This window comes from Salvelinus fontinalis, chromosome 23, assembly GCF_029448725.1.
Source record: "Salvelinus fontinalis isolate EN_2023a chromosome 23, ASM2944872v1, whole genome shotgun sequence".
Taxonomy (NCBI): domain Eukaryota; kingdom Metazoa; phylum Chordata; class Actinopteri; order Salmoniformes; family Salmonidae; genus Salvelinus; species Salvelinus fontinalis.
The window spans coordinates 28,122,127-28,244,022 of NC_074687.1; the positions used below are offsets into that span (position 1 = coordinate 28,122,127).

General features: G+C 42.9%; 1 protein-coding gene and 1 pseudogene across 2 annotated transcripts; one reads left to right on the top strand and one right to left on the bottom strand.

Annotated features, from left to right (window-relative positions):
* The first annotated feature begins 49,828 nt into the window (after positions 1-49,828).
* On the top strand, positions 49,829-75,767 carry vwc2l (von Willebrand factor C domain containing 2 like). 2 transcript variants are annotated; one of them, XM_055878340.1, is made up of 5 exons: positions 49,829-51,496; positions 52,612-53,018; positions 56,974-57,111; positions 63,323-63,452; positions 71,905-75,767. In XM_055878340.1, the coding sequence occupies exons 2-5, from the start codon at positions 52,629-52,631 to the stop codon at positions 72,054-72,056; spliced, it is 810 nt and encodes a 269-aa protein (XP_055734315.1). In that variant the 5' UTR covers positions 49,829-51,496; positions 52,612-52,628; the 3' UTR covers positions 72,057-75,767. The 2 variants fall into 2 exon arrangements, with proteins under 2 accessions (XP_055734315.1, XP_055734316.1); XM_055878341.1 differs by lacking the exon at positions 56,974-57,111 and having other exon boundaries at positions 49,843-51,496.
* A 1,923-nt stretch (positions 75,768-77,690) lies between these two features.
* On the bottom strand, positions 77,691-104,246 carry LOC129821468 (BRCA1-associated RING domain protein 1-like; annotated as a pseudogene).
* Between the last annotated feature and the right edge of the window lie 17,650 nt (positions 104,247-121,896).

Here is a 121,896-nt window from a genome sequence, read left to right on the forward strand (position 1 = left end):
CAAGACACCAAATGAAAGATACACATCTTGTGAATCCAGCCATCATTTCTGATTTTTAAAATGTTTTACAGGGAAGACACAATATGTAAATCGATTAGCTAACCACGTTAGCAAAAGACACCACTTTTTTACTCCACCATTTATTTACTCCATCAGTAGCTATCACAAATTCGACCAAATAAAGATATAAATAGCCACTAACCAAGAAACAACTTCATCAGATGACAGTCTGATAACATATTTATTGTTTAGCATATGTCTTGTTAGAAAAATGTGCATATTTCAGGTATAAATCATAGTTTACCATTGCAGCCACCATCACAACTCTCACCAAAGCGACTAGAATAACTACAGAGATCATCGTGTATTACCTAATTACTCATCATAAAACATTTCTTAAAAATACACTGCGTACAGCAGATGAAAGACAGATCTTGTGAATCCAGCCAATATTTCAGACTTTCTAAGTTGTTTTACAGCGAAAACACAATATAGCGTTATATTAGCTTACCACAATAGCAAACATCACAACAGCATTGATTCAAGGCAAAAATAGCGATAACGTATAAACCACCAAAATATATACATTTTTTCACTAACCTTCTCAGAATTCTTCAGATGACAGTCCTATAACATCATATTACACAATGCATATAGAGTTTGTTCGAAAATGTGCATATTTAGCGACACAAATCGTGCTTATACAATGTGATTAGTGGCCAAAACTTTAAGCAATCTGTACGGCGCCATCTTGGAGAGGCACCTATTCTAATCGAAAACTATTCATAAACTTGACTAAAAAATACAAGTTGGACAGCAAATGAAAGACAAATTAGTTCTTAATGCAATCGCTGTGTTACATTTTTAAAATTAACGTTACTTCAAGCATACAGCGTGCGCTAAAGCGAGACCGCACCGAAATTCATGGCGGAATTATTATTTGACATTTGTCAACATAAATACGAATTAACAACATAAAGATGGCTTACTATTTGCCGAGCTTCCATCAGAATCTTGGGCAAGGTGTCCTTTCTCCAGAACAATCGTCTTTTGGTTGAAAGATGTCCTCTTCTCATGTGGAAAAAGCAGCTAACGATAGCCACCCACTGGAGAGGAGTCCAACTAGTGAAAGCGCGTCACAAAGAAATCCAGGAAAATCGCAATAAACTGATATAAACTGCTATAAAATCGGTTTAAATTAACTACCTTATGATGTGTTTAACAACTATAACGAATAAAAACATGACCGGAGATACAGAACTGCTAAAACGAAAGCTTTGCAGGAGGCCATTGTGATGTCCCTGATGCGCCAGGCGCCCCGTTGAAAAGAACGGAACTTCCGTTCCACGGTCTTATATAGGGCCCCAGATTGCGCAATCCACTCCATTCAAATTCTCCCCGCTTACTGACATCTAGAGGAAGGCGTATGCAGTGCATGTAGCCCGATGACTTACATGGGGACTTATAAACTGACCTCAGAACAGGGACCTCGATTTCTGAAATCTCACTCCCTGACAGGAAATGTCCTGCAGAATGAGTTCTGTTTCACTCAGAGAAATAATTCAAACGGTTTTAGAAACTAGAGAGTGTTTTCTATCCAATAGTAATAATAATATGCATATTGTACGAGCAAGAATTGAGTACGAGGCATTATAATTTGGGAACAAATTTTTACAAAGTCGAAATGGCGCCCCCTTAGTGTCAAGAAGTTAAACAGGCCAACATTCACAAAACCACAGGGCCAAACGGATTACCAGAACATGTACTCAAAGCACGCATGGACCAACTGGCAAGTGTTTTCACTGACATTTTCAACCTCTCCCTGACTTAGTCTGTAGCACCTACAGCTATAGTCCCTGTGCCCAAGAAAGCAAAGGTAACCTGTCTAAATGATTACCACCCCGTAACACTCACGTTGGTAGCCATGAAGTGCTTTGAAAGGCTGGTCATGGCTCACCTTAACACCATCATGCCTGGATCCCTAGACACACTCCAATTCGCATACCGGCCAAACAGATCCACAGATGACATAATCTTAATTGCACTCCACACTGCCCTTTCCCACCTGGACAAAAGGAACACCCATGTGAGAATGCTGTTCATTGACTACAGCTCAGAGTTCAACACCATAGTGCCAACAAAGCTCATCACTAATCTAAGGACCATGGGACTAAATACCTCTCTCTGCAACTGGATCCTGGACTTCCTGACGGGCCGCCCCCAGGTGGTAAGGGTAGGCAACAACACATCTGCCATGTCAATGTGAGCAAGACAAAGGAGCTGATCGTGGACTATAGGAAAAGGAGGGCCGGACAGGCCCCCATTAACATCGACAGGGCTGAAGTAGAGCATGTCGAGAGTTTCAAGTTCCTTGGTGTCCACATCCCCAACAAATGATCATGGTCCAAACATACCAAGACAGTTGTGAACAGGCCACGACAACACCTTTTCCCCCTCAGGAGACAAATTACATTGACTAACCTGTACCCCCCGCACACTGACTCGGTACTGGTAACCCTGTATATAGCCTCGTTATTGTTATGTAATTTTCTTGTGTTACTTTGTGATTTGTTTTATACATTTTTTTGCTTTAGTTTGTTTAGTAAATATTCTCTTAACTCTATTTCTTGAAGTGCATTGCTGGTTAAGAGCTTGTAAGTAAGCATTTCTGTGACGTATATGCTGGGAGTCGGGATTCAAGTTCAGGGAGTGTATTAATAACGAAATGAACATAGAACAAAACAAGAAACACAGATAGCATATAGACATGAACACGAACAGAAACAATAATGCCTAGGGAAGAACCAAAGGGACTGACATATATAGGGAAGGTAATCAGGCAGGTGATGGAGTCCAGGTGAGTCTGATTGTAGGGGTAGGGGTAGTATACAGAAGATAGCCCTATTTGGTAAAAGACTAAGCCTCATTATGGCAAGAACAGCTCAAATAAGCAAAGAGAAATGACAGTCCATCATTACTTTGAGACATGACGGTCAGTCAATATGGAGCATTTCAAGAACTTTGGAAGTTTCTTTAAGTGCAGTCGCAAAAACCATCAAGTGCTATGATGAAAGTGAAGGTGCTGGTGCATGTAACGATGGTGACAGGTATGCGTAATAATGAGCAGCCTGGTGACCTCGAGCACTGGAGAAGGAGTATAAGTGACAGTACCCGCTCCAGTCACAAGACTCCGACCGGCGAGAAGATCCCGGAGACCAGGAGCGGGCCGGTCACTTCTGCTGAGGCGCGGGAACCTGTCGAGCCAGCTGAGGCATGGAAGCCTGTCGAGCTGGTTGAAGCATCCTCGGTAGACTCGGCAACGGACGCTTGACGGGCCAACCGGGTCTTGTGAACCTAACGTGCCGGCTGAGGCATGGAAGCCTGACGAGCCAGCCGTGGCCTTTCCGGTTGCTCCAGTAGCGACACCCGCACCCGACGTCACCTACACTAACAAAACAAACAACAAACAACAACCAAAAATAAACACTCCCTGATGCTTCCCTTTGGTGAGACGTTATTCTGTAACGTGTAGGCTTGGAGTCGGGAAGCAACTTCAGGGAGTGTATTAATAACTAAATGAACATAGAAAAAACAAGAAACACAGATAGCATATAGACATGAACACTGGAACAGAAACAATAATGCCTAGGGAAAGAACCAAAGGGAGTGACATTGTCTCGACTTCCGCCGAAGTCGGCCCTTCTCCTTGTTCGGGTGGTGTTCGGCGGTCGACGTCACCGGCTTTCTAGTCACCACCTATCCATGTTTTGTTTTGTCTGTATTACACACACCTGTGTAACCCTATCATGTTCCCTATTTAACCCTCTGGCATACATTTCTGTTCTGTCCGTGATTGTTTGTGTCGTTAGTGGTTGTTGTATGTGCTAGTGTGTTTGTAATTATTCCTATTTGGAATTTTGCTTGATTTTTGAGTAAACTCTGTTGTGTTGCTAAAAACCTGTGTCCTGCGCCTGACTGCGCTACATATCTGCACGCAATCGCTGACAGAATCACGGACCATTCAAATGGAGTCCGCAGGTGCAGCCAGCCCTTCTCTCCCAGTAGAGGAGCGCGTCCAGCAGCACGCGACCATGTTACACAGTCTAGGGACAGCCATGGATCGCGTGCTGCAAACAATGGACAGATGGGAGAGAGGAGGTCTTCCTGTCAATCCTACCCCATCACCTCCGCCCACACCTCAACCTACACTGATGTCCACCCTTCCATCATCAGGACCCAGTGGGATTCGGCTCTCGCTCCCAGTAGCATATGACGGAACAGCTGCCGGGTGCCAGGGGTTCCTACTACAGCTGGAGCTCTACCTGGAGGCTGTTCAGCCGTCCCCTTAGGGGACATGAGAGAGTGGGCGCCCTCATCTCCTGCCTGACTGGCAAAGCCCTGGAGTGGGCCAACGCCATCTGGGGAAGGGAAGGCCCGACTCTGGATGACTATGAGGACTTCTCTCGCCGCTTAGCCTGCAGCGACACCACTCTCAACCTGGACCAGCTGGTGGACTTGTCTATCCGGCTGGATAACCTGTTGGCCTCCCGCGGACGTCTGGATCGGGGTCCGCCCGTTCCATTTCCCAGCACCTTGGATCCAACACCGATGGAGTTGGGAGGGGCTGCTATGAGGGGGACCGGAGGGGGGACCATTCCCTGCACCAACTGTGGCCGCAGAGGGCACACTGCTGGTCGGTGCTGGGGTGGTTCTCCAGGAAGTCGAGGTAACAGGCGGAGCACTGGTGGGTCATCCCAGGTGCTTGGTTGACTGTTGGAACATGACCTGTACGTCAAGGCTGAGAAATGTCTGTTCTTCCAACAGTCTGTCTCCTTCCTAGGGTACCGCTTTTCAGCGTCAGGGGTAGAGATGGAGAATGACCGCATTTCAGCCGTGCGTAATTGGCCGACTCCAACCACGGTAAAGGAGGTGCAGCGGTTCTTAGGGTAAGGTGGGCCATGTTTTTCACCCGTTTTGTTTTCACCCTTTCCTACAAACCAGGTTCTCAGAACGTTAAGGCAGACGCACTGTCCCGGCTGTATGATACAGAGGAGTGGTCCACAGATCCCACTCCCATAATTCCAGCTTCTCGCCTGGTGGCACCGGTGGTATGGGAGGTGGACGCGGACATCGAGCGGGCATCACGTGCAGAGCCCACTCCCCGAGTGTCCAGCTGGACGTCTGTACGTTCCGTTTGATGTCCGCGATCGTTTGATCTGTTGGGCTCACACATCACCCTCCTCTGGTCATCCTGGCATCGGTCGGACAGTGCGCTGCCTTGCTGGGAAGTACTGGTGGCCCACTTTAGCTAAGGACGTGAGGGTTTATGTTTCCTCCTGTTTGGTATGCGCACAGTGCAAGGCACCTAGACATCTGCCCAGAGGGAAATTACAACCCCTTCCTGTTCCACAAAGACCGTGGTCACACCTATCGTGGATTTCGTGACGGATCTTCCCCCGTCGCGGGGTAACACCACGATCCTGGTTGTTGTGGATCGGTTTTCTAAGTCCTGCCGACTCCTTCCTTTGCCCGGTCTCCCTACGGCTCTACAAACTGCGGAGGCCCTGTTCACCCACGTATTCCAGCACTACAGGGTTCCTGAGGATATAGTTTCTGATCGGGGTCCCCAATTCACGTCTAGAGTATGGAGGGCGTTTATGGAACGCCTGGGGGTCTCGGTCAGCCTTACCTCAGGTTTCCACCCCGAGAGTAACGGGCAGGTGGAAAGAGTCAAACAGGATGTGGGTAGGTTTCTGCGGTCCTATTGCCAGGACCGGCCGGGGGAGTGTGCGGTTTACATCCCCTGGGCGGAGATGGCCCAAAATTCCCTCCGTCACTCCTCTACCAACCTATCACCGTTTCAGTGTGTGCTGGGTTATCAGCCAGTCCTGGCACCATGGCATCAGAGCCAGATTGAGGCTCCTGCGGTGGATGAATGGTTTCGGCACTCAGAGGAGACATGGAACGCTGCCCATATGCGGCTACAACGGGCCATCAGGAGGCAAAAGTGCCGACCGCCACCGCAGTGAGGCCCAGGTGTATGCACCGGGGGATCGGGTCTGGCTCTCGACCCGAAACCTGCCCCTTCACCTGCCCTGCCGGAAGCTGGGTCCACGGTTTGTGGGGCCATTCAAAGTCCTGAGGAGACTGAACGAGGTTTGTTATAGGTTACAACTCCCCCCTGATTATCACATTAACCCCTCGTTCCATGTGTCTCTCTTCAGGCCGGTGGTGGCTGGTCTGCTCCAGCAGTCTGAGATATGTAGCGCCTGACTCCGCTACATATCTGCACACAATCGCTGACAGACATATATAGGGAAGGTAATCAGGCAGGTGATGGAGTCCAGGTGAGTCTGATGAGGCGCTGGTGTGCGTAACGATGGTGACAAGTGTGCGTATTAATGAGAAGCCTGGTGACATCGAGCACCGTAAAGGGATTATACGTGACAATTTCATGGTAAGGTCTACACCTGTTGTATTCGGCGCACGTGACAAATAAAATTTGATTTGAAAAGTAGTCTAATAAATAGGGAATAGTGTGACATTTTTTGCCCCTTTCCCATCCCTGGAATGATTTATCAGAGTCCCTGGTGTTTGTTGATAAGACAGAATTGAGTTATATCAGAGCTGGGAAGAGGGAGAGAGGATTTGAATGACATTTATACTCTTGATGGGCATTCCTTAGGGAGCACAGATATAAACTGTTGTTGATTTCAAGGCAACATTTAAAACGCATTTGAGTCTGCAGTCAAATGCAGTTTACTCCATAATTTATGGATGCAGTCCTACTTTAGAGCGTTGGACTAGACTTGCAAGGAGCACTGATTATATCCCTTTACCATCTTATGAGAGTTAGGAGTCAAGCATATCTAAATCATTTAGTTAGAAAGCTGTCCAGCTCCTTTGAAGTAGGCAACATCCACACAATGCATCATGTAAACTACTGGATGTACTGCACAAATAAAAATACAAATAAAATACTAGAAACTTTTCCTGTGTTTAGTTTTTACACTTGTTTTTGAATACTCCAAATTACAATTATATTTGTCTATGTTTGTTTCACTGGTTTCAAACTTATTAAGGATCGGACCCTTTTTTTTAATTTTCGCCTAAAATGACATACCCAAATCTAACTGCTTGTAGCTCAGGACCTGAAGCAAGGATATGCATATTCTTAATACCATTTGAAAGGAAACACTTTGACGTTTGTGGAAATGTGAAAGTAATGTAGGAGAATATAACACATTAGATCTGATAAAAGATAATACAAAGAATTATCTGTTACATCATCTTCAAAATGCAAGAGAAAGGCCAGAATGTATTATTGCAGTTTAGGAGCAATTTCGATTTTGGCCACTAGATGGCAGCAGTGTATGTGCAAAATGTTAGACTGATCCAATGAACCATTGCATTTCTGTCCAACATGTAGTATCAAGTCTAGTGTAGTAAATGTAGTATCAAGTCAATAGCAATGGTATTATTTCACTGTAATACCTACTCTAAATTGGACATTGCAGGTAACTTAAATTCTTGTTAATCTTTCTGCCCATATCAGATACGTCTATGTCCTGACAATGTTTCTTGTTACTTACAACGTCATGCTAATCACATTAGCGCACGTTAGCTCAAACGTCCCACGGAGGGGGGGGGGGGGGCGACGACACCAATCCCATAGAGGTCCTGTTGCAGTTTGCTTCATTGTCAAGCATAGGTTGCCATGCATTTCCCTGTGACTTTATGATACTTCATTGCACAAGGTTAATGTACCTTTTCATATCCAGGAAAAAAGTGTGCAGAAGATTGTGACTCTTGAAGAAAAATACTTCAATAGCTTTTTGTGGCAGTGCACAATTAACTTTTTATCAATCTGTTTAATCAACCTTTTCAATCTAAGACAGAGCATTCTGCTCTCCTGTAAACAGATTATATTTTTTTTCAGATGCAACTGCGAAGAATAACGCATGAGGAAAAACTGGTTAATATTCTAATGGCAACTAATCCAAAAACATCTGCCTTTTCTTCTATCATAAACCAACAAGCAAACGAGTGCCGCCACACCTGTTGTGTATCTAGACTTGAGCTATGTGATTATGGCAAAAATAATTATGAAATCCGGCAATCTGGACATTTAAATATCAATATTTGCACAGTGTTTAACTCTCCGTTGGTCTCAGTAAACGGCCCATGATGCTAACAGTATGCTGCAGATGATATTACCCAGAGGCCTGTATCAGTCCCCACTCTGTTGTTCATAAATCCCAGCTTTAGTGTGATTTATAAAACATCCCCATGGTGTTAGCGGTGCTTATCTCTACGGGAATACAGATGGTAATTAAGCAGCAGTGTGCAGATGGCTGCAAATGGCCACAGCCATGGGGGAGACGGATCAGAATGACATTAAGCAAAACAGCTACACAAAATGTGCTTTTATGAGTGGGTGGGAGGATGTCTTAGGCTTGAGTCCCATTGCTGTCTCTAGTAACCCAAAGTCACATTCAACTGAGCATTGGATCTGGCAACTGATCTGGCCGTATAGATCTACCAAGTAAGCCAATCACAATCTACAATGGATCTGTAGAGACAGCCTCCCAACCTTCTCAGTGGTTTCTCTAGTTTACTGTATCTAGTAGTTGGCAATACACAAGTACGGCTTTTCACTTTGGTTCTTTTGCTTTTGTGTCAAATCAGATATAGACTAAGTTGTTTATGAGATAGATATCTTGAACACTTAACTAAATTATTAAGTCACACATTTAGAGGACTATTTAGAGACACAAAAGCTGGGTTAAGTGAAAACAAATCTAACATTTCACTCTGAGATTAAAATATTTGTGATGAAAAGGCATGATTAATCATGGTTTAGAAATTCTATGTGTCAGAAAAAATATATAACATAACTTTCCCCCAATTATGTTCTGGAACTTTCATCTTCTTCTTCAAAGCTGTTCCATGCCTTACAGCAAAGATTTCCCAAACCTTTTTTGCCTGTATTTTTCAACAACATAAAATAACTTTTCCTGAATGGACAACACTGGAGAAAATGAAAATGTTTGAGGCCATGTCAGAATAGTCTTTCATAATTCTGACACTTAGGGGATGACAATTAGTTTTCTTTTACTGGTCCAGAGTGAATTTAAAGAGTTTAGCATACATGGGAACAGTCTTAAATTATTTAAATGAAAGGAGATAAATTCAAGGAGAGATTCAAAATGATGTTTTTTTATGAATCCTTATCCATTTATTAGCCAAAGGGGATTGTTGAATTATTTCCAATTGCTGACAGTTAAGTAGTTGATTTTTACGGTTGAGAAAGCATCTCTTTTCATGTTGCACTTCCAAAGAAGAGGAGCCCTTGGCTTCGAAAGTCCAGTTCAGATAAAACAGCCTAGACGAGATGGTTTTATGCCGTTTTAGAACAGAGTTTTCTTGATCTAAACGTTCCAATTCCCTCTCGGTACAACACATCACTATGGGAAGTCACACTGTTGAAACTTCAACTATAGAACTACAATCATGCCTGACAAGGCCTATGAAAATCGTGCATCCCTGGAAGTCCCGCCTTCCACAAGGAATAACACTGAGGCTCTGATTCATTCCTTCAACTTTTCTGCTCTTTTGTTTTCGCAGTTTCCTACCTACAAACCAATTAGTTATTCATCGGGTTGCTTAGCCTGGCTGTAGCAATGAGTAAAATGGCTAACATGACCGAAACAACAAAGGCTAACAATCTAACAAATGTGTTGTCTTGAATGTTTTGGCTTGGTGCATGCTCAAGCTGCCCTTACTCGAACTAGTTTGTGTGTGCTTTGTCAATAGCTGCTTGGCGTTTCCAATAGTGACTCTTTTCTCCCAAAGGCCTATGTCTCGGCTGAGTCTGAATTGCAGGACGCGGGATGGATTTGGTCAGATCAAATGTCTCGTTTAACCTGGGTTTGGTGCATGCGGAAGCTGGCCTCACCCAACCCAGGTCCTGTGCGTATTGTCGCCGGTCGCGGGAGGCTACTCTCGAAGGGAGAGGTCGGCCAGGTTTGACGGAGACTCCCTGCCTGCTGTGCCTGACTCAGTAAAGCGTCGCTTGCCTCTCTTCCCAGATGTGGTCAACGAAGTGTCCGGCCTGCCTCGGTGATCTGGTCCTACGAGACTGTAGAGACCAGGCCAACTAAACACTGCAAAGTATGCTAACCAGGTTAGCTGACTCTCCAAGGTGGGCTAGCTACTGCTACTGGCAACCCCACCCATGTTTCCAACTCCTGGAGTTGTAGGAGTGGATGAAACAAGGCATGTGTGTGCACCTCCAATAAGGAAACAGCCCCCGGCCATCTATCTTGAGTAACCCCTGGAGCGAGGGGCTTGTGCCACGGGTCTAACTCACTGAGTTGCTTGTGTTCCCCTCCACCACAACATTACTGTGACATCAGTGCTCCGTGTCGGTTAAGACCAAATGGAGTACTTCAGCCGTTGCATGAGCCCTCTGTACCCAAAAAGGGTCTCAGGAAAGCACAACATATGTTGGAAGCTTATCCAAACTATTAATGCCCCCTTGGTTCCCCTCTGTTCACAGGTTTCTAGTGGTATTTCTTCCAAGGGTGAGTGATAAGACGAGCAATTCTCTCGCTGTACACAAGGGGGCTCATTATGGGATTCATTGCTACTGCTGTCTCTGTGGTTCATAAGGAACCACAAAATGAGCTGTCTGTTTCCAGAAAATGCATTTCATTCCTGGGAATAAGATTCAATTGCGTATCGCTAGTCTGTTTTTTGTCAGGGATTTCATAGCCAAGCCTGGCCTGTTGCATGCATGTGCACTAGTCCTTATTGGGTCTGATGATACAAGTTATGGTCTTTTAAAGGCAATCGAATTTTGGTAGCAGAGTTGTTCATCTAACTGCATTGTCCATTTTACAGTAGCTATTACAGTGAAATAATACCATGCTATTGTTTGAGGAGAGTGCACAATTTTGAACATGAAAATGTATTAATAAACAAATCAGGCACATTTTGGCAGTCTTGATGCAACATTTTGAACAGAAATGTAATGGATCAGTCTAAAACTTTGCAAATACACTTACAAAATGTAAATTGCGCCTAGGCTGGAATAATACATTTTGGCCTTTCTCTTGCATTTCAAAGATGATGGTAAAGAAAAATACAAAAGAACGGTTGGTTTCTTCTTTGTATTATCTTTTACGAGATCTATTGTGTTATATTCTCCTACATTCCTTTCACATTTCCACAAACTTCAAAGTGATTCCTTTCAAATGGTACCAAGAATATGCATATCCTTGCTTCAGGGCCTGCGCTAAAGGCAGTTAGATTTGGGTATGTCATTTTAGGCGAAAATTGAAAAAAAGGGGCGTATCCTTAAGAGGTTTAACAGAACAAGCAGTGCTGAATGCAACCTTGCTGTTTTCCGCATACAGTCTCAGAGGTATGAATTCCAGATGACACTGTTTCAGTGTATAAGCATTCCCCTCCAGTGGGGAGTGTTGTACAAGGGCAGTTCAGTAGCGGGGTGCGCAGTGCTCACTCCATATCTAATACATGGAACGCCGGATGGAGTTCTTGGCACTCAGACGACAAGGAGGGACTATTGAAGGGCAGGGCGCGCTCAATGGCCTTGTACTCTATTTTACTCTGACTCAGCCTGCACTGGGGAGGGTATGTCTGGAGAATTTGTCTTTGTGTCTTGTGGCCCCCCGATGGCTCAAGAAATTGGGACTCACATTTGCCATTCCCCTGTTGGGCTAAGATCTGTGGCCACTCCCTGGGCGCAGGGACTTGTTGTCTCGAGTGCAGGGAGTGTGGTAAATGGTGGTTGCAGATCAAGGAAGCAAGCAGTGTTGAACACATGCTGATGTCCCACACACAGTCCCCTAGGTTGTCTAAATACATTTCATTTCTGGGTGGAATTGTATTCAATGATGAATCACACCTGTCTGTTAGCACAGAGGGTTTCCGTATTACAAAGCTGTCTGTACCTTTACCAGCTACGTTACAAAGTGCATTTTCACCTGTAGCTATGTCTGTTGGGTATGATAATCTCTATGGTAGTGTTTTGTCCCCTGAGTCTTTTCAAAAGCATTCATTCCAGCGCTGGTGGCTAGTCAGTCACCTGGACGTGGCTTACCACCTAAACCAAGTACTATCCCCTTCATGTCCATGGGCCCTGACTACATGGTGAGACCATTTGCTTTGGAGCAGGATTCTCCCAGGGGCCAGATTTATCCCGCGGTATGGGTAAGATGGGGGTTGTGCACAGTGATGCAGAACACACTCCATATCTAATAACTGAAAATGCCTGAGGGTGTTTCTGGCACTCAAAAGACAAGGCTCCCTCCTATCGTGGCTCACTCCCTCTTGTTGTGGAGTACGAATCTTTTGGTTGGAGTACAGATCTTTTGGCTAGGGAGGGCCCTCTCCTTCAGGAGTAGTGTCTACATTGTTGTCTGTTCTTCTCAATGGGGGACTTGAGTGCTCCGTTGGGAACGGAGGCGCTGGCCTACAAGTGGCCACAACATTTTCTTTACGCATGTTCTCCAGTGGGGCTGATTCAGCCCACTCTGGAGGGAGCACATCTGGAGGGCTTGTCATTGACTCTTGTGGCTCCCTGATGGCTGAAGAAACCATGGTTTGACATTTCTGTTGCTCAGGGATTTACTGTCTCAGGCAAATGAGTTATTCCTTTTCAAAGTTTTATTGTAAACAATTCTGATGTTTCTACGGGAGCTTTAGAAAAGCAGTGCCTCCAGTACTGGATTGTGGAGGTTATTTCCCTGGCATGTGGCAGCAAAGGGGCAGGGGTTACCTAATGGTTACGCAGCCACTCCACCAGGGGTCTGGTGGTGTCTTGGGCAATATTTAAAGGGGAGTAGGGGAGTTGGGTGTCACCACACATGTTTGTGAGGTTTTATTGCTTGGATGTCACTGCTCCAAGTGTGGCCCACAGTGTGCTTACAGCTGGGACAGGAGAGGGTCATTAGGCAGTGTGCAGTTTGTACGATACCCAGACACCGCTTTTTGAGGGCTGGAGGTCTGGGTGCTCTGCCATGGGCCGTTTCAATTGGTACCTGTTGGGGTTGGCTTAGGGCTGTATTGCAGTTCCCATAGTGATGTGTTGTACCAAGCGTACCGACTGAATGGGAACTTAAAGTTATGACTATAACTACTGTTCCCTGACAGAGAGAAATGAGGGACAACACCTGTTTGGCCCCACTCCACCAGGTTCTGGGCTCGGTGAAGAGCGTTACTGAATTGAAGGAATGAATCCGAGCGTCAGCATTATCACCTGTGGAATGCAAGGCCTCCAGTGAGGCACGATTTTAACTGGCCTTGTCAGGCGTGATTGTAGTTCAGTTGATGTGGTAAGAATGCGACTCCCCATAGTGATGTGTTGTACCTGGTTTTCCTCCTTCAGGGAGCAGTAGTTATAGTCATCATGTTACGTCACTCTGATAGAAACCACTTTTCCCAGTGTATGCTTGAGCATTTTCAACAACTCAAATGGGTCTCCCAAATACTCAACCTTATTCAACATAAAAACAAATCATTATCTGACATACACGCATCCTCCACTCGTTTTTTTAGACAATTTCATTTTTGTTCCTTTCTTTGACAATACTGTTGTCCATTCATCTCCACCAATTTTGCTTGACGCGCTGCTCGATTAAAATACGGCATCCACTTCCGCCATCTCTCGCTGATTGGCTAGTTGTATTTGGAGAGGTAATTTAGCATCACATTGACATATATATTTACTCTTGCTTAATACAAACGTACAGCTCATAGTCTGCTTTTCTGATAACCGGAACAGCCTAACCCCTTCATTTTCGCTATGCTTCTTACAGTACTGGGAGTAACTGGTCATTTCTTTTGGCCTCACGCCTCCTTTGTATTATCGCCGCTGATTCCAGTTATGATGTGATGACTTGAGTCTGTGAGGAATCCTTTCACACATTGGAACTGTGTTATATCTCCCTCTTCATTATGGATGAAAATGACCTTCTTATTGCCAGTGAATAGGAGAGCCACAGTTATAACCCTACTCGGCACTACTACGCTATCATGGTTTGACATGGGGGAAACTTTTCACCCATCATCCTATTGCTTTTAATATTTTGACACATAATTATTGAGATTGAGTGAACCATGATGAATTATATTTTACATGTTGCAGTCGGTCGGGAATACAAAATTCAACAACAATGCACACCTCAACATCACAATATATTGAATTTAAACATATAAAGACAATCTTGATTATAATGTCATTATCAAACAGTACAGGTGTGCTGCATATGCAATTACATGAATTGGTGAGAATGGAATATCAGCCAAAAGGAACAAGTTGTGTTCTTTGACGAAGAGGTAAGTGAAGAATGCTAAATTAAAAACGGATGTTGAGATGTTGACCATACATAGTTGTCAGGGATTTCTAATGTGAGTAGAAATGGCTTAACATCACATCATTACTTTATGTAGAAATTGCCCACACCATGCAGCTTTTGCTCTTTGCTAAACTGTACAAGACTGCATCCCAAATGGCACCCTATTCCCTACATAGTGCACTACTATTGACATTAATTAGGCATTCATTCTGAGGGGTTACGTTAAGGGTTAAGGTTTGAGAAAGGCTTGAGGTTTGAAAACGTGACCCCTGGAGCCGGACTCTGTGGCTTAAACATGTGGTGCTGTATCTTAGCTGTTAGTTAATCTCTGCAAAAGTGAATTTAAAACTTAAGTTTAGGCATTAATTCTGAATGGTTAATGTTAGGGTTAAACTTAAGTTTAGACATTCATTCAGAGTGGTTAAGTTAATGGTTAAGGAAAGGCTTGAACACGATACCCTCGGAGCCGGAGTCTGCGGCTTTAACGCCCATCGACCATCCACATCAACGATGCGCCAACAAGACTTAAGCCTATAGAGTAACACACTTCGAGTCATAATATCCATTCCACCTAGCTGTCAAATGGGAAAATGTTTCCAATTGTTTTTACATCATTCATTTTTCCCATAAGGGATTTTAGAAACACTTAAAATAAGGTCTGTGTTTCGTGTAGGCTTGCCCTGGTGTGACGTTTTGATAACCGTGTAAATCCCTCTTAGACAAGATTACTTTTATCATATCCGTCTGTATTTATCCCCCAAAAATGAAATGCTAATTAGCTGCTAATGTGGCTATCATAAAGAACTACAAATGCCATGATGATCTGGACGAGACTGACGAATCGAGGCAAAGGTAAGAATCTCCGGATTAACTATCTAATGTTAGCTTAATGTAGTAATTAATAAATTGGCAACATTTCTTTAAAATTACAATTCTGGGGCCTCCCGGGTGGCGCAGTGGTCTAAGGCACCAGAGACTCTGGGTTCGAGCCCAGGCTCTGTCGCAGCCGGCCGCGACCGGGAGGTCCATGGGGCGACGCACAATTGGCCTAGCGTCGTCCGGGTTAGGAAGGGTTTGGCCGGTAGGGATATCCTTGTCTCATCGCACACTAGCGACTCCTGTGGCGGGCCGGGCGCAGTGCACGCTGACCAGTTCGCTAGGTGTACGGTGTTTCCTCCGACACATTGGTGCGGCTGGCGTCCAGGTTGGATGCGCGCTGTGTTAAGAAGCAGTGCGGCTTGGGTTGTGTTTCGGAGGACGCATGGCTCTCGACCTTTGTCTCTCCGGAGCCTGTACGGGAGTTGTAGCGATGAGACAAGACAGTAACTCCTAATAATTGGATACCATGAAATTGGGGAGAAAAAGGGAGTACATTTTTTTTTTTTTTAAGACAATTCTGTGAACTGGTTTGTGCAAGTTTTTAATTGACACAATACCTGTTAGCAAAGGTGTCAGCTAGAGATAACGTGCAGGAGTTTGAACAGTTTTGTAGTTTTGCATGTTGTCTACTTTGACATTAATTCGAATTTTTGAATCTGATAATAAATAGAGTTGAATATTTTGGTAAAAGTCACCTTGTCCGGGAGAAATTTACATGGCTGTCAAAATGACACGCCAGGGTAAGCCTACACAAAACACAGCCATAATTGTAAGTCTTTCTAAAATCCCCTATTGGAAAAATCACAACAATACACACATCTATAAATATATAATATATAAATATTAGATCGAGCAATGTTGGAGTGGCATCGACTAAAATAGAGTAGAATAGAAAACAGTATATACATATTATATGAGTAAAGCAGTATGCAAGCATTATTAAAGTGACTAGTGTTCCGTTATTAAAGTGGCCAATGCCTGCCCATATTGTGGAATGGTGTAAAAGCAATTGGAATCATTTCCCTGTTTGACCACTAGGTTTTGCACCTCCACTGTGGGGCTCTATTATAATTTTAAAAATAATAAAAATAAAACATGTAGAGTGTTGGATTCAATGTTTCAATAGTTAAAATAAAAGATCCCAGAAATGTTCTATTTGCACAAAAAGCTTATTTCTCTCTGTTTACATCCCTGTTAGTGAGCATTTCTCCTTTGCCAAGATTATCCATCCACCGGACAGGTGTGGCATATCAAGAAGCTGATTTAAACCTCTTAGGGATCCCTTAACGCTCCAATCCCGTTAGCGGGATAGATTAGACAACGGTGAAACTGCAGAGCACCAAATTCAAACTACAGAAATATACATATTCAACATTCATGAAAATATAAGTGTAACACATCAAAATAAAGCTGAACTTTTTGTTAATCCAGCCGCTGTGTCAGATTTCAAAAAGGCTTTACGGCGAAAGCACACTATGCGATTATCTGAGGACAGCGCCCCGCATACAAAAACATGAAAATAATTTTTCAACCAGGCAGGTGCAACACAAAAGTCAGAAATAACGATACAATAAATGCCTTACCTTTGAAGATCTTCATCTTTTTGCGATCCCAAATGTCTCAGTGACACAATGAATGGTCGTTTTGTTTGATAAATTCCTTCTTTATATCCCCAAAATGTCTATTTATTTGGCTCGTTTGATTCAGAAATACACCGGTTCCAACTCGCACAACATGACTACAAAGTATCTAATAAGTTACCTGTAAACTTGGTCCAAACATTTCAAACAACATTTCTAATCCCACCTCAGGTAACCTAAAATGTAAATAATCGATAAAATTTAAGACGGGATAAACAGTTTCCAATACCGAAGAAAAACAACACGGAGCGCAATCTTGTTCACGTGCACCAAAAGACTAGAGACGTTCTGAGTGACAATTAGAAAGAAAAGGACTACTTCTTCATTTTTATTTATTTATTTATTTTATTTTTCCGTTATTTTACCAGGTAAGTTGACTGAGAACACGTTCTCATTTGCAGCAACGACCTGGGGAATAGTTACAGGGTAGAGGAGGGGGATGAATGAGCCAATTGTAAACTGGGGATTATTAGGTGACCGTGATGGTTGAGGGCCAGATTGGGAATTTAGCCAGGACACCGGGGTTAACACCCCTACTCTTACGATAAGTGCCATGGGATCTTTAATGACCTCAGAGAGTCAGGACACCCGTTTAACGTCCCATCCGAAAGACGGCACCCTACACAGAGTAGTGTCCCCAATCACTGCCCTGGGGCATTGGGATCTTTGTTTAGACCAGAGGAAAGAGTGCCTCCTACTGGCCCTCCAACACCACTTCCAGCAGCACCTGGTCTACCATCCAGGGACTGACCAGGACCAACCCTGCTTAGCTTCAGAAGCAAGGCAGCAGTGGTATGCAGGGTTTTATTTCTCAAAATAAAAACATCAAACAATTTCTAAAGACTGTTGACATCTAGTGGAGGCCATAGGAACTTCAATCTGGGCCCTAATAAATCAGGTTTCCCATAGAAAAGCATTGGAAAACACAATGACCTCAACAACAAAAAATTCCCTGGATGGATTGTGCTCGGGGTTTCGCCTGCCAAATCAGTTCTGTTATACTGACAGACATTATTTTAACAGTTGTAGACACTTTAGAGTGTTTCCTATCCAATTCTGCCATGCATATGCATATCCTAGCTTCTGGGCCTGAGTAACAGGCTGTTTACTTTGGGCACGCTTTTCATCCGGACGTGAAAATACTGCCCCCTAACAGCATGATCATTACACGGGTGCACCTTATGCTGGGGATAATTTAAAAAAGGCCTCAAACGTCATTTTAGAGAATTTGACAGTATGTCCAATCAGCCTCACAACTGCAGACCACGTGTAACCATGCCAGCCCACTTCTTCAGCTGCGGAATCATTTGAGACCAGCCACCTGGACAGCAGTTGAAACTGTGGGCTTGCACAAGCGAAGAATTTCTGCACAAACTGTCATCGATGCTCATCTGTGCGCTTGTCATCCTCACCAGTGTCTTGACCTGACTGCAGTTCGGCAGCGTAACTGACTTCAGTGGGAAAAAGTGCATTTTCGATGGCCACTGGCACGCTGGAGATGTATGATCTTTACGGATTAATTCTGGTTTCAACTGTACCGGGCAGATGGCAGACAACGTGTATGGCAACGTGTAGCAGTTTACTGATGTCACTGAGTACCCTATGATGGAGGTGGGGTTATGGTATGGGCCATAAGCTATGGACAACAAAAACAATTCCATTTTACCGATGTCAATTTGAATGCACAGATACCGTGGCGAGATCCTGAGGCCTATTATCATGCCATTCATCTGCCGCCATCACCTCATGTTTCAGCATGATAATGCATGGCCCTATGTCGCAAGGATCCGTACACAATTCCTGGAAGCTGAAAATGTCCCAGTTCTTCCATGGCCTGCATACTAACCAGACATGTCACCCATTGATCATGTTTGGGATGCTCGACATGTATGTGCTCCAGTGTTCCAGTTCCCCCCAATATCCATCAATTTCGCACAGCCATTGAAGTGAGTGGGACAACATTCCACAGGCCACATTCAACAGCCTGATTAACTCTATGTGAAGGAGATGTGTTGTGCTGCATGAGGCAAATGGGGGTCACATTGGAATCTGACTGGTTTTCTGATCCACTCCCCTATCTTTTTTTTAAGGTATCTGTGACCAACAGATGCATTTCTGTATTCCCAGTCATGGTAAATCCATATATTTGGGCCTAATTTATTTATTTATTTTGATTGATTTCCTTATAAGAACTGTAACTCAGTAAAATCTTTGAAATTGTTGCATGTTGTGTTTTTGTTCAGTGTAGATGGCGCTTACGAAGGGCTTTGAATTTACAAACGGACAATCTGACAATGCTCTGAATTTATGAACGCCCTGAACGCACTCTGAGCGCATTCTGGCACTCCAGATTGAATTTACGAAAACACCTGTAGTACAAAAACCAGCATTTAGTCTTGAAATCTTTGGTTGTTTAGTACATGGCCTCACATGTGAATCCGTAAAGAGATGGGTGGGGCTAAGGCTTAAGCGGGTGTGAACAATGCTGAATGGGTGTAGACAAAGAAGAGCTCTCCAGTAGGTTTTCCAAACTATTCAAGGGCCATTTTCTCAAAAGTGAGGTCACAAGTTTATCAACTTTCAAAGCAGAATTACTTTACCATTGATCCTCAACTGCAGTGTATGATATACCATTTTCTAGCTCTGAGTCTACTTTTATCCAATGTAAAATCACAAATTCAAATTTTGCTACATAAGACCGAATCGAGTCAGTCGGTCACATTCAATCTCCTAACCTATTACAAGGTAGGACATAGAAACCCAATTATCTATTGATAAACAAACAATATTGTCCTTTGCATGCTATGACCTAATGCCAATAGTTCCAAATTATACAGTGAATAAAGGCCATTCTTGTTTGTCACCATAAAAGGCGAATGGGGGCGTTTTCCAGTGGAGAATTAATGCTTGTTCATGCGTGCACAGATTTACGACAGGTCAGATTTATAACAGGAAACATGCGTATGTACTGTGTGACATGTGCCAAGTTTATAAATCTCTATATTTTAGTACATGCGCAGACTTTTCAGAAATGGCGCTAGAAGAAATGTATACAATGATAATAAATGAGGCCCCTGCTGGGCTATAACTTTTCACTTTTCAACACTATGAATTATTGATATACCATCCCAGGCCATTCCATCAGTCTTCTGGCTCTATACAAATGATTACATCTGCCTTCCTGCCAGTAAGTTGAACTTTTGAGACTGACAAAAGTTGCCCTGTTAGACATAGTCAAGTTATTTGCTTTCAACCATGCAAGTACTGTTGACACCTCTGGCTAATTTCAACAATCACCGTATAGTAAATCATATTGTACATTCTGGTCAGGGCTGGCCCTACCCAAAAAGCAACACAAGCGAACCAAAACTTGCTAAGGGCCCCCAAAAAGACAGGGCTAACCCTGATTCTAAATGTATATGTAAAATGGAAAATACAAAATAGAAATGTATAACTTGCAGTTGTGAAAAACAAATGTTCCAGGATTATGGATATGTTTCTAAACACTTGAATTTGATGTTAAAAACTCTAAAGAAAGAGAAAGTTGTCAGTGGATGTCAGTTCTCTGAATCCCAATGGCTAGTTGATCAATGGCTAAATTAGCAGTAGGGAGAAAAAGCGCCAAAACTGTGCTAAAACTGAGGTTAAAACTTCTTCGTGGTCCCTTCGTGCGCCAATCCCGTTAACGGGATTGATTTGACAACACCCAGTGAAATAGCAGGGCGCCAAATTCAAAAACAGAAATACTCATAATAATAATTCAGAAATCATACAAGTGTTATACATCGGTTTAAAGATTAACTTCTTGTTAATCCAGCCACAGTGTCAGATTTCAAAAAGGCTTTACGGCGAAAGCAAACCATTCTATTATCTGAGGACAGCACTCCATCAAACAAACACATGAAAATCATATTTCAACCCGCCAGGCGCGACACAAAGTCAGAAATAACGATATAATTCATGCCTTACTTTTGAAGATCTTCTTCTGCTGGCACTCCAATATGTCCATTGAACATCACAAATGGTCCTTTTGTTCGATAAATTCCATCGTTATATCCCCAAAATGTCTATTTATTTGGCGCGTTTGATTCAGAAAATACACCGGTTCCCACTCGCGCAACATGACTACAAAGTATCTAACAAGTTACCTGTAAACTTGATCCAAACATTTCAAACAACTTTCCTAATCCAACTTTAGGTATTTTTAAATGTAAATAATCGATTAAATTTAAGACGGAATAAACTCTGTTCAATACCGGACGAAAACAAAGTGGAGCGAGCTTTCAGGTCGTGCTCCCCAACCACAACAGTACACTTGGCTATCCACCCAGATAAGAAATGGGCTACTTCTTCATTTCTCAAAGGAAAATCATCAACCAATTTCTAAGGACTGTTGACATCTAGTGGAAGCGATAGGAACTGCAAGCAAATGCCTTAGAAATCTAGATCCACATAGAAAACCCATTGAAAAGAGAGTGACCTCAAAAAAAAATGCTGGATGGTTTGTCCTCTGGGTTTTGCCTGCCAAATAAGTTATGTTATACTCACAGACATAATTATAACAGTTTTAGAAACTTTAGAGTGTTTTCTATCCAAATATTAATTATTTGCATATCCTAGCTTCTGGGCCTGAGTAGCAGGCAGTTTACTTTGGGCACACTTTTCATCCGGACGGGAAAATAGTGCCCCCTAGCCTTGAGAAGATTTATATAGGCCGAAGGCCCCTGGCCCCACAAAAAAAAATGAATTATTTTGGTAAACAGGCTGACTTCGCATGTCTAATACCAGTGCATGCCTTAGCTTATTGTCCTGGAGGCTAGCAGCCACTCCAGGGCATCAGCGAACTTCTGCATATTGTTATGATTGCACTCAGAAGTAAAGTCCATCTCCATCCAACACTAGGGCTACGTCCCAAATGGCACCCTATTACCTACATCCCCCATACTCAACTGGCGGGCCGCAGTCCGGATCCGGACAATACGGACCACGGACCTCTGGTATCATATAAACACACATAAGACATGATTTAATTTATTTTTTGTAAGAAATTAGCTTTAAAACTGTAAAATAATTCTCTGCCCCGTACGAAATGTGTACAATTGCGCGAAAAGAGCTTTAAAAATGCTACACAAACAAAATGCCAACAAGGGGTGTGAACATGCAAAGGCTATCAAACTGACGTTGATGAAGGTAGTCTTAGCTGAGAGATTTGGCACGCAAGGTTTAAGCTATGCATGAATTAATAAATAGTTATTTTTTACATTTGCTAGATATATGGCAACTACTGTAGCAGAGGCCCTCGCTACTCTCTTCTGGTGCCAACATGCCATTCCAAAGTGGCTACCATTAGCATAATATTGCGTAATTCACCCTTGCTTGGGAAAATTTCAATTACAGAGGAAAATGTATCAGCCTGGAGCATCCCAGCCCTTGACTTCCCAGTTGTGCAGGAAGTTGTGCCAAAAGCATTTCTGTGGATAAACAGGAGGAATTATTGAACTTTTTAGAGTGTGATAAAGCTTTGAAAACCCTCTACAGATCTTTCACTTTCCTTTGCTTGATCCCTCCCTCTCGTTCGCTCTCTCGCTCTCTCTTTCTAATGTCTGATGCCAGGGTAAAGTAAGGAAGTACATTATAATCAGTATAATTATGCCTTCTTCTTGATTTTCTAGAGCTAGTGTTTCAACATTCACAATGCAGCTCTAAAATTGGTACTATGACTGACGTGATTGCCTCGCTGTATCCATAGAATATTCCAGCTGATCTGAGTATTACCATGGTTCCTTGTTGCTTGCTACTTATTAATACATTGTATTTTAAGCCATTGGGCTTCCGTCCACAAGCCCTGCAGTGACAGCATCAGAGAACCTGCTTTTTGATCAAGCATAAAAGCTAATGACAAACTGAGCCACTGCGTAACTTTGTAGACATGTTTTGGGTTCAGTATTTATTCATGGTACTGTATTATTATGCAGTACAGCTTTCCCAGTGAGATTCCTATTTGTTGGTTTGGTTCAAGCTGTGAAGCTGAACAGGCGCTGTGCCGAATTGCAGAGAGCGACAGAGGCAGAATGGCATTTGAGTGGTATAAAAAGGATTGTTTTTCCTACATTGCTGATTCTCAAAGACACCGCCTAGAGTTCAACAGCCCCCATGGCTTCCAATTCTCATCACTTCATCATCCAGGGGATAGAGGGGGAGATGGAGGGATGAAAGGCCTCAGGAGAGAGATAGAGAGGTTTGGTTTGATTTGGTTTTCCTTTGTATAAACAGTCCCTGAAGGCGATCTCTCTATCCTCTCTCTCGCTCACTCTCTCTCTCTCTCTGTCAGAGTGCAGCGTGGGGAGGCCATGTGCACCACTAACACACTGTAATTGATTATCAGCCAAACCAGGAACAACCAGATGTTCGGCATCCAGTCCACATCATTAGCCTAATATCAAGCATTAGCATGAAGAATGATAACCTGCCACTTACAAACAGAATAACATTAATTACGACTGCTGGGTGATTCTGCTAAACAGATTTTTAATTTTGACAAAGTTTGGTGATTTTCATTTTGACGTAATATATTCTAAGAAAGATGAAACTATACTGGCAATTCCCATCTTAAATTCAGAGTAATGACCATGTACAGTTGTAGATTTAAATTCAGTTTGATAGCAGAGTATGGGTTTTTAAATGAACCTACAGGTTATCGTTTTAACCTTAAGTTATCCTAAAGGGTTCTACAGGAACCTCAAGGTTCCTTTCGAAACTCTAAATTATCCTGAAAGATCTTCAAGGACCATTTATTTTTGGAGTGTGTTGTATGCTAAATGAATGTCAAATACAGACTTTCATTAGTGGCTCTAAGAAATTGTAAAATTGTACCAGTGTCATTAAATGGGGCAGCACAAACGAGTGAAGGGGTAGGTAGGTGCTAATGTAATAATTAATAAAGTCATTAATCACATGGAAGTCCAGCCTTCCTGCCAGGACATCATGTAAACAATTTTGGTTCAATAGGATTTACCTGCAGCTGCAGTGACACAATTACATCTTTCTCACTTACACTTTCATAGGAACTCTTAAGAGTAACTAATATATATTTTTGGACATTATTTCATTCCATATTTTCATTTTATCCCATTCACCATTCTGACATTAATGACAGTGGGAAGAGAAGTGTGTCACGCCAAAATAATCATTAATTCATCTTATACAACCGGTCTGACTGCAGCATCCCCATCGTTACCACAGTAGCATCGTTACAACAGTGGCCATCTCTTCCTGCTGTCTGATATTTTGTCTGTGTCCCAAATAGCACCCTATTCCCTATATAGTGACCCATTTCTTTATACCAGAGCCCTAGTCACAAATAGTGCACTATATAGGACATAGGGTGCCTGCCATTTGGGCCTTTTTCTCAGTGACATGTTTTAATGAGGTCATCAGGTCCCCCACAGTTTGCTAAACACCATTTCCCTTCAATCCTCCTGCTCACCCATTAATTCCAGTACCAAATCAAATCCCCACTCAGAGCCACATAGATGAACCCCCAGCAAACCCATTAGGGAGCTAGGAGGAGGGATGGAGACGACGGACAGGAGGAGGGAGGGAGAGGGAGATGGGGGAAGGTGGAAAGGGAGGGGGTAGAGAGAGAGAAAGAGAGAGTTAATGGGGGTCGATGATTACCACGATCATCGACATCCTGATGTATTATGGGAGCCTATGGTTAGATTTGGAATTTTAAATTGTTGACTTCTGACAGACAGCAACACATTGAGGCTAAATCTGTCTCAAAAGGCACACTATTCCCTATATACTGTAGCCACACTATTCCTTATATATTCCCTATAAGGCTCTGACCAAAAGTTGTGCACTAAATAGGGAATAATGTGCCATTTTGGATGCAGGCTAAAGCTTAGGATGCATACCCATAAACGGAACTAGTTTTTCCCCTGAATGTTCCCTCAGGGCAGTATGCACAGTGGTGAGAGACAGAGATATTTTGAATAATACAAAACATGCTTTAATAAAACAGCTGATTTAGTGACAAATGTCTTGCAATCAAGCACCAGCATCATCTACTTTTCATGGATTTATTGGAGTTATTTGCATGGCCCTTGTCGTAGCTCTCATTAGAGTGAATGGGAGCACAGTAATTGCATTGATTTAACCCACAGCAAGCTGAAACCAAGAGTTTAGATATTTTTGCCAAAACAATCTATGCAGCTAATAGGAAGTCGAAGCCACCATTTCTATTCATTTTGCAAATGTAACAGAAGTTATTTTGGACCACGCTCATCTGATGAGTAACCATGCCTGAGAGCTGAACAATCGTGTTGCCTCCCCAAGTTAATGACTAGGCTAATGACTAATCTGACAGTCTAATGACGTGGGATCTAACCCCAGTCTGACACACAATCCATTTTTGTTCAATGATAAACCCACCATTGAAATCCACCATTATGCTATGCAACACTTCCTTGTTTATAACCATAATGACGGGAGCTTTATTTCCCTGGAACCCCTCCCTCATTATATCCAGTTAGCTTGTTGTGGAAACATCAGGAGCTTGCTGGAGCCTGCTATATTGAAGGCAGGCAAAGAAATGAGCTCTCTGTCCCTATTCTCAGGGGATGGCATGATTACATAGAATACATTACACCCATATCAGACACCCTTTGACCCTGGATGTGGTGATAATCAATCTGATTGGCCCCTGGCTGCCTGTGCAGAGCAGTAGCACACAGAACACTCCCCCCTCCCACGTGTTGCGACGCTGTTAAGCTGAGCCTTTGGAGATCTTCCTTCGTTCTTTCCTTCTCTTTCTCTTTGCTTCTTTCTCCCTGCTTTCTGCCTTATCAAGCAGCTAAAGACTTGAAGCAAATGTCTATGGCGAATCAATCCAAGTCTATCAGATAAGTCGATATCAGATGTTTGAGTCTATACAGTATTGTATTGGCACGAAACCAGGATGAGTTCTTTATTATGTACTAGAATACTCTATAGTCCAGGACAAAGTGTCTCAGAGCAGGAGTGCTGATCTAGGACCAGGTCCCTCCTGTCAGACATCTTATTCATTATCATCTGAAAGGCAAAACTAGATCAGTAGTCCTAGATCAACAGTCCTAGATCAGCAGTCCTGCTCTAGGACTTTTTGAATACAGGCTCAGGCCTTTTCTGCCACTTCACCTCTACTGCGGTATTAAAAACAGAGGCTTCATTAAAATCAATGAACGGTGACATGAACTCAACAGCCTTTCTCTGTCTCCTAGCAGCAGTGTGTGGGGTGCTGAATCAGTCTTTGGAGACAGAGCACCAGACCCGGGTTCAAATACTATTTGAAATCTTTTAGCGTTTGCTTTAACCTAACTGAAGTTTCAGATGGGCGTGGTTTGCACTCCTACGACTATTCTATTGGTTCCATTATGTCAGGCAAGCTCAATCAAGTATTAGAAATTATTTCAAGCAGTACCGGTATTTAAACCCAGGTCTGATGGAGCACTGCATCAGTCTTCAGAGACCGAGCAGAGCAAAATAAATACCAGCTTTGCAAAAAGGAGGGATTATAGGGAACAAACAGAACAGAACAGAGGACTACCACAGCTCTTTGGGATAGGAGGCAGAAGGAATGAGAGCTCTTAGCCTAACTCAGTGGAAAATGCCATCACCCACAGGGGAACCGTTACACATAGTCTAGTCGGACTAATAAGTATCAGCGAGAGAGAGACTCTGATCCACTAGAGCTGAACACACCCGCACGCACACACACACACATACAGACATGCACACGCACACATACACACTCTCTGATCCACTACAGCTGAGCTGATACCAGAACATGGATTTCTCCCCAGTCTCTCATTTCTACACTGATGCTGAGTCATCCCAAATCATGTTTAATCTCTGGCTGTGTCTGACTTGGCACTATATTCTCTATATGGGGCCTGCTCAAAAGTAGTGCACTATGTAGCAAATAAGGAGGGAAGCAGCCATGCCATGCTGCTTCCCCTCATGGTAGAGAGGAGCTCTTTAAATTCCGGAATCAGTCTCCCATGTAATATGTTAGTAGGGCCATAGGGAAATGGAGAGGGGGAGAGGGGATGAGAGGAGTCAATGTAGCAGGCTATGGGAGACAGGGGCAATGTTAAATTATACAACAGGTGAGTCTAATCCTGAATGCTGATTGGTTAAAACCACATTCCAGCCGGTGTCTATTCCACAAGTTACCACCGGCTAAATCTATGACATGAAAATGCCTATTTACTCTATTCCATCTGACTGCGCAATCCAATGTCTCATCAGCCCAGCCAGACAATTTATAAACTTGATGTCCACTATAAAAGCATCTAGACATTATCTCACATTTCTTTTAGACTAACATTTCATTTTCAACAGCAGAGATTTGTATAAACCTTGCTGTCTGTCTCTCCAACATTTGCAACATTGTCGGGCCTATTCCAGCTGTCCCATAGTAATGATTGTGTCGGGAGTCGGAACGAGACAGACAGGCAGGGAGCTTTTCTCAGCCAGTCGAAATCATGAATCAGCTGACATCATTTTTATGGATATATACAAAGAAATGTCAATAGAAAAAAGGTGAAACTAAATTAAGTGCAGCTAGTTTGCAGTATTTCCAGCTTCAGTTTGAAGTGATTGTGTTAACTGTGTTGTTGGCAAGCTCTTCTGTACAACAGTGTCTTGATGAGAGAGCACATTTTCTATACCAGGCGAAGTTGTGCCTCATTAGCTCATTGTTATGGATGCATCCAAATAAATGTAATAAGAAAACAGCTTAAACAAATGCAAATGCAGCTAATGTTGTTATTCTGGCTGCACTGTTTGACGTGACTGTAAGTTAGCTGTAGTTGGCTAGCTAGCAAGCAAAGGATAAGAAGGTTGCCAGCCAGTATGCCAGTGGAACATTTAGAACGAACGACAGGGTCGCGTCCATAGATACAGAACAAAAACACTGAACGACTGGGTAGCGCCTCTGGCAACCAAACCGATAGAACAAATGACCAGCCGGGTAGCAACCCTAGATTTGTGTCGGGACTATATCTTGTGGAAGGATGAAATAGTATGAATAAATTCATCAAAATAATGTTTTTTATGAAAATATGTAAATCATATTGTATAAAAGTGATAATGCCCCATCGACTTCGTCTCGGGCCTAACAACACCCGTGCCAATATATCCTCCAAACACTGGCTTCTTGGGCATTACCACTTAATTAATACACTCATTCACAAACATGACTACTGTTAAATAATATTTGAGACGTTTATTAAAATGTAACATATACCGGGACTCCCTCACTGTACCTGTACTGCATAATAGTGGGACTCCCTCACTGTACCTGTACTGCATAATAGTGGGACTCCCTCACTGTACCTGTACTGCATAATAGTGGGACTCCCTCACTGTACCTGTACTGCATAATAGTGGGACTCCCTCGCTGTACCTGTACTGCATAATAGGAGACAGAGGAGATGCTGAATCAATACACTCCTTCACAGCCACCCATGACTGTTTAAATGACTGTGTCATTTATTCAAATGGAATATCTTTCATATATGATCATTAATGTCCAGGTCTATGCTTGCGGTTATATTGAAATGAAAGACACTGATCACAAAGTACACTTGTTATTCACTGAATACAATATTAATAATATCCATAATAAATGTCCAGGTCTATACACTTTCTGTAATATTGAAATGAAAGACACTGATCGCAAAGTACACTTGTCATTCATTGAATACAATAATGATAATATCCATTTAATTACTATGCAGTATAAAGACATGATAAGATATTGTATGCTCAAGCATTGAACGGTTGAGCATACAATATCTAATTGTTGTTCCGCTATTCTTAACAGCAAGGGGATTCCAGCAGCTCTGCCAAGGATTAGATTTGTCACAGTGAAATTATGCTAGGATTAATTTAAGTACAGGGGAAGAATATGACACTGTCAAGAATGACAACCTAGTGGATGGCAAGAATATGACAGAGTCTACTATACTGGAAAGGAAGAATATAACAGAGTCTACTATACTGGAAAGGAAGAATATAACAGCAAGAAATCTATGTCCCAAATAACACCCTATTCCCTATGTAGTAAAATACTTTTGACCAGGGCCCCTAAGGAATAGGGTCCCATTTTGGACACAACCAGTGTCTACTGGGATGATTATGTCAGCAAGAAGAACAGTCTATTCTACTGGAACTCTAGTCTCATGTGAAACTCCCTCCTACAGTGCACATCTTTGCAAGAAAGACATACTTACAGCTCTGTGACTGTCATGAAAGAGAACAGCTTTGTTCAGTGACTGACATAATAGATACCTCAAGGCTATAGAGCCAGGCCTCACCTAGGTCTTCTGTTGCCACTCTTACTCTGGCATTCAGTTTATTAAGCCAGCGTGAACAACCGTGACTGAATATAATACTGAGAAAACCTGCCAGCAGTCTATAAATGTAACACTAATGGCTAAACCATTCTAACATTGTTACAGGCCCTGCCTGACTACAGTGTGTGAATGCAGTGCTGGGGAAAAGGAGGAGGAAGCATGCTGCTTCTTCCATTAGCTAATTGAATTGGAATCGTTCCTATTCTGTAGCCTGTGATTTTCTTCCCCTTTGCGTTTTACAGTACGCTAAGCAAGTGCAAATATAGGAGCTGCAAATAATTACACTTGTTTTGGAAGTAGCTAGAGAAAGAAAAGTTGAGAAATTTAAAAGTAAATAAATGTCCACCCAGCAAATGCTAACCTGTGAGATGGAGCTATTTACATGAACTCCTATTTCGCTTCTTTCTGCTCGGCTGTACACAACAGTATTATCCTTTGCATGTTTTCCACAAGCCATAGTGAAGGGCTAATAGACCAGTCTTGCTGTAGTGGTGGCAAGTTGTCAAAAACAACACCCTATATAGCCTACCTTAAAATCCAATATGGACCAGTGGGCAGTAGTGTCACTACATCTATAATCCACTATTCTGGCTTGATGCCCTAATGTCTTCCCAGTTCTCAGACAGCTGGAGTCCAGCCTTAAAGGTGGAATCTGGGATCTGGGAATCTACCACCCTGCATACCACTGCTGGCTTGCTTCTGAAGCTAAGCAGGGTTGGTCCTGGTCAGTCCCTGGATGGGAGACCAGATGCTGCTGGAAGTGGTGTTGGAGGGCCAGTAGGAGGCACTCTTTCCTCTGGTCTAAAAAATATATCCCAATGCCCCAGGGCAGTGATTGGGGACACTGCCCTGTGTAGGGTGCCGTCTTTCGGATGGGACGTTAAACGGGTGTCCTGACTCTCTGAGGTCATTAAAGATCCCATGGCATTTATCGTAAGAGTAGGGGTGTTAACCCCGGTGTCCTGGCTAAATTCCCAATCTGGCCCTCAAACCATCATGGTCACCTAATAATCCCCAGTTTACAATTGGCTCATTCATCCCCCTCCTCTCCCCTGTAACTATTCCCCAGGTCGTTGCTGCAAATGAGAACGTGTTCTCAGTCAACTTACCTGGTAAAATAAATAAAATAAATAAATAAATTTATTGGTCATTTAAAAGGGAAAGAAGCGGGACTACAATTGTACTGAAAAAAAAATCCCAGATTGTAGCCTTGAAAAGATGGAGAAGGTGAAGAGCAATACAAAACGTTAGTGTTTCTAGGTTTCATACAATCATACAACCAGGTCACAGAGAAGTGTATAGTGTTAGAGATGGGAGAGAAGGGAGATGTCGTGATCCAGAACTAAGAGCTAAGCATGACACAGCCTGTGACTGTGGCTGCATGCCTGGCGCCATGCCCCGTTGTCATGAGGAGCGGGATCTCATTCAGAACCCACACCAGCCTGTTGGGTCTTGTTAACATCTACAGAGGCTAACACAGAGGGCGACCATGACTCGAAGAGACAGGAGGAAGGAGGAAGGATTGTGAGGGTGTCTACTACGCCACATTCCCTGAGAAATACAAGACCAGAGGGAGAAGATCTCATCTTGTCACGCCAATTGGTAACTGCCACATTTAGGGCTGGGTTTCCCAGAAGACTACCCAGCAAACCAAAATTGGTTCTGTAAAAGTTCCCAGAACATTCGTTAGGTCGCGGCAAATGTTCTTATAAACACAAAAACTGTCCAGTCATGCAGATGATATAATTTCTGTATAAAACATTTGCCTGATGCTGCAATAATGTTCCTCAAACACATTTTGTCTCTTTCTTTAAAAGGTTCCGAGAATGTTTCATTAGGTTGTGGGAACAGTCTGGTGAGAACATTGTGGGGACAAAGATATGTTTGCAAAATAACTTCCTGTTGAATGCAGAACGAGGCAGCTCTCGGTTTGTTGTTTTGGAAAATTAGCCTGGACTCGAACCAGGATCTCTAGTGGCACAGCTAGCAATGTAATGCAGTGCCATAGACCACAAAGCCACTCCAGAGGCCCCTAGCTAGCTACCTTTTGTTCGGATCCTGCGATGCTGTTGCCATCAGTTCCTGGGACCGCTGCTATCTGTCCAGGGATCCTGCTGACCAATGAGCTGCTAGCTGGCTATCAAGCTAGCATGGTTTCCTTGAGGGCTTGAAGACACCCGTGACACGGTTAGCCCATGTGGCTGGGACCACCAATTGGCCCAGGCTTGTGGCTGTCTAGATCCCTGCTGTTTGTTTCTGTTTCTATCTTCCCTGCTACCTGCCCTGTCTGGAACTGTGAGGAGTAACAACATAGCCTACGTTGCTACCATGACAAAGACCAAAGCTGGTGGGCGTACCATTGAGGATAGTGGTGTCTCTATCACAGGTGAAGGATCTTTTAAACAAATAAAAGAGTTATACAAGCAGTTGTTACAACGACAAGGAAATTGATTCAAGTGTTGGGTCCAAATTCATGGTGGAGTTAACTAATAAAAGAATGGACGACCTTACCAAAGAGGTTCAGGAATCGAACAGTTTGCAGTTCTCCCAGGGTCACTGAGAGGATATCAGTTCTGTATGTAAATCCATGATAACAATGACAGAGAAATCCGATTATATCAAGGGACAATCAAAGTGGAGCAACATTATTACGGATGGAATTTCAGAAACTCCACGAGACCTGGACAGAGTCAAAGTGAGGGAAATGATCACAAAGATACTCAAAATGGACCACAGGAAGATTGAGGTGGAGCGTGCCCACAGGACTGGAAAACCCACCATCTGCCCAGGTGACAGGCCCAGGCCGATAGTGGTCAAGTTCCTGAGGTTCAAGGACAAGGTACAGTTGAAGTCGGAAGTTTACATACACCTTAGCCAAATACATTTAAACTCAGTTTCACAATTCCTCACATTTAATCCAAGTAAATATTCCCTGTCTTAGGTCAGTTAGGATCACCACTTTACATTAAGAAGGTGAAATGTCAGAATAATAGTAGAGAGAATGATTCATTTCAGCTTTAATTTCTTTCATCACATTCCCAGTGGGTCAGAAGTTTACATACACTCAATTAGTATTTGGTAGCATTGCCTGGTAGCATTGTTTAACTTGGGTCAAACGGTTTGGGTAGCCTTCCACAAGCTTCCCACAATAAGTTGGGTGAATTTTGGCCCATTCCTCGTGACAGAGCTGGTGTAACTGAGTCAGGTTTGTTGGCCTCCTTGCTCGCACATGCTTTTTTACTTCTGCCCCAAAATTATGGGATTGAGGTCAGGGCTTTGTGATGGCCACTCCAATACCTTGACTTTGTTGTCCTTAAGCCATTTTCCACAACTTTGGAAGTATGCTTGGGGTCATTGTCCACTTGGAAGACCCATTTGCGACCAAGCTTTAACTTCCTGACTGATGCCTTGAGATGTTGCTTTAATATATCCACATCATTTTCCTACTTCGTGATGCCATCTATTTTGTGAAGTACACCAGTCCCTCCTGCAGCAAAGCACCCCCACAACATGATGCTGCCACCTCCGTGCTTCACGTTTGGGATTGTGTTCTTCAGCTTGCAAGCTTCCCCCTTACTCGTTTTACTGTCGATATAGATACTTTTGTACCTGTTTCCTCCAGCATCTTCATAAGGTCCTTTGCTGTTGTTCTGGGATTGATTTTCACTTTTCACACCGAGGTATGTTCATCTGTAGGAGACAGAACGAGTCTCCTTCCTGAGTGGTATGACGGCTGCGTGGTCCCATGGGGTTTATACTTGCGTACTATTGTTTGTACAGATGAACGTGGTACATTCAGGCGTTTGGAAATTGCTCCCAAGGATGAACCACACTTGTGGAGGTCTACAATTTATTGTCTGAGGTCTTGGCTGATTTCTTTTGATTTTTCCATGATGTCAAGCAAAGAGGCACTGAGTTTGAAGGTAGGCCTTGAAATACATCCACAGGTACACCTCCAATTGACTCAAATGATGGCAATTAGCCTATCAGAAGCTTCTAAAGCCGTGACATCATTTCTGGAATTTTCCAAGCTGTTTAAAGGCACAGTCAACTTAGTGTATGTAAACTTCTGACCCACTGGAATTGTGATACAGTGAAATAATCTGTCTGTAAACTATTGTTGGAAAGGTTACTTGTGTCATGCACAAAGTAGATGTCCTAACTGACTTGCCAAAACTATAGTTTGTTAACAAGAAATTTGTGGAGTGGTTGAAAAATGAGTTTTAATGACTCCAACCTCAGTGTATGTAAACGTACGACTTCAACTGTAGCTGTTCTGGAAAGAGCCAAGAACTTGAGAGGAACGTACATCTTCCTCAACGAGGACTATCTTGAAGCTGTGCGCCAGAGGAGAAAAGAACTTATCCCAGCCATGAAAGCTGCCAAAGAGCATGGGGACTTTGCTTACATCCATTATGACAGGCTCATTGTCCACCCTCCCTCCCAGAAGCCTGGAAGGGATGAGAGAGCCAAGCCTACAGATTCGTAGCTTCAATCCCGCAGCACACACACACACTTACACACACCAACTGATTAATTGACTGCTGAGTGTTTGTTTTTTTCACTCGCTTTGTTTCCATATTATTATCTATCTCTGATAAGCTATCCAGGAAAGGGCTGTTAATAGCTCATATTATTATATACACTATGTATACAAAAATAAAATCAAGCACACAGCCATTCATTCTCCATAGACAAACATTGGCAGTAGAATGGCCTTACTGAAGAACTTATGACTTTCAACATGGCACCGTCATAGGATGCCACCTTTCCAACAAGTCAGTTCATCAAATTTCTGCTCTGCTAGTGCTGCCCCGGTCAACTTTAAGTGCTGTTATTGTGAAGTGGAAACTTCTCAGAGGAACAACGTCCCAGCAGCCAAGTGGTGGGCCACACAAACTCACAGAACAGGACCGCTGAATGCTGAAGCGCATAGCCCCTAGAAATCGTCTGTCCTCGGTTGCAACACTCACTACCGAGTTCCAAACTGCCTCTGGAAGCAACATCAGCACAAGAACTCTTCGTCGGGAGCTTCATGAAATGGGTTTCCATGGCCGAGCAGCCGCACACAAGCCTAAAATCACCATGCACAATGCCAAGTGTCGGCTGGAGTGGTATAAAGCTTACTGCCATTGGACTCTGGAGCAGTGGAAACACGTTCTCTGGAGTGATGAATCACGCTTCACCATCTGGCAGTCCAACGGACGAATCTGGGTCTGGCGGATGCCAGGAGAACGCTACCTGCCCCAATGCATAGTACCAACTGTAACGTTTGGTGGAGGAGGAATAATGGTTTTGGGCTGTTTTTCATGGTTTATGCTAGGCCCCTTAGATCCAGTGAAGGGAAATCTTAACGCTACAGCATACAATGACATTATAGACGATTCTGTGCTTCAAACTTTGCAGCAAAAGTTTGGGGAAGGCTCTTTCCTGTTTCAGCATGACAATGACCCCATGCACAAAGCAAGGTCCATACAGAAATGGTTTGACGAGATCGATGTGGAAGAACTTGACTGCACTGCACAGAGCCCTTGCCTCAACCCCATCGAAACCCTGGAATGCCGACTACTTGCCAGGCCTAATCGGCCAACATCAGTGCCTAACCTCACTAATGTTCTTATGGCGAACTGGAAGCAAGTCCCCGCAGCAATGTTCCAACATCTAGTGGAAAGCCTTCCCAGAAGAGTGGGATATAGCAGAAAAGGGAGGGCCAACTCCATATTAATGCCCATGATTTTGGAAGGGGATGTTCGACGAGCAGATGTCCAAATACTTTTGGTCATCTAGTGTATGCAGCCTCAGAAATAAGGTTTACGAAATCAATAACTTGCTTTCTTAGATAACTCCTTTGATGATACAGCAGTAGCAATACAAGGATATAACATCTACAGAAGAGACAGGAATGCTTATGGTGGAGGTGTTTCTATATATATATATATATTCAGAGCCATATCCCTGTAATGTCAAGTGTTATTGAAGTTTTGTGGTTTCAGGTTCACCTGCCTCATCTAAAGCCTATTATTATGGAGTGCTGCTATATGCCACCAATTGCTAACAGTCAGTATGTAAATAATGTGTGTGAAATGCTTGATAGTGTTTGTGATGTAAACACTTTCTTTCTTGGGGACCTGAATATTGATTTGGTTTTCCTCAAGCTGTCCATTCAAGAGGAAGCTTCTCACTGTAAGCAGTGCCTGTAATCTGGTTCAGGTTATTAATCAACCTACCAGGGTGTTTACAAACACTGCAGGAACTAGATCATGCACATGCGTTGATCACATTTTACTAATACTGTAGAACTTCATTCTAAAGCTGTATCCATACACATTGGATAAAGTGATCACAATTTAGTGGCTATATCCAGGAAGGCCAAGGTTCCTAAAGCTGGGCCTAAAATATTGTGTAAGAGATCATACAAAAGTTAGACATTTTTTCCCCTGTTTTCTCCCTAATTTCATGATATCCATTTGGTAGTTACAGTCTTGTCCCATTGCTGCAACTCCCATACGGGAGACGTGAAGGTCGAGAGCCATGTGTCCTCCAAAACTGATTCTTGACATACTGCTCGCTTAACCCGGAAGCCAGCCGCATCAATGTGTCGGAGGAAACACCGTACAACTGGTGACCGCATTCAGCATGCATGCCCCCGGCCCGCCACAAGGAGTCACTAGAGCGTGATGGGAAAAGGACATTCCGGCCAGCCAAACCCTCCCCTAACCCGGACGACACTTGGCCAATTGTGCACCGCCTCATGGGTCTCCCGGTCGCGACAGGCTGCGACACAGCATGGCATCAAACCCGGGTCTGCAATGCAGTGCCTTAGATGGCTGCACCATTCGGGAGGCCCCATACAAAAGATTTTGATGTGACTCTTATGTGGATGATGTAAAAAATATGTGTGGGTCTGATGTGATTAATAAGGGGCATCCAGACACTGCACTTGATGTATTTATGACATTGCTTCTTCCAATTATTGATAAACTTGCACCTGTTAAGAAACTGACTGTTAGAACTGTTAAGGCCCCATTGATTGATGAGGAATTGGAAAACTGTATGGTTGAAAGAGATGTGGTAAAAGGAGTTGCTAATAAGTCTGACTGGATGACTTACTGCAAATTGAGAAATTATGTGACTAAACTCAAAAAAAGAAGTAGAAACTGTATTATGAAGCCAAGATAAATGATATAAACAATTATATACATTTTGGAGGGAGTATTATAAATGGACTTATGGGCATAAAGACAAATTCAACTCCATCTTTCATCCAATCAGATAGCTTGTTCATCACAAAACCATTTGATGTTGCCAATTATTTTAATAATTACTTAATTGGCAAAGTGGTTAACCTTAGGCAGGAAATGCCAACAACAAACAGTGAGCCTTTGTATTCATGCATTTAAAAAAATACAATGAAAGAAAAGCATTATAAGTTTGAATTTTGTAAATTTAGTGTGGGAGAGGTGGAAGAATTATAGTTATTGACCAATAATGACAAACCTCCTGGCATTGACAACTTAGATGGAAAGCTACTGAGGATGGTAGTTGACTCTATATGTCATATATTTAATCTGAGCCTAGAGGAAAGTGTTTGTCCTCAGGCCTGGAAGGAGGCCAAAGACATTCCCCTACCCAAGAGTGGTGATTCTAACAGCCAACCTATCAGCTTGTTGCCAGTTCTTAGCAAACTGTTGGATTTTTTGTTGTTGACACAATAGAATGCTATTCTCTATAAACAAATTAACAACAGTCTTTCAGCATAATTATAGAGAAGGGCACTGAACATATACTGCACTAACACAAATTCCTTATGATCGGTTGAAAGAATTTGATAATAAGAAGGTTATGGGAGTTGTACTGTTAGATTTCAGTGCAGCCTTTGATATTATTGAGCATAGCCTGCTGTTGAGAAAACGCACACTACCATTCAAAAGTTTGGGGTCACTAAGAAATGTCCATGTTTTTTCATTAAATCTGATTGTCATAAGGTTCCATGACTATGTCCATACAAGGCATCTGAACACACAAAATACATTTTGATGAATTTTATTACGTGTTGGGTGTTTTATTTAACTTTTGTACACCTGTGGTGTTCCCGGTCAAAAATGACCGGTCATTAGAAATTAATGGTTGAGACTACAGTTAGTGTATAAAATTGAGTTCAGGCACATACCCATTCATCAGATGGACACACTTCCTCTCCCAGTCCCCCACATGCATGTGTTTGAGCACACACATACACACACCTCACTCCCCTTCTTGGCTTCCATGGCAACCCCCACAAGAACCTTTCCCCAATATAATCTTTCCCCCATGGTAACCACACCTGTTGGCATTCTCACAATCAATCACAACATTGTTTCAGTAATTTATAGAACTTTTCTTGCAGCTTTGGTATATATAGCTTTTTTGAGGCCTTGCTCACAATAAATTCTGTGGCAGCACAATGACCAAACGATATACTGTATGTGAGGCTCTTGATCATATCTTTGATCATGACACTGGTGAGGAGGAGAGAGTCCTTGTTAAACTTTGACACACAGTAGTCTGAGTATTTGTTATAGTCAAAATAAGATACATTATGCTTTTTTTAACTCAAAAACAAGTTGTATGAGCTCAGGTCAATGAGGCCTACAGGCCATAAATAGCAAATAGAAGTTCAAAACTTGTAATGTTCACAAGAACTTTAGCTGATAAAATGATCTAACACAGCATTAGGTGATAATATACAGTGGCTTGCGAAAGTATTCATCCCCCTTGGCATTTTTTCCTATTTTGTTGCCTTATAACCTGGAATTAAAATAGATTTTGGGGGATTTGTATCATTTGATTTACACAACATGCCTACCACTTTGAAGATGCAAAATATTTTTTTTACTGTGAAACAAACAAGAAATAAGACAAAAAACAAAACTTGAGCGTGCATAACTATTCACCCCCCCCAAAAAAAGTTTATACTTTGTAGAGCCACCTTTTGCAGCAATTACAGCTGCAAGTCTCTTGGGGTATGTCTCTATAAGCTTGGCACATCTCGCCACTGGAATTTTTGCCCATTCTTCAAGGCAAAACTGCTCCATCTCGCGCCAGACATAGCGTTTTCCTTGATGGCCAAAAAGCTCAATTTTAGTCTCATCTGACCAGAGTACCTTCTTCCATATGTTTGGAGAGTCTCCCACATGCCTTTTGGAAAACACCAAATGTGTTTGCTTATTTTTTTCTTTAAGCAATGGCTTTTCTATGGACACTCTTCCGTAAAGCCCAGCTCTGTGGAGTGTACGGCTAAAATTTGTCCTATGGACAGATACTCCAATCTCCGCTGTGGAGCTTTGCAGCTCCTTCAGGGTTATCTTTGGTATCTTTCTTGCCTCTCTGAATAATGCCCTCATTGCCTGGTCTGTGAGTTTTGGTAGGCGGCCCTCTCTTGGCAGGTTTATTGCATTGCCATATTCTTTCCATTTTTTTCATAATGGATTTAATGGTGCTCTGTGGGATGTTCAAAGTTTCTGATATTTATTTATAATCCAACCCTGATCTGTACTTCTCCACAACTTTGTCCCTGACCTGTTTAGAGAGCTCCTTGGTCTTCATGATGTTGCTTACTTGGTGGTCTCCCCTTGCTTAGTGGTGTTGCAGACTCTGGGGCTTTGTCACGGATCCCCCCGGTACTGCTGCTCATTCGGTTCACCAGTTACGGAGGTCAACGTCACCGGCCTTCTAGGCTGCACTGAACTGTGTCATTATGCACACCTGGTTCCAATTCCTCACTGATTGTAATTGTTTAAATGTGCTCTTTGCTTCCCCATTGGGCTGGCGATTATTGTTCCCATGTACGTTGGTCGTGTGAGTACTTATGCGTTGTCTCAGCCTGTGCTGCGTGTTTTGTGCTTTGTGTATTACGGGTAATGTCCCATGTCGTTCTTTTGTTTGGGTACATCCCAGTGTTTTGTATACATTTCTAAGTGACCCCAAACTTTTGAACGGTAGTGTATGTGCAGTGTCTTTTCAACCTCTCCCATATCGTGGATTCAGAGCTGTCTATCTAATGGAACTCAGAGGGTTTTGTTTAACCTCTTTGGGCTAGGGGGCAGTATTTTGACGTCAGGATGAAAAGCGTGCCCAAAGTAAACTGCCTGTTACTCAGGCCCAGAAGCTAGGATATGCATATAATTGATGTATTTGGATAGAAAACCCTCTAAAGTTTCTAAAACTGTTAGAATAATGTCTGTGAGTATAACAGAACTGATATGGCAGGTGAAACCCCGAGGACAACGTTTTCTGGACCGAGGGGTTGGTTAGCAGTTGGGCCTGGACACTGTTTTGCTCGATTCACCTCTGGATGCCAACGCTCTCAATGGAAAGCTACTCTTCCGTGTTTTGGAGAGAACTGTTCCTGTCATCCTGTGTCTCTATGTTAATCACTAGGAAAAGATCAGTTTCCACATAATTGACTGTTCCCACTCACCTCTGGTTCTGGGCCATCCATGGTTAAAACTACACAACACACAGATTGACTGGTCTACCGGAAGGGTCACTACTTGGAGTACATTTTGTCATTCTAATTGTCTACATTCTGCCCTTCCTCCTGTCTTGTCTGCACCCCAGTTCATTCCAGAACCCCCAGACCTGTCTTCTGTTCCTCCAGAATATCATGGGCTAGCTCCTGTATTCTGTAAGCGCCACACGCCATCTCTGCCGCCTCATCGGCCATACGACTGTGCTATCGAGCTTCAGCCTGGAGCTCCTCTCCCTAGTAGCAGGTTGTATAACCTCTCTCGTCACGAGCAAGAAGCCATAGAAGAATACATCCAGGACTCCCTGGCTGTCGGACATATCAGGCTTTCTTCTTCTCCGGTGGGAGCTGAATTTTTCTTTGTCAAGAAGGACAGGTCACTGAGGCCATGCATAGACTTCCGTGGGTTGAATAGTATCACTGTCAGGAACAAGTATCCCTTGCCACTTATCAGTTCTGCTTTTGCCCCCCTCCCATGGTGCCACAGTTTAGTAAACTGGACCTCCGGAATGCCTACCACCTTGTCCACATCAGTGATTAGGACGAGTGGAAAACGGATTTCAACACACCACTTGGACATTTCGAGTACCTCGTTATGCCTTTTGTTCTCACTAACGCCCCAGCTGTTTGTCAGAGCCTGGTTAATGATGTCCTGAGGGACGTCATTGGGTGTTTTGTTTTTGTCTATGTGGATGACATTCTTATTTTTTCGAAGGACCTTGAGGCTCACAAGCAACACGTCCACCAAGGTCTCCAAAGGCTATTGGAGAATAAGCTATTTGTCAAGGCTGAGAATTCGAGTTTCATGTTTCCTCTGTGTCCTCCTTGGGTCACATTATTGCTTGAGGACAGCTACGAATGGACCCTGCCAAGGTTAGGGCAATCACAGAGTGGCCTGTGCCTGCGAATGTGAAGCAGTTACTGCGTTTCCTGGGGTTTGACAATTTTTATAGACGATTAATCCGTGACTACAGTCGTTTGGCAGCTCCTCTCACCTCCACCTCCACTCCATTGCACTGGTCCCCTGAGGCAGAGGCAGCGTTCCGGAAACTCAAGCACCGCTTCACTTCGGCTCCAATCCTTACCAAGCCAGACCCACAACTCCAGTTCGTCCTCAAGGTGGACGCTTCCGGTGGACGCGTCCTGTCTCAACGTTCTCCCTCGGATCAGAAGCTCCATCCTTGTGCCTTCTTGTCCCGCAAGCTCTCACCTACAGAGAGTAATTGACACAGGCAACCGGGAACTCTTGGCTGTTAAGCTGGCTCTTGAGGAGTGGCGTCACTGGTTAGAGGGTTCAGTCCTTCCCTTCATTGTGAGGACGGATCACAAAAATCTAGCCTACATCCAGACCGCCAAATGTCTCAACTCTTGGCAGGCCAGGTGGGCATTGTTTTTTGGAAGATTCAACTTCACACTCACTTATCGCCCCGGATCTAAGAATACCAAGCCCGATGCCCTCTCTCGTCAGTTCACCGTAGACAACACAAGTTCTGAGCCTGAGACCATTATGTCATCCTCCTGCATCGTTGCTGCTGTCTCCTGGGAGATTGAGTCCCGTGTTCGTCAGGCTCAGCTGAACCAGCCTGATCCTAGAAACGGTCCTTGTAAGGTTTTGTTTGTGCCAGATTCAGTTCGTTCTGAAGTTCTTCAATGGGCCCATTCTACTCACCTCACCTGTCACCCTGGCATGAACCGGACAGTCGCCTTCGTACATCAGCGATTTTGGTGGCCCACCATGGAGAGATACGCTTGGGAATTCATCTCAGCCTGCTCAGTCTGTGCCCGGAATAAAACCTCCACCAAGTCTACATCTGGTCTGCTTCGTCCTCTTCCCATACCTAGTTGCCCTTGGCCACACATAGCTTTGGACTTCGTCACTGGGCTTCCCCCATCAAATGGTAACTCAGTCATCCTCACTATTTTTGACCGATTTTCCAAAGTGGCTCACTTGATTCCGCTCTCCAAGGTTCCTTCCTCCAGGGAGACTGCGGACCTGCTGGTATCCCATGTTTTGCGGCTGCATGGCATCCTTAGTGGCATTGTTTCTGACAGAGGACCCCAGTTTACATCCCAGGTTTGGAGAGCCTTCTGCACACCTCTGGGTATTAATGTCAGCCTTTCGTCTGGATATCACCCCCAGACCAACGGCCAGACTGAGCGGACCAACCAGGAGTTGGAAACTGCAATACGCTGTGTGACTTCGGCTAACCCTTCCTCCTGGAGTGCCCAGCTACCCTGGGTGGAATATGCCCACAACACCCTCATCAACTTCTCATCAGGTATGTCTCCCTTTGAGTGTGCTCTGGGTTACCAACCTTCCTTGTTTCCTTCCCAAGAGGTTGAAGTAGCGGTGCCCTCAGTCCAGGACCACATGCGCCATTGTCGTCGTACCTGGAGGAGGGCCCAGGCTGCCCTTCTTCGTGCCTCCGCCAGAACCCAATCCAAAGCTAACCGTCACCGTGCTGCAGCACCAGTCTACACTCCAGGCCAAAGGGTATGGCTTTCATCTAAAGACATGCCTCTGAAAGTGTTTTTTTTTTTTTAAACTAGCTCCCTGATTCATTGGACTCTTTGAGATTGATCATATCATAAACCCCTCTGCTGTTCATCTAAAACTCCCAGACTTTCTCAATTCATCCCACCTTCCATGTATCTTTAATCTGTCTGGCTCTGGCGTTCCGCTAGCGGAAGTCCTCCCACATTCCACTGAAAAGGCAGAGCGCAAAATTCAAAAGATCTTTTTTTTAAATATTTAACTTTCACACATTAACAAGTCCAATACAGCAAATGAAAGATACACATCTTGTGAATCCAGTCAACATGTCCGATTCTTTTAATGTTTTACAGCGAAAACACGACATATGTTAGCTCACCACCAAATACAAAAAAGGACAGACATTTTTCACAGCACAGGTAGCATGCACAAAGCCAACCTAACTATTCAAGAACCAACCAAACTAACCAAGAAACAACTTCATCAGAGGACAGTCTTATAACATGTTATACAATAAATCTATGTTTTGTTCGAAAAATTTGCATATTTGAGGTATAAATCAGTTTTACATTGCAGCTGTGTGAGGTATAACAGTCCTGTACGAGGGAGGGATCCAGAATGTGACGACGGGGCACCCAGCAACGGCATCTTGCCCTGGATATCACTCACCACCACTACCTTGGATTCTCCTCAGGACCTGTTTCCCTGTTCAACTCGCCAACTCCAACTCCAACCTCAATCTACACTTCTGTTTTTTCTGCAACCCATCTGAGCTACCGCGGTTCTGCACTCCATATTTCTCTGTGTACAATAAACAGTTTGGTTCATTCATCCCGGCTTCCTCTTCTGAGTCTGCTCTTGGATTCCCCCGTTTTGCTCCACGTAACATGCTTTGCTTCTTTGACACCACATTCCATAAAGAAAGTCCTGCCAGCTCTAGTTTTCTCTTATCTTGATTATTGTCCAGTCATAATTATGGTCAAGTGATGCAAAGAAGGACCAAGGTAGCCCTTTCCTGCATTCAAATTGTAGCGGTATTAATTAGAGAAAGGTAAAGAAGATTTTGTTCGGGCGCCAGGCAGGTATTAACCCTGCCGAAAGGAAAATAGTAGAACAGCGAGAGTACCACTACCAGACCCACACACATCAACAGAAGAGACTGCCTAGAGTGTAGCCTGTTGACCAGACAGCCAGCGGGGAGAAAAAATAATACACACCCTATAGATCCCACATCACATCAGTCCTTCCACAATTCTTGGTAACCCCCACCAAACATACCTCATATAACAATAATGGCAGAGCAAATAAACAGCAACTTCATACAATAATGAATGAACCCAGTCATCACACAGAGGATTTGCAATAGTTTGTATTTTCTTCCTGGGAAGGAGTGCAGAGGGTATGAATGTGTGGTGTTCATATACACACTAGTCCAGCTCCAATGAAACTTCAATGTACTTAGGAAATAGAGTCGGTTGCAGTGTAAAGCACTGGAACATAGCGTGAAGAGAAAGAGAGAAAGAGAACAAGAGAGGGCTTAGCTGTGGTCTTGAGGGTGCAGGTATCCGGTCTGACTGTCCGATGGTATGTTGGGTTGTAGATGAATGCTTCGCAACAAATGTTGCTACTAATCCATTTGATCCATAACCATCACGGTCCCAAATGAGAACAACCATGTCGTCGAGCGATCACACCGAGGATTGATCCAAAAAACTGCACAACCACATACAGTGAAGACAAACAAAAAAAAACTCTGCAGCATAGCACACACCAACCAAACTGTCGCGCCAACAAGAGCTCTCCCCAATAGAGCTTAACGAGCTCTTTTATCTCCTCCTTCCTACTGCTCATGCGCTCTTAAAGTGGTAGCGCACTTAAGTGCAGGATTTTGCCACAAAATTACCTAGCGGCCTCATGGGTGGAATGTTTTCAATATTTTTCTGAATTTCATAATTAATCCACTTTTATTTTTATGCCGGATATCCAGTGTTTCTATGTCACACAGTTTTGTTATACTTCAGTCTCCTGTGATGTACAGTACCAGTAAAAAGTTTGGACACACCTACTCATTCAAGGATTTTTCTTTATTTTTACTATTTTCTACATTGTAGAATAATAGTGAAGCCCTAAACTATGAAATGGAATCATATAGTCATATAACCAAAAAAGTGTTTTTCATATTTGAGATTCATCAAAGTAGCCACCGTTTGCCTTGATGAGAGCTGTGCACACTCTTGGCATTCTCTCAGCCAGCTTCATGAGGTAGTCACCTGGAATGCATTTCAATTAACAGGTGTGCCTAAAGTAATTTTGTGGAATTTCTTTCCTTCCTAATGCGTTTGAGCCAATAAGTTCTGTTATGACAAGGTAGGGGTAGTATACAGAAGATAGCCCTATTTGGTAAAAGACTAAGCCTACATTATGGCAAGAACAGCTCAAATAAGCAAAGAGAAATGACAGTCCATCGTTACTTTAAGACATGAAGGTCAGTCAATATGGAGCATTTCAAGAACTTTGGAAGTTTCTTTAAGTGCAGTCGCAAAAACCATCAAGTGCTATGATGGAAGTGGCTCTCATGAGGACTGCCACTGGAAAGGAAGATCCAGAGTTACCTCTGCTGCAGAGGATAAGTTCATTAGAGTTACCAGCCTCAGAAATTGCAGCCCAAATAAATGCTTCACGGAGTTCAAGTAACAGACACATCTCAACATCAACTGTTCAGAGGAGACTATGTGAATCAGGCCTTCATGGTCGAACTGCCAAGAAACACGAGCTCTGGACATTAGACCAGTGGAAATCTGTCCTTTGGTCTGATGAGTCCAAATTTGAGATTTTTGGTTCCAACCGCCGTGTCTATGTGAGACACGGAGTAGGTGAACGGATGATCTCTGCATGTGTGGTTCCCATCGTGAAGCATGGAGGAGGAGGTATGATGGTGTGGGGTTTGCTTTGCTGGTGAAATTGTCGGTGATTTATTTAGAATTCAAGGCGCACTTAACCAGCATGGCTACCACAGCATTCTGCAGCAATACGCCATCCCATCTGGTTTGTGCTTAGTGGGACTGTAATTTGTTTTTCGACAGGACAATGAACAAAAACACACCTCCAGGCTGTGTAAGGGCTATTTGACCAAGAAGGAGAGCGATGGAGTGCTGCATCAGATGACCTGGCCTCCACAATCACCCGACCTCAACCAAATTGAGATGGTTTAGGATGAGTTGGACGTCAGAGTGAAGGAAAAAGGAGTCAACAGCATATGTGGGAACTCCTTCCAGACTATTGGAAAAGCATTCCAGGTGACTACCTCTTGAAGTTGTTTGAGAGAACGCCAAGAGTGTGCAAAGCTGTCATCAAGGCAAAGGGTGGATGCTTTGAAGAATCTAAAATCAAAATATATTTTGATTTGTTTAACACTTTTTTGGTTACTACAAGATTCAATGTGGCGCAGCAGTCTAATGCACTGCATCTGAGTGCTAGAGGCATCACTCCAGACACCCTGGTTCGAATCCAGGCTGTATCACAACTGGCTGGTATTGGGAGTCCCATAGGGTGGTGCACAATTGGCCCAGCATCGTCCCGGTTTGGCTGGTGTAGGCCATCATGATAAAAAAAAATATGTTCTTAACTGACTTGCCTAGTTAAATAAATGTTTCACAATGTAGAAAATGTTAAACATAAAGAAATGTGTTTCAAATGTTGGAGCCCAGTATGACTGACTAGCTGTTGGCTAATGGGGATCCTAATAATAATTTTTAAATTAAGTGCAGTTGTGCAAAACAATGTCACCTAGTGTTACAATAACGTTCCCAGAACACATTTAATCTGTTCTTTAAAGGTTCCCAGAATGTATATTTAGGTTGTGGGAACATTGTGGGAATATGACAAGTAATAGTTCCCAAAACACTAAAACTGTCCAGTTGCGCTGACATTCAGATAATAGTTGCACAGGATATGCCCACAATTTTGCACAATGTTCCAAAATGTCCAAATAAGTTAGTTTTATGACATTCATAGCGTATTTGTTTTAGTTTTAACATGATATTCCATCGATGTATATCACAGTATACATTCAGTATACATTCGACCTTACCTTAAGTCTTCCGAACATTTAAAGAACATTTAGAAAATGTTATTTTTCAGTTTTACCTAATATTACCACAACATTCTCAGCAGGCACATTTGTAGCTCCTTAAAGCATAAGAAAGCAGATTGGAATAAATCCTCACTATGGTTCTCTCCAGATTTAATGGCAATTCGCATTTGATTACTTTAGTGTATCTCTAGTCATATCCCCCACAATGTTCCCACCACTTAAAGAAACATTCTGGGAACATTTAAGGAACAGACTAAATGTGTTCTGGGAACATTATTGTAACATCACCTCAATGTTTTTTTCCACCCTAAAACAAACATTCTACAATCATCTGCACAAAGGGACAGTTTTTTATGTTTTGGCAACATATCTTTTGTGATGTCCCCACAATGTTCCCACAACCTAATGAAACATTCTGGGAACTTTTAAAGAAAAGACTAAATATTTTTCCTGGAACATTCTTTTCACATCAGGTGAATATTTTTTGTACCCTAAAATAACCATTGTATAAATATCTAGCCCCAAATAGATTTTTTGTTGTTGTTTTGGGAACCTATCTTTTGTGATTTCCACACAATGTTCACACTAGACTGTTCCAACAACTTAAAGAAACATTCTGGGAACCTTTAAAGAACAGACAAAATGTTTTCTGTGAACGTTTTTGCAACATCAGGCAAATGTTTTCTACAAACATTGTATAATCATCAGCACACTGGACAGTTTTTGTGTTATGAGGACATTTGACGCAACCTAACGAACGTTCTGGGACCTTTCACAGAAACAATTTTGGTTTGCTGGAAAAATATTTCTGGCTCAGTTGGTAGAGCATGGCACTTGCAAAGGTAGGAGTGTGGGTTTGAATCCCAGGACCACTCATATGAAAAAATGTATGCACGCATGACAGTAAGTCACTTTCGATAAAAGCGTCTGCTAAATGGCATATATTACCTGGAAACCTAATGGGAACTTTTGGGGAATGTTCTGTGGTGGTTGTTACAGATGTTTTGGGGATGTTATTATCCTAATGTTAGATAAAACCCTAACTTGAACGTAATGGTAATCTTAGCTAATGTTCTGGAAACGTTCCCAGTTTGCTGGCTCAAAAGCAATTTCAGTAGAGATTATCCATTGAGCATGCTTTTTAGCCCAGGACAAGGCTTAGTAAACTGTGTCCGGGACCATAGGATTTGAGGATGTAGAATAATATTAAAAGATGAGGGATAATGTCAATATACATAACATAGAATGGGAAAATATATTGCCAGTTATCAATGGCTGATATCAATGTCTTTTAAACCCTGTTTTTACCTGCCGCTAAAATGCGTCCTTCGTCCTGATCTTGTCTGTTTACACTTATAAGATCTGCTCACAATCAGATCCCAATGTGTCTTTTAGTCGCCTACACCTGTCTAAAAATGTGGGCAAAATCAGGACAAAGGAGGCATGTTAGAACCAGGTATAAAAAGGGCTTCTGTGAGAGACAGGGTCAGCACTGGTTCACCATGACAAGGCACCATCTTGCCAAGGCATCAATGTACTGTACATCTACAGAAAAGGTGAACAAATGCACAATTTACACTGTACATTCAGAAGAAAAACGTTTTATTTTCATCAGTGCAAGTGCAACCTGATCCTTGCTTATTAACATTTCAGCTGACACTGTAATTTGTGCCATATAGATGTGTCACATCATGCACAAAGACGTTGAAAGCACACTTAACTAAGCGCCTACTACTTACCATGTTGTGATTGCAAGCCGTGTCTGCATCCCCATCTCACTTATCTGTCACCTAGAGAAATTACCCTTCTAGCATTTTAGCAGCAGCGACAGTGCCTCAACTTGGAGTGTGTGTGTGTGTGTGTGTGTGTGTGTGTGTGTGTGTGTGTGTGTGTGTGTGTGTGTGTGTGTGTGTACTTGTGTGTGCATGTGTGTGCATGTGTCTGAGGCTGATTGGCTAAAAGAACATGCTGTGCCGATGCTGTTCCTGAAATGAGAAGGGTGACCCATATTTCTATCCAGCCCTATAGTGAAATCCTTCAAAGTGTGTATGCGTTTGCATGCATGCCTGTGTGTGTGTGTGTGTGTGTGTGTGTGTGTGCGTTGTGCCTGTGTGCCTGCATACAGTATGTGTGTGTGCATGTTTGTGTTTGTGAAGGGTGAGGGGGTGGGTCAGGAGCCAATTAGAGAGTGTACATTGCTTTGGGGAGCTAACAGGGAGGGAGCTAACACGTTGCTATTAAAAAAGTGAGAAAACATGCCTGAATTACCGAAGAGCAGGGATATGACATCAACCCAGGGCTCTGTCACGACTGATCCAGATGAGCCCTGATAGGGGTTGGGAGAGCCTGTGTTGTCGTTTATACTCCATTTAAAGGAGCATAGAACTGACACTGACAGAGAGGACAGAAACAAGGCTAGACACACACAGAGACAGTAGACACACATGCAGGCAAGCACTCATACGCACATACACACACAGATGCACATACTCACGTACACACACAAACAGCATCCTAGAATATAACACATACTATATGCCTCTCTGCATGGCTGCTTTGTCCAGTGAGGTATTATGAGGTTTTTTTCACTCAGACTAATCCGCCCTTGACATTTTACAACATGTTAGCATGAGAGCCCCAGAGACAGCCTGAGAAGAGAACTCTAGTTACTGTACAGTATATCCCTTAATGACAAGGGCCATACCGCTGTACTGTACAAGCAAACTCCGAGAGAGGAGCTCTGTATTTTCTATTCTCTCTTTTTTCTCTCCCCTCCACTTGAAAACATGCAGCACCTCTTTAGGTGTTCAAAACCTTGAATCCCTGATATCTAATATTAATATCAGAATCTTGTATGGCGCAGACATGTCTATTATTTTTAGACCGACAAGTTTTTTCATGGTCGTGTCCTGTATGGCACAGTATTCCGTATGGGCCCTTGTCAAAAGTAGTAGTGCACTATATGGATAATAGGGTGCGATTTGGGATGCATATCATACTGTATTAAAAACATGTATTCTGGTTATAATGTATTGTCCATTCAATTGGGTTGCATGTGGTTGGTTCTACTGTACTATTGATCTGTCAATGAATGACTCTTTGTTTTTTTTAACTAGCATATTGATATTTCAAAAGCTATGGACTTTCTACTCATGCAGAAAATTGGGCTATTAAATAGACTCAAAGTTATTTCTGGCACACAAGTCTTAAGAGAAGCATTGTGGTAACTGGCTTTTAAATGGGTTTCCGCAGGGACCTGGATGAAGTGGGATCAGGTAACCTAGCTATATTGGTCAAATTGATCATGACATCAGCTAGGTTATATTGATGATATAACCTACGGTGTTCGAGAATACATCTTAACTTCATGGTTTCGTTTTAAAATGTGTTGAATACTCTACGACTCAATAGGGTCTAAAACGTTAAATGATTTCAGCGCTTTCAATGTCAGACTCAGACAGCATAAGGTGAATTGGCGTTACACCGCGACATATGCACGAGATGCATGCAAGACCGACAGCCTTAACTATCTCGTTCCCCATCGCATGTCTAATAATAGCCAAGCCCCGGTAGGCTACAGCATACTCTGCTCCGTTAGTCAAATGCAGCTCAGTGGGGTTCTTTGGATGGATCGCATCTGTTTATTTCAATTCCAGAATATCTATAATGTATTATCTTTGGTTCTGCCTCAATCATCTTTATTTTGACTTTGAATGCAGACAGGCAGTGGCCCCTACGGGCAATCATACGGAGAGCAGATATTATGTGGAATTGTGCAGATCTTAAATACTGTGAAATTACTGTGTAGTCTATTCTGAAAGAAACAGAATGTCACATTATACAACATCCGTTCTCTACAAGTTATCAAATTGTGAAGTCTATTTTTCGGTTATTTGCTGTAAGAATGTAAGAATGTGTGATCACCCAGCTAACATAGAGATCACAGGCTACAGTAGCAGAAATAACCTCTGCACATGGAGAAACTATGCTCTCTGGCTTTAATGAAATCCGCTCCATGTGATATTTGAGAGTGCAAACCCCATCCAGCTATTTTGTTTGATTCAGTGCATTTTGGGAGCATATCGGTAGAATAAAATGCCACTTCAAGTTCTCTGATGAGTTCTCCATTTGCCTTTTCCTTCCTGGTCTGGGGAGCAGCGCAAGATGGGAAAAATCTCGAATCTCTGCGTGCTCAGTGGGACCCTCGACTGAACAGCGACAGTGCTGAAGACACCGCTGTCTGCCGCTATTCCGCTCTGCCGCTGTCCGTGGTCCTGAAGTAGAGTGCGTCGTCTTGCTCACAAGGGTCATGAGAAGCGCCGCTGTTCCTGCATTCTCCTCTTCACAACATTGGCCGTATAGGCCGAGGACTTGATTCGGTGCTTTTTCGCCTCAACTTATTCAACTAACGAGCATCAAGCTATGATTGCTACTATGTTCTCAACTTCTTCCCGGTGAGTGCGCACGGAAAAGTGTGGAAGATAAAACGTATATTTAGGCTAACATTTAACTTTCCCTCGCGAAAAGGAGATGTTAGGTGTAAATGTCGTTTCTTTTAGATATTTGTTCTCCTCTTAAAGTTGTATCTTCCGGATCTCTGGTCTATTATCTTTCCCTTTGCCATGCACGCGCTGCTGGATGTATGCAACAAGACCGAATGGTGTTTTTGATCTGCAGCAATTGGAAGTTGATTGAAATGAACATCACTGCCGTGGACGTCTAGGATCAGCCTATTGACAACAATAGAGGGAATTATAATTTTTCGAGTCTTATTTTTCACACGTGAACTGCCTATTGTGATGTTGTTATCTTAATCTCTGGGAAATAAGGGATAATCATGTATCAGACCGATTTCTGTGTGCATATCACATCGCTCGCGCTGCTCCAAAGGCATCGGTACCGACAATGGTCTAGTATCTAACTGCTTTTACGCACAACAATAGCAACTGAAGGGGGATTATCTTTTTATCTGGAGCCTGGTGGTTTTATCGAATTGTTCATCTGGAAGTTGTTGTGTCCTGTGTTTAATCCGTTCTACCGGTTTGGATCTCTGTTGATCCCGACTCCTACCAGTGGAACCAGGCATTTCAACGCGGTGAGTCAGTCTGTAATGCCCAGTTTATCCACCTTCCCATTTATTGTAAAATCCATTGTAAAACCTCGTCTCCCTTTTCCATTGTCAACACATCTTATTTCTCTTGGAGCTTTCTCTTACTTAAAATACTGACATTCTGCAGTTTATATCATAAATGTAATGATAGGAAATAGGCCTACTTTAGATTGGTATTTGATCACAACAATATTGTCAAGAATTTTTTCTGTCAATTAAGATTCAGTGAGTCTCTCCCCTGGCAGGAAGGAATATAATGAACAGAGCTCAGTTTAGTCTCGAGGCAAATATATAATTCCGTTCTTCTAGCTACCATCGCGAGGGGCGAAGCGTTTGGACTAAAGCCTATTGCGCATTAAGCACTGACTGGGGAAATATGTCAATATTTTGGTAAAGGCTGTTGAAGTAAAATAAAAACAAATAAAATCAACACTAAGCATTGGGGGGGTGATCAAATCCCCACTGACAAGGGTGTTCAAATGATTATCATGGAGAAACCTGTTGGTCATGTAATTCACATTGAAGATCCAAACCTGTTTTTATTATTATAAAAGCAAAGCACATGAGACCCTACAAGGTTATATTTTCACTCTGAACTGCACTGGGTTCAAGGTGCCATAGCCTTTAGTCTTTAAGAAAACACCGGTGTTTGCAATGTAGCCTACGAGCCTATCAACTGTACCAATACTTTACCTGGTAGGTTTCCGTTACCGATGCAATGGGCGACCTCATTTTTAGGAATCCAACATTAGCCTAAGACATTTTTTCTACTCATTTCTGTTTATTGGTCTTATTTATTCTCATATACATATTGTCCCTCTTAATTTCTTTCTCTCGCTCTCTCTCTCTGTCTGTATGTCTGTCTCTCTCTCACGCACACACACAAAGACGACTTAGATTGTAAACCTTTACTGTGATTGTGTCCGTGGTTGTGAATAAGTCTAATTGAAAATATCCCACACCATTTGTATGATATCATCAGGATGTTTATTTGGCACCTGTCCCAAACAGCCTTGTCTTGCTTCATTCAAGAACAGACAGTGAATGGAAAGTTAAGGGTAAAGTAAATGCAACTTCGACCCTCTCCTTGAATGCAATAGGAATACCGCGGCGAAGGATGGGCCCTCACTTTCCAATGACCTGCGTTGTCCTCCTCGCCCTCCACGCCACTGTGTCACCAGCCTCCTTCAGTCCCGAGGATTACGCCGCGGACGAGGCGGAGTTAACTGCCAACAGCGACACCATCATTTTCGACGACTACCGGGGGAAGGTTTGCGTGGACGACAGTGGCTTCGTTTACAAACTGGGGGAACGATTCTTCCCGGGACACTCGAACTGCCCGTGCGTTTGCACCGAGGACGGGCCGGTGTGCGACCAGCCAGAGTGCCCCAAGATACACCCGAAGTGCACAAAAGTGGAGCACAATGGATGTTGTCCGGAATGCAAGGAGGTTAAAAACTTTTGTGAATACCGGGGGAAAACTTACAAGATCCTGGAGGAATTTAAGGTAGGGATGTTTTGTGTTTATTGTCTAATTTGCATGGTCTATTGATCAATCGTTTGTAATAATTTAAAATGTTAATTTCAAAATGTGGATGCAATTACATTTGTACCACAATACACATAATCAAGCATATAATTCGTTTTGCTTAATTAGGTAATGAGCTGAGAGAGAACAATTGAATGTGATCAAAACAATGCAGCAGTGTTGACTGCATAATTGTTGCAACCCCAACAACCATTCCACTCAAAACATGATTGTAATGTTTGCCCTCTCATAATATAGTAAGTTTAAAGATTTGCATGGCCATGCCAGATGGAGAGGGTCAACTATAACTGGTATTTAGTTTTCCCTCAATGGTCTCTGCTGGTAGGAGAATCAATTTAATCTATTGTGTTTGTAGAATCACAGTGCAACATGAACTCATTAACTCACTGCATTATTTGACGTCTGTCCTATTTAACGGATATGGCTGATTAGCAATGGCACTATGTGCTGCACAATAACTACAGGCACCTCACACTGTATCAATGGGCTTGGAGATTTCCAAAGCAAGCAAATTCATCAATGGCAAACTGGAGATGATTTGAGCCATGGTTTGAGTATTATTGTATCATGCTTGAAGTAGTCTTGTCTACCATACTGAATGAAACCCATACCCAGGTTGGAGTCGGACGTTACATGGTGGAAGAGGCTGTAGCACAGCATAGGGGGAGGGGGGGAGGTTGCGTCAGTCGGGTGAGAGCAGGAGAAGAGGTCAGAGTCATTTAGTGTTGGCATGGACAGTCCTAGTCTATACTGACCAATGATGAACACCATTAGCATTGCTTATTACTGGCTTATAAACAGGGTCTATACTATAGTGCTGCTCATTTTATTCTGCTGTGAGTGAGTCAGTTGACCTTACAGATAAAAAAAAGTAAGGGCCAGGAATAAGTACATTTTCAGACAAATGTTTCAGTCATATACTGTTGCCTATACCCAGCAGTGTTTACTACAACTATGCTGGATAATGCAGCATTCATTCTAAACATGAGAAGGAATTGTGCCAACTTTTCCCTTTAGAAGATGCATTTCTTAGACCCGTCACAGTGACAGGAGGAACCACCTGGCGAATACAGATGAGCTGAATACTGTAACAGCAGCACTGACATGACAATCATAAACAAAACCAGAGATATACCCTGAATAGTAATGGGTAGTTGTTAGTTGTTGTACAATGTGAAATGTTTAGCGATGTGAAATAGGAGATTTTCTAGTAACTAGCTACAAGATCAGGGTAATCGCATGATACCTCCCTAATCCTCTTCATACCAAATAAACATGATGAAATGACTCGACTGAATGTCAGTTGTTTCAGTCCATGTCACTAAAACATATACAACACTAATTACAGGACTCATAATTATTTTACTGCATATTGTAAAGAAATGTAATGTAACTAAACAATTTAAGGACATTTTATAGAAGAAAGCAAAGATGATCTAAGACCAATCTAAAGTACTTCTGCTAAAACCCTGTAACACAATTGCACATGATTGAGCTCTACGGGTGGTTGTATTTTATTGTATAGTTGTAGTAGTTTCCATGATGATTTAGCATTTTAGTGCATGAGGTGACCAATGACATTGATTACATTTACGCTTTTGTGAAATCATACTGTGTTCCCAATCATCCACTTGTCTGATGGTTAGCATTACATCAAATTATGCTAATGTTCCATTTCCATTCCCCAGAAAATCATGGTCCCTAAAGTATTGTTGTGAAGTTTGGTATACAAGTTTGTTAGGTTGGTGGTAAATGCAACACAGAGATCAAAGGTATTCAACTCTTACCCTACAATTCCAGAGCCTGCTGGTTTTCTGTTCTACCTGACAATTAATTGCACCCACCTGGTGTCCCAGGACTAAATCAGTCCATGATTAGAGGGTAACAACGAAAAAAAAGCAGTGGAACTGGCTTCAAGGTCCAAAGTTGAGTTTGAGGGGCATAGACCATAGTTGTTTGTTTCTGTTACGTTATTATTTGTAATTTTGTTTCCAAGAAATCTAATCCCTCAAAAAGGCCAGGTAGTTTATTTGATTAGCTAATGTCCTTGATCATATTCTCCTTCTCAATTCAATTCAATCAAACTGTTACTGCTCATCCCAAGTGATACACCTGCCACTAGTTCTAGACAGCTCCATATCACTTGCAATGCTCTTACATCTCCAGCATGAGGCCTGACATTAGCTAATTAGTATGGGGGACTTCAGTGAAGCAATGTGTTGCTAATAAGGTTGTGAGAGATCAGGCATTTACACCTGTGTACTTAATCCATTGTGATCGGTGACTGGGACTGCATTCCAAATGGCATCCTATTCCCTTTCTAGTGCACTAGTTTTGATCAGGTCCCACAGGACTCTAGTCAAAAGTAGGGCACTGTAAAGGAAATAGGGTGTCATTTGGGACTTAGCCTCGGTGGATCGGTGTTGAGCGGACGAGTGGCACGTCAATGAAGCCTCTTAGCCCTGTATTGGGATGCACAGCCATGCTCCCCTCAGGGAGAGAGAGAGAGGCCTGTGAGCGTGTCTAAAGCCTGCTGGTTTGATGTGAGATCAAGTCCATCAATAGTGCATCTCAACCTCCAATCCCCACTAACCTTGAGTGGCGGGGCCCAGCGAGAGGGAAGGACATTTCCCGCCTCTTGAAAAACCATTCATTTGTTCCTATCGATTTTCTCAACAGAGAAATTACACATGGAGGCAGAACAGAGATGGGAAACTGTGACTGGAACAATAAAAATGGCCCCTCTTCAGTTAGTTTAGATAAATAATTGATATAGGCAAGGATGGCCATTGACCACAGCTTCGAAGCTTCGATCAGATCACTGTTGTGGGATTGTTGATTCGTGACAGGAATCTAATGACTTGAGGAAGCTAAAGTCATAAAACCATGGTTGTGTCCAGCATGAAAGTGCCTGTTTATGAAAGCATGAAAGACATATGAAAGTATTATACTGTATCTCTTTGAATTACTGTATAAAACGAGGACTGCATGGTGTCCAGCGGAGTTAACAGAAATCAAAGGGTGCCAGTCGTTTCTAAAGAAAGACCCAATTAAGAGGATACCAACAGGACTGGTTTGCATTTCCTTTGCCCTCGTCACTGGCGCTTTATGCAGAGCTCCATGTTTACTGAACACAGCAGGCAGGGAAGGAGTCCAACAGATATCAGCATCTTTAAGACCGACAAGGTAGATGAGATCTTTATAAGGTTGGAAATCTCTCTAATATCTCTTCTAAACAAGCAGACATACAGCCATGGGGAGTATGATAGAAACACTGGGTTTATGACCAGTATGTCTAACACCCAAAAGGCAGGATTTAATTTCATAGACTAGACTATATCACCACCTTGTCCAACATCTTATGTTTCTCTTAAATACTAATTCACTGATGGAAGAGGGAATGTCAATAATTTGTGCATTACCCATAGCAAGTGTCTCCGAGTTACATTCTATAGATGCCATGTCAGTAATAAAACCCATTGATAAAGAATGACTTGATTGACCATTGATTGATCATATATGGTGCCCTGTAATCTGTTAAGAAATATGCTTCAGCCTTAAAGACCTCATTCGTCAGAAAGGGAATCTTTCCATCCGCAGAATGCTCAGTCAGTCTCTGTTGGGCAGTAGTCCATTATTTATGTAGATGTAATGTAGTTGGAGGGAAGCTACTTTATCAAGTCTGGTGGACAGTTGGGTGACGGGGGAGCTGCTGTGCTGTATACTATATCCCACTCTCAGTAGAGATGTGCCACTCACCGTTGATGCTAAATATACTTTCATTTTAGATGTATGTTTTGTATTATATAAGATAGATATTAGATAGAGAGAGTATAAGTATATCAAAAATAGAGTACATTAGAGTATATGAGAGAGTTGTGCCACTCAACCTCGGTAGGTGTTTCACCTACAGGGTTCCCCGTCCGACGAGGAAGGGACCAGTCCGCCCGTCGTGGCTCCCGCCTTCGCGCCTGTACTACCCCCGGCCCTTCCCCCAGCCTCAGCCCCAGACTCTGCAGCGCAGCTCCAATCAAGAACCAGGAGATATAGGGTGAGTTCAGATCCCAGGCCATAGAGATAAAACAATTGTTCTATATCTATGTCCCAGGCTGGCAGGACGTGACAGAACAGGACAGAACAGAACAGGACAGAACAGAACAGGCTATAGGGCTGGGATGTGAACTCAGATCAATCCCCATCCCATCCGTGCTCCTGACTGAGTTCCTTAGGGGAGAGGGTTACAGAGAGGGGGTGTGAAGGACCTCAAGGACATTTGTTGTTGAGTCCCCATCGATTCAAAAATAGACACAAAAAGCAACCTAAGTCCTACAAGCCACACTGATTTGATTTGTTGGTGCATAATTTTGAGGCTCTTGAATATAGTTTCTTACTTCTATTACAAATACTGTGTAGAGATTCTGCAGCTCTCTGCTCTTAGGCATTACTACACATATTGTTATGAGAGAGATGGATTAGAGACAGTCTACTGACATGGGAACCCAAGAGAGACAGATTAGAGACAGTCAATTGACATGGGAACCCAAGAGAGACAGATTAGAGACAGTCTAATGAAAACGGAACCCAAGAGAGACAGATTAGAGACAGTCTAATGACAACGGAAGCCAAGAGAGACAGATTAGAGACAGTCTAATGACAACGGAAGCCAAGAGAGACAGATTAGAGACAGTCTAATGACAACGGAACCCAAGAGAGACAGATTAGAGACAGTCTAATGACATGGGAACCCAAGAGAGACAGATTAGAGACAGTCTAATGAAAACGGAACCCAAGAGACACAGATTAGACACAGTCTAAAATATGGGAATTCAAGAAATAAGAATTAGACACAATCTACTGACATGGAAACCAAAGAAAGACGGATTAGAGACAGTCTAATGACATGGGAACCCAAGAGAGACAGATTAGACTATGTCTAATGACATGGCAACCCAAGAGAGACAGATTAGACTATGTCTAATGACATGGGAACCGAATATAGACAGATTAGAGACCGTCTACTGACATGGGAACCCAAATGAGACAGATTAGAGACAGTCTACTGACATGGGAACCCAAATGAGACAGATTAGAGACAGTCTACTGACATGGGAACCCAAATGAGACAGATTAGAGACAGTCTACTGACATGGGAACCCAAATGAGACACCTCTGAATCTATTGAATAAGAAAGCACTCATCAGACTCACAACAGAAGTGACTGCAGCGGTTCTACAAAAAAATGCTTTGATTTACTAAAGATACATTTTGACAAAATGGCATGTTTTAGGTTCTATTCTGACGGTTGAAGATCTTTCAACTCTCTTTCAACTGCTCACATGTGTATAAGGGCATTGCAACAGCTTTTTTAAACACTGATCAGACTCAGAGGTGACTGACTGCAGTAGAAGTTCCACAACAAAATACATTACCTTTCACGGTCACAAATATTACAGGAAAACCAGACCATACATCAGCATCTGAAAATTACAAAGTAATGAACTAATACATCACCCTTTGCACATAAAAAAAGATAGAATAAGTGAAAGAACATCCACCCACACGTGTGTGCTGGCGCACACACACACAAACCCCCTCCATCGCCCACACAGTGTACATCCTACAGTAATTAGCGACTGTGCTCTTCAGCACTGACACCTATGAGAGGAAACTTGCTTTAACACGCATCTAAAATGAGTTTCTCAAATAGATTTTCATTTCCAATTTGCCTGAGGATAAAAACATTGTTTTAATTTGAAATGCTGATTAAGCCACAAACGAGACACAAACGTAGGCCAAAGAGAACTGGAGCTTTGAACTAGTTTGAGCAACTTCCTTTCATAACTAACTTTATAAATTAGTTATTGACTAAGGTGGCCCAGCACGATTCCAACACCATCATTACATTTTCTGACGACACAACAGTGATAGGCCTGATCATCGGCAACGATGAGACAGCCTATATGGAGGAGGTCAGAGACCTGGCAGTGTGATGCCAGGACAACAACATCTCCCTCAATGTGATCAAGACAAAGGAGCTGATCGTGGACTACAGAAAAAGGAGGGCTGAACATGCCCCCATTCTCATCGATGGGGCAGTAGTGGAGCGGGTCGAGAGTTTCAAGATCCTTGGTGTCCACATCACCAACAAACTATCATGGTCCAAACACACCAAGACAGTCGTGAAGAGGGCATGACAACACCTTTTCCCCCTCAGGAGACTGAAAGGATTTGGCATGGGTCCTCAGATCCTCAAAAGGTCTACAGCTGCACCATCGAGAGCATCCTGACCGGTTGCATCACTGCCTGGCAACTGCTCGGCATCGACCGTAAGGCGCTACAGAGGGTAGTGGGTACAGCCCAGTAATTCACTGGGGCCAAGCTTCCTGCCATCCAGGACCTACAGTACCTGTCAAAAGTTTGGACACGCCTACTCATTCCAGGGTTTTTCATTATTTTTACTATTTCTACATTGTAGAATAATATTGAAGACATCAAAACTATGAAATAACACATATGGAATCATGTAGTAACCAAAAAAGTGTTAAACAAATCAAAATATGTTTTATATTTGAGATTCTTCAAAGTAGCCACCCTTAGCCCTGATGACAGCTTTGCACACTCTTGGCATTCTCTCAACTAGCTTCATGAGGGTGTCACCTGGAATTAATTTGTGGAATTTCTTTCTTTCTTAATGTGTTTGAGCCAATCAGGTAGGGTGGTATACCTCTCCTCTCTCATCCCTTCATCTCCCATCTCCACTCCACCTCTCCTCTCTCATCCCTTCATCCCTCATCTCCACTCCTCCTCTCCTCACTCATACCTTCATCTCCCATCTCCCATCTCCACTACACCTCTCCTCTCTCATCCCTTCATCTCCCATCTCCACTCCATCTCTCATCCCTTCATCTCCCATCTCCACTCCACCTCTCCTCTCTTATCCCTTCATCTCCCATCTCCACCTCCCATGTCCACCACCTCATCTCCCATCTCCACTCCACCTCTCCTCTCTCATCCCTACATCTCCCATCTCCACCTCTCCTCACTCCTCCCTTCATCTCCCATCTCCACTCCACCATTCCTCTCTGCATGTATTTTGGCTTTCCATAGCCCTCATCACTTTTGCCAGCACCCTCAACTGCATGACTTTCCCCATCTCTCTCCCTCACCCCAAACTGCATCCTTATCTACGCCCCAGGGAGTTTGTCTGTATCTTCCTCATTTCCCTCCTCCCAACAGTCTCAGAGTTCAACTACTACAGTCTTGATTGCTGTGTTGACGGTCAGTTCACTTTAATATGAATGTGGATGGGCTCACAAATTACCATATAGTTTGATTCAGAAACATACTAACACACCCCTCGGCACGGCTAAATATAGTCTTGGTGTTCTACTTTATTTTGTGAGTTACTGTAGTACTTACAGACCAGGGCATGAATTCACTTCACAGTACAATAAATCTCACACAAGGTTTCATTGAAAGCACTCTAGCCCTGTTACAGTAAATTAATTGATGGACGTGTGCACTTGCCTGCAATGTATTATTGAGATAAAATAAGTACGGAAAAGGGCCATTCCCGTTAAGGCTAAATATACTGTCATTTCAGATGTATCAAATGTATGACAATGCAACCAGTCAATAAATTGTATTTATTGCGTTTGTCTTGTCATGATTACAGAGAAATATGAAATTGTTCTGGTTGATTCCGTTGAATAAATTAATCTTACAGTCTTCGTAAGAGACCCCCTGACAGCACATGAACAAATACAGTAGGGAAGAAACACAATTTAGAAAAATAAAATAAATAATAGATACAGTTGAATTCAACCATCCATATCTAATGTGTCCCTCCAGGAGTAGTGTGCAACTTCACATCTTCTATCTGTGCCATAAAGATGATTTTTAAATGTTGAGTATATGATGCTAAATAGAGTTCAGTGATGGCTTGTCAGTATTTTAACCTTTAGCATGTTTCGGATTCATAACCTCCCCCATAAATTTGACACCAGATCAAGCAAATTCACCCAAAGGACAGTCAGCTATATAAATCCATACATTTACATACAGAACACTTAAGGCATTTTACTGTACATCTAGTGCTGAAAAACATGTTTTCACAGTATTTTTCAAATGGAAAAAGTTATAGGTCTGTGAAAAGATCAATTGCATGAAAATGTTTCTTATTCAAATATCAATTATAGGTATCGCAGGTTGAAGAGGCTGGTAGTGTTTGAAAAATGGACGAAACCTGTGAATATGGCAGGTTTCATTAATGTCTGTATCATGAAATGACGTTTTACTAGTTACAAGCAGAGGATGCTTGAGTTGTCTGACAGCTCACACCATCTAAAGGTTCTGTAAGATCATTATTTCAATGCTACAGTTGTATAACAATTTCATAGCCCTTTAAATGTCTCTCATGTGTTGGAAATGTTGCAATCAGACTGGTCTGCAGATAAAGATTGCATTTTAAGATGGAATCGTAATTGAGAATGGTTTATGTGTGCTGACCAGCATTTAGCCAATAAAGTACTGCAAGCAGACATCTGTTCAATCCCCGGGATGTAACTGAGATTGTTGTTGTTTGTTCAACTTTGAGCTAATTCTGTATGAATTTTTACCTGGTTTGTTTGGTTAAATCAGGGGACCACAGACTAGTGCACTGAAAAAAACAAGATTTAATCTCACCAGATTACATTTGGTTCAATATCTACGTTGATAAAAAGTGCATTCTCAAATGAAATCGTGATTGAGAATGCATTATGTATGCTAACCAGCACCCAGCCAATAAAGTAGTCAGTTCAATCCCAGGGATGCTACTGGGATTCTAGTTGTTTGTTCAACTTTGAACAGATTCTTTATGAATTGTGTCTTTGATTTGTATTAAAGTAAACTGGTTTGCCTGTCAGGTGACCCAATAGGCCAGCACACTCAAAACCAATATTTAATCTCACCAAAGATTTGGTTCAATAGGAATATGGTTAGCACTTTACACTACAGCGCAGGATAAAGTGGTAATTACATGGATATAGTATGGTATTACAAACAGTGAGGTTTTTCTCAGTAAAAGTCATTCAGTTTCAGTTGACAATTAAAGACTGCCATTTCACCCTCCGACACAAACTTGTTTGTTTGTTCTTGTTTAACATTGAGCTCAGCACAATTAGGGAGCATGTCCATGGATAAGTTCACAAGCCCTTGGCTCTGAGGCCAAACAGTGTTATTAATTCAATTTGAAGGAATAGACAGGGGATCATTAGTGTGTGGAACAGTCTCAGTTTGGCAATTACACTATGTACAAAGTTTAAACACCCTGGCTACTGAGAGGGCTCAGGGCTCGCCTCTCTCTCATCACTCTACCCTATTGACCCTGACTCACACATGCACCAGCCAGCCAGGCACATCTCTGTGTCTGCATCTCAAATGGCTCCCTACTCCCTTTATAGTGCACCACTTTTGATCGGGCCCATAGACATCTGGTCAAAAGTAGTACACTATATAGGGAATAGGGAGCCATTTGAGATGCAGGCAGAGAGATGTTGACTCATACATATGGAAGTGTGTTTAATTGGCACACTTTGGGCGTTGGGCCAGAGAAAAGGCCATTGGGGCCACAGGGATTTTAAACATTGCTAAAAGGAAACCATTTGCTGTGGGTGAATGTGCAAATGAAAGATAGTTTTGTCATTCTCTAGAGCCAGTGAATTGCTTTCACTGTAGCTTACAACATTACAGCATACATTCTACACAACAAAAGGCCTGTAGTACAAGCTATGATTGAAATGTGGTCAGTGGGTAAACTAACTGTTTTCAGCTCATGTAGACATGGCTTGACAACAACTGTTGGAGTTCATTCTGTTTCAAGTGGGTTAAGTTTTCTCTTAGGACAATGGAGATACGGTTGATGTGGCTTGCTTGATATGTTCCAATTCAATATCTGTTTTTAGAATGCCCCCCCCAAGGTTGACTAGACTAAGCATTGTGGCTTAGGCACGGTGATTGGTCATATAATATTTTTGAAGTGGAGTTCAAATGGGTTTTAATGAGTAACCCTACAGACATCTCACTCTGTTCCCTGGGTTGACCTTCTTAATGTTCAGTCCAATAAACCTTGTATTTTTTCAAGGCTTTTTATTGTCAGGGAAACCAACTTGATATTTATAGTAATGTTGCCAGCATGTTGTTACAATGGTAAGATGATTGGTTTTCAAATGCAATTCAAATATATCTTTCTCTCTTTTCTCCCTCCCCCTCTCTCCCTCCAGCCTTCGCCTTGTGAGTGGTGTCGCTGTGAACCAAATAACGAGGTGCACTGTGTGGTCTCTGACTGTGCCGTCCCAGAGTGTGTCAACCCAGTCTACGAGCCAGAACAGTGCTGTCCCATCTGTAAAAACGGTAAGGGCTCTTCCAGTTGTGTCTTTCGGGGACACACACACACACAAACACACACCGGTTTCACTCACACACTTTCTGTACATCAACCTTACGATTGCATTGCTGGTTGTTGTGTATATGTAGGTAAACCAGACTGACGCTGTGCTCACCATTGTTTCACAAAACAGAATGATGAACGAGGCTAGTGTATTTGTATATTTCTTGCTGATCTTATAGGTTTTTTATGTGAGAGTAACATTTCCATAGTATTCATTACACATTCATTACGCAAATAAACGGGAAACCTGTAACTGTTTCAAACGTAACCCACACACACACACACACACACACACACGGTCACCACTGATAAGTCCGTGATAATCGAAAACTTCAACAAACATTTCTCAATGGCTGGCCATGCCTTCCTCCTGGCTACTCCAACCTTGGCCAACGCCCCGCCCCCCCCCCCCCCCCCCCCCCCCGCTGCTGCTCGCCCAAGCCTCCCCAGCTTCTCCTTTACCCATATCCAGATAGCAGATGTTCTGAAAGAGCTGGAAAACCTGGACCCATACAAATCAGCTGGGCTTGACAATCTGGACCCCCTATTTCTGAAACTGTCCGCCGCCATTGTCGCACCCCCTATTACCAGCCTGTTCGACCTCTCCTTCGTATCATCTGAGATCCCCAAGGATTGGAAAGCTGCCGCGGTCATCCCCCTCTTCAAAGGGGGAGACACCCTGGACCCAAACTGTTACAGACCTATATCCATCCTGCCCTGCCTATCTAAGGTCTTCGAAAGCCAAGTCAACAAACAGATCACTGACCATCTCGAATCCCACCGTACCTTCTCCGCTGTGCAATCCGGTTTCCGAGCCGGTCACGGGTGCACATCAGCCACGCTCAAGGTACTAAACGATGTCACAACCGCCATCGATAAAATACATTACTGTGCAGCCGTCTTCATCGACCTGGCCAAGGCTTTCGACTCTGTCCATCACCATATTCTTATCGGCAGACTCAGTAGCCTCGGTTTTTCTAATGACTGCCTTGCCTGGTTCACCAACTACTTTGCAGACAGAGTTCAGTGTGTCAAATCGGAGGGCATGTTGTCCGGTCCTCTGGCAGTCTCTATGGGGGTACCACAGGGTTCAATTCTCGGGCCGACTCTTTTTTCTGTATACATCAATGATGTTGCTCTTGCTGCGGGCGATTCCCTGATCCACCTCTACGCAGACGACACCATTCTGTATACTTCCGGCCCTTCCTTGGACACTGTGCTATCTAACCTCCAAACAAGCTTCAATGCCATACAACACTCCTTCCGTGGCCTCCAACTGCTCTTAAACGCTAGTAAAACCAAATGCATGCTTTTCAACCGTTCGCTGCCTGCACCCGCACGCTCGACTAGCATCACCACCCTGGACAGTTCCGACCTAGAATATGTGGACATCTATAAGTACCTAGGTGTCTGGCTAGACTGCAAACTCTCCTTCCAAAATCAAATCTAGAGTCGGCTTTCTATTCCGCCACAAAGCCTCCTTCACTCACGCCGCCAAACTTACCCTAGTAAAACTGACTATCCTACCGATCCTCGACTTCGGCGATGTCATCTACAAAATAGCTTCCAATACTCTACTCAGCAAACTGGATGCAGTTTATCACAGTGCCATCCGTTTTGTTACTAAAGCACCTTATACGACCCACCACTGCGACCTGTATGCCCTAGTCGGCTGGCCCTCGCTACATGTTCGTCGTCAGACCCACTGGCTCCAGGTCATCTACAAGGCTATGCTAGGTAAAGTGCCGCCTTATCTCAGTTCACTGGTCACGATGGCTACACCCACCCGTAGCACGCGCTCCAGCAGGCGTATCTCACTGATCATCCCTAAAGCCAAAACCTAATTTGGACGCCTTTCCTTCCAGTTCTCTGCTGCCTGCGACTGGAACGAATTGCAAAAATCTCTGAAGTTGGAGACTTTTATCTCCCTCAACAACTTTAAAAATCTGCTATCCGAGCAGCTAACCGATCGCTGCAGCTGTACATAGTCCATCTGTAAACTACCCACCCAATTTACCTACCTCACCCCCCATACTGCTTTTATATATTTACTTTTCTGCTCTTTTGCACACCAGTATCTCTTCTTGCACATGATCATCTGATGATTTATCACTCCAGTGTTAATCTGCTAAATTGTAATTATTAGATTTATTGCCTACCTCATGCCTTTTGCACACATTGTATATAGATTCTCTTTTTTTTCTACCATGTTATTGACTTGTTTATTGTTTACTCCATGTGTAACTCTGTGTTGTTGTCTGTTCACACTGCTATGCTTTATCTTGGCCAGGTCGCAGTTGCAAATGAGAACTTGTTCTCAACTAGCCAAACTGGTTAAATAAAGGTGAAATAAATAAAAAATAATGAAAAAACACAACGAAATAATTAAACTTTTATGATATTGAAACCAACGAAAAGATGATCTATTTCTCTATGTCTGTCTTTTGATGATCAGTCTTCAGTCTCTTTCAGTGTTTTATGTTTTATATAAATCGTTACCTTGGGGGGCTGCCTGACTGCTAATGAGGACAATACTAACTGCTTTAATTAAATACGACACACTAAGCAGAAAAAACACAGGCTCAGATTGGCCCATTGATTACGGAGCATCCAGAGAGAGCATAACTGTGTGTGTGTGTGTGTGTGTGTGTGTGTGTGTGTGTGTGTGTGTGTGTGTGTGTGTGTGTGTGTGTGTGTGTGTGTGTGTGTGTGTGTGATGCTCATAATGGGCCCCTGGAGGGCCCTTTATCTCCATGTTGCCCTGATGCCCTTGTCAGTCGCAACCAATCCCCAAATTATAATTATAGAATTCCGATGGCTCATTGGCTAGTTATAGGAGTCAGGGCAGGAGATATGGCTGAGCCAGCCCAATCCAAGAGATTGAGAGAGGGAGAGAGACAGAGAGAGAGCGAGAGCGAGAGCGAGAGAGAGAGTAGCTGGCTGGTCTGGTTGTGGCTCATTTGGTTTCATTAGCCTCAAGGGCTGGATTGATCAATAGACAACTGGGACAATCAAGGATCATGAACGTTATATGCTGGAATGGCATAAGGATTTAATTATCATCTGATTATGTATATTTTGTTACCTGAGCCAAATACCCACTATGAGGGTATAGTCTTGCTGGTCAGAATTCATGATGATGATTTTGCCCTAGTATAGTCTAACTCTATCAAAGGAAAAGCCAATCGAGGAACCGATGGTTGATCAAGGAATTCCACACAAGAGTATCCACTCAGGATATTGCTCATTGAAGAATATATAGATAGATTAATAAATACATTTCCCAATTTAGACTTCAGAGGAAATCAAAATATTATCTTCCTTAAAATGACTGCGTATTTTCCTTTGTCGCGTAGTTTGACCTATATAGGCTAAGCTCTCTGACAGAGGGTAACGAAGGTGTGCAAGGAAGATGCCTGTACACACACACACACACACACACACACACACACTGGGCCTGCAGCTGGAGGAAGCACTAATCCACATAGACAGGATACGGTGACGCCCTTGTGGCGGTGGCATTTAAGGGAGCCTGCCATCTCCACCCCCCTAAGAAACCACGGCAAGCTCTGGCAAGATTATTCTCTTGAGCCTGGAGTGTGTGTGTGTGTGTGTGTGTGTGTGTATATTTTGTGTAATGCTCATTCCTGGTGTACTGTAGGAGGATAGAGGATAGATCCATTCTTGTAGCCTATTCCAGTTGGACGTCTTTAGGAGCTTGCAGGAGACAGAGAGACATGCCTTTTCACTTCGCCAGCTCTTGAGATGTTGGCTCGCTTCAAGCCTATAAAGCCTCCCTCAGATTGAACAGATAGTATGCATATCAAATGGCACCCCATTTCCTATATTTACCTTAACATTTTAGCCGTTTAGCACACGTCCTTATCCAGAGCAACTTACAGTTAGGATACGCAAGTCTCTGAAGTCCATGCGGACGTGAACACACACGCACACACACACACACTTTCTGATCCCACTGTTTTGCATGCTCACAGAGCTATGCCAAAGTCTGGAAAACCAAACAAAACATTTCCATTTGACCCCTCAGATATGGCGACCAGGTGTCCCTGATTTTCAGGGGCAGGACCCTATTTTGGTGGCTTGTACCTGGCTAGATCTGTCCCCGAAAATGTTCCCGATTAGCCCTCAGAAAGTAAAAAGCAACTCTGATGTTAAATTGTCGCTGATATTTCAATAATCAAACGGTGTACAATCACATTTGCATGACCTGTTAATGATCGTTTTACTAAGTGATACGTTATAACTACCGCATGAACAACCATGCCCATGGCCAGAGAGTGAATCCAACAACATAGGCTAAACCAAATTTGGGTGATTAAAAAGTGACTAGATTAAGAAAATTGTGGAGGGGTAATCCATTTCTGTGGTATAATTAATCAAATTCATTGAAAGGACTATAGTGAAAATGTATTGTTAAATGTAGTTCCATGCCATTGTTTTTATCGCGCTGCTACAGTCCCCCCAAAAAAACATTTTCCAAAATCTGGTCACCTTACCCTCAGAGGACTGCACCTGACACAAAGTAGTGCACTATATAGAGGGTAGAATGCTGTTTGGGATGCAGACATAACCATGGAGAATGAACTGTTCCATACATCAGCAGACACATGTTGACTAAAGTACCCTAACATGTAGAGGGCTTCATCAGGCTTTCTTCAAGGTTTCCTCTTAGGCAACTGAGGAGCTGAAGAAACCCTCAGCATTATGCAACTGTCTGTTACGTTTTGCTTTGAACAACCTAGCTATATCATAAAGGGATAGAATATGAATTTACATCCTGAATAATGTAAATGTAGCCTACATAAAGTTGTTTTTCACTTTACAGGGTAAATACACATGGAAATTAGCTAGTCTTATAAGCTTGTGTCTTTTACTGTTCATCTGAACTGTCTGTCACTGTAACTTCCAGGTGGACAGTCATGTGACAACACACAGAGACAGCTGTGGACAGGTAACATGCATCCCTGTTGACAGCACTGACAGACAAGCATTGGGTTTGAATGGAGCAACGTCCCAAAGTCCCAGAGCCTTGTCTTGTCAATCTTCTGCAGTGATAGGCAGTGGAGACTGTGTCCTTGCTTGTGGATGTGTCCCAAATGCCACCATATTCTCTTTATAGTGCACTACTTCTGAACAGGGCTCTGGTCAAAAGTAGTGCACTATTAAGGGAATAGGGTGTCATTTGGGAAGTATCTGGTGCCTTCCTCCTGCTGTGACTCTCCAGTCGTAAACAACCACACTTGGATGCCCACTTCTCTCATCAACCTCTGCCCTGTTTGTCTGTAAACCATGCCAACTATACTAAGGGTGGAGGGTGGATCAATGGGAGTTAGGGCTTGGCAATAGTTCACTCACAATGTGTCCATTGAGGTACAGGTCAATCGTTGAGTAGACCAGGAGAGTGTTCCTGGGCATAGATGAGGGTGAGTGGGTAAGGTGTTGGAAGCAGGTAGTAGACTAGAGGGGTTTTGGTGTGTTATATACTGGATCATGCCATTAGGTTTGTTTAGTCCAGCAGATATAGTAGTCACAAAAGTTTTAAAAAGTACTTTTCAGTTTATTGAAGAGTCATTGAAAATAAATGTCATTTTTTCGATTATTGAATTGACTGCCTGCGAATTGAGCCCAACCCAGGCCTAGAGACAAGATATTTGAATGCAATAAATATTAGACCTTCGAGAAACACTGAAGTTTTGTCATTGCATATTCAGAATTCTGCTGGTTCATGTCCCTCATGTGGGGCTTGTATCCTATTATAATGTGTAGAAGTCTATTATTATTGTTTTTACATATGATCACTCCTAATATTATCCTATGTGGTTTGAACAGACAGAGTCAAGCGTGCTTTTGAAATGGGACCCATTCCTTAAATAGTGCACTACTTTGACCTGATAATTTTGGACAAAGACAATGTCATTGTGAACTTGCTGGTCACACAAATCAATCAGCAAAGCCATTTCCCTGAGAGTAGGTGGAAGTGTTCTGCTGCTAGAAACGATCCTCGGAATAGGTTTAGATTAAAAGGCCCGCCCTTCACAGAATCTAGAAGGTTTTATAGATCTCTGTTGGACTGTTTAAAAGAGCGGCTCCAAAGTCACCGTCACACCAATTGAGCCACTGATTGCTTCGTTTCAATGATTAAAACTGGAGACAGAAAATTCCTGCCACCACCTGCATGCTCTCCTGTAGCAGGAGAATAAAAAGGTGCTGTTTCCTGAAGATTGTGCGCACAAAACCTGAATACTAAAATCTATCACTGTGGTTGTTGTGTAGAATAGCTATTTATGAGATTGCAAAAGGAGTGGAAACTGAATCCTTGGCTACGTCCCGGTTTATATATCTCCATGCTCCCAAAGTGTGCACTTGTTCACTTCCCTGCACTGATTTGAAGGGAAATGACTCGTACACGAAATATGGTGGAAACTCCCACTAACCCATGCCTCCACCCATCCAATGCCTTTAGATTTTTGGAAAGTAGTGAACGAGTGCACACTTCAGAAGAAAGGAGATCTTATTGGAATGCACCCATAGAAGGCAGCAGGGTAAGTCATTCACAAGCCATCTGATTATCAAAAACACAATCTGGAGATAATTAGCTTTTCCATAGATATTAAATAAATCTTGGGATAAAATGAACACAAATCTTATCTGAAGAAAAAGGGCACCGCAAAACTAATGTAATCTCAAGAAAAAAAACGATTCCTCCTTAATCATTCATCAGGATTATTTGCTGGTGTAATAAGATGTTGGTGTGGTGTATTGTAGGCTATGGTGTGCTGGGAAGTTCTGTTCGAGGAAGACTTTCTAGAGAGGCTGCAAGTCTTTCCTAATCTCAGCACCCAGAACCAAATCTCATGTGGGCACTGAGAAACATAAATTGTTAAGTCTGTCACAAGTAGGATTGCAAAGCTACTGGTAATTACCTACAGTTGAAGTCTGAAGTTTACATACACTTAGGTTGGAGTCATTAAGTCATACGACTTCAACTGTATGTAAACTTCCGACTTCAACTGTAAGTTGCCAGAATCTTCAGTAATTTTGGTAATTAACAGAAAATCTATGGCAATCTATTGAAAATTTGGTAACTTATAAAAATAAAATTGTATTCATATATATTAAGAATGTTGTTATATCTGTGTCTATATTGTCGATTAGCTTCTAGTAGATAGACCATATGGTTCAACAAAACTAGCCTAATTAATGTAAAAAGCATCTAATCAACAATGTCATTTTTTTCAGTTCATTTTTTTCAGTTAACTCTTCCAACTATTGACTTTTCTTCACAACTGCCACCAGTTTGACACCAAAACATTGGCAACAAATTTATGTTGACATAATAAACTAAATGAAAGTGTGTTGAAAAAAAAAAAGTATATTTCCTGCCAACACCAATGGCATTCACTAAGTTGATGGTTTATATTTATGATCATGTTTTACAGCTGTGTCATAATTCTTTTTTTTTATCATCTTATTTAATTTTCAAAGATTTGACATGTGATAAGGCCACACAGAGGGCCAGAGATAATTACAGACACCTGTGACACCACTAGATCCTTGAAAGATTCCAAAATTCTGGTAGGTGACTAGTAAACATCTTAAGTTTCCAGTAATATACCCTCCCTTTGCAACTCTAGTTAAAAGAGACCAGTAAGAATATGATGTAGGGGAGCTTGTGTTTGAAGAAGACTTTGTAGAAAGACTGAAGAGGCCTTTCCATGCAAACTATAGCTCTGTGTTAGCTTTGTATTTGAGGAAGGAGAGCGGAGGCCATAAAATGCAAACTGTAGCTCTGTGTTCAAGAGGGACTTTCCACAGAGGCTGAGGCGGCCTTTCCATGCAGACTAGGAGTGATTAATCTCCCTCCTGCCCCTCAAAGCAGCTTTCTGTCTGTGTGTGTGTGTGTGTGTGTGTGTGTGTGTGTGTGTGTGTGTGTGTGTGTGTGTGTGTGTGTGTGTGTGTGTGTGTGTGTGTGTGTGTGTGTGTGTGTGTGTGTGTGTGTGTGTGTGTGTGTGTGTGTGTGTATACTCCAGCCCTCTCTGTGCTGCCAAGCCGCTGCCTGCCCTATCTGCCAGCCTCCTCTCCTCCTCTGTTCGTGGTGCATTAGGATGCAACGCGTTCTACGTCAAGGGAGAGCCAGGCTAACAAAAGCGCTTTAGTGTTGCAAAAACAAGCCCATCGGTGCATGGCCGTGAAAGGATCTGTGCGTCGGTTCTGACTTCAAAACTCCCCAGGCAGGGTTCTCCACATCACTCTGCCATCCTCTTCTAACAGAACCCCCACGAGAGAACCACCACCACACTCATTTCTCCTTTTCTCTACCCTCCCTCCCTCTTTGTCTCTTATCCTCTCTCCCTCCCTCTCTTCTCGCTCTCGTCCTTTCCTCCCATGAGGCAGGTCCAAATTGCTTTGCCGGAACGACGATCATCCCAGCCGGTATTGAAGTGAAGGTGGACGACTGCACCATCTGCCGCTGTCACAATGGGGACTGGTGGAAGCCAGCACAGTGCCTGCGCCGGGAGTGCCTCAACGGACAGACGTTGTCATAGAAACCCTGGCCGGGACGGTGTCGGTGATGTGCGGTCAGGGAGCGGTCCTGCCTGCTGCCGTGGCAAACCAACAAAGCCCTCATCTTGTGTTATTGATATGATATGATGGACAGGACAGGAGCCCAATTCCTTGGCAACTTTGGCTAGGAGACTGCATAACTAGGTGAAATGAAAAGCTCTTGTACAGAGTACCTACACACCACCACAACCACAACTTTAAACACAGAGGCGAGGAGAGAGCAGGAACTTTTACTGAGACAGTTTTTTTCCTGTTTTGACTGACTATATATATTTTCTGATAATTACTTCTTGCTTGTGCTGCTTATAAACACAATATATTTCATGAACTAATTTCCTCCTAACCGTTGGCACTGTTAAAATGCTCAGTTGTTTTCTGTAAGTCTGTAAGCTTGTTGTAGCTCTCACTCACACACTTACAGGTGTTTTGAAAATGAGATCTAGTAGGGTTTAACAGGACACAATGACCGGACAACCAGTAAGCACACAATTTATGGCGCTTTTAGAAAAAATGGGTCTGGGTTTAAATTGAATAAGTGAGATGTCTTCATCATGCCGCACTCACAGCTCTTGGCTTCTCACTTCTTGTATGATCTCTGTATGAGTCAATAACAAAAGTTCACTCTTGGGGATGGGGTCACTGGAATGAATGACATACAATGTCAGCATCTCGATGTGTCATCTGGGCTGGCAAAAGCTGCATAACCACAAACAGATCCCCTCAGTTACAGTATTTACAACACAGAATATTATTGATGAGACTGTCTTTGAGGTGCTCTTCTCTGCATGGGGAGAATGGAGGCCAGTTTTATCCAATTTATCCAACCGATACTTTAGTAAGTGATAAATCACTGGAAAAAGTAGAAAAGGAAACCAACTTTACTTACTACAGGAGTTGAAATAAGGTCTTTAGTTAGAAGCCATGCAACCCATAACAGAGGGGGTACAAACTGCTCCAGCATCAATACACTACCGGGGCCATTCCTCTTGGCTTAATTGCCTTTATTGTTTTCCCTGACGGCCCAAACCAACAAAAAATATTCCTCAGAGCGAACAGCTTGAACTTGTTATCAAAGCAATTAGCGAGCCAAGCAGCGGCCTGCTTTAATTTCCCTTAATCAAGGAGTATTCAGGCCGGGCCTCTCTGCTCTCAGCAGTACGCCGCCCGCCTTGTCTGTAGGCAGAAGCCAAGCACCCAGTACACTCGGCAAGAACTCTGAGAGAGACAAAGGGGAAATCTGCACATGTCTTCTTGATGCTTCAAAGCAAAGGAGCACTCAGACACTCACACATATGCACACACACACACACACATACTTGTACGCACACCCTTTCGTCCTCCATAGGCCCATACACACAGCTTGCACAGTACTGGTAATTCCTTTTCACCTTAAAATATATTGATACATTGTACCCCAAGAAGAAGCACTTAAGCCAATAAGGCTCTCGCTGAGATAAAAAAAAAAAGCTCCTATCCTCCCGTTTTTAGATTACACAATAGATTGTTTGAGCTAATGCATTGCTTTGCCTATAGATTCCTATTGGTTTCAGCATCAACTCCACCCAACCTGTGTAGCGTGCACAACACACGCTCTCTTTCTTTTTAAAATGATGAATACTAGTCATTAATTCGAAGGCGAATTTCCCACTAAGCACATGCAATTCATCACTGATACTTTTTGTGTGTGTTTCAGTGAGAATCCATTCCTGTTAACCTTTTAGAAGCTATTCCTCCTGTTTGATGGATGAACTACTTAATAACGCCTTCCAGCTCCTGGTAATGAGACAGAAATGAACACAGGAGACCCCTGACTAGAGGTGGCGGAATAGAATATCACATAGTGTACATCCCAAATGGCATCCCATTTCCTTTGGGCCCTGGTCAAAAGTAGTGCACTACAGAGGGAATAGGGTCCCATTTGGGACACAAACAACATATACATTACCTAACGAGCCAACCCTCCCAAACATATCTCTGTCTGCACTGCAGCCACAGTATTGTAGACTACATTCTGTTCTACTCAGCTGCCTGCAGTCTTATTATTATTATTGAATGATGGGGAATTCAAAAGATGAACGAATGAGGGAAGGGGACTTAAATTTAGATTGCATCATTATGGTTAGAGTTGCTCAAGTCATTTTTATCATGACCTTGTCTTGTGATGAGTCATTCATAATGAGAAGAAAGAGTCTATTTCTCAAGCCAGAATACCTACACAGACAATACACATCACTCTACAGGTCCATACATTGTATGAGACTCCATGACACCTTTATCAGTCATCTCTTTTAATTAGGTCTATCATAGGCCTGATATCTGGGATTTTCTCTTCAGTGGGTCATTTATTTTTATGACTGGATATAGATTGTTTTGTCCTCCTTTATTATTTTGTGTATCTTGTATAGAATGAGGCTGCTAGCTATCGTTTAATTTCTCACCTGTTTTTTAGCCCTTTCATATTTTAATGGTTGCTCTCAATGTAAAGAGCTTCATGATTTAGTAGTAGTGTGGGTTGTAGGGTCAGCTAACCTGTGATCCCTTAGTACCTCCCTCAAGCTCATGCAGAGCAGACCCTCCGTTCTTAGATCATGTTGAAATTACCCCTCTCACATTGATAACCATTCATTATGAGACTTTCTCTCTATTGACGTTGACATTTTTGTTTGTCTCGTGAACATTTATGCAATGATGGAAGGAATGTCTTATTAGAGTAATGCAGAGGGACACATTCAAGAATGAAGGTTAATAAGGCAGTGTCTCGTAATTGTTTTTAACACCAGTTACCACACAACTTCTTAAACGGGTTACTACAGGGAGCTTTCAAAGTGGTCCAACTGTACGTGACCTTCCAGTTTGGTAGGAAAATATTCTGAAGTGTGCAGTAGATTTTGATTCCATCTCTGAGACCCCAGCTGGAGTGAAGAATTAGCCTTATTGAGTAATAGTTAAACAAATGTATCAAAAGATAGTCTGAGGGAGCAGTCAATATCCCTGTTCATTTTCTGTTCATAAAAGAGTCTGGTCTTTTGTGTGTCTGGCCTTGAAAGTCTAGCCTACTGCTCATGCACTCACTAGCCTGACAACCCACTCCAAACACTGCTCATTCACCGCCTGTCACCATGCTGTAAAGGTGTACCATACCATTGCTCTTTTCATGAGACACCGACTTATTGTAGCTGGACGCTATGAAAGATTGTTCTATTGCTTTTTTTTTTTTTTACAGAAACTCTTATATAAAGTGTGCCTGAAAACCAACAAGAGTACTATCTAATATGGAGAGAAAAACACTTAAACAATCAAACTGTATTATTACATGGGCACTGTGGGTTAGTCCTAAAGATTATACAAATATTAACTCCTACTGTTATAATTTAATGTTATATTGAATTAGAGCCAGAAATTATAATAATAAAATATAGGGTTTGGTTGGAAGTACCAAGACAAACACCCACCTCTACACCATAGCTTAGAAGACATAGTGGGTACATCTAACCAAACACTCCAGATGTTTATTCCAAATGAAATGAAACAACCCTTGGTGCCCTTCATGGTGTATAATAACTTGTAAATACCTTCAAAATGTATAATGTGTGTTCTGGAAATCAGAGGTGAAGAAAAGAAAATGTGTATTATTTATGAAGACAAAAACTATTTTGTTAAAGACTGAAAAATAAGTGTTATTATACAGCAAAGGTGTGTGTGTCGATTTCTTTCCTTCTTTTATTCTTCCTTCGCACTTCTATCGCCCAGGCGGAAACACACTCCTACTCAGGCTCAGGTTGAGAGTGCACAGATTGCAGATACTGAACAAGTGCAATTCTTCACCACTTTATTGTAGGAAGGGCCAATAGGGTTCTAGTCAAAAGTACTGCACTATTAGGAAATAGGGTTGCCATTTTGGATACACACTTTATATCTGCTTAAACTCTCTGGTTCTATGTCACTTTCCTATTCATTACCAGGCTGAGCTGAAGTTCTGTCTGTCCGCACCACTAATTTCCCCCTTCCATCTCCCGCATGCACAGGAAGGGGGAAGCAATTTAATGCGGCACACAGCAATCAATAGCAATTAGGCCTATCCCTGACTAATCCTATTGAGAAGGAGAGGGGCATCCTGGGAGATAGCCAAGAGAGGATGGTTATGTCCCAAATGGCACCATATTCCCTATATAGTCCACTACTTTTAGACCAGATCCCTATGCGAATGGGCCCTGGTCAAAAGTAGTGCACTATAATAGAGAATAGGGTGCCATTTGGCACACACCCAGGACCTCGGGGCTCAGAGACAGAAAGCTGCAGCAGCACACCTGGGTACAAATACGATTTGAAATCTTTCAATAACTATTGCATCTAAAGCTTTAGCCTGCCTGGAGTGCCAGATAAGCAGGGTTTGCCGTTTCGGCACTGTTTAATTGCTTACATTATGCCAGGCAAGCTCCATCAAACTCAGATGAAGTATTCAACACAGATGAAGTAAATGCTTTCAAATCCTATTTAAACCCAGGTCTGTAAAACAGTTGACTGTGCTCTGTCTGGTGGGTAACGCTGGTTGGTGTTTTTTTCTCTCGTCTTCTTGCTGCCAGAGACAAAAGGAAAATAAAACTTGTTTGTTTTCAGTTTCCACAGGAAGTGCCAACTTGGTGACTAGACGATTAATTGCTCTCCTGTTTTCTGCTCTACTCTTCGTCTCGCTTGAGAATCGATTTTTTGAGACACACCCCCCCATCCCCCACCTCTTAGTTTTAAAGGGCTGACACTCCCAATTAGACGTGAATGAGCCCCTTCCTACCAGGGATAGGAGAGTTTGTATTGGATATATATAATTAAGATGAATTACAGTCGGGACAACTAATGCATTCCCTTGCAACTATGTAATTTTGTTACTGCAACAATGGTATTTATTTTGAAGCATACCATTCATTCTGAACAGCCCAGAGGGAAGAGGTGACTTTAGTATTGAAAATGTCTGCTTTCAAAGACAGTTTGATTATTTATTTTTAAAGAAAATTGCAAGTCATAGAAAACAGAATACGGGTAGTCACAAACACAATTCAATCTAAAATACATTGAAAGAAAAGGGTCTTCTCAAAAGTACTGACGTTATGAAAAGATCCCCAGGAGAAGAAAATGGACAGATTTTCTACTCCTTCATTCAAAACACTGAAAAGTGCTGAAATGTTTATAATCTTTGATCATCATCGAGCAGGGAGGTATAAAAACATCAACACAAAGAAAAACTTAATTAACTTATCTTTGAGCTACAGACCAAAACTTTCCAAACAACAAGTCATAGCTTGTGGTGGTGGGTGGCTATATTTGAGGCCCGAAGCATGGTGGCATGACGGCACCAGAGATTTCCCAACCAGTCAGTGAATCCCCTTACTTCTAGGTTACAGTTGACATATAATCACAGCTGTCTGTTTATTCTGACTAGACCCTGATGTCAGGTTGCAAGCAGACAGAACCAGTCCAGTGTAATGTTCATTAGGCCACAAAATAGAAAAAGTTAAAAAATGTAAAACAAAAACGTTAGCAAATTGGCATTTCTTATTGGACAATTTAAGTCCCTCCCCATTTCAGTACATTTTTCTCAGTTTGGTGCTTACCTGGTGTGTCTATGGCTCAGGCACTGACAGTAGCTGGAAGGCCGATATACATATTACAACCCATGTAGACATCAGATATCTGACCACACCCTTCCCAACTTCACCCGGGGGGGCCTGTAGGGGCTCATAGATGATGTACTGGGTACAAAGGGCCTAGTCCAAGCCCATCAGGGCGTGGTAGGCTGCAGTAGACAGGGTCTGGGTCACATCACTGTCTGGTTTAGGCTGTCGGGCCAGTATCTGGCCCCCTGCCTCTCTCACCACCTGGAGGAGCTCGTCCCTGGCGGATTCCTGAAGGAGCCCATGAGGTAGAAGAAAAAAACATCAAACAATGGGGGCAGCTGGGGTAGAGAAGAGGAGAGTGGAGTATAGTAGAATAGAATGAAATAGTCAAAAAGAGCAGAGCAGAGAACAGTCAAATAGAATGGAGTAGTAGAATCAAATACAGTAGAGTAGAATAGGAAGATGGGGGAGAAACGAGAGAAGGCTTTAACGTCAAAAGTAAAATAAAACATGGGTTATTAAAACAAAAACGCATTTCTGTGGACTAAGGAAAATGAAACAAAATATTCTTCTAACAAGGAGAAGTGAGGCGGTTTCATTTGTTTCATCAATCTTGTAAATTACGGTAGGCAAGCCCTTACAAATTCATCAAAGCCCTGCGCATACAGAGGGAGAATAAAGAGAACAGAGATCTGTATCTTCTTCCTGGATCCTAAATGATACTAACCATTCTAGTGCCTCGGGATTAAATCAGTCCCACTAAGAATAGCCTAGTGTTTGAACAAAGTGTCTGGACAACAGAGAGAATTTCTTCTTGTTCTGTAATGAGTTTAAATGACGCTGAATCACTGCAAAAATCACAGCCAGAACCTTTCAATTCTTACATAACCACAACAATGGGGCAGCTTTCATTCTATTCCATTCTACTCTATTATACCACAGAATTGTTGAATACTCACTTCTGATTGGCTAGAACGGCATTCTAGAGTGGACATTAAAACCAGATATCGGGACAGTTGGGAAATATATAACCATGCAATCATGATGCAATCATGATGCAATATGCCCCTACACATGCAGACCGTACTAAAGCTAAACCAACAACCACACAAACTGAAATTGAATACATTGTAAACGCAGGTCCAACGAGGGAAAAAAACTTAGCTAGCTAGCATTAATTTGTTTTAACGGAAACATTTTTTCTTGGAGCATCTGTCATGGTGAGGGAATAACATGAAATTCTCTGGTCCCCTCCGCTAAAGCTGTCAAATACTCCCACATTTTTAGTTTGACCAGCTGTTTTCAGCAACTGATATTTTTGAACTCTTGTCATATTGGCAGGTTCGCTAACAAACTATCTAGCGGTAAATGTGTGCTTTCATATTGTTTTCTTTGGCAACTGGGGTAAAGCGGCATAAACGCCGGCATTCTGTACATTATCTTGGGAAAAAAGACTCGGCTGCGTCGTCCATTATTTCCAAGGTAATGTACAGAATGTCGGCGTTTATCCTTTACTTATATTCGACTATATTCAATTCAACTCTATATTAAATTCTACTCTAGTATATTCAATTCTACAATATTCAATTCAATTATACTCTATTATATTAAATTCTACTATATTGGGGCAGCATTGTAATGACAATGCTTTTCAAGCCAAGAGCCATCACTGCAGCTTTTTTACCATCTCGTCAGTTTAGTGGCTGTGTATTCAGATGCCAGAAGGCCCCTCTACGGAGTGCACCAATTCACTCAATTGTTTTCTGCTGGAAATTGGTACTCTCCAGAGTTTTAGATTTAGCAGGTTCATTGCCTCCATTTTGTTTTGTTCCTTGCTTGCAGGGGTGTGGGTATGTGCACATTTGTGTGTGTTACCTACCAAGCTGTGTCTGTTAACGCAGCTATGTTGAGGTCCTTCTGCTTCATGGTCACTCTCGGCCATCCAGCCATCTGTCTAAAGGCACACCTCTACCTCTTTGAGAGGAGAGAGAGAGACAAGGGGGACAGCAGTAGCTTAGAGGAGTGAAGAGAACTTAAACTCATCCAATAGCTAGTAGTAAAAGGAAGGGAAGCACTACTAAGGTACACAATAGTACATTTTGGTAGACAGAATGTGCTCTTTGGTAAAAGGGGTGAATTGGTCATCAAAAAGAAAGGAGGACCAAGGCACTCTATATATAATTAAATAAAATGTCGTTATTTGTATGGCATGTTCAATAGAAACAAAGTTTTAAAAGTCTGACGCGTTTCAGCTGCATGGCCTTCGTCAGGGAGTACAAAGAAATAATACAATGTCCTCCTTTGAACAGCTTTTCCAATTAGCCCTAATTTGAAGAGGGAGTGGTTACAAAGTTGATTGGACACACCTAGTAAGCAATACTAAACACATTAAAAAGTGAAATACTGTAGCTATGTTATCATAAAAATACAACTCCAAGCTAGAAGTATCAGAACACTTAGAAAGGTAGTTCTAACCTTGAATATGACTGGGTGAAGTGTCAAGAATAAGAAAGCAATATATTCCATAGTACACTAGAACACAGCAAACATGAACAACAACAGTCTAAACATAGCTGAGGGCAATTAAGCAAAAAGTCCACTAGATGACAGCAAATGGACCTACAAACCAGCCCTTCCTACGCTGGTTTGTACTTGGGTAAATGGGAAAATAATTTAATTTTGGATCTTTCTAATAACCATGCGTTTCTGAACACCTCCACAATCTCTTGAATTCATAGCAACGTCAATTTCAATTTTAACGACTTATGATGCTGTTGTGCCTGGCATGATGATATGTAAACATTAACATATTACAATGCGTACAAACTCCCCGTCAACACACAACAATGTTATCTTGATCACTGCCCAACCGCAGCAGAGGCAGCTACAATGTCTTTCCTCATGAGGACAGTTCCCATATGAACACACACAGAGTCACACACACTACACACACTCACGAATACACACAGTGTCTGACACACACACACACTCTATAGCAGTCATCAGGCGTAATTACATTTACTCGTGCCCCTTAATTACAGCTTTCATTTGGAGGGACCCTGCGAGGCCTCAGCGGGGGGAAGAGATACCAGGGTTAATCCCAGCTCTGCTCCACTACAGACTATTGGGCCAGCTAGTTAGCCCTGCCGCCACCGCTAGCAGAGGGGCCATTAGCATATCAGCTAATTAGATTCACGGAGATGGAGTAGGAGAGGGAGGGCAGGGGGGGGGCTCTAAAGCCCAGGCTCAGACAGAGGAAACTTTAGCCTGCCTGGCTTGATTGGCAGGATCCTGGGCACTGAAGCATGGGACACGGAAGGTGTACACTATAGACAGGGCATAGAGAGCAGAAGGACAGACAAAGTTGTGGAATGGGGAGAGGGGCGACAAAGGTGATGGGAAAACAAAATGTGCTCAAACTTGACAAGACACGCACACACAGTTATGCCAGACACCTTGATGACAGTCGTTCACTTTATTCCCCTTTGAGGTAGACTAGACTGCCTGTGAATATCTGGTGTATTTTATTGTTGCTGTTAGGAATAGACTGCTAAAACAACTGCATGGAAATTGTAATCAAGCAGAAATCAAGCACAAGAGAGAATTTCTACCCACTTTGACGTCGGGTCCTCTGACAATTTACAACTCTCCCTTTTTCAATCCACTATTTGCTTGTGGAGGTTTGCCTGTACACTTACATTTCTACATTATTCAACTTCATATTCATCATCTCCAGCACCACTCCAACATCAACATATGTGAAAATGGAGCATTTCTATGTTTTGTGTAAAGAAATATTGAGCTAGATAAGCGTTTCCAAAGACATCATTGGTGTGCATCATGTGATTTTACCAATTACGAGTATGCAGTGCCTGCATATCGTCCTCTGTCTGGTTTACTACGAAACATGTGCAAAACATTCCCGATCGGTTTTATGTAGCAATATTTTTAATTGTTTTTATAAATTGAATACAAGTAGAGACTCCGAGCTAGAAAATTGCATATCATACACTACAGTTGAAGAACAATTAGAAAGTAATTCTGCTTTGAAACTTAAGAAAATGGCCCTTGAATGTTTTGGTATACCTATTGGAGAGCTATTCTTTGTCTACATCAATTCAGCATTGTTCACACCTTCTTATGCCTTAGCCCCACCCATCTCTTTAAGGATTCACGTGAGGCCATGTGCTAAACAGCAAGTACGGTTGTGTACTAAACAACCAAAGATTAAGACTAAAGGCTGGTTTACACAACGTCAATCGGCATACAGTTGTCATTCGTTATTACTGGAAAATAAACTCAAACAAGATCATTATTTTCATGTTATTGGCGAGCTAATTACAGAAAATGTCTTATGGTTGTGAGTGTAAAAGCAGGGCAGTCTACCTGAGAATTCTAGAACTTGGACACTGTCTCGTTGGCCTAATGTTATATCCTTATTTGACTTTGGTGCAGGTCAACTTGTTCTTCACATTACAATCTCTGGTAAACACACACTATATCAAATAAAATCAGAGTTTGTCATGTAGCTAACTAGCTTGCTAAACAATGAACCCTAAATAATCCCAACTCATAACGTTACTACCCTGCATGAATCTACAGGAGGCAGCTGAACACTAACCAACTAGTTTCAATATATATATATTATTAAATGCCTCTCCTGTGAAGTAGTGACATGCGACATAAGCCTAGTTTCATGAAATTAGTCAAATATGTTGATGTTGGGGTGGTGTGGAGATGATGAATATGAAGCAAAAAAAATTCTAAATGTTCTTTAACTTCTTGCCACTAGGGGGGTGCCATTTCGACATAGTATAAATTCGTTTCCAAATTAAACTGCCTCGTACTCAATTCTTGCTCGTACAATATGCATATTATTATTACTATTGGATAGAAAACACTCTCTAGTTTCTAAAACCGTTTGAATTATGTTTGTAAGTGAAACAGAACTAGACTTAGAGCAATTCTCCTATGAGGATTTGAAAATGCTTTAATCTGCTTGCTGTTCCCAGACCTGTGGATAACTCTGACTGTCTTCTATTGGTTGAGATGCACTGCATACGCCTTCCCCTGGTTGTTAGCGAATAGGGAGTCTTGAAATGGCGTCTCTACGTAGTTCCCAAAGTTTATAAATTGATTGGGAACGAGGTGGCTGATTCTTTCCACCTTCGCTCGGGCGCATTGAGGACCTGGGGACGTTCTTTTGGAACCATCGGTTATAGATCTCAGACATTTCCGGCTGTGTTTTTATTCGATATAGGTGTTGAAGACATCGTAATGTTGTTATTTTGAACCGAATTATATCAGTTTATGTCAGTATATTGCGATTTTCGGGTATTTATTTCCTTGGCGCTGTAGGAACGTGGGTATCTCTCTCTTTCGTGCTAATGTTTACTGCTAATTGCAACTCTGAAGAGGACGTTCTCCAACCTATCAACAATTCTTTTTGACAAAGGACACCTTTTCCCAAGATTCTGATGAGAGTTCATCGAAAAGTAAGAACTATTTATGCTGATAATTCATTGTTCTGTTGAAAAATGTCAAATGCATGAAACGCCATTGCTTGCAGTGTAGCATTGTGTTATCGCAGCCTGTATTGCGCAGTAAGGTTAATTTTAAAAATGTAATTCAGCAATTGCATTAAGAACTAATTTGTCTTTCAGTTGCTGTCTAACCTGTATTTTTTTAGTCAAGTTTATGAATAGTTTTCGATAAGAGTAGGCGGCTTTCCAAGATGGCGCCGGACAGATTGCTTGAGCTCCTGGCTACTTTTCTCATTGTATAAGCACAATTTGTGCCGCTAAATATGCACATTTTCGAACAAACTCTATATGCATTGTGTAATATGATGTTACAGGACTGTCATCTGAAGAATTCTGAGAAGGTTAGTGAAAAAATTAATGTATTTTGGTGGTTTATACGTTATAGCTATTTTTGCCTTGAATCAATGCTGTTGTAATGTTCGCTATTCTGCTAAGCTAATAAGCTATATTGTGTTTTCGCTGTAAAACACTTAGAAAATCTGAAATATTGTCTTGATTCACAAGATCTGTGTCTTTCATCTGCTGCACGCTGTGTATTTTTAAGAAATGTTTTATGATGAGTAATTAGCTAATACACGATGGTCTCTGTAGTTATTCTAGTCACTTTAGTGGAGTTGTGATGGGGGCTGCAATGGTAAACTATGATTAATACCTGAAATATGCACATTTTTCTAACAAAACCTATGCTATACAATAAATATGTTATCAGACTGTCATCTGATGAGGTTGTTTCTTGGTTAGTGGCTATTTATATCTTTATTTGGTCAAATTTGTGATAGCTACTGATGCAGTAAGAAAATGGTGGAGTATGGAAGTGGTGTCTTTTGCTAACGTGTTTAGCTAATAGATTTACATATTTTGTCTTCCCTGTAAAACATTTTAAAAATCTGAAATTATGGCTTTATTCACAAGATGTGTATCTTTCATTTGGTGTCTTGGACTTGTGATTTCATGAACATTTTATTATATGATATCCCTGTGGCTTTAGGCTAGGCTATGCTAGTCAGCTTTTGTGATGGGGGGGCTACCGGATCCGGGTTTGGTAGGCGTTAGAGGTTAATATTCACAATATCCTATTGCACAAACCCTTTTATGCCTCAGGACACTGTACATTTCATAGAATAAAGAAAATAAAGTACAAACGAAAAAACATTTCTTCCAAAACCAAGGAAACAAAGCTCTCCAGAGTAACACAGAGATAATGCAAGGGTAGATGAATAAGGGTGTGGAGGGGTGTGAGTTGGGGTGGGTATTCTATTGGGGTGGGTATGCTTTGGCTGGGTAGGGTTCTCAATCAGTGATAGCTGTCTATCGTTGTCTCTGATTGAGAACCATACTTAGGTATCCCTTTTTCCACCTGTCTTTGTGGGAGGTTGACTTTGTTTAGGGCACATAGCCTTTAGCTTCACGATTTGTTTTTGTAGTGTTTATTGTTTGTTCGGCATCATTTTTATTAAATGAAAATGTACGCTCACCACACTCCACCTTGGTCCTCTTCTTTTAACAGCCGTGACAATCTAGATCATTATGGAGTACAAATCATTACTGCTTTAAAGCTGAGGTGAAACAGAGGGTAGAGTATAACTCTGAATACCTGATATCAACAATCATGTAAATACTAAGCTATATGGAATTGTTTCAAGTTCATACAAAAGACAGTTTTGCTATTTGATTTTGAATTTTAAGACCCCTTGAAGTATCAAAAAAATATATAAAACAATTATTTGATTAACATTTTTGACCTGCTATTAGCCCATACAAATGCATTGAATAACAGATTCACTACATGGAACAGATAGTCCCCCCAAAAATCTAAGGGATGTTTGTTCCAAAGTGTGTCCTATATCAGAGATATAAGAAAGACCAATAATATTATTTTGAATTTTTACATGCATTTAACCCTTTATTTGTGGCACTAAACAGTCTCCATATACAGTAAGAAAGTATTTGATACACTGCCGATTTTGCAGGTTTTCCTACTTACAGAGCATGTAGAGTTCTGTAATTTTTATCATAGGTACACTTCAACTGTGAGAGACGGAATCTAAAACAAAAATCCAGAAAATCACATTTTATGATTTTTAAGTAATTAATTTGCATTTTATTGCATGACATAAGTATTTGATCACCTACCAACCAGTAAGAGTTCCGGCACTCACAGACCTGTTAGTTTTTCTTTAAGAAGCCCTCCTGTTCTCCACTCATTACCTGTATTAACTGCACCTGTTTGAACTCGTTACCTGTATAAAAGACACCTGTCCACACACTCAATCAAACAGACTCCAACCTCTCCACAATGGCCAAGACCAGAGAGCTGTGTAAGGACATCAGGGATAAAATTGTAGACCTGCACAAGGCTGGGATGGGCTACAGGACAATAGGCAAGCACCTTGGTGAGAAGGCAACAACTGTTGGCGCAATTATTAGAAAATGTAAGAAGTTCAAGATGACGGTCAATCACCCTCGGTCTGGGGCTCCATGCAATATTCCACCTCGTGGGGCATCAATGATCATGAGGAAGGTGAGGGATCAGCCCAGAACTACACGGCAGGACCTGGTCAATGACCTGAAGAGAGCTGGGACCACAGTCTCAAAGAAAACCATTAGTAACACACTATGTCCAGGCCCGTCTGAAGTTTGCCAATGACCATCTGGATGATCCAGAGGAATGGGAGAAGGTCATGTGGTCTGATGAGACAAAAATAGAGCTTTTTGGTCTAAACTCCACTCGCCGTGTTTGGAGGAAGACGAAGGATGAGTACAACCCCAAGAACACCATCCCAACCGTGAAGCATGGAGGTGGAAACATAATTCTTTGTGGATGCTTTTCTGAAAAGGGGACAGATTGACTGCACCGTATTGAGGGGAGGATGGATGGGGCCATGTATCGCGAGATCTTGGCCAACAACCTTCTTCCCTCAGTAAGCGCATTGAAGATGGGTTGTGGCTGGGTCTTCCAGCATGACAACGACCCGAAACACACAGCCAGGGCAACTAAGGAGTGGCTCCGTAAGAAGCATCTCAAGGTCCTGGAGTGGCCTAGCCAGTCTCCAGACCTGAACCCAATAGAAAATCTTTGGAGGGAGCTGAAAGTCCATATTGCCCAGCGACAGCCCCGAAACCTGAAGGATCTGGAGAAGGTCTATATGGAGGAGTCGGCCAAAATCCCTGCTGCAGTGTGTGCAAACCTGGTCAAGAACTACAGGAAACGTATGATCTCTGTAATTGCAAACAAAGGTTTCTGTACCAAATATTAAGTTCTGCTTTTCTGATGTATCAAATACTTATGTCATGCAATAAAATGCAAATGAATTACTTAAAAATCATACAATGTGATTTTCTGGATTTTTGTTTTAGATTCCGTCTCTCACAGTTGAAGTGTACCTATGATAAAAAATGACAGACCTCTACATGCTTTGTAAGTAGGAAAACCTGCAAAATCGGCAGTGTATCAAATACTTGTTCTCCCCACTGTACTTACATACATTTTTTCGACTGATACCAGGGACCTTCAGATTTTATTGATTTTTATTTAACTAGGCAAGTCAGTTAAGAACAAATTCTTATTTACAATGATGGCCTAGGAACAGTGGGTTAACTGCCTTGTTCAAGGGCAGAACGACAGATTTTTACCTTGTAAGCTCGGGGATTCGATCTCGCAACTTTTCGGTTATTGGCCCAACGCTCTAACCACTGTTAACCAACCTGCCGCCCCACTAGATGAGTCTTGTGAGGCCTGTGGGTATCCTAAAGCAAAACAACTGACATGTACGTGTTCCTGAGAGTCTCACCTTTACACTGTTCAAACGCCACAGACAGAAGTTGGCAGATCAGCTGTACCGACTTCAGACAAGTCCCAATACATTTGTGGGGGTCGTAGAGCAAAACAGAGAACCCCATAATGTCCGTGAGAGTAGGCCAATCCGTGCGGGTGCTACAGATGATTTTGTGAGAATTTTGGGATGTCTCTTGGTCTGACAAAACACCGCTCTGTGTGTTACATAGGTGGATGCACTGGTGCATCCAATGCAAAAAAAACTGTTCTCTATCTTAAACTGATGGATTTTTATGGGGATGTTTTTATTATGCCAAATAGATTTCCACGGGGCGTAGACATCGACCTTAGGGGGTTAAGAGTTTGGAATGATATACTATGCATGCCATGTATCCATGTATGTAACACAGTATAATCAAATCAGATGGTTTTACAGTATAACAATAGTATTACAATATTTTTCATTAGAATACAAACACACATTTGAAAAAGCACCGCAGAACAAATGTTAAAGGTCACAGCTAATATATTAGCCATGGGAGAAGTCAGAAGTGTCGATTACTGTGGGCTACTTACAGCTGAAGTTCTGGAAGGATAAGCCACAGTAGGAGGCAGGGGAAAGGGTGCCATTTGGGACGCAGACCTGTATAAGATCAATAAGACGCTTAAAAACATGAAATAAGTATCTTAAGTTCATATAGGGCGTAGGCCGAAGTCATGGTTAGATTCAGAGGTGTAGTGTAGGCTACTGTATGAGGTAGAGGTGCAAGTTACTAGGCCCCTATTTATAAAAAATAAATAAAAATAATTTTGGCAAGTCGGTTAGGACATCTACTTTGTGCATGACAAGTAATTTTTCCAACAATTATTTACAGACATTTTATTTCACTTATAATTCACTGTATCACAATTCCAGTGGGTCAGAAGTTTACATACTGGCTGTGCCTTTAAACAGCTTGGATAATTCCAGAAAATTATGTCATGGCTTTAGAAGTTTCTGATAGGCTAATTGACATAATTTGAGTCAATTGGAGGTGTATCTGTGGATGTATTTCAAGGCCTACCTTCAAACTCAGTGCCTCTTTGCTTGACATCGTGGGAAAATCAAAAGAAATCAGCCAAGAAAAGAAAAAAATTGTAGACCTCCACAAGTCTGGTTCATCCTTGGGAGCAATTTCCAAATGACTTAAGATACCACGTTCATCTGTACAAACAGTACACAAGTATAAACACCATGGGAACACGCAGCTGTCATACTGCTCAGGAAGGAGACGTGTTCTGTCTCCTAAAGATGAACGTACTTCGTTGCGAAAAGTGGAAATCAATCCCAGAACAACAGCAAACAGCAAACCTTGTGAAGATGCTGGAGGAAACGGGTACAAAAGTATCTATATCCACAGTAAAACGAGTCCAATATCGACATAACCTGAAAGGCCGCTCAGCAAGGAAGAAGCCACTGCTCCAAAACCACCATTAAAAAAAACAGACTACGGTTTGCAACTGCACATGGGGACAAATATCGTACTTTTTGGAGAAATGTTCTCTGGTCTGATGAAACAAAAATAGAACTGTTTGGCCATAATGACCATTGTTATGTTTGGAGGAAAAAGGGGGATGCTTGCAAGCCGAAGAACACCATCCCAACCGTGAAGAACGGGGGTGGCAGCATCATGTTGTGGGGGTGCTTTGCTGCAGGAGGGACTGGTGCACTTCACAAAATAGATGGCATCATGAGGTAGGAAAATGATGTGGATATATTGAAGCAACATCTCAAGACATCAGTCAGGAAGTTAAAGCTTGGTCGCAAATGGGTCTTCCAAATGGACAATGACCCCAAGCATACTTCCAAAGTTGTGGCAAAATGGCTTAAGGACAACAAAGTCAAGGTATTGGAGTGGCCATCACAAAGCCCTGACCTCAATCCTATAGAACATTTGTGGACAGAACTGAAAAAGCATGTGCGAGCAAGGAGGCCTACAAACCTGACTCAGATACACCAGCTCTGTCAGGAGGAATGGGCCAGAATGCACCCAACTTATTGTGGGAAGCTTGTGGAAGGCTACCTGAAACGTTTGACCCAAGTTAAACAATTTGACAGCAATGCTACCAAATACTAATTGAGTGTATGTAAACTTCTGACCCACTGGGAATGTGATGAAATAAATAAAAGCTGAAATAACTCATTCTCTCTACTATTATTCTGACATTTCACATTCTTAAAATAAAGTGGTGATTCTAACTGACCTAAGACAGGGAATATTTACTAGGATTAAATGTCAGGAATTCTGAAAAACTGAATTTAAATGTATTTGGCTAAGGTGTATGTAAACTTCTGACTTCAACTGTGTGTATACACACATATATATACACACACATACATACACACACACTGAACTAAAATATGAATTCAAATTCCCACATTTTAATAGATTTAACTGAGTTTGCCACGGCAGCAGCTACCCTTCTGGGGTCCAGCAAAATTAATGCAGTTTATACCATTTTAAAAACATTACAATACATTCACAGATTTCACAACACACCGTGTGCTCTCATTCCCCTACTCCACCACATATCTACAGTACAAAATCCATGTCTACGTGTGTGTATGTTATCGTGTGTGTATGCATGTGTCTGTGCCTATGTCTGTGCCTATGTTTGTGTTGCTTCACAGTCCCCCGTTATTCCATAAGGTATATTTTTTATGCTTGCATCAGTTACTTGATGTGGAATAGAGTTCCATGTAGTCATGGCTCTATGTAGTACTGTGCGCCTCCCAGAGTCTGTTCTGGACTTGGGGAGTTATAGTTCATAGACGGAGATCAGTCGATTGAAATAAATAAATTAGGTCCTAATCTATTGATTTCACATGACTAGGCAGGGGCACAGCCATTGTTGGGCATAGACCCACCCACTTGGGAGGAAGGTCCACCCACTGAGGAGCCATGCCCAGCCAATCAGAATGATATTTTCCCCATAAAAGGGCTTTATTACAGACAAATTCTCCTCAGCACCCCCCTCCCCCTCAAACGATCCTACAGGTGAAGAAGCCGGATGTGAATATCCTGGGCTGTCGTGGTTACACATGGTCTGAGGTTGTGAGGCCGGGTGGACGTACTGCCAAATTCTCTAAAATTGACGTTGGTGGCGGCTTACGGTAGAGAAATTAACATTAAGTTCTCTGGCAACAGCTCTGGTGGACATTAATGCAATCAGCATGCCAATTACACACTCCCTCAAAACTTGAGACATCTGTAGCATTGTGTTGTGTGACAAAATTGCACATTTTAGAGTGGCTTTTTATTGTCCCCAGCACAAGGTGCACCTGTGTGATGATCATGCTGTTTAATCAGCTTCTTGATATGCCACACCTGTCAGGTGGATGGATTATCTTGACAAAGGACAAATACTTACTAGCAGGGATATAAACAAATTTGTGCTCAAAATTCAAGATAAATAAGCTTTGTGCGTATGGAACATTTCTGGGATCTTTTATTTCAGCTCATGAAAAATGGGACCAACACTTTACATGCATTTTTGTTCAGTTCAATACATTTTGGAATATTGTTGAATTCCGTTTTAATGTCTGGATTCCGTGATTCCATCCTCATTCTCCACAGAGCAGATTTTATTGGCCTTAGGTTACTTACAACTGAAGTTGAGGACCCAGCAGCCGTTCAGGAGACCCAGGAGAGAGAACAGGGTGGTGGGCATCGGCCCGTCTGGTACCACCACATAGGTGACTGGAGGAATGGGAGAAAACTGGATTTCATTGAAGAGCTACCATTCACAATATGTTCCAATGAATAGAAATAGACAGTTGAATAAAAGTTTAATAGAATACTCCATAACATTATTTAAATAAAAAGCTTGGTAGTGTCGTGCAATGTCTTTGTTGTGAGTGATTGCAACACAGACGTGGGTATAATCAGCCTCATTCACAACAGGCTTAGATAATGTGACTTTCTTCTAATAAAAAATGTAAGACATTCTTATTGCCTCTTCAGTCAACAAGGCTCTGTGGCTGACAATCTGCAAAATGACCTTAATTGTATCTCTGGGCTAAACTCTATGGTTTACATGCTGTGGAGCTTTGCTCTGCCTTCACTTTAAATAATAGGAGACACTCAGACACTAAAGTCTTTACTACCCAAAGCCCTAAAGACAGACTTTGAGACACAGAGAGAGACAAACACTTCCATTTTCCGTTCATTTGAATACTGTAGTCTAATGTTCATCACAACAGAAGTCACAAACAGCTTATGAGAAATGACTTCAATTACTTTACAGGCATTCAGCCATGTTCCCTGTTCTAACTGCCATTACCAGAGAGCTGACAAACTGTCTTCTCTGTTGCTCTCTACTACTAGTATTTGCAAAGCTCCAAGAAACATATAAGGTACATCTGTATCATCATGTACCTGTATGAGAAACGATTTTGCAACTATTCCTTTCACACTACAAAAACTGTCTTTGATTTCCGGTAGTATCTAAGAACTATGGTTAGACTATCTTAGGTTGTGATGAGATCATCCCAGATACAGTTAAGGTAACAAATGTGATCTAGCAGGTTGAAGTGGACAGGTAAGTTACCTGAGCAAGAGAAGGCATCAGCCCTCTTTCCTCCCAGGGGGATTCCCAGTTTGGCCAGCTGGTTATGTTAGGACAGTTTACTGCCCAATACTACCACCTGTTCCATCCATGTCACCCCATCACTGGCCTGAAACACAATAAACTGTAGACAAACCAACTCAAATATTACATAGATTTTTTTGGGGAAACCTTAATTTATACAGGCCCGTTGAGAAAAAATAATAATAATTCAGAGACCAGTTAAAACACTACCCACAATACCACAACTCCTTTAAACTCCTTTGTTCATAGTTGTATTGTACATTGGGGAAAAGTACATTCAGTAAATCGTTAATGTAACATTGATTTTATCTGAGAACAGTGTTGGGCTGATGGCCATACCTTACTGAGGTTGGGTGGAGGACTGAGAGGGGAGTTGGGGTCCTTCAGAGGCTGACTGAAGGATTGCCTGAGTTCACATCATAGTCCACAGGACGAAGACCAAACGTATTCCTGTTAGACAGAGATACAGTTTGTCAGACTTAAACCAGACAAACCATACAAAATACTGTATCCTGACACTAATCAATGGTTATGCTTGTCTCTTGTGACATACCCTTTGCCATCTAGTAACTGGCCTGCATGAAATACAGATGTTCTTCTGGGTGTGGAGATTAGGGTTACACAGGCATGGATCATGGTAACATGAACTCGCTCATTGGTGACAATATGATACAAGAACACACGGGCTATGCGAATCCAGTGTGCAGCAACGCAGCGTAGAGACACTGAAGACAATGTGAAACAGCACGTTCCTGAAGGAGGAGGGGAAGAAGGAGGGATGAGAAAAAGGAGGAGAAGAGAGGGGAGAAGCAGAACGGGTTGGCGCCTAAAGATTAGGCGTCAGCAAAGATAACACCTGGGGGACAATTAATAGGTCCACTGGTCCATAAAATATTTCATTTGGATTCAAAACCCCCCATACACACTGATAGATACACACAAACATATATATACAAATAGGCACACACCTACAAACACACAAAACGCCCGCACACACAAACGCCCGCACACACACACACTAAAAGGAAGTGCATCGTTTTGGTTTATGGAACAGCACACCAACGAAGTAGCTAAATAAAAGTTAAAGGCATGGGAAATGTTTTGGGCAGCTGTTGTGCGTCTCCAAGGCCTCAATCAGACCGACATTCACCTTTTGCTACTATTTCTGTCACGGTTACTCATATAATTGAATTAAATCCAACCTACGCACCACAAAGAACACATTGCAAACGCAGCGTTCCATTGGAAATGAATGTACTTCTGGTGTGCCAAAATGCAATAACGCTGTTTGGTCTGATCGAGGCGTTAGGGGTGGGGGTAACCACTGAAACCAAGCCTTCCATATTGATGAGGGAAAATGTATTAATTGATCAATTCAGAGTTGCACACATACTGTACACAGTGCAAAGAGTTCTGTCCTAAAATTTGCTCAAACTTCCTCCATTTACATATGACAAATCCTGCTATAAATGAACAGGCCAAATGTTTACATGTAAGTAGATACCCCATTGAAATCCTATTTTATTGATCCTGATGCATACATAATGTATGAGGATCCAAGCCAAGCCATTGACAGACAGAAGAGGCACCAGAAACACCAGATGCATGAATGTGTCCAGCTCTATGTGCAGCTGGGGAAGCAAGGCGAACAGCTGTGAACACTCCAAAACACCTTGTCTGGGAGTGCCGGGAGAGGAGCATGTCATCTGTAGCCTCAGATATCGTCTGTCTATAATCATAATTTGGTGGGTACTTTTATTTGTCCTATTTCACACATGTAGAAGTGTGTATTAATGTGTGAATTTTATGTAATTTTTTTTGCATATACCAAACTATTTTAGAGTCTAGAGAGACTATGTCATCTGTATTGACAGAGAAGACATGTGCCTCCATCCGTGACAAACACACACTTTCCAAGTAATCTAAATCCACAAACAAAGAAGACCGTCAGTCCAATGTTGCAGATGCAGAGCTGGGTTGAGGCAGGCACTATCAAGATGGACGATCTCAAAGTGGACATGGCCACAGAGAAATCTTCTTCCCCTCACTGTGCAGCTCTGTGTGGCAATCAATCCAGTAGGAATGGCACTGGTTCTCTGTCTCCAACCCAGCCTTTAGGGAAATAATTTCTGACTTAGAGAGCCAGGGGGTATGTGTGTGTGTGTGTGTGTGTGTGTGTGTGTGTGTGTGTGTGTGTGTGTGTGTGTGTGTGTGTGTGTGTGTGTGTGTGTGTGTGTGTGTGTGTGTGTGTGTGTGTGTGTGTGTGTGTGTGTGTGTGTGTGTGTGTTATCACGCAGCAGCATGTGTGCATCCCTGCGTTTGTGTGGAGGCTAGATTAATTGATAGTGTGTGACGGGCAAGGGTTGCATTTGTCTTGTGGCATCATGACAGATTGTATGGGAACCAGTCTCTTTTGCCTTGCAGACAACTAGCAGGCAGGTAGGATAAACCTGAGTAAATCTGCTGTCGCTAACCTCCGTTGCCAAGGCCCCAGGCGCCACCCACTACAGCACATCAATGTGATGAGTTGGGAAAATAGAAGGAAGGAGAGAGAAAGGAAATATGGGGGGGGGGGGGTAGAGGGGGGAAATATATTGTAGAAGGGATAGAAGGAGAAGAGAGTAGAGAGGGGGGAATGGTAAAAGGAAGGAAGGTAGGTAGGAGAGAGAGCAGACTGGAAAAAGAGAAGCAGGAAGGAAGGAAGGAAGGAGGAGAGAGCAGACTGAAAAAAGAGAAGCAGGAAGGAAGGAAGGAGGAGAGAGCAGACTGGAAAAAGAGAAGCAGGAAGGAAGGAAGGAGGAGAGAGAACAGACTGGAAAAAGAGAAGCAGGAAGGAAGGAATGAGGAGAGAGAACCGACTGGAAAAAGAGAAGCAGGAAGGAAGGAAGGAGGAGAGAGAGCAGACTGGAAAAATAGAAGCAGGAAGGAAGGAAGGAGGAGAGAGAACAGACTGGAAAAAGAGAAGCAGGAAGGAAGGAAGGAGGAGAGAGAGCAGACTGGAAAAAGAGAAGCAGGAAGGAAGGAAGGAGAACAGACTGGAAAAAGAGAAGCAGGACGGGAGACAGAAAAAGACAGGACAAAAAGAAAGCAATTGCTGTTCCAGCTCTCCATTAATGACTGTCCTCTCACAACACACACACCAGAATGCATCAGCCCCGCTCCATTGGTCTGTACATTATGAGGTCACAACACTTCACCATCCAACAACCAATGAGTGTCACCTACTGTGTGATTGTAGTTATCCATCTAGTGCACATCATGCTACAAGAAAAATGATCACTACCTCGGTCTCTTTTCATGCTGACTTCAGGTGAATGACTTTAGATTAAGTCAGCATGAAAAGAGACTGGTATTTTTTCTTGGGGTTGCAGGTAGCCTAGCAGTTAGAGCGTTGGGTCAGTAACCAAAATGTTGCTGGTTCGAATCCCCGAGCTAACTAGGTAAAATATATGTTGATGTGCCCTTGAGCAAGGCACATTACCCTAATTGCTCCTTTAAGGGTCTCTGGATAAGAGCTCTGTTAAATGACTTGAATGCAAAATTACATAGGGCTGTGAGGGTAAACAAAGAATTTCTGTGCAAAAGAATGGACAAATAAACATCTTCTCTATTCTATCCATACTCACAAAACGCTCTGTGAGGCCCAGTGTTCAGTGTCAAGTAGAGGACAGTCGTTCTCACTGCCTGGTGTGTTCAACAGCACCCCTCTCCTAACCAACGCCTCCACTACACACTGGTGGCCCAGGTTATATGCTTCGTGCTGAAACACAGGAGCGTTATTACATACCATATACAGTACCAGTCAAAAGCTTGGAGACACCTGCTCATTCAAAGGTTTTTCTTTATTTGTACTATTTTCTACATTGTTGAATAATAGTGGAGACATCAAAACCATTAAATAACACATATGGAATCATGTAGTAACCAAAAAAGTGTTAAACAAATCAAAATATATTTTATATTTGAGATTCTTCAAGTAGCCAGCTTTTGCCTTGATGACAGCTTTGCACACTCTTGGCATTCTCTCAACCAGACAGAAAAACCATCAAGTGCTATGATGAAACTGGCTCTCATGAGGACCGCCACAGGAAAGGAAGACCCAGAGTCACCTGGAATGCATTTCAATTAACAGGTGTGCCTTGTTAAAAGTTAATTTGTAAGGAATTTCTTTCATCTTAATGAGTTTGAGCCAATCAGTTGTGTTGTGATAAGGTATGGGTGGTATACAGAAGATAGCTCTATTTGGTAAAAGATCGAGTCCATATTATGGCAAGAACAGCTCAAATAAGTAAAGAGAAACAGTTCATCATTACTTTAAGACATGAAGGTTAGTCAATCCGGAAAATTTCAAGAACTTTTAAAGTTTCTCCAAGTGCAGACAGAAAAACCATCAAGTGCTATGATGAAACTGGCTCTCATGAGGACCACCACAGGAAAGGAAGACCCAGAGTTACCTCTGCTGCAGTGGATAAGTTCATTAGAGTTAGCAGTCTCAGAAATTGCAGCACAAATAAATGCTTCACAGAGTTCAAGTAACAGACACATCTCAACATCAACTTGGTACAAGAAACACGAGCAATGGATATTAGACTGGTGGCAATCACGTGCCTTTGTGAGACGCAGTGTAGGTGAACGGATGATCTCCGCATGTGTGGTTCACACCGTGAAGCATGGAGGAGGTGATGTGAGGGGGTGCTATGCTGGTGACACGGTCTGTGATTTATTTAGAATTCAAGGCACACTTAACCAGTATGGCTACCACAGCATTCTGCAGTAGTATGCCATCCCATTTGGGTTGTGCTTAGTGGGACTATCATTTGTTTTTCAACAGGACAATGACCCAACACACCTCCATAGTGTGTAAGGGCTATTCAACCAAGGAGAGTGATTGAGTGCTGCATCAGATGACCTGGACTCCACAATCACCCGACCTCAACCCAATTGAGATGGTTTGGGATGAGTTGGACCGCAGAGTGAAGGAAAAGCAGCCAACAAGTGCTCAGCATATGTGGGAACTCCTTCAAGACAGTTGGAAAATCATTCCAGGTGAAGCTGGTTGAGAGAATGCCAAGAGTGTGCAAAGCTGACATCAAGGCAAAGGGTAGCTTGCCTGGAGTGCCTGGATACAGCCCTTGGCCGTGGTATAGAGGCCATATACCCCTAGCCCCCCGAGGTGTCTTATTGCTTTTATAAACCGGTTGCTAACACAGCAAGGCAAGGAACGACACATCTAAATTGAACATTTTGCTTTAATAAATAAATTCATAAATATATTCCACCAGAAAAAGTTGTGTTGCTAGACTGGTTGCTGTGAAACATAACCACAGGCTAGCTAGCAAACTTACATTACATTTATGTAAAAACCGTGTCTGTACATATTTTAAATCGGTCAGTTTTAAGAAAACGTTCTCCCTCCTTCCCCCAAAATTAAGTTGAACATCAAACCACACTTTGTTCACCAAACCCTCAGATGTTTCAGTGTCCAGAGCCTTGGATTGTTTGATGAGCTGCATGTGGTGTTCAAACTTCAGTTATGGCTGCGCGGTGGGAAGTTTTGTCGCGCCACTCTTTCCTCAACTTTTGAATTAGGCCTACAAACACATTGTTGCTCGTTGTGAATTCGGTGTCCTTCTGTATATTCCATGCCAAACTGAGAGGGGGAAGGGGGTCGTTGACATGTCGGTTCAAACCAGCTCTGAGTGACTCCTTCGCCAGTCATGTTTCTCGGTGAACCATAACAGTCCTATAGAATGACGTTCAGCTGTTTTTGTTGTATTCCCCCAACTCAATGAATCCCTACTTCAGCACACCAATCAATGAAGCAGGTAAGTGCAACTTTGTTTGTTTCACTGTGTTATTTTAGTTTCGATTTCTCTCAAGTTCATCTAAACGCTTATTTTCTACATCGGCATGTAGAACTATTGTTGATGTAGCCATTTTATCGAGGTGAAAAGGCGCAATGCTATCAAGGTTAAAAGGCTAAACATTATAGTCATGGCATACGGTCTCACATTCACACGGCTAAATCCTGTTTTAGCAAATCAGCAGCCAGCATCCAAACTACCCGGTTTATAAACTTCAGTATAGGCAACTACATACTTCGGTAATTGCATAATGTCTATTACATACTGCATATTATATCGGTTTGAGCTTCTTGCGGTCAATTTCCAGTCTACAAATTATTTGTAATTATGTTCCAGCCCCCCAACCATCTGCTCAAGAACAAAATGGGCACGCGGCTAAATCTAGTAGATGATCCCTGCTGTATCATATTACAATGTAATAACTACATCACTAGCACTGATAACATTACAAATAAAGGTACATTTCACTTGAATATTTACGGTAGATATTCAGTGAGTTTGTTAAAAAGATAAAAATCATAGATTAGACATATGCTTAAGTATAACAGCTCTTGTATCCAGCAGGACAAAGTTAAAGACTGGCATGCTACAACAACATGTACTGTAGATGGTTGGTTTTATTTTGCTGTCTAGACAGGAAGACTGAGGGAGATGAGGCTTCACTCACCAGTGGGGTCCATCCAGCGTTGTCTTTCAGGTTGGGGTCAGCCCCCTGGTCTAGGAGCTCCTTCACGTTCTCTACATCTCCCTGTGGGGTAGACAGATAGATGGGTGAGACAAGCCACAGGTTTAGGGTCAGTTTTTAAGAGACATGTGAACATGCCATCCAAACACATTGGCTGATCCAAACTTATCCTACACAGGCATCATGGGCCCTGCAGCTGTTATCAAATCAGGTTCTCAGGTACAGAGTCCGTTATTAGAGACATGAGAACATGCCCATCACACAACTGGCATCTTTGTATGCCATAGTCAGGACATAGTCAGAAATGAGATCAGAGACATATTCCCCCAGGTTTTATGTTTGTCACACCCTGATCTGTTTCTACCTGTCTTGTGTTTGTCTCCACCCCCCACCAGATGTCTCCCATTTGTCCCCATTATCTCATGTGTATTTATACCTGCGTTTTCTGTTTGTCTGTTCATCTTGTCCTACCAGCGTGTTTCCTGTGCTCTAGTTTTTGTTTTCCTAGTCTTCCCAGTCCTGACCCTGCCTGCCGTCCTGTACCTGCCTGACTGATTTGGATTACGACTCTTGCCTGCCTTTTACTTACCTTTTGCCTGCCCCTTGTACTGTAATAAACTCTGAGACTTGTACGCTATAATTGGTACTATTACAGCTCAGGCTAAGACCCAGATGCTGACACAGGAGGCGGATAGTACGAGTCTCAGAGTTTATTATAGTACAAGGGGCAGGCAAAAGGTAGACAGAGTCATAATCCAAATCAGAGTCAGGCAGGTACAGGACGGCAGGCAGGGTCAGAACTAGAGCACAGGGAACACGCTGGTAGGACTTGACGGTACAAGATGAACTGGCAACAGACAAACAGAAAACATAGGTATAAATAAACAGGAGATAATGAAGACAAATGGGAGACACCTGGTGGGGGGGGGGGGGGGGGGGGGGTGGAGACAAGCACAAGACAGATGAAACAGATCAGGGTGTGACAATATTACTCTTGTATTTTATTGTAGTCTAAGGTTTTCTGAGTGCCTTTTGAATCTGGCTTAAATCTGACTTTCTAAATCTCTCCTGGTTGTACTGTGGTTCTCTCATTGCCCACAGTACTACTCTTAGCTGATCAGACAAGCATTCCCTTCCTTTCTCAGCCCTGGGAGAATAGTGGGGAGCTTAACATAAGCCCTGTAAACACAGCTGTAATCCCTGCCTGGATCCTCCACAAGGTAATCAATGTTCCAACGCTGTGAATGGTTGATAATAGCACCAGGTCGGGGATCAGCTGCTGCTGTGTAGAGCACATGTTGACATGTCTCTAGTAACTGACTCTTGGCCTGTAACCCTGATTGATAATAGCAGCAGGTCTGGGATCAGCTGCTGTGTTTGGAGGGCATGTTCACCTGTCTCTAATAACCTGGGAATGGCATGTTAACCTGTCTCTAATAACCTGGGAATGATTGATAAAAGCAGCATGTCTGGGATCAGCCTGAGATCAACTGCTGTGTTTGGAGGGTATTTTGCCATCTCTCTTAAGAACTGACCCAGACCCTGTGAAACATGTCCTGTTAATCTCACCTTTATAGCAGCCAGGTGCAGGGGTGTCTATCCCTTGTGGGTTCTTTTCACAACAGCTGGGCTGCTCTGTGAGACTCTCCCTGGAGATGTCTTCCCCAGGGGGGCCGGGAAACAAGGGCTGCTGGTGGTGGTCCTTCTGTCTGGGGCTGTCAACATGTTAGGCAGGGCTGGGAGTGGAACCCTCTCCCGTCTGACATCTACCCTGGCCGGGAGATGTCTTATTTTTTGGGGGGGTACTCTGTGAAAGGTTTTTCTCTTCTGCACAGGATCTTTTGGGAGTGTGCTTGGGATGAGAGAATAGAATAGGCTGGTGTATGACCTGCTCTCCTTCCTCTGTGACATCTCCTTCTCCACCAAAGCCCCACTGCCGGTTGAACGCCTCCAACCTCTGCATCTTGATCTTCTGCTTTGTTTCTTTACGTGTCGTTGGTTTTTGCCAACCCCAGGCTGCAGGCTTCCTGACACCACCATTTCTTGTCTTAGTTGCCTCCTTCTTCTTCTCATCGTTAGTCGCTCTCTGAGGAAAGGAGGAGCCCGAGTCTTGGGAGGAGTTGAAGTTAAAAACAGACAGGTTTTTTAACTTGGACTCCGGTATTGTGTCGGGAGGTCTTGGGGCAGCTTTCCCACTCCCCGTCTCACAGTCTGATGGTTGTGGTACCTCCACAGGCTTCTCTACCCGACAACGCACCTTACAGCTGCGTGGACTGAACTAGATTTTCAAGTTTTTGTGCTTTAACACAGTTCTCTGACTGTGCTTGTAGTTCAATGGCAAGTGCATCTGAAATGAGTGAAGAAAACAAAAGGACTGAAAAAAACACCAAAACTACTCTCACCTAAGCTAACATTGCAAGTCAAAGTACATTAGACTATTGCATTTCCAATAACCTCGTCCCCAGCCTATCGCGCACAGCACATACATATAAGCCTGGGATTTCAACAATTCAAAGTTTGCCTTAATGGGAGTGAACATAGATTACTATTAGATTGAACAACTGAGTAAAGTATTTATCATTTCATTTTGGTAAATTATACGATTGTGAGCTGCACAAGACATATACAGGGGAGGGTGAGGGGGAAGGTGTTGTGGGAGATGATTGGTAAATTAAGACCATTAAGACAATGCATATGCACCAGGAGTTTCTCCAAGTTTGACTCATTGGTCCACCAGACTCTTTGCGTATTTGGGTGGAAACGTCTGGGAATGACATTACATTTCCAAAAATGAATCCAATACAGGGGCTATAATGGCATTGGTGAAAGCAAGCGGTAAGGTAGCACTATAATTTTCTCTTTCCTTGTCACTGCACAATTTATATTCAACTAGAATCACCTGTGGTTGTGTTCGGTTGTCTGCTCTGCATTCATTCACAGAGTCTGCCTTGCTTGTCACACTCCCAGCCTGTTCTGCCTAGCAAGCAAGCTAGCATCTAATTTGGTGACCCAGGGGGGCATGTAGCTGCCAGTCAGTATAGTCCTCTACCACTGCGACAACATGAACATCACCCCTGTTTGTCAGAGCAGAGGTCTACAAGCTAAACACCACCATACATAATAGCAATGTATTATTACTGTCCTTAACAGGGAGGCTGATGGGAGATAAGGAAAAATCACAGAGGGAATACATGGTAATACTGCCATTCAGGGCTTAGGGATATAGGCCTACCTATGTTAAAGAATACTATCATTCATATCCTACAGGTTGTATGTACCTATAGGGGAAACAATAGGAAAGCTTAATCCTTTGTCTAGCTTATAATCATATTTAGTGACACAGTCTTAACCTGTCCTCAGGGGGAATCAACAGTGAGTCTAGGTTGTGGAAGAGTTCAGTGCTGTCTGTAAAATATTTGTCTATTCTATCCTGTTCAGTGATAGTCGTTATACTAAGGTTATAATACTTTGTAAAGTACCTGAATCTTTGGGGCCTGAGGGATTAAGCAGTGAGTCAAAGTTATGGAAGAGTTCTGTGATATTGATAAACTGTCTGTCTATTTTGTATTTATTTAACCTTTATTTAACTAGGCAAGTCAGTTAAGAACAAATTCTTGGGCCAGTGGTCAAATTCTTGGCGCAGTGGTCTAAGGCATCGCAGTGCTAGCTGTGCCACTAGAGATTCTGTGTTCGAGTCCAGGCTCTGTCACAGCCGGATGCGACAGGGAGACCCAAGGGGCGGCGCACAATTGGCCCATCGTCGTCCGGATTAGGGGAGGGTTTGACCGCCAGGGATGTCCATGTCCCATCGCGCACTAGCGACTCCTGTGGCGGGCCAGGTGCAATGCACGCTGACATGGTCGCCAGGTGTACGGTGTTTCCTCCGACACATTGGTGTGGCTGACTTCCGGGATAAGTGGGCATTGTGTCAAGAAGCAGTGCGGCTTGGTTGGGTTGTGTTTCGGAGGACGCACGGCTCTCGACCTTCGCCTCTCATGAGTCCGTACAGCAGTTGCAGTGATGAGACAAGACTGTAACAAATTCTTATTTACAATGACGGCCTACCCCGGCCAAATGCTCAGTTTCATAACATGAAAGTCAAGTCAGTATACCATTTTGAGCATAGCAGAAGTTTTCGAAAATGCGTCACAGCTCCCTTAGTTTTTGTCCAGCACTGATTAGGTTCCATTATCCGAAATGCATCGTTTCCACTATCGGAAATTCATACAACAAGATTGCTTTCTAAATACTCCTACCAGTACCGTGGATAGGAGTTCTGCCAGAAAGGAAGCGGTGAAGCGAGTGGAATAACTGGGTTTAAAATCTGTTTTCTCCAGCAGGTGGTGTTTTTTTGGTTTTTCAGGTGGTGTTTTGGTTTGGAGGTCAATGAGTGTCGAATTTGGTTAACAAAAAATGTATGGCTTATTTGATTGAATAGAAGTTTCACAATGATTAGGTTGTTATGCCCGTTGTTCACACATGCATCTGCCCACTCATCGGATAGAATGGTCCACTCTGATCTTGCCTCCTCCCGACTGCCTTCCATTTTTGAAGACATTTATTTAAATTGTTAGAGCCGCCACTTGAGTATCTGGTCTATAGACCCATTTCTGTGTTTGCATACATTGCCGCACAAAGGAGATCCGTGTAGGTAGGTGGCAGAACATGGGGAAGATCTTATAGAATGCCAGCAAATTAAATGTTGCTTATGAGTGAAATTCACAATACTTTTAGATTATAATCCGATTTAAAGGCTCATATGAATGAATGGTCTACTTAATATGTCTGTGTCATAATCGCAAATCAACTGCATTATACTTTAAAAAAACACTTAAACTAAACAATGTCTCTTTGGCTAGCTTTTTCTACAGCCTATATCAATGACCATTTTGTATTCTAGCTAACAACTGCTGCAGCCAAAATAGTTATTGTGCAAAGATCACAAACAAATATAATCTTAGTAACTGTTCATGCTAGAATCTAAACATCATGGGAACCCAAAACAGTTATTTTGTTTAGAAGTAATAAAAACTTAAATCTAAGCTATGTTAAATGGGGGCAAACGTTTTCTAACTGCCGCCAAGAGTCGCGCACATCTGTGGGTGACGTCAGTGTGTCGCGTACTGGAAAGGGGTCTATATGATGGATAATCTGTGGTTGTGTTTCACTATATTGGATCACTCTGTGGAGGAGGGATGCATCTGAGGTGAGGATTTAGAGATTTACTCCCGTGTACACCTGTGTCACGGCTGGGGTCCGCCCCTATATATAGACCCCATGGCAGTGACACACGTTCTCTTTCATTTTCTCGGCGGACGTCTGTATGGTTTGAGGTACAAACTTTCTGAAGTTCACTTGGTAAGTCACTGGTAAGTGTAATATCTTGCTTGGAAGTATACTCACTCGCGGTTTGCTGTCTGGAGCAGCTGGGCATATGGCCAGCACCTACTCTTGAGTGCTCCACTTACTGCGCACAGTTGATCTGTATCTTACGCCCGTGGTTTGTCGTACTTGTGTTTCGTTAGTGTTACACTACGACTCCGTGTGCATCCACTAGTATGTTGGCTCTTGCTGCCACAAACTTTAATTTACCTTACACAACTTGACGACTGGCTTGTTCTATGTGTGTATTGTGAATTGCTTTAACATGCTGCTCCCCGCTTTGGGTTCTGCTAATTACCCTGCGGGGTTTTGTCTTGTTCTTTCCCCTGCAGAGTGTAAGAGTATCAAGGTGGGCTTTCTACTACATTGAGACATTAACTTTGGAGTTCCTGAATGGAGTTACTCCATCAAATGGTGCTGTTTTTACTGCTTGGATATTCAACCGGGTAATATTGCAGTTGGCATAAAACAAAAAAACAAATAAATCAAATCCATTACCTGCTCGCTGTTTTTTTCAGAGGTACTGGATAATTATCCCGGGTTCCTATTCCTCCAAGCGAGTCACGACATAAGCTCTCCCAGGGCGTCAGACCCCTGCTCCATGGACTTGTTGGCTTGGCTGAGCTTATGGCTTCCCTTTGTGACAGGTGTGATGTTGGCATCCCCCCTGGTGATCCGCATACCTTGTGTATGCACTGCCTGGGTTTGAGCCATGTGGAGAGGGCGGTGAAGCGCCCTACTGGATGCCTGTTTTGTATGGTGTTCTCAGAACGCCTGTGCCTGGCGCCAATGGAGGCCATGCGCGAGTGGGTCGGCCAGGCTCGGCCTCAGGCTGGGGACGAGCTCCCTCCCTCAGGAGTGGTGCGTCAGCGAGCTGTTAGTCCCACTACTTGGCCCAGAACCCCTCCCAGGAAGTGTGGCCGGAGAAACCGCAGGCAGAGCCCATCTGATGCCAGGCCTGGACGGGGGCAGGTGTCGGACCGCTGGGACCACCTTGAACGGAGGCTGCATGCTCTGCATCAGGAAGTTGATAGCTTCGATGGTGATGACAGCTATCACCTGTTGGCCAGTGATGCGCTGTTCCCGGGGGACGATGCTGGCACTGCAGGGCTACCAGGCTGACAGGCCATCAGAATCCGCCAGCGGTGCTTCATCACCCCCAACGGCTTGAGAGGCTATGAGGAGTCTACCCACTCGGGTAGCCACTGCACTGGACATCAAACTGGTGGACAGTGATGACTCTCCATCTGTCCCCATCTCTGCTGAGTTCTGCGAGGCCTTGCAGGAGAGCTGGGCCTCTGCCAGGGGGCGCTTCCGACTCACAGCAGAGACTGGACCATGGAGTTATGTTGCGGGTGCAGAGTCACTCGGCCTACGGGAGTACCTGACCATGGACACCATGATAGCTGCCATGGTCCTCCTGCACTGGGAGATTATAGGGCGGAAACCACGACTGAAGCCCGGACCCTCCAGAGTCTTTGATGCAGACTTGAAAGACACATATGGGTCCCTGTGCTCTCTTGGCTGCCTTACCAACGAGGCCATGCTGCTGCAGGCCTACCTGCAGACTCTGTTGCCCCGCCTGTAGGAGGGCACAGAGGAGCTCGTTCAGGAAGCAACGGAAGTGTCTCGCCTGCTTTCCCTGCTCCAGAGGGATGTGGCCCGTGCCAACGGATGGGCCATGGCGCAGGCAGGTACCTCCCGGCGCCATCTCTGGCTGGCTCAATCCCATCTGCCAGCTGCTCTCCAGAGCACATTTGCCACTCTCCCCATCACCCCAGGGGTTTGGCCCAGGGGTTGATGACGTTCTGTAGCAGACCAATAAGGTTTGTAAGGACCGAGAGACCCTGAGATGGTTCATGCCGCCTCCTCAGACGGACTGTCGTAACCTACCTGCATCCCTCTGGAGCAGGGAAAGCAGGAAAGACAATTTCATTGCTTCCTGAACGAGCTCCTCTGTGCCCTCCTACAGGCGGGGCAACAGAGTCTGCAGGTGTCACCACGGTGGCCGACCCCCTGAACCCCGCGGCTGGAGATCTCCTCACTCCTGGACAAGGGTGCCATCCGTAGGATCGAGACATCAGAACGGCTAGGTGGGTTCTACTCCCCTTATTTTGTGGTCCCCAAAAGAGACGGAGGGTTTCGGCCAATTCTGGACCTCCGCAACCTCAATGGGTATTGAGGTTGCACATGCTGTCCCCAGCCCTCGTGTTGCAGGCCATTCCAGGAACCAGTGGTTTGTTACGCTGGACCTGAGGGATGCGTACTTCCATGTTCCTGTTCACCCAGCTCATTGGCAGTACCTACGATTCGCTTTCGAAGGAACGGCTTACGAATTCATGGTTCTTCTCGTAGAACTCTCCGTGGCACCCCGCACTTTCACAAAGTGCATGGACGCTGCCCTGGCACCTCTCACATCCGAGGATTGTTGATCCTCAATTACCTGGACGATTGGCTGATTTTTGCCCCGACCAGGACCCAGGACCTGTCAGACAGAGAGATGCTCCTGACCCACACCGGAAGGCTGGGCATGACTGTAAACGACAATAAGAGTCGTCTGATGCCCACTCAGAGGGTGGCCTTTCATTGGCATGGAACTGGACTCAGTCCCCACGAGAGCACGCCTGCCCACCAGAAGGGTTCAGGCGATCTTATCTTGCCTCGACCACTTTCGGCAGGGGTGATATCCGCCTGTTGGGCTTGCTGACGGCGGCCTCGTTGCTGATTCCCCTGGGCCTGGTTCAACTCCCACCGGCTGCACCCGAAACACCACTGCCGCACAGTGCCTCAGGATATTGTTGAGGTGGCGTTGTCGCTCCTTTCTCTTAGGTGGGGTTGAGATGCTGAGGATGTGTTAGCACAGACACCTCCCAGATCGGCTGGGGGGGGTGTTACCAAGGGCAGGTCGGCCAGTGGCTGTTGGCTACCCCCTTGGAGCGGCAGGCACATCAATACACTAGAGCTCCAAGCTCTACTGCTGGCCCTGCAGCCTTTTCTTCCACATCTGAAGGGAAGACATGTCCTGGTGAGAACGGACAGCACCACAGTTGGTGGCTTACATCAACCATCAGGGTGGACTGAGGTTACGCTGCCTCCTTCTTATGGCACGGGAGCTCCTTCTCTGGGCTCAGGGACATCTAGTGTCTCTACGCATGGCGCACATACCTGGCATCCTGAATGTGGCAGCGGATATGCTCTCGAGTGAGGGCCCGCCACCTTGGGAATGGAGCCTACATCCCCAGGTGGTGTAGCACCTGTGGAACAAGTTTGGGAGAGCGCAGATGGACCCGTTTGCCTCCCTGGACAATGGACACTGCCCCCTGTGGTACTCCATGTTAGAGCCACCAGGACCTCTGGCTCATAATTGGCCAGGGCTGGAGCTTTACGCATTCCCCCCTTTTCCCCTGTTCCAGGCTGTGCTGGACAGGACCAGGATGGCGGAGAATCGTCTGCTGCTGGTGGCCCCATACCGGCCCAGACGACCCTAGTTCAGCCTTCTCCTGACACTGTTGTCTGGGACACCTTGAACGGCACCAATGGTCCATGTTAGGACTACAGGAGGGTGTAATGTACACCATACAGAGCGCAAGGCCACCGGCTACAACTGTGGCATACCAGTTGCGCTGGCGGTTGTTCTGCTCTTGGTGCACTGGTATTGAGGTTGTGCCCGAGTCATGCGGGGTGCAGTATGACCTCCAATACCTGCAGTCTCACTTGGATGAGGGCTTGGCAGCCTCTACACTGAGAGGGTATTTGGCTGCTATATCTGCCTGCCATGTGGGGTGGATGGACAGACCAGTGGGGCGCTATCCCTTGGTCTCCAGGTTTATGAAGGGGGTTCATCGCCTGCGTCCAGCTACTGTAGGACCCACTCAATGGCGAGCTGGAATCTGGATGTGGTCTTGGCAGCTTTGGAATAGCCACCTTTCGAACCGTTGGAGTCTGCCTCCCTGAAACACCCCTCTATGAAGGTGGCTTTCTTGGTAGTGATTACTTCCATGAAGAGGGTGGGTGAGCTCAATGCTATTTCGGTAAGTTCTGAGTGCTACCGGATGGTGGGAGGACGGGGGAGTCTGGGCCTCCCTCCGGCATGCTGTGCCCTGTGCGGGCACTGGCTGCCTATGTGGAGCGGACACAGTCAGTGAGAACAACATACCAGCTCTTTGTCTGCTATGTTGAGAGTCCTGGGGGCTGGGCTATCAAAGCAGAGGCTCTCTCATGGCAGCTCTCTCACCTGCCATGCTGGCAGGCCAGTGTTGGGACCTGTGATGGCAAATTCAACACAAGGTGTGGCTGCATCCTTGACTCGACTGAGAGGAGTGCCACTCTCTGATATCTGCGCTGCGGCCAGCTGAGCTTCCTCTTGCACCTTTGTTAGGTACTATCGGGTAAATGTGGCATTGCCTCCCCTTCCAGGGACTGTGCCGGAACCCCCCTTCCACATTGATGGTCCCTGCGTCTCGGTCCAGCACTGGGACTTCGCCGCTGGCTGGCCACGTCCGTCTAGCACCGACAAAATCTGGTACGGGTATACCAATATATTGGAGTGATCCAATATAGTGAAACATAACAAAGGTTACGTATGTAACCAGTTATGTGAGCTATATGGATCACTCCAATCCTCTGTGGTGCTAGAGGCGCCTCTAAAATGATGTAGAGAACGTGCGTCACGGCCATGGGGTCTATATATAGGGGCGGGCCCCAGCTGTGACACAGGAGTAAATCTGTAAATCCTCACCTTGGATGTATCCCTCCGCCACACAATATATTGGAGTGATCCATATAGCTCACATAACCTTGGTTACATACGTAACCTTCATTCTGCCAATCTTTGGTCCACTACCTACTTTGTTGTTTCTCCTGCCAAAGCGTCAGAGAGGGGGGTGTCCGTGATGTAACTGCGTAACCCCACCTTGCAATTCTTTGCTTTCTTTTTCTTCTTTGGTATTATGGCGGTCTGCAAACAAATGTTAAATGTGCATGCCGCCACCTACTGTATTGGATGTGTATCAGCATACTATTCTGTAGTATTTATTCATTACACTTTGTGAAAAAAAATCCCTAACAACTAACTCAGGGTACAATAAAACCTCACCACTATTCCACTACTTTGGCCCTATCTGATCCTACCCCAAACCAGCAGCCTGGGAGGACAGGACACTATCATTCAAAACATCATGTAACCCTTTTGCAGTAAAATCTTGTACAACCAAGTATTTCTCTGCAGCTGCCACCACAACATATTTCCTCTGTGATTTATGTTCCATTCCTGCAGTACAATTGACAACCCGTTTACACACACAACTTTTTCCACCGAATCTACACATTGCTTTGTCTCATGTCCTCCCGCACACTTCTCACATCTAGGAATCTCCCTCCTACAGACTGCTGCCGCATGCCCATAAGCTTGACACCTAAAACACCGTAATGGAGTCGGGACAATAACTCTGATGGGATAACTGACACATCCTAACTTGACCTTGTCAGGCAAAGACTCTGCACCAAAATTCAGCAGGACAGACAGTGTCCTCTCCGTTTCATCAGGCTCTCCACCAGGTCTGCGTCGCACCAAATGGCGGGAATCTTCCATTTCAGTGGATCCTCCTCCACACTTAACGCAACCCCGTTATCCCTCCTTTCAATGGTGCCCTGCTCCAGAGAGCAAAGCAAGTCAGAGATCTTGTCTCTATTCGCGTGGTCTGGAGCGCCTGCTCCCTCTGGACAGAAGAAACTCTAAAAATCAACAGTCCCCAACCTCTTCTCCCACCCTCCAACTCTCTCATCAGCATCATTGAAAGGGGAGAGATATTAGCGAAAGAAGATAGGAATCCCATTAGCCAATGAATGGAGAAAGTATAACACCTCAACCAACAAACTGTCGACCAATCCCGTTCCATTTAACTATCTTGCGTCCATAAAAACAGCTGGTCGTAAAGACATTTTCGCAAAAACCTACCATTTCCATCCAATTCGCAACAGATTTTTATGTGGATATTCTCAAATCTGCATTAAAACAATATGCACATTTTCCCACCAGAGATGCCTTCATCAAATTGACTTGCTGTGGATAAAAGGCTGTGCCTGATGTACTGCACACAATTTACTTGTTCACAAAAGTTTTCATGTACCAAATAAAAATCTAAAGTTCAATGTGTTTCCATCCCATTTTGAACTCTACCGATAGTTGGGTCACAAAACACAAAAACTGTTGCATTAAAAAGCAAATATCCCTACAATGGTTTTGGCACATGCTTATAACCAGCCGCTTGCAGATAGAGTGCAGGTAGGCTAGTCTACATGATGAGATTATTATGGATAAGAGTGATAATATTTTTATTTGTCAAGCAGCAGTCAAGCCTCGATTATCATGTTACCTGAATAAGACCCTTGATATTTATAGAAAAGGAGCATCAAGATCACTGTGCACTTGTGAAGTTCATCATTAATTATTTCATCTGTAGTCTAATAAACGGAATGGTTTCCAGAGTCTAGTGGGAGGACCACACAGTATATCATTGCGTGACTCCCAAGTTTACTTCGATATGATTATTATCATATCAATATTTGCGCATAAAGGCGTTTCCACCGACATTCCTAACACAATACATTTTACACAAAAAGATCCCACCATGTCGACCTAACAAATTATCTGTCTGCATTTTAAATTGTAGGCCTATCGAAACTTGGTCCCAGCTCTCTGCAGGTCATTCACTAGGTCCCCCCGTGTGGTTCTGGGATTTTTGCTCACCGTTCTTGTGATCATTTTGACCCCACGGGGTGAGATCTTGCGTGGAGCCCCAGATCGAGGGAGATTATCAGTGGTCTTGTATGTCTTCCATTTCCTAAAATTGCTCCCACAGTTGATTTCTTCTGTGCCATGGTGAACCTTGCACTCCTGTAGATCTTAAATAATTGGATGGTGAAACTTGCATCCAGCCAACCAGAAAAGCAAGGCGAAGCAATTCAGTAATTCTTGAAAGTCAGGTCAATCCCTGTCCTGCAAAGAAACATTATTTGTATAGTTTTATTTTGGAAGCAGTAAGCATTACTGTCATGTAATACTGTGTATAAAAGAACCATGTACAGTGGCAAGAAAAAGTATGTTAACCCTTTGAAAATAACTGGATTTCTGCATGAATTGGTCATAAAATTTGATCTGACCTTCATCTAGGTCACAACAATAGACAAACAGTCTGCTTAAATTAATAACACACAAACAATTATACGTTTTCATGTCTTTATTGAACACACCGTGTAAACATTCACAGTGCAGGGTGGGAAAAGTTGGTGAACCCTTGGATTTAATAACTGGTTGACCCTACTTTGGCAGCAATAACCTCAACCAAATGTTTTCTGTAGTTGCGAATCAGACCTGCACAACGGTCAGGAGGAATTTTGGTCCATTCCTCTTTTCAAAACTTTCAGTTCAGCAATATTCTTGGGATGTCTGGTGTGAACTGCTCTCGAGGCCATGCCACAGCATCTCAATCGGGTTGAGGTCAGGACTTTGACTGGGCCACTCCAGAAGGCGTATTTTTTTTCTGTTGAAGGCATTCTGTTGTTGATTTACTTCTGTGTTTTGGGTCATTGTCCTGTTTCAATTCAATTCAATTTCAATTCAATTCAAGGGGCTTTATTGGCATGGGAAACATGTGTTAACATTGCCAAAGCAAGTGAGGTAGACAATACACAAAAGTGAAACAAACAAAACGAATTAACAGTAAACATTACACATACAGAAGTTTCAAAACAATAAAGACATTACAAGTGTTATATTAAATATATACAGTGTTGTAACAATGTACAAATGGTTAAAGCACACAAGTTAAAATAAGTAGGCATAAATATGGGTTGTATTTACAATGGTGTTTGTTCTTCACTGGTTGCCCTTTTCTTGTGGCAACAGGTCACAAATCTTGCTGCTGTGATGGCACACTGTGGAATTTCACCCAGTAGATATGGGAGTTTATCAAAATTGGATTTGTTTTCGAATTCTTTGTGGATCTGTGTGATCTGAGGGAAATATGTGTCTCTAATATGGTCATACATTGGGCAGGAGGTTAGGAAGTGCAGCTCGGTTTCCACCTCATTTTGTGGGCAGTGTGCACATAGCCTGTCTTCTCTTGAGAGCCATGTCTGCCTACGGCGGCCTTTCTCAATAGCAAGGCTATGCTCACTGAGTCTGTACATAGTCAAAGCTTTCCTTAAGTTTGGGTCAGTCACAGTGGTCAGGTATTCTGCCACTGTGTACTCTCTGTTTAGGGCCAAATAGCATTCTAGTTTTCTCTGTTTTTTTGTTAATTCTTTCCAATGTGTCAAGTAATTATCTTTTTGTTTTCTCATGATTTGGTTGGGCCTAATTGTGCTGTTGTCCTGGGGCTCTGTGGGGTGTGTTTGTGTTTGTGAACAGAGCCCTAGGACCAGCTTGCTTAGGGGACTCTTCTCCAGGTTCATCTCTCTGTAGGTGATGGCTTTGTTATGGAAGGTTTGGGAATCGCTTCCTTTTAGGTGGTTGTAGAATTTAACGGCTATTTTCTGGATTTTGATAATTAGTGGGTATCGGCCTAATTCTGCTCTGCATGCATTATTTGGTGTTCTACGTTGTACACGGAGGATATTTTTGCAGAATTCTGCATGCAGTCTCAATTTGGTGTTTGCCCCATTTTGTGAAATCTTGGTTGGTGAGCGGACCCCAGACCTCACAACCATAAAGGGCAATGGGCTCTATGACTGATTCAAGTATTTTTAGCCAGATCCTAATTGGTATGTTGAAATTTATGTTCCTTTTGATGGCATAGAATGCCCTTCTTGCCTTGTCTCTCAGATCGTTCACAGCTTTGTGGAAGTTACCTGTGGTGCTGATGTTTAGGCCGAGGTATGTATAGTTTTTTGTGTGCTCTAGGGCAACGGTGTCTAGATGGAATTTGTGGTCCTGGCGACTGGACCTTTTTTGGAACACCATTATTTTGGTCTTACTGGGATTTACTGTCAGGGCCCAGGTCTGACAGAATCTGTGCAGAAGATCTAGGTGCTGCTGTAGGCCCTCCTTGGTTGGTGACAGAAGCACCAGATCATCAGCAAACAGTAGACATTTGACTTCGGATTCTAGTAGGGTGAGACCGGGTGCTGCAGACTGTTCTAGTGCCCGCGCCAATTCGTTGATATATATGTTGAAGAGTGTGGGGCTTAAGCTGCATCCCTGTCTCACCCCACGACCCTGTGTGAAGAAATGTGTGTGTTTTTTGCCAATTTTAACCGCACACTTGTTGTTGTGTACATGGATTTTATAATGTCGTATGTTTTACCCCCAACACCACTTTCCATCAATTTGTATAGCAGACCCTCATGCCAAATTGAGTCGAAGGCTTTTTTGAAATCAACAAAGCATGAGAAGACTTTGCCTTTGTTTTGGTTTGCTTGGTTGTCAATTAGGGTGTGTAGGATGAATACATGGTCTGTTGTACGGTAATTTGGTAAAAAGCCAATTTGACATTTGCTCAGTACATTGTGTTCATTGAGGAAATGTACGAGTCTGCTGTTAATTATAATGCAGAGTATTTTACCAAGGTTACTGTTGACGCATATTCCACGGTAGTTATTGGGGTCAAATTTGTCTCCACTTTTGTGGATTGGGGTGATCAGTCCTTGGTTCCAAATATTGGGGAAGATGCCAGAGCTAAGGACGATGTTAAAGAGTTTTAGTATAGCCAATTGGAATTTGTTGTCTGTATATTTGATCATTTGATTAAGGATACCATCAACACCACAGGCCTTTTTGGGTTGGAGGGTTTTTATTTTGTCCTGTAACTCATTCAAGGTAATTGGAGAATCCAGTGGGTTCTGGTAGTTTTTAATAGTTGATTCTAGTATTTGTATTTGATCATGTATATGTTTTTGCTCTTTATTCTTTGTTATAGAGCCAAAAAGATTGGAGAAGTGGTTTACCCATACATCTCCATTTTGGATAGATAATTCTTCGTGTTGTTTTTTGTTTAGTGTTTTTCAATTTTCCCAGAATTGGTTAGAGTCTATGGATTCTTCAATTACATTGAGCTGATTTCTGACATGCTGTTCCTTCTTTTTTCGTAGTGTATTTCTGTATTGTTTTAGTGATTCACCATAGTGAAGGCGTAGACTCAGGTTTTCCGGGTCTCTATGTTTTTGGTTGGACAGGTTTCTCAATTTATTTCTTAGATTTTTGCATTCTTCATCAAACCATTTGTCATTGTTGTTCATTTTCTTCGGTTTTCTATTTGAGATTTTTAGATTTGATAGGGAAGCTGAGAGGTCAAATATACTGTTAAGATTTTCTACTGCCAAGTTTACACCTTCACTATTGCAGTGGAACGTTTTACCCAGGAAGTTGTCTAAAAGGGATTGGATTTGCTGTTGCCTAATTGTTTTTTGGTAGGTTTCCAAACTGCATTCCTTCCATCTATAGCATTTCTTAATGTTACTCAGTTCCTTTGGCTTTGATGCCTCATGATTGAGTATTGCTCTGTTCAAGTAGACTGTAATTTTGCTGTGATCTGATAGGGGTGTCAGGGGGCTGACTGTGAACGCTCTGAGAGACTCTGGGTTGAGGTCAGTGATAAAGTAGTCTACAGTGCTACTGCCAAGAGATGAGCTATATGTGTACCTACCATAGGAGTCCCCTCGAAGCCTACCATTGACAATGTACATACCCAGCGTGCGACAGAGCTGCAGGAGTTGTGACCCGTTTTTGTTGGTTATGTTGTCATAGTTGTGCCTAGGGGGGCATATGGGGGAGGGAATGCTGTCACCTGCAGGCAGGTGTTTGTCCCCCTGTGTGCTGAGGGTGTCAGGTTCGTGTCCAGTTCTGGCATTTAGGTCGCCACAGACTAATACATGTCCCTGGGCCTGGAAATGATTGATTTCCCCCTCCAGGATGGAGAAGCTGTCTTCATTAAAATATGGGGATTCTAGTGGGGGGATATAGGTAGCACACAGGAGGACATTTTTCTCTGTTAAGATAATTTCCTTTTGAATTTCTAGCCAAATGTAAAATGTTCTTGTTTTGATTAATTTAATGGAGTGAGTTAGGTCTGCTCTATACCAAATTAGCATTCCCCCTGAGTCCCTTCCCTGTTTCACACCTGGTAGTTTGGTGGATGGGACTACCAGCTCTCTGTAACCTAGAGGGCAACCAGTGAGTCCGTCTCCTCTATACCAGGTTTCTTGCAGGATGACAATGTCTGCATTACCGATTTCTTTGGTGAAGTCCGGGTTCCTGCTCTTTAGGCCAAAGGCAGATGACCTCAGGCCTTGGATATTCCAGGATGATATAGTGAAGGCTTTTTGTTCCATAAAGTGTCCAATGTTGTTGGTCATGGTTTGGCCTCAGGCCAGTAAGTGTGAGCAGAGCCCGCTGAGCATCTGGTACATGCCGTTGGCTTGGGCGAGTGTAAGAGTGGGGGTTGGGCCTGTTTGCCCGCTCACTACCTGGGCGTATGTGTGACTTCCATGTTGATGCCCTCTTTGTGGGGGTGGGGTGCATGGGGTGGGCAGGAGTGGCATAGGTCTGATCTGAGGGGGCCTAAATGGGGTGTGGGCATGGTTGATGTGGGGGGGTGTTGATTGGTTGGGGTGGGGGTGTGGATGTGTCTGGGGGTGCTGTGGTCTGGATTTAAGTCCTCTTGGCGTGGGTCCTCTATGTGTAGGTCCAGGGGGGGGTCATAAAGTTCTTGGAGGGTGTCTCGCTGGTCTGGGTGGGGTGTCTATTGATCTGTTGCTCCTGTGTGAAGTGTTGGGGCTGCGTTTGAGAGCGATGTCCTTTAGAGTCCGGGCAAAGGTGGGCACTGCTGCCTTGTAGAGGTGGACCTGGTCATAGAGGCTGTTCAAGTCCAGGGTGGAGTGGTGGGCCAGAAAGACATTTGGTTTTGAGGCACAGTCACGGGAAATGCTTGCGTTTACCCGCTGTATTGTAGCAGGGTGGAAGTCTTTTCGTGGTAGCAGGGTGGAGATAACCACTTGTGCGTTGGGGAAAGTAGAAGAAGCTTTTTCAATCACTCCCTTCAGTGCTGTGGCCACCCTTTCCTGCTGTGCTCTCAGGTCGTTTGTGCCTGTGTGTATTATTATGTGGCTAGGTGAGCCTAGTTTGTCCTCAGACAGAAGGTCTAGGGCGCGCTGGGTGTTTGGACACCAGAGTTTAGACACACTGTGTTTGGGAAAAAGTTTTTTTTCTTCTATATATTTCCCATTTGAGTCCATAAGGAGGACAATCTGTGTCTTGTGTTTGTCCTCAGCGGGTGTGGGGGGGTTGTCAGGAGGGCTATCAGGGTGGCTGACAGGGGGGGGTGCTCAGAGGGGGTGAGAGCTGCTGGGCTTGGGGTTTTTCTTTTGTCTGTTCTGCTATGATGTCGACTCTATGGTCAGGGTCTGGTGTGGACTGTTCTGCTGTGGTGTTGAGACTTTTGTCGGGTGCTGAGGTGGGCTGTTCTGCTGGCGTCTCTGTGGGGATGGCCACCTCCCTAGTGGGTTGTTCTCTGTCACATGCCATCCCCCTCCACCTCTCCTCCAGCAGTCTGATCCTCTCCTCCATCCCCCTCTCCCTCTCCTCCAGCAGTCTGATCCTCTCCTTTAGTGCTCTGTTCTGCTCCTGCTTCTGCTCTTTCTCCTGTTGAAATTGTCTCACCACTGTCCAGAGTCCAGATATGTCTCTCTCCACCTCCAGCACTCCTGGTATGGTTAAGGGGGTGTTGTGCTGGACTGTTGTCTGGGTCTGTGCTGACTGGAGTGTAATCACCTGCTGTTCCAGCTCAACCTGCCTTACCTCCAGCTGGGTGAATTTATCCTTCATTTCAATGAGGGAGAAGTGCTCTGTACTGGGAGGTTGACTGTCTGCTGAGGGTTGCTCGTCTGTGGGATTATATGATGAAGAGGTCTGGTTTGACCCGCTCGGGGTGGGGGTATCTTTATCAAGGGAGAGCTTCTCTTGCTGGGCTAATTCTTTGATTAGGTGAAAGTCCAGCTGAAACTGTTTGGGGTTGCCCTGTACCAATACTGTTCCAGACTTATATAGATTTATGTTAGCTGAATCAGAGTCCTCGTTGTCAAGTATCCTGAGTTTCCACCCCTCGTTAACCCCCCCTCTCTTAACAGAGGGGTAGTGTGCTAATATAGCACTGTGCCATGCCAGGGGATGGTTTGTGTGGAAGATAAGGTTGCTGATGTTCCCATTTTTGTAATAGTCAGCAAAAAGTGTCTCTTGATTTTCCATAAGGAGCTTCATTTTGTGCTCTTTTCTTGCCTTGTCATTCTTTACACTCACAGGGTACTGTATTTTAATTACCTCTGAACAGCAGGAGGGAGCTTCTAAGGCCTCTCCATTTGGTTGGGGTAGACTATTCGACTCTCCTGCCATTGTTGGGCTAATGGTCTTTGACACCTCTCACTTGACACGTCAGTGCTAGTTGAAGCTGTATCAAGCTTGGCAATTATGTTTCATTCAATGCTTATAAAGTAATGTCATGTATTTTTCTTCTTGGCTTTTGGCAATAGAATATTGTTTCAGACTAAACATTACTCACTCAGTTCCAGGTTGGGTGGTGTTTTCAGGTTTCTGTTGTTTTCCAGAGAATTTGCTGTGTAATAATCATCTTTGAGGTGATTCCGTAATTCCGTCCAAAATCAGGATGTAGGTTTTGAGTTTTGATTTGAATTTAGGGTTATGTTGTAGAGGGTAGCATCCTGTATGTGTTCCTGACAAAAAATCCAAGTTTAACTAACTCTAAATCTATATTTTTTTAAGAAAATGCTGAAAAATGCAGGAGCTCATCTGATCATGACCTCTCTCTTTCTCTCATCCTCATCAACCAACTTCTGTCGAGTTTCAATTGGCGGACAGATAGCCTAACATTCTCCTGCAAAATGTCTTGATAAACTTGGGAATTCAGTTTTCCGTTGATGATGGCAAGCTGTCCAGTCCCTGAGGCAGCAAAGCAGCCCCAAACCATGATGCTCCCTCCACCATACTTTACATTTGGGATGAGGTTTTGATGTTGGTGTGCTGTACCTTTTTTTTCCTCCACAGTGTTGTGTGTTCCTTCCAAACAACTCAACTGTAGTTTCATCTGTCCACAGAATATTTTGCTGTGGAATATCCAGGTGCACTTTTGCGAAGTTCAGATGTGCAGCAATGTTTTTTTTGGACAGCAGTGTCTTCTTTCGTGGTGTCCTCCCATGAACACAATTCTTGTTTAGTGTTTTACGTATCGTAGACTCAATCTTTGCAGTGATCTTTGCAGGACGGCCTCTCCTAGGGAGAGTAGCAACAGTGCTGAACTTTCTCCATTTATAGACAATTTGTCTTACCGCGGACTGATGAACATCGGGGCTTTTAGAGATACTTTTGTAACCCTTTCCAGCTTTATGCAAGTCAACAATTCTAGATTTTTGGTATTCTGAGATCTCTTTTGTTCAAGGCATGGTTCACATCGGGCAATGCTTCTTGTGAATAGCAAACATAAATAGTGAGTGTTTTTTATAGGGCAAGGCAGCTCTAACCAACATCTCCAATCTCGTCTCATTAATTAGACTCCAGGTTAGCTGACTCCTGACTCCAAATAGCTTTTGGAGAAGTCATTAGCCTAGGGGTTCACATACTTTTTCCAACATACACTGTGAATGTTTAAATTATGTATTCAATATCGAGAAGAAAAATACAATAATTTGTGTGTTATTAGTTTAAGCACACTATGTTTGTCTATTGTTGTGACTTGGATGAAGATCAGATCAAATTTGATGATCAATTTATGCAGAAATCCAGGTAATTCCAAAGGGTTCACATAAGTTTTTTGCCACTGTATGTGAAGTGTATGAATAATGTATAAGTAACAAATATCTGTAAAAAGAAAAACAAAGTAGGGTGGTGGGCCAATAAGATAAATCATATCAAAACAAAGAGTTTGTAAGTGTTGTTAGGGTGTTGAGTTACCCCTTATACTATAAAAGAGCTTTGGGTGTCTAGAAAAGTGTCACGCAAGTCCAATTAATTATTATTATTAAACGTTGAAGACAATGCATTTGTACAGAGACGGAAACTGTTACAAAATACCAAGAGTAGACTGCAAGGTTATGTTAAGTTAAATAATGACTATGCAGATTTGAAGTAAACCTATTTTGGGTTAAGATAAGTAACTATGAGTAAGGGCAAAAATGATAAGCTTGCTAGCTGAGTTTGAATAAGACATTCGATTACCACTTTGCATTTAGAATGTTTGGTTTTATTATAGCTAATAAATAACCAAATCATTGATGGATCACAAAATAACAGAAATGCATGTCTGTCGTCTGCCCCGGCAAGCCAGTTGGCATACGCGTCATCACTCTCCCTCATCTGTTTAGTCATTTCCCACGAACAGTAACATGCTGACCAGACCGGACACGTCGCGTGCGCGAGCGTCGCAAAATAAATTTAGAAATCCATGTTATTCAATTATTGCAACCACACTGCTCGCGCCAACAAGCGTCTGCTTTGGCAAGGGCTAACATGCTGACCGGACACGTCGCATGCGAGAGCATTGCAAAATAAATGTAGAAATCCATGTTATTCAATTATTGCACCCAAACTGCTTGCGAGCGTCTGGATGCCAAGGGCTAAATTTGTGACGCAGATCACGCTGAAAGTCCTGTCTCTCCCATCTCCTCATTGGTTATACCCACGTGGGTGATTGAGAAAGACGAACTGTTTTGCCGGTAGTGTGGTAATACTATGAAAGTTTAGATGCGATCACCATATAAGTTCAACGATGAAAAAGCCTGGAAGGAGGAGAGATGACTAGAAACGATTCGGTTGGCCATTTTATGTGTGGATTAATTTGTCGGAGTAGAGGATCTTGTGCAGTTCAGGTAAAATAACAACTCAATGTTTATATCCCAGGACAAATTAGCTAGCAACAGCAAGCTAGCTAAATAGGACAAATTAGCTAGCAAGTGCAAGCTAACTAGCTAAATTGCCATACATGTTTAATGGTTTTCGACCTGTCCCCAAATTAATGTCATTGGTTCAGCGTTTGTTTTGATATTTTAACCTGCGTGTCGTGATCGCGTTTGGTGTAGGACAAAATAAATGTATGCACGATAGCGCACGCGCGCAGCCAGTTTGGGTTCCGTGTTAGCCGGCATACGTATCATCACACTTCCTCGTCTGATTGGTCAAGTAGACGGGCCTTCTGACTTTGTGGCTGTGGTAGCTAGTGACGACCCGAAGATATTAACATTTTATATTCATTCAATATCTTTTTTTAAAGCAGACTTTTTTTTTTAACAACAAATCAATACAGGAAGTACATGTGGGAACACAAGTATATATAAATAATATACAAAGGACAATTGGACTAGGGGGTACAATATCACATTACACAAGGACCTAACTACACTTATTATTCCAACAGCTTTTTTGTTAGTAGAGTATTTAATTGTCTTAAAATACAGTTAAATGTATTTTTGTAAGGTAAGAGAATGTGGTGTTTTGTTTGTAAATTTACATTTGTGACTATGAAATTTGGCCTAAAGAATGATGAAATTAATTACATAAAATTGTTTCAGCTTATTTATATCATAGGTAAAGAATCCAAGCAGTACATCTCTCCACAATAGTGTAAAATCTTCATCAATGTGTTCAATTATGAATCTACTGATGTCTTGCCACAGTTTTCTTACATGAATACAATGCCAAAAAAGATGCAACGCTGTTTCTGGGTGGTCATTACAAAAGGTACAATTTGAATTGATCTTTTCCTTAAACTTCTTCATATAGTGGTTGGCAGAATAATATTTATGAATAATGTTAAAGGAAACAAACTTATTTTTGTTAACAAGTAGGTATGGTATGTGTGTGGCAACATCCAAACTTTTTTCCAACAGGTATCGCTCTGTTGTTGAATGGACCAAAAGAGAAAATATTTCCTACTGATGAGTCAACAGGGTCAATGGAAGTTAGGCTCTAAGGGTCAGGTCTTGTCAGGTCTTGACATGTTCCTGGATAATAAAGCAACACTTGAGGGAATGGCATTTAAAACAATTGCAAAATCTTTAGGTGTTACAGGGACCTTGTAAATTGATAAGAATTCCTTGTAACTAAGTAAAAGACCCTCTGCATTTACCAGTTGGGTCACCAATATATTACTATTTCGGAACCAATATTCTAAAAAGAAAAGTATTTTTATTTTATTATACAATATGTTCCGATTATTCCATATATAATAACTGTGCGGAGAAAAATTATGCTTATAAATTAAGGACCATGACAAGAAAACCTGATGAAAAGCATTAAGTTTCACTGGAACTTTGTCAATATTATAATTGCAAACCAACATGAAGTTAAGGCCACCAAAAGTAGAGAAGACATGATGAGGAATAAAATTCCACAGAAAAGTGGATCTTCTTAGGAATTGTTTTATCCATTTGATCTTAAAAGTATTATTTAACCTTTCACGAGTATCTACCCCGGATCCGGGATCACCCCCCCCCCCCCCCCCCACACTGATTAGGATCGCTAGCATAGCGTCACAATTAAATAGTAGCATCTAAATATCATTAAATCACAAGTCCAAGACACCTAATGAAAGATACAGATCCTGTGAATAAAGCCACCATTTCAGATTTCTAAAATGTTTTACAGGGAAGACACAATATGTAAATCTATTAGCTAAACACGTTAGCAAAAATCACCATTTTTCTTGTCCACCATTTTCTCTCAACATCAGTAGCTATCACCAATTCGGCTAAACTAAGATATTGATAGCCACTAACCAAGAAAAAACCTCATCAGATGACAGTCTGATAACATATTTATGGTATAGGACAGGTTTTGTTAGAAAAATGTGCATATTTCAGGTATAAATCATAGTTTGCCATTGCAGCCACCATCACAAATCTCACCAAAGCTCCTAGAATTACTAGAGACAGCAACTTGTATTACCAATTTACTCATCATAAAACATTTCTTAAAAATACACAGCACATAGCAATGGACAGACACAGATCTTGTGAATTCAGACATTTCAGATTTTCTAAGTGTTTTACGGCGAAAACACAATAAATCATTATATTAGCATACCACATACGCAAACGTTACCCGAGCACTGATTCTAGCCAAAGAGAGCGATATCATATCATCGCCAAAATATATTAATTTTTTCACTAACCTTCTCAGAATTCTTCCGATGACACTCCTGTAACATCATATTACACAATCCATATACAGTTTGTTCGAAAATGTGCATATTTAGCCACCAAAGTCATGGTTAGACAATGACAAAAGTTGCCCAGCTGGTCAGACAATGTCGTGCGCCATATTAGACAGTGA

Bases quoted from the DNA above. Each gene is read 5' to 3' on its own strand.
- vwc2l (XM_055878340.1), top strand. From the start codon at position 52,629: ATGGGCCCTCACTTTCCAATGACCTGCGTTGTCCTCCTCGCCCTCCAC. The intron at 53,019-56,973 runs GTAGGGATGTTT...TTTCACCTACAG, and splicing joins AGATCCTGGAGGAATTTAAG to GGTTCCCCGTCCGACGAGGA. The intron at 63,453-71,904 runs GTAAGGGCTCTT...CCCATGAGGCAG, and splicing joins CTGTCCCATCTGTAAAAACG to GTCCAAATTGCTTTGCCGGA.